Genomic DNA, 144,179 nt, shown 5'->3' with positions numbered 1-144,179 from the left:
GAAAGCAGAGGTGATTGGCCCTGCAGTGAAAGTAAGTATCATGTCCAGCATCCCCGCACACGTTACATGGCCCATTAGACTTCACTTTGCTCCTATTCCCTTTCTGGAACCTATGGTCAGACTGTTGTGGTCTCTGCTCCAGCACACGCTCCAGCATTGCAAGGATACGTTCCATCGGCTCAGCTGAGCCCTGAATTGTCTGGGCTGGGTAAGGCAACGTATTGGGTACTTCCATGTGGGGCCTCACAGCAGGCATGGTGATCGGCATGACAGCACCAACTTCCTGCTTCATTGTTGTGATGGCTGGGGTCACCTTAGATAAGTGAGAGTACCTCTGCTCCCTCCTGTATTCATCCAGCCTCTCATGAACATCTGCAGCAGTCCACTGCTGTAATGGCTTGCACTTAAAGATAAGGGACAGTTCAGCGTTAGGGCAATGTCTGATGAACATGACTGTGAGCTCACGAGATGGGTCTTCAACACTCTTTTTCTGTCTCTTTAGACAATCTTCAGCAACCTCCATAGCCCTGTTCAGTCTGAGCCAATATTCAAATGGTTGTTCATCAGTCAGAGGTAATGTGGCATAAAAGTCAGCGAGGGGCATGCTTGAAAAAGCAGTGTCACTAAAATGTTGTTTCAGTATGTCAAAGATGGGACTCGGGCCTTTAGATAAATCAACGGAGGGATTGCTGCGTATGCCAACTTTAACAACATCGCGGGCCCTTCCCATAAGCCTACCCATAACCTCAACAGCTTGGTCCATCACAGATACATCCCTCTTACGCATGTAAACCATGACCATATCCTCCCACTCATGCACTGTGCACTTTTCAGAGCCATCCCCCCGAAAGTACACCGGTTCCCTGATATCAGACTTCAATACCAGGTTCAGGCCCGACACATCCAAACCCCTAGAGCTGCATGCATTCCCCATAACATTGTCCCCAACATGTCCAACAATTGCCTTTGACTCCAAACAGGAGGCAATGTTCTCCCCAATGGAATGACCAATCTGCTGTACTATGTCTGCTATGAAATCCATGGAGACCTCCCCACTCCCTGTATTTGGCAAAACTCTGTCATACACATCCTTGGGCGTTTCCATGGGTACACTATCATCAAAACTCCCAAAACCCTCCAGTTTAGGCATAGGTGTAGAAGCAACTGGAATTTTGCCTGAACCCCTACCAACAGATGGTGACAGATTAAATGACAGGAAACCCCTACCTCTCCCAACACCTTCCATTTTAACAATGGGAAATCAACACACTAATAAAAATGTAACTAGCAAAAAAAATGCATATATATATTTCTTTCTTTAACGTCACGTCAAAATCGAACCTATATCTAGTACACAGGTAAAACTCACCCTACTTATATCAGATATACATTAGAATTGCAAATAAACAAGTAACACAAAAGTTATATCGTTTATCTGTGAAGTGTCTCAGCCAGAGAAATCATCAATTTCGATAATAAAACGTTGATGGCGCCCTCTTGTGGCGAAATGCGATATCGCACTATACTGCACCAGCAACGTCTTATCTGGTTCTTCAACGGCAACCACGGCGAAGTTCTGAGATGGAAATCCAGCGAAGGATGATCCGATCCAGAAGAACGGTCACGGCACCACTGTAACAGTACTCTTCTTGCGTTGTGTACAATCAATCCTCGACACGAATTCCAACATGTAGCACCAGTCATGGAGATTTATTCTTTAACAATGTACCTGGTAGGAACAGCACAAAATTGCACGTCATGCAATGCACGGCTCACCATCCAACTCTGCACTCACGCACGCTGGTTTGGTGCTTGTTCACTGGGCCATGTAGTTACCAAAATAATACAATTACAATATACAATATAATATCTTTAACAATGTACCTGGTAGGAACAGCACAAAATTGCACGTCATGCAATGCACGGCTCACCATCCAACTCTGCACTCACGCACTGTACAAAATATATGAACCCCCCCCACCAGACACAGTAAGTTGCTAGCTAGTACTGGCGGGAATTCTTTACAACCAAAATGCACAACCAATATTCTCCAAAAAACATTGCATCTTATGTGTGATGTTCGAATAACATTTACAAACAAATGTATATAAATTGTACACTTAAATCATCACTTGGGAGTATAAAAATCACTTTTGATGTACAGTGCTTTGCAACCAACAACTTACCGCTGGTTTGGTGCTTGTTCACTGGGACGATTCTAATGAAACATCCTCCCTCGTAAGCAAGCTACGCAAACCAGCCAATAAGATGCCATGTTGAGTAGGTGACGGCAAGACAAAACTAAAACCAAAAACCCATTGGCTTAACAATAAAGTGGCAAGGGGAATCACCAATAAAACCCTGTTACATGCACACGTACAGTGAAATGCCTTTCTTGCAAGCTCTAAACCCAACAATGCAGTTATCAATAATTATGTAATACAAAAAATAACAAGGTAGAACAAAAACACAAGAAATAAGAATACAAGAAAGTAAGTAAGCATACTCAGTACAGGGTCAGTCAGTTCTAGTACCATATTTACAATGTGCAGGGATACTGTAGTGATAGAGGTAGATATGTAAGGTGACTAGGCATCAGGATATATGATAAACAAAGTAGCAGTAGCGTATAAGATGAGTGTATGTGCGTTTGTGTAGAGTCAGTATAAATGTATGTGCATATTATGTGTGTGTGAGCAAATTATATAGTGAGTGTTTGTGTGTGTGTGTGTTGGAGTGTCACTGTGTTTGAGTGTATAAGGCCATGTGAGTATGCATAGAAAAAAATACAAATAAAATACAAGACACAAAAGAGAGTGAGAGAGAGAATAGTTGATTACAAGGTCAGTATGAGGAAGAGAGGCCTCAATTATTCTGTACTGCAGCTCTATAATCGCTCCTCAATTATTCTGCACTGCAGGTCTATAATCGCAGGTTGGCCCAGTATAGTACACCTGCTTGGTGATTTTGATTGACAGGCTCACTTCACTGCACAACGACGCCACTACAGTTCCGTTCGAATGGGCTATACCTCAGGAAATTACGTCAGTGCAGAGAATAATATGGCGTCTGCAATGGCTATGGACTCCATAGACAAACACTATTTTGATATCCAGTTAAAAGAACGACAAATTGAAGCCGCAGGGGGATTCTAAATGGACGATAAGGAATCTTCGGCGATGCTTTTTTATTGTCCTTTTTCTTGATCTCGGCTATAAACCCGCAGCCCATGTCAGAAGGAGCCAGGTCTGTCTGGTCGAAGAGGGGTTGTGGGGACTCGCAGCGCCGAGGTGAGAGACATTTTAGTCTGCTAAACTAGCTGCTAGGTAATTCCACGGGATGTCGTGAGCTACCAGTCACTGTTATTCTTGACCGTTATATTTGAAGAGTTTAGATTGCAATACAGTGTGTATTGCCGTTAGCAAGTTGGATAGCTACATTGACTATCAATTTGACAGTCTTGTCATGGCCTTGCGTGAAAAATAATCAAGCTGTGATTCCCCCGACTGCGCGAGCTCACTGGTTAAACTCAGTCTACAAAATATATGACTCTGTTTTAGCTAACGTTAGTTTGCTAGCCAACACGATTAGATCAAAGATTACATGGTGAGTCTACAGACATGCTTTTGAGTCAATTAAATGCACTAGCTAAAATACAATCATGATTTAATAAATATATCTATTTTTCTAGCTAGGTTTGTAGAACATCAGTTTTTCTTTCTCTCTCTGTCTCTGTCTCTCTCTTTCTCTGTGTGTCTGTCTTTAGATCAGGGCAAACATAAACAAAGGAAATGTGAGCGTCCCCTCAGCATGCTGTCAGCTAAACTCGAGACTGGCCTCGAGGCCCCCAAAAGGTACCATCTCCATGACAACCATAACACACATTCCAGGGGAAAACGAATGTCCCCTCTAATTAAAGCCTGCGATACTGCATGCATTTTTAGCAAAAAACAAGAACCCCCATTTTAGTGAATGGAAAAATGGCAATCATCTTGTAAAAAAAAAAACTAATTTGCCAGAATTTTACGTAGTTATGACATAACATTGAAGGTTGTGCAATGTAACAGGAATATTTAGACTTATGGATGCCACCCGTTAGATAAAATACGGAACGGTTCTGTATTTCACTGAAAGAATAAATGTTTTGTTTTCGAGATGATAGTTTCCGGATTCGACCATATTAATTAATGACCTAAGGCTTGTATTTCTGTGTGTTATTATGTTATAATTAAGTCTATGATTTGATAGAGCAGTCTGACTGAGCGATGGTAGGCACCAGCAGGCTCGTAAGCATTCATTCAAACAGCACTTTCGTGCGTTTTGCCAGCAGCTCTTCGCAATGCTTCAAGCATTGCTCTGTTTATGACTTCAAGCCTATCAACTCCAGAGATTAGGCTGGTGTAACCGATGTGAAATGGCTAGCTAGTTAGCGGGGTACGCGTTAATAGCGTTTCAAACGTCACTCGCTCTGAGACTTGCAGTAGTTGTTCCCCTTGCTCTGCATGGGTAACGCTGCTTCGAGGGTGGCTGTTGTCGATGTGTTCCTGATTCGAGCCCAGGTAGGAGCGAGGAGAGGGACGGAAGCTATACTGTTACACTGGCAATACTAAAGTGCCTATAAGAACATCCAATAGTCAAAGGTATATAAAATACAAATCGTATAGAGAGAAATAGTCCTATAATTCCTATAATAACTACAACCTAAAACTTCTTACCTGGGAATATTGAAGACTCATATTAAAAGGAACCACCAGCTTTCATATGTTCTCATGTTCTGAGCAAGGAACTTAAACGTTAGCTTTCTTACATGGCACATATTGCACTTTTACTTTCTTCTCCAACACTTTGTTTTTGCATTATTTAAACCAAATTGAACGTTTCATTATTTATTTGAGGCTAAATTGATTTTATTGATGTATTATATTAAGTTAAAATAAGTGTTCATTCAGTATTGTTGCAATTGTCATTATTATAAATATTGGCTTTTTTGGTCCTCCAATAATCGGTATCGACGTTGAAAAATCATAATCGGTCGACCTCTGTTGCCCAACTAATTCTGATTCATCCGCCACACACGTGATCGATAACTGTAGGTGGTGGGCCGAAAAACGAGGGAGGAGCTGATTATTTGTATATGTTCCTCATACAAAGTATATTTCAACACAGTCTGCTCAGGCAAATTTGCCGAACTGCTAAGCTTAGAACAAATCAGAACTCCCGTACATACCCCTCATGATGAAGGCAGCCAATGGCCTGCTTCTATCTAGGATGTAAACGCAGCCTATACATATAGCATATAGCAATACAATCTTCTCTAAAAACAGCAGGGCAAAATGTATACAATGTGCCCTGAAATAAGATGACCAGGGTTTGATTATATATCCCCAATTTCAAAGTTATATCATTGCTGCAACTCCCCAACGGGCTCGGGAGGCGAAACATGACCCGCCAAACCGCTTCTTCTTAACACCCGCCCGCTTAACCCAGAAGCCAGCCGCACCAATGTATCGGAGGAAACACCGTTCAACTGACGACAGAGGTCAGCCTGCAGGCACCCGGTCTGCCACAAGGAGTCGCTAGAGTGTGATGAGCAAAGTAAAGCCACTCCAGCCAAACCCTCCCCTAACCCGGACGACGCTGGGCCAATGAGACTCCTGATCATGGCCGGTTGTGATACAGCCAGGGATCGAACCCGGGTCTGTATTGACGTATCTAGCACTGCGATGCAGTGCCTTAGACCGCTGTGCCACTCGGGTGCCCCTAGGGTTTGATTTCTAAACAAGATGAGTTCTCAAATTTCACCATCTGCCCAATACCATGGTGGGCATGCATAATGTTGGATGCATTGGAATATACAGTATGGAGGAGAATGATATGGTCTGCAGGTTTATAGAAAAAGCAGTTGGAAAATGAATGTTTGAGTTTTAAATACTAAATGTTCAGTGAATGTGAATAAATGTTGGTGGTTTAAATGATTAGCTTAACTTTCCTACTGACCTTCTAAAAGTTGACGATGGCAAATTCATGCCAATCCATTATTCTACTGCTAACTATGACTGAATGAGGAATGTTTCCCGTACACTACCGTTCAAAGGTTTGGGGTCACTTAGAAATGTCCTTGTTTTTGAAAGAAAAGCACATATTTTTGTCCATTAAAAGAACATGAAATTGTTCATAAATACAGCGTAGACATTGTTAATGTTGTAAATGACTATTGCAGCTGGAAACGAAATATCTACATAGGCGTACAGAGGACCATTATCAGCAACCATCACTCCTGTGGTCCAATGGCACATTGTGTTAGCTAATGCAAGTTTATAATTTTAAAAGGCTAATTAAACCCTTTATCAATTATGTTAGCACAGCTGGAGACTGTTCTGATTTAAAGAAGCAATAAAACTGGCCTTCTTTAGACTAGTTGAGTATCTGGAGCATCAGCATTTGTGGGTTCGATTACAGGCTCAAAATGGCCAGAAACAAAGACTTTCTTCTGAGAAATGAAGGCTATTCCATGTGAGAAATTGCCAAGAAACTGACGATCTCGTACAACGCTGTGTACTACTCCCTTTACAGAACAGTGCAAACTGGCTCTAACCAGAATAGAAAGAGGAGTGGGAGGCCCCGGTGCACAACTTAGCAAAAGGACAAGTACATTAGAGTGTTTAGTTTGAGAAACAGACGCCTAACAAGTCCTCAACTGGTAGCTTCATTAAATAGTACCCCCAAAACACCATTCTCAACATCAACAGTGAAGAGTCAGGGATGCTGGCCTTCTAGCAGCCTTTTTATCTGGCCAGGAGGAAAGAATGGAAGAAATGTAATTTGACTATAGGAATGGGGTCCTTGGAGTCGTCAGTACGCGTTCTTCTCATTCAGGAAAAAGTTATATTCACACATCTGGCCAAACTTTCTCAGTAGCTTTAGGTCTTGGCCACGGCTTGGTTTGAATAATCTTTTGTATTGATTTTCAACATACAGTTTTGATGAACAATTTAATTTTGGGTTTGTCGTCCAGGTGATTCAGAGAAGGGCGTTGTTAGTTTCTCCCCGGACACAAGGGCCACTGTCCTCTGATTGGCTCGGAATACCCCCTCTGACATGCCCGTGGCCAATCAGAGGTGAGTGTGCAGTGTGTGTGTGTGTGTGTGTGGGGGGGGGGGGGGAGTGAATAGAGTGTTTGTGCATGCATTTGTATCTGTTTGTGGGTGGGTTTGCTGCTAGTGTGTGACGCTTCGAACACACCGACAGTCATTGCATTTTGGTACACCAGAATTACATTCATTTCCAATGAAACACTGCGTTTGCCTTGCAGCATTGTGTTGCAGTGCGTTCAGTGTGGTGCATACTATCGAACGTATGCATCAAACTGTATGCGTAGACGGCTTGACAGAAATGGTAGCAGAAGGTGAATGTTGAAATGTTGTTGCATACATATCCAGATGATGCTGTGTACTATTTAGCTCAAAGACGCTGTCGGGGTGTTCGAGCGTAAGCGCGCGTGTGTGTGTGAGTGTACGCACGCAGCACCCATTTCTGTGTGGGTGTGTACGAGAGCTGAACTGCTGAGGTGTGAATGGTGAATGTTCTTGACGTCATTCCAGAGACAGTCTTACACACACGTGTTAGAGAGAAAAACAGCATTGGGTTTGGTCTGTAGTGTCATGGATCCCTTTTGACTGACATGGTGACAGTTTTTCTACTCTTTCATCGGTCTGTGTTTGAACAGTAAAGCATTAGTACTGCCATACTACCAGTGTGTTATTGATCCCTCTCCTTACTGCAGGTATGTGTTGTCAAAGGGGGAGGTGTGTGTTATTAAGCTCCTCTCTCCTCCTCCAGGTGTGTGATGTCGGGGGGGGAGGTGGAGGTGTACCTGTCCCAGGTTCATGATGGAAGCGTGTCCTCAGGGTTCCGGGCGCTGTACGAGGAGAGGCTCCTATTGGACGTCACGCTGCTGATAGAGGAACACCACTTCCATGTTAGCAACACACACACACACACGCATACACACACATACATACACACACACACACACTTTCACTAACATGTATTTTAATGTTATCCCCTCCTCCAGGCACACAAGGCCCTGCTGGCGACCCAGAGTGACTACTTCCGGGTCATGTTCACAGCAGACATGAGAGAGAGAGACCAGGACAAGATCCACATGAAGGGGTTAACGGCTGCCGGCTTCGGCCACGTCCTGAGGTTCATGTACTACGGTTCACTGGAGCTCAGCATGGTCACTGTGCAGGAGATACTACAGGTAACACACAGACCTTTAACCTGTTGAGGACAGAGGGCGCTGTTTTCACTTTGGGGGAAAATCGTGCCCAATTTAAACGGCCTCGTACTCAATTCTTGCTCGTACAATATGCATATTATTATTACTATTGGATAGAAAACACTCTCTAGTTTCTAAAACCGTTTGAATTATATCTGTGAGTAAAACAGAACTCATTTTGCAACAAACTTCCTGACAGGAAGTGGAAAATCTGAAATCAATGCTCTGTTCTAGGGCCTGCCTATAAATGTCCTTGATATTTATTAGTATACATGCACTTCATACGTCTTCCACTAGATGTCGACAGGCAGTGAGAGAAGAAATGGAGTGTATAACTTGATCTGGGGTCGAATAAAAGCTCTTGGCATGACGTGTCACCAGTTTCCTGTTTTCTGGAGCGCGCGAGAAGGGACCTGGTATTGCCTTCTGAAAAGCTGTCGTTATAGACAACTAATATCTCCGGCTTTGATTTTATTTGATAAATGTGACAATATCATCGTAAAGTATGTTTTTTCAATATAGTTTTATTAGATTATTGAAATTTATTCGGGACGTTAGGCGTGTTGCGTTGTGTGCCTTTGTTCAGGAAGGAGAGCTTCGCGCTACTTTGCTAGCTTTCCGTGCTAATTGACTGGAGAAGAGGACATTCTAAAACCAAACAACGATTGTTCTGGACAAAGGACCCCTTGTACAACATTCTGATGGAAGATCATCAAAAGTATTTTTAAGTGATTTTATTCCCCCACTGCTTTTATGAATATCGCTAGCAACAAGAGAATAAATACATTATGAATTACGTACATACAGTAGAAAAGATAAGAATATCTTCTAATAACATCAACTTTATTTCTCAACTCCTAATATTGAGCTAATTACTCATTGGAGCTCATTACACTCACTGGAGTATGTGACATTGAAAAAGAACCTGCTAGTAAGTCGCGGCAACTTCTTGGACCTACATTTTTTCCAGCACATGGCTAGCCTTTGTTTAACCAGTTAAACAGCTTCTATTAGCGAAAATGTGTCTGAAGTGATCTTTCTAGCTAATAGACTGTTCGAGGTTACATTTAAGAGTACATATTATTTTATGAGACAATATACAAACTTTTAAATTATTTTTTTAGTAAATGTATTTATTGGTTTTCTTTTTTAAAGAGGAATGAAAATGTAATCGTTTTGAAGGTTATTTGCTGATTTGGAAATCTAAATTGGACGATTTTTAAGGTTGTCATACGATTTGGTGTGGGGTCGCCAGAATTTCTTGCAAAACAAATGGAGTTCCCAGAAAATCGTCCAGACAAATGGTGTCCCCGCTGAAAAAGTTACTTGCGCCGAATACAACAGATGTAGACCGTGAAACGCTTACTTATGAGCGCTTTCCCAACAGTCCAGTGTTTAAAAGTAAGAAACATTTGCAAAAGGAAATAGTAACACAAAATAACAATAATGAGGCTATATACAAGCAGTACCGGTACTGAGTCAATGTGCAGGGATACGTGGTCGTTTAGGTAATACAGTATGCACATGCAAGTGGGGTAAAAGTGACTAGGCAATCAGGATAGACAATAAAAAGAGTAGCAGCAGCGTATGTGAGGAGTGTGTGGCGTCATTATGCGTGTGTGTTGGAGTGTCAGTGTAGTGAGTGTGAGGGCCCATGTCAAATATTTTCAGCCTCCTGAGGGGGAAGAGGCATTGGGGTGCTTTCTTCACGACTGTGTTGGTGTGTTTGGACCATGATGGTTCCTTAGTGATGTGGACACAGGAAGTTGAAGCTCTCGATCCGTTCCACTACAGCCCCATCAATGTGAAAGGACCTCCGTTTCCTGTAGTCCACAGTTTGTCTTGCTGACGTTGAGGGAGAGGTTGTTGTCCTGGCACCATAATGCCAGGTCTCTAACCGCCTTCCTATAGGCTGTCTCATTATCATCTGTGATCAGGCCTACCATCGTTGCATCGTCGACAAACTTAATGATTGTGTTGGAGTCGTGCATGGCCACGCAGTCGCGGGTGAACAGGGAGTACAGGATGGGAGTAAGCACGCACCCCTGAGGAGTCCCTGTGTTGAGGATAAGCGTGGCCGACGTGTTGTTGCCTACCCTCACCACCTGGGAGTGGCCCGTCAGAAAGTCAACAGGTATAATGTTTAGGTCCGGTATAGAGCGCATTTTACGCCGGACTTAGAGTTACGACCAGTGGTGTAAAGTACTTAAGTAAAAATACTTTCAAGTACTACTTAAATAGTTTTGGGGGTATCTTTACTTTAATATTTATAATTGACAACTTTTACTTTATTACATTCCTAAAGAAAATAATGTACTTTTTACTCCATACATTTTCCCTGACACCCAAACGTACATTTTGAATACTTAACAGGACAGGAAAATGGTCTAATTCACACACTTATCAGGAGAACATCCCTGGTCATCCCTACTGCCTCTGATCTGGCAGACTCACTAATCACACATGCTTCATTTGTGAATGATGTCTGAGTGTTGTAGTGTGACCCTGGCTCTCCGTAAATAAAAACAACTTGTAAATTGTGCCGTTTGTGCTTTAATATAAGAATTTTAAATTATTTATACTTTTACTTTCGATACTTAAGTATATTTGAGCAATTATATTTACTTTTGGTACTTAAGTATATTTAAAACCAAATACCTTTTACATTTTACTCAAGTAGTCTTTTACTGGATGACTTTAACTTGAGTCATTTTCTATGAAGGTATCTTTACTTTAACTCAAGTATGAAAATTGGGTACTTTTTCTACCACTACTGGTGCAACTGGCCCCAGCTGACTAAGATCTGTCACTGTCTCCTCACCCTCTAGGCTGCAATGTACGTCCAGCTGACGGAGGTGGTAGAGTTCTGCTGTTCCTTCCTGCTGTCTAAGATCTGTCTGGAGAACTGTGCCGAGGTGATGAGACTTCTGGAGGACTTCAGCGTGGGGGTGGAGGGCGTGCAGGAGCAGCTTGACAACTTCCTGCTGGAGAACTTTGTTCCTCTGATGAGCAAACCTGACTTCCTGCTCTACCTCAGCCTGGAGAGACTGCAGGTGTGGTGGAAGAACTGACTGGCACCCCCTAGTTAACTCTGTGTGTGTACCTGAACAGTGATGCTTTGAGCTCTTTAAAACAGGTTATATATTCTTGTTAACTCTGTGTGTGTGTCAGGCGTACCTGGACAGTGATGCCCTGAGTCGGTTCCCAGAGATAGAGCTGTATGAGTCTGTCCAGGCCTGGCTCCGACACGACCGCCGCCGATGGAGACACACAGACACTGTCGTCCAGTCTCTACGCTTCTGCCTCATGACCGCCGCTAACGTCTTCGAGAAGGTAAGACACACACAAATAGTGTTGGACGGTACACCGGTACTACGGTAGTATCACGGTACCGATGCTTATGATACCAACATTTTAGAGTACCGTAGTAATGTTTCATATGATACTACCAAGTTTTTCAGCCCTACCGATCTAAAGAACCTGCTGGCGCCTGTTATAATATGTTTATAAAGTCAGTTTTGTTTATAAAGTCAGTTGAATTGAAGCAACATTGACTAGTCTCTGGTATGCACAGGTCCAATGATATCCACTTCATTTTCATGTGTATATCACGTGTGGCAGCTGTAATGAACCAGCCCCATCCCCTACCAGCCCTCACTCACCTGCTTCTCTCCTCCGCTCTTCACATCCCCTACCAGCCCTCACTCACCTGCTTCTCTCCGTCCACTCTTCACATCCCCTACCAGCCCTCACTCACCTGCTTCTCTCCGTCCGCTCTTCACATCCCCTACCTGCCCTCACTCACCTGCTTCTCTCCGTCCGCTCTTCACATCCCCTACCTGCCCTCACTCACCTGCTTCTCTCCGTCCGCTCTTCACATCCCCTACCAGCCCTCACTCGCCTGCTTCTCTCCGTCCGCTCTTCACATCCCCTACAGCCGTCAGTTTTGAAAAATATAATTTAGCCGTGATGGCGAGCGGCGATGCAGACCCAGACTCTGATGAGTCTTCTGTTGTTGGAGTTGTACGTTTTGTTATTTTGGAGCAGCGCGCAAAGCGAGCAGTGTTGACACATTGTATAATTTAATTGCCTGTTCTAACCAAGAGCACAGACCAGTCTGAATAGACTTTGAAAGGGGAAATGGAAAACTGCTTGGCGACAGGCATGCTTACAGCTTTACAACAAAGAAAACGTCTCGTTTCTAGCCTAAACGGTTAAAAACATATGACCCATATTACAGGAGATGCCTTTCTTTGTATCAGAATTCACACACATTTTATATAATTTCATATAATTTTTATATAATTTCACAAATGTTACGGGCCATTTTAAACTAATCCGGGTCGCTAATTATTGGTTTGATAACAAACAACTGGTAACTTGTCAGTAGGTTTAGGCACATCTGACACAGGAAGAAAGGAAAAGGGTCTGCTACTCATGAGATGTGCTTCAAAAGGTAGGATTCATATAGGCCTAATGGAAGCTTGAACTATATCGAATCTATTTATTTCTGGTGCGTCTTAAATTCTGTTTGGTGCCAAATGTTTTAAAAGTTGGGAGCAGTGTGTGTTTGTGGGAGAGAGAGTGGTGTGTTTATGAGAGAGAGGGAGACAGAGAGAGGGGGGTGTGTTTATGAGAGAGAGGGAGACAGAGAGAGGGGGGTGTGTTTATGAGAGAGAGGGAGACAGAGAGAGGGGGGTGTGTTTATGAGAGAGAGGGAGACAGAGAGAGGGGGGGTGTGTTTATGAGAGAGAGGGAGACAGAGAGAGGGGGGGGGTGTTTATGAGAGAGAGGGAGACAGAGAGAGGGGGGTGTGTTTATGAGAGAGAGGGAGACAGAGAGAGGGGGGGGTGTTTATGAGAGAGAGGGAGACAGAGAGAGGGGGGGGTGTTTATGAGAGAGAGGGAGACAGAGAGAGGGGGGGGTGTTTATGAGAGAGAGGGAGACAGAGAGAGGGGGGGGGGTTTATGAGAGAGGGGGGGGTGTTTATGAGAGAGAGGGAGACAGAGAGAGGGGGGGGTGTTTATGAGAGAGAGGGAGACAGAGAGAGGGGTGTGTATGAGAGAGAGGGAGACAGAGAGAGGGGGGTGTGTTTATGAGAGAGAGGGAGACAGAGAGAGGGGGGGGGTGTTTATGAGAGAGAGGGAGACAGAGAGAGGGGGGTGTGTGTATGAGAGAGAGAGGGGGAGACAGAGTGTGTGAGGAAGGGAGGGAGAGTGTGTGTGTCTTAACTAAAGAGTGAAGAAGGTGTGATGCAGTGTTTTCCCCTTACTGACACAATTGCGTTTACATGTTGGTCATTTTGCAAAAGCTCTTATCCAGAGTGCCCTACAGTTAGTGCATTGATCTTAAGATAGCTAGGAGGGACCACCACGTATCGCAGTCATAGAAAGTAAAATGTTCCTCAATAACGTAGAGTCAGAGCTAGAAGGGGGCGTGGTCAAGTGCGAGTGTGCTGGTTAAGTGTATTTTTGTCATTCGTTATCATGTTTGAAGAGGTAGTCTTTCAGATGTTTTCGGAAGATGGGCAGGGACTCTGCTGTCCTAGATTTAGGGGGAAGCTGGTTCCACCATTGGGGTGCCAGAACAGAGAAGAGCTTGGACTGGGCTGAGCGGGAGCTGCCCTCCCGTAGGGGTGGGAAGGCCAAGAGACCAGATGTGGCAGAACGGAGTACTCGGGTTGGGGTGTAGGGTTTGAGCATATCCTGAAGGTAGGGGGGGGCAGGTTCTCTTGCTGTTCCCGTAGGTAAGCACCATGGTCTTGTAGTGTATGCGAGCTCCAACTGGAAGCCAGTGGAGTGTGCGGAGGAGCGGGGTGACATGAGAGAACTTGGGAAGGTTGAACACCAGGTGGGCTGCAGTGTTTTGCAGGGGTTTAATGGCACAAGCGGGGAGCCCAGCCTACACAGAGTTGCAGTAGTCCAGATGGGAGATGACAAGTGCCTGGATTAGGACTGGCGCCGCTTCCTGTGTGATGTAGGGTCGTACTCTACGGATGTTGTAGAGCATGAACCTGCAGGAGTGAGTCACTGCTTTGACGTTGGCAGAGAATGACAGGGTGTTGTCCAGGGTCACACCAAGTTTCATTGCACTCTGGGAGGGGGACACTGGAGTTGTCAACCGTGATGGAGAGGTCTTGGAGCAGGCAGGCCTTCCCCGGGAGGAAGAGCAATTCTGTCTTGAGTTTGAGGTGGTGGGCTGACAGCCAAGGTGAGATATCTGCCAGGCACGCAGAGATGCATGTTGCCACCTGGGTGTCAGAAAGGGAGGAAGGAGAACTAGTTGAGTGTCATCCGCATAGCAATGATAGGAGAGACCATGTCAGGATATGACAGAGCCTAATGACTTGGTGTGTAGAGAGAAGAGGAGAGGACCTAGAACCGAGCCCTGGGGGACACCAGTAGTGAGAGTACGTGGTGCAGACACAGATCCTCTCCACATCAGCTGGTAGGAACGGCCTGCCAGGTAGGACGCAATCCAAGAGTGTACAGAGCCTGAGACGCCCAGCCCTGAGAGGGTGGAGAGGAGGAACTGATGCTTCACGGTGTTGAAGACCGAGGATAGATCTAGGAGGATGAGAACAGAGGAGAGAGAGGCAGCTTTGGTAGTGCGGAGAGCCTCCGTGACACAGAGAAGAGGAGTCTCGGTTGAGTGACCCATCTTGAAGCCTGACTGGTTAAGGTCAAGAAGATCGTTCTGAGAGAGATGCAGATCATTATGCATATATATCACAGGAGGTTGGTGGCACCTTCATTGAGGAGGATGGGCTCGTGGTAATAGCTGGAGTGGAATGGTATTAAACACATGGTTTATATGTGTTTGATACCATTCCATTTGTAACGTTCCAGCCATTATTATGATCCATCCTCCCTTCACCAGTCTCAACTGATGTGTACTCCTTCCTCCCATTCCTCCAAATCACAGGTAAGCCTTTGTAAATATGAGCAAATCAGCCAATCTATACAGTATTATACACTGAACAGTGTGAAGTTAAATTGAATGTGTTGTATTGAGTAGGAGTGTGAATTTCAGTGCCAGGTTTTTGGAGAAGGTTTAGACAACAGGAACAAGCGTCCGGGGGACGGGGGCGAACATCGGACTGCCTGCAATGACAAGCTCGATCTCAACGCTGTGCGTTACAGGGAAGACATCCTTCTCCCTCATGTGGTACCCTTCCTGCAGGCTCATCCTGACATGACCCTCCAGCATACAATGCCACCAGCCATACTGCTCGTTCTGTGTGTGATTTCCTGCAAGACAGGAATGTCAATGTTCTGCCATGGCCAGCGAAGAGCCCAGATCTCAATCCCATTGAGCACGTCTGGGACATGTTGGATCGGAGGGTGAGGGCCATTCCTCCCCAGAAATGTCCGGGAACTTGCAGGTGCCTTGGTGGAAGAGTGGGGTAACATCTCACAGCAAGAACGGGCAAATCTGGTGCAGTCCATGAGGAGGAGATGCACTGCAGTACTTAATGCAGCTGGTGGCCACACCAGATACTGACAGTTACTTTTGATTTTGACCCCTCTCCCTTTGTTCAGGGACACATTATTCAATTTCTGTTAGTCACATGTCTGTGGAACTTGTTCAGTTTGTCTCAGTTGTTGAATCTTGTTATGTTCATACAAATATTTACACATGTTAAGTTTGCTGAAAATAAACGCAGTTGACAGTGAGAGGACGTTTCTTTTTTTGCTGAGTTATATATATATATATCACACACACACACACACACACACTGATACTGTTGCAAGATGAGGCATTCTGCCTTCCTCTATGACATCACCTCTGACTAATTCGTCATCTCCCTCAGGTGAAGACGTCAGAGTTCTATCGTTACTCTCGACAGCTGCGTCAGGAGGTGGACCAGGCTCTCAGCTACTTCCACGACGTCAACGAGCAGCCACTGGTCGAGACGCGGTCCAACCGCATCCGCTCAGTCCGACCGCAGACGGCCGTGTTCAGGGGCATGATCGGACACAGCATGGTCAACAGCAAGATCCTACTGCTGCACAAACCCAAGGTATGATCCTACTGCCGCACAGACCCAAGGTACGATCCTACTGCCGCACAGACCCAAGGTACGATCCTACTGCCGCACAGACCCATGGAACGATCCTACTGCCGCACAGACCCATGGTACGATCCTACTGCCGCACAGACCCAAGGTACGATCCTACTGCCGCACAGACCCAAGGTATGATCCTACTGCCGCACAGACCCAAGGTACGATCCTACTGCCGCACAGACCCAAGGTACGATCCTACTGCCGCACAGACCCAAGGTACGATCCTACTGCCGCACTTAGGATACAAGGATACAGCCGGGGGGGGGTCTGCGTTGGTACCAGAGGGGTACCAACGCTCCTACTGAAGAGCTACTGGGTGTTGAGACTTGTTACTGCCATGCTCTAATATGTCAGGTCTAATGTCTATAATGTAACATTATACACACATTATACACATGTCTGTCTGTGTCTATAATGTGTGTCTGTCTGTCTATAATGTGTGTCTGTCTGTCTATAATGTCTGTCTATAATGTGTGTCTGTCTATAATGTATCTAGATATATAATGTGTCAGTGTTTAATGTATCTATAATATCTACAATATCTGTGTGACTATGATTTGTATAATATGTATATAGCTGTGTTCAAATGTCTTTTTTTTTTTTACCCTTATTTTACCAGGTAAGTTGACTGAGAACACGTTCTCATTTACAGCAACGACCTGGGGAATAGTTACAGGGGATGAATAAGCCAAAAGTAAGCTGGGGATGATTAGGTTTCCATGATGGTATGAAGGCCAGATTGGTAATTTAGCCAGGACACCAGGGTTAACACCCCTACTCTTACAGTAAGTGCCATGGGATCTTTAGTGACCACAGAGAGTTAGGACACCCGTTTAACGTCCCATCTGAAAGACGGCACCCTACACAGGGCAGTGTCATTGGGGCATTGGGATATTTTTTTTAGACCAGAGGAAAGGGTGCCTCCTACTGGCCCTCCAACACCACTTCCATCAGCATCTGGTCTCCCATCCAGGACCAATCCTGCTTAGCTTCAGAAGCAAACCAGCAGTGGGATGCAGGGTGGTAATACCCATACTAACATACTGTATACTACATACTTAATGAATATATTCTATTTCATTTTAGTACACTGTAAACAAACGGTATCTTTTCAGTTGAGTGTACTAGCGCTTCGCCTGTCTACTGGAAGTTGATGCTGTTGCTATGCAACTTCTTTCTAGCTTGTTAGCATGTCTAACAAATTACTAGATGGACATCTTACAACTTCATTAACAATGTCCATTGAGAACGCACAACGATTACACCACTTAGCTAAGCTAAGAATGACGTGAATAATAAAGTCAATAAATGTTAGTTAGATAGCATATAATTAATTTATTTCCAAGTTTTGTGTATTAGTTACCAACTAACGAGGTAGCTAGCTAACATACCGATACATACAAGTAACTGCTGTAATGATATGCGGTCTGTAAGGCTAGCATAGCTAACAAATTGTCAGCCAACATAACGTAACATATTTGAAAAGTCATTACTTTCTTACATTGCTCAATTCTTAACAATTGTCATCAGTTAAAGCAATGAATTTGTATCCGCTCTTGTCGGACTTCGGCTGCATACTTTCAGACATTTTCTTCAAATCTGAATGTTGTGAAGCCTTTCCCATTTTCTGAAGAATTGCATTATGGGCCCTAAAAGCACGGCAATAGTGTCCACAGTTTGTGTACTGCATATTTTGGCGAATGTAGTACGACATCCGGGAACTTTTGGCATACTATATCCATACTATGACCAATAAGCATACTAAGTATATCCATACTATGACCAATAAGCATACTAAGTATATCCATACTATGACCAATAAGCATACTAAGTATATCCATACTATGACCAATAAGCATACTAAGTATATCCATACTATGACCAATAAGCATACTAAGTATATCCATACTATGACCAATAAGCATACTAAGTATATCCATACTATGACCAATAAGCATACTAACTACATACTAATTTTACGTCACAAAAAAACAGCTTGTGTCTATGTCTATAATGTGTCTAATGTATATCATGGCTATAATGTGCCTAATGTCTGTGTGTAATGTATATATGTCCGTTTATAATGTGTCTATAATGTATATGTCTATTTATAATGTGTGTGTATGACCTGTCCGTAGGTGTGGTGGGAGTTGGAAGGTCCCCAGGTCCCTCTCCGACCAGACTGCTTGGCCATCGTCAACAACTTTGCCTTCCTGCTGGGGGGGGAGGAGCTAGGGCCTGACGGGGAGTTCCACGCCTCCTCTAAAGTCTACCGCTACGACCCCCGCCAGAACTCCTGGCTACGCATGGCCGACATGTCTGTGCCCAGGTCTGTACTTGTCACTTCCCAGGTGTGACATGGTTTCATGTTTCTACAAGATCTATTAGGTGTGAAGAAAGGGGGGGAAAAACGTTTTGTTTTTTGTGTCTTCACTTCAAGGTCAGAGTTTGCAGTGGGGGTTATTGGTAAGTTCATCTACGCGGTGGCTGGGCGGACGCGGGATGAGACCTTTTACTCCACGGAACGCTATGACATCACGGCAGACCGCTGGGAGTTTGTGGATCCGTACCCAGTCAACAAGTACGGTCACGAGGGCACGGTCCTGAATGGTAAACTCTATATCACCGGAGGAATCACCTCCTCGTCCACCTCCAAACAGGTGTGTGTGTTCGACCCGGGGCGGGACGAGGGGGGAGGGGTGTGTCTTTTCGACCCGGGGCGGGACGCGGGGGGAGGGGTGTGTGTGTTCGACCCTGGACGCGAGGCAGGGGGAGGGTTGTGTGTAGCAGGCTCTGCGGGAGCGGGAACGGGAACAACGGACACACACAGGACACGTTCAGCCCGTACTCCCCTCCTCCCCAACACACACACCAGCTGCTGGGAGAACAAGGCGAAGATGAATTACGCTCGCTGCTTCCACAAGATGATCTCCCACAACGGGAAGCTGTATGTGTTCGGGGGGGTGTGTGTGATCCTCCGGGCGTCATTCGAGTCGCAGGGCTGCCCGTCCACGGAGGTTTACGACCCTGAGACAGACGAGTGGACCATCCTGGCGTCGATGCCCATCGGGCGCAGTGGGCACGGCGTTGCGGTGCTGGACAGACAGATCATGGTACTGGGGGGCCTCTGCTATAACGGACATTACTCCGACTCCATCCTGACCTTTGACCCCGATGACAACAAGTGGAAAGAGGACGAGTATCCCAGGATGCCTTGCAAACTGGATGGGCTGCAGGTCTGCACTCTGCACTTCCCCGAGTACGTCCTGGAGCACGTCCGGCGCTGCAGCTGAGGTCTGGTTCAGTTCAGACACACCCCTTTAAGGTTTGGGAATGCCCCCTTTTAAGACCGACTCCTCCTACAGGCTCCAGGCGTGGAGGTGGAGGATTGGTGTTTACAGGTGTGACACTAACACTCTAACACAGAAGCTTTTCAACTAGACACAGACTGAGCTAAACATGCCATAGTAATCTGTCCTCACGGGCAGAAAATTGAGCTTTGCTAATGATCAGTGATGGTGGGCAACTCAAGCTGATCTGTTTCAAAATAAGCTTTTCAGAAAAAGGGAAGAATTGAGAAAAGATTTTTCATAATTCAGCTGGTTTATTTTGGACTGAGGTCAGTTTCATATTGTTGTTATTATGATTCTGTTTCAGCCTACAGTCCTACAAGCCCTGTCTGACTGAACCAATAATGTGTATAAACCCTGGATGACTGACAGTGGGGTGCTGTATTGAAGCCATTTTGGTACTACAGTGTAAAAAAAGATTTGGGAAGCTATAGAAATAAATGTTTCAATGTCTACACGTTTTTTACTAGTAAAATATAATATATGTTAATTATGTGAACTAAACATACAAAAAAAAGTTTTATAAAAACATATTCCATAAAGTAAGTGCTTTAGAGAGTACTAATGTTACTGTCCCCACTACAACAAGGAAATACTTAAATACATGTGATTTTGTCAATTTTATTGCCAAATTAATAGCATCAGCAATCCAGGGTTTATTGACGTCATTGGTCTGAACCATGTCTGTCTGTATGTCTCAACCATGCTGTGTCATGTTCATGTGATGTCATGTAGTCTCTCTAATAACCCTTTCTCTGATGCCGCTTTCAAGACAACTGGGAACTCGGAAATCTCCTACCTGTGACTTCAAGACGTGCGTTCAAGACAACTGGGAAATCGGGGAGGAGCGAGCTCCGACTGGGAAAAATAGTTTTGAACGGTCATCTAACTCGGAATGACCTTCCCAGTTCTCTTGAAAGCACCATTAGTCTGTGGAGCTGGAGTGTGTGTGTGTGTGTGATACATGAATGAGCAAAATAGAAAAAAATATGCATTCATCATACTATTGGGATTGTGAGAAAGATGATCATGGTGATGATTTAGTGTTGTCATGACTACACTGCAATAACACTGTCCTGCTGACAGAGAGCCATGTAACAGTTCAGAGGTCAGGGATGACTGCAGTGTGAAGGTCCCCGTCTCTCTGGCAGTACTGTATGTAAGATTTCACTTTATTTATTGACGTTAACCATCTGCTCTGAGTGTTGCTGTGGCAGACTACTGGAGGGTGTGTTAGATTGTAGGAGTTGGCCCCAGAAATGTACCAGAAACAACTTTTGATTCAAAAAATTAAATAAGTTGATACAGAAAAGGAGTTAATATTAAAGATAAATTTGAAATAGGCTCAAAACTCCCAGTAACGCATTAACTATTTTTGCTTGATCATATTTTGAGTGTCAAAGGTGATCTGGCTAACTTATGGATCCTACTTTGTAAAGCCCTACCCTGGCTTAGTCCTGTCTGTCTGTCTGGTCTGTCTGTCTGTCTGTCTGTCTGTCTGTCTGTCTGTCTGTCTGTCTGTCTGTCTGTCTGTCTGTCTGTCTGTCTGTCTGTCTGTCTGACGGAGCCAGCTGCAGCATATGAACCTGCTCATCTCTCCTTCTTTTCATGAGCAACAATGAAAAGGGCTAAAGCACGTTCTTCTGCAGTTCTGTCTGTCAGCCATTTTTTGTATGTGTGTTTATCGAGATCCATCCACCACCAGCTAACTGTGTGATTGTGGTTGGGATGTTGGGTTGATGTGATTGGCATTGCAATAGAGCATAGTCTTTATGATACTTTGAGAGAGAGATTGTGTCACTCTTTCTCTGATTCCACATCTCCCTCATCTTTCACCCCTTTCCTCTACCCAGCGTCCTCTTGCCTGCACTCACGGCTCTATTCAATCAAACCTGCAGTGCAGTATTTATGCAGTAGCATACAAACATGCCTTTTCCCCCACAGTCAGAAAGTCACAGAGCGGTTTGTGGTACTGTATAAATACCAGGCAGACCCCCCTCACGGGCAGTGGCTCCATTTGACGGAATAAAATGTGTGCTCAATGTGGGCAGTAGTGTATAAACAGGGACTGTTAACATCAGTAAGGCAGCTTAGATGTAATAAGGTATTCTGTCATCTCCCATCTATCTGTGTCTTTGTCTATTTTCTCATGTAAAAATTACTATCGATATCATGAACACTTAGGCCCAGTTGGTTTTCCAGACGGTAAACCTACTTCTGCACTAAAAAGAAATGCACAATAGTGAATCTCCACTGAAAGTGTTTTTTAGTACAGGAATAGCATGTGTCTGGCAAACGGGCCAATATTATGCCAAACTTCAGTCTTTAAACAGCGGTCTCCCTCTGCTGGTCAACATGTGTATTACTCCTGTTTTTATTTGGGACAGGTCTTGTCTGTCTGTCATAGCTCAGCATTTATAATCAGCCCTCAGTCTCAGTAGGATAAAATGATAGAATATGGTGGATAGAAACTCCCTGTACGATGACTATTTCTAAAAGAAAAAATAAACGAGATAAACAATGTATTTACTATAATCTGAGTAGACACTATTTCGAACAGTTTGTAATTTATATCCAGAAATAAATGTTCATACTGTTAAGCTTTTCTGCTTTACTTGAGTGTTTTATTGAGTGTGTTGGCAGTGGTGTAAAGTACTTAACTAAAAATACTTTAAAGTACAACTAGGTCGTTTTGGGGGGTATCTGTACTTTACTATTTATATTTTTTACGACGTTTATTTCACTACATTCCTAAAGATAACACGTGGTCATCCCTATTGCCTCTGATCTGGCTGACTCACTAAACACATGCAACTTTTGTAAATTATGTTGGAGTGCCCCTGTCTATCCGTACATTTTAAAAACAAGAAAATGGTGTCATCTGCTTTGCCTAATATAAGAAATATGAAATGATTTATACTTTTACTTTTGATACTTAAGTATATTTACAACCTTATACTTTTACTCAAGTAGTATTTTACTGGGTGACTTTCCCTTTTACCTTAATAATAGAAAAATACTCAAGTATCTAATCATTTTACTCAAGTATGAGGAATGGGTACTTTTTCCGTCACTGTTGCTGAAAAGTGTGTGTGCTCATCTGTGATGCTCACTATAGTTTGCTACCACCAGAGCTCGCTGTTGATGATCATCGTTCTACAATTGCGGAATCTGGTGGTTTTTATCCCTGTTCGAATTGCCGTACAAAAACAGTCACCGGGAAGAGAAATATCAAACGTTGGGAAACTGGTAATGGTTAAACATTTCTCTTGTATGATACATCCAGGTTATCTTAGAATAGTACAGACGTAGCTAATGGCAGAGTACAATATGACAACAGTAAAATACTTTAAAATAGGGATGCACAATATATCGGTGTACATATTGGAATCGGCCGAAATTAGCTAAAAATGCCAACATCGGTATTGGCCGATGTCTAGTTTAACGCTGACGTGCATACTTATATAAGATAGGTACATGATGTAATGACGCCACATGACTGTTGCGCTACACGTGCAACACAGCATTCCTAACTTAGCCCACAATGTCTGCTGTTTATTTTTATTTTTTTATTTAACCAGGTAGGCTAGTTGAGAACAAGTTCTCATTTACAACTGCGACCTGGCCAAGATAAAGCAAAGCAGTGCGACACCAACAACACAGAGTTACACATGGAATAAACAAACACAGTCAATAATACAATAGAAAAAGTCTATATACAGTGTGTGCAAATGAGGTAGGATAAGGGAGGTAAGGCAAATAGGCCTTAGTGGTGAAATAATTACAATATAGCAATTAAACATGAGTGATATATATGCAGAAGATGAGTGTGCAAGTAGAGATACTGGGGTGCAAAGGAGCAAAATAAATACCAGTATGGGGATGAGGTAGTTGGATGGGCTACGTACAGGTGCAGTGATCTGTGAGCTGCTCTGACAGCTGGTGCTTAAAATTAGTGAGGGAGATATGAGACTCTAGCTAAAGTGATTTTTGCAGTTCGTTCCAGTCATTGGAAGCCGAGAACTAGAAGGAAAGGCGGCCAAAGTAGGAATTGGCTTTGGGGGTGACCAGTGAAATATATCTGCTGGAGCGCGTGCTACGGGTGGGTGCTGCTATGGTGACCAGTGAGCTGAGATAAGGCGGGGCTTTACCTAGCAAAGACTTATAGATGACCTGGAGCCAGTGGGTTTGACGACGAATATGAAGCGAGGGCCAGCCAACGAGAGCGTACAGGTTGCAGTGGTGGGTAGTATATGAGGCTTTGGTGACAAAACGGATGGCACTGTGATAGACTACATCCAATTTGCTGAGTAGAGTGTTGGAGGCTATTTTGTAAATGACATCGAAAGTCAAGGATTGGTAGGATAGTCAGTTTTACGAGGGTATGTTTGGCAGCATGAGTGACGGATGCTTTGTTGCGAAATAGGACGCCGATTTAATTTTGGATTGGAGATGCTTAATGTGAGTCTGGAAGGAGAGTTTACAGTCTAACCAGACACCTAGAATATGTGGACAACTACAAATACCTAAGTCAGAACCGTCCACAGTAATGATGCTGGACGGGTGGGCAGCGATCGGTTGAAGAGCATGCATTTAGTTTTACTTGCATTCAAGAGCAGTTGAGGCCACGGAAGGAGAGTTGTATGGCATTGAAGCTCGTCTGGAGGTTAGTTAACACAGTGTCCAAAGAAGGGCCAGAAATATACAGAATGGTGTTGTCTGCGTAGAGGTGGATCAGAGAATCACCAGCAGCAAGAGCGGCATCATTTATGTATACAGAGAAAAGAGTCGGCCCGAGGATTGAACCCTGTGGCACCCCCATAGAGACTGCCAGAGGTCTGAGAAGTAGTTGGTGAACCAGTCGTGGCAGTCATTTGAGAAATAAAGGCTGTTGAGTCTGCCCGATAAGAATGCGGTGATTGACAGAATCGAAAGCCTTGGCCAGGTCGATGAATACAGCTGCACAGTATTGTCTCTTATCGATGGAGGTTATGATATCATTTAGGACCTTGAGCGTGGCTGAGGTGCACCCATGACCAGCTCAGACACCAGATTGCATAGCGGAGAAGGTACGGTGGGATTCGAAATGGTCTGTGATCTGTTTTGTTAACTTGGCTTTCGAAGACCTTAGAAAGGCAGGGTAGGATAGATATAGGTCTGTAACAGTTTGGGTCTAGAGTCTCCCCCTTTTGAAGAGGGGGATGACCGCGGCAGCTTTCCAATCTTTGGGGATCTCAGACAATATGAATGAGAGGTTGAACAGGCTAGTAATAGGGGTTGCAACAATTTTGGTGGATAATTTTAGAAAGAGAGGGTCCAGATTGTCTAGCCCGGCTGATCTGTAGGGGTCCAGATTTTGCAGCTCTTTCAGAATATCAGCTATGTGGATTTGGGTGAAGTAGAAATGGGGGAGGCTTGGGCAAGTTGCTGTGGGGGGTGCAGGGCTGTTGACTGGGGTAGGGGTAGCCAGGTGGAAAGCATGGCCAGCCGTAGAAAAATGCTTATTGAAATTCTCAATTATCGCAGATTTATCGGTGGTGACAGTGTTTCCTAGCCTCCAGCTGGGAGGAGGTGCTCTTATTCTCCATGTGTCACGAATCCCGTTTCCTGAGTCTGTTTTTTTGCCTGTGTTCTGTCCTGGAGTGTTTTTTCCGGCGTCCTGGAACGCACCCTGTCTGGTTGCCGGGCAATGTAGCCAGTTGGGAGAGTTCTGATTACCCGCACCTGTATCCCATCAGCTATCTGCACACCTGGTCCTGATCATCATCTCTCCTCTTCTTAAGCCCGGACCTGACATCCATTCCCTGCCGGATCGTTAGCCATGAACAGTATGTTGTGCCCACGAACCAGCCTCCAGTTGATAGAGTTTGTTTTGTTTTGTTGTTTTGTACGTCTTGCTTGCCTTTAACTTACCTCCGTTTGTTCTGTCTACAGCCATTCACCCGGAACCCATATCCCATCCCTGTCTGCTCGTCGCCAGTTTTTGTTTATCCCTTGGATCTGCCTATCCAATCCCATCAACACACCTCCGCTGCCCGCTCCACCACCTGGAACTATCTACCTCCACGTTCTCATTTATTAATAAATACTCACCATCTTCATACTCACCTTGTCCTGGTCTGCTTCTGGGTCCAATTTTGGTAAACCCTGACACCATGGACTTTACAGTGTCCATGGAGTTTGTTCTACAGGATGCAAATTTCTGTTAGGAAAGCAAAGGCTAGCTTTTTCAAACTGCCTGTGTATATTGGTTCCTAACTTCCCTGAAAAGTTGCATATCGCGGGGGCTTTTCGATGCTAATGCAGTACGCCACAGGAAGTTTTTTTGCTGGTCAAGGGCAGTCAAGTCTGGAGTGAACCAAGGGCTGTATCTGTTCTTAATTCTACATTTTTTGAATGGGGCGTGCTTATTGAAGATGGTGAGGAAAGCACTTTTAAAGAATAACCAGGCATCCTCTACTAGCAGAATGAGATCAACATCCTTCCAGGATACCCGGGCCAGGTCGATTAGAAAGGCCTGCTCGCTGTAGTGTTTTAGGGAGCGTTTGACAGTGATGAGGGGTGGTCGTTTGACCGCGGACCCATTACAGACGCAGGCAATGAGGCAGTGATAGCTGAGATCCTGGTTGAAGACAGCAGAGATGTATTTAGAGGGCAGGTTGGTCAGGATGATATCTATGAGGGTGCCCATGTTTACAGATTTAGGGTTGTACCTGGTAAATTCCTTGATAATTTGTGTGAGATTGAGGGCATCTAGCTTAGATTGAAGGATGGCCGGGGTGTTAAACATATCCCAGTTTAGGTCACCTAACAGCACAAGCTCTGAAGATCGATGGGGGGAAACCAATTCACATATGGTGCCCAGGGCACAGCTGAGGGCAGAGGGTGGTCTATAGCAAGCGGCAACGGTGAGAGACTTGTTTCTGGAAAGGTGGATTTTTAAAAGTAGAAGCTCAAATTGTTTGGGCACAGACCTGTTTAGTAAGACAGAACTCCGTGTGGATCGAGAGTAAGAACATTTCAGCGAGACAACGCAAGGGCGAAATCCATTAAAGCCAAGATGATGGAATTCATTGCCCTTGACAATCAACCGTTTTCTGTCGTGGGTGATGTTGGCCTTCACCGACTGGCCGAGCACCGGTACACACTTCCAAGTGCACTATTTTTCAGATGAGGCCTACCGGAGTTACACAGTAATAGCGTCACTGCTATTATCTTCACAACATATACTATGGAACGCCATTTGGGTCTTTGCGTGTCAAAAATGATACAGTAGCACTGTCAAAGCTGTATAAAAAAGTCTGCAAACAAGAACACCGGTCACAAACAATGTGTTTTCAATACTGCGTTGGTAATAAAGCATAATTTGTTCAACTGCAACTTCTGGGGTAGGTAGCTTTAGCTCGGTACCTAGCTAGCATCAATATAACCACCCTGAAAACAATGGCCAGTAGAAACTGCAGTCATTTTCATTATTCTTAGCAATGATTTAAATAATCCTTGTAAGTATTAGCTAGGTTGCCACTTGTTGAGTGCATGGAAATAAATAGCTAGCCAGCTACTTAACCCTGTTGCCAAAAGCTAACTTTATAAGCAGCCAGCTAGCTTAATCTGGCTAGGGTTATGTGTTGTGATGCTAGCCACAATAAGGATTAGGCACAATAGTGGAATTTGCGGTTTGCCTTCAAAATAAAAGTATGTCATTGACAGTGATGCAAATTAATACAAATAGTAGAATTATGCCATACTTTCATTTTGAAGGCTAACTGCAAAATTCACTATTGTGGCTAATCCTTATTGTGGCTAGCTTCACATAGATGGGTCCGACCACCATTAATCAATTATGAACTGTCTTATAAATTGGGGTTATTTTAGATGACACCTAGCTAACTATAGCTACTGTTGATAAAACGTTTACTTGAGACAGGAGAACAAGTGGAGACATAGGACGAGGTGGATAATTTTATAATAAGGCCGTTTTATTCAAGTGTAAAGATATCAGGCAAAAGCGTGCACGGCCCCTTTCTGTCTGATTCTTATGGAATCGTCGGAGAAGAGAGGCCCTCTAAGCAGTACATACAGATTATATAGGCAACAAGCAAAGTAGGTTGATCTTGTCGTCTGGCCTTCCGATTGGTCGATCTGGGTCGTGGGTAGTCCTGTTCGGCCTGATGTCGACATTCCATTGGCTTTTCACACAGTTCTTTGTCCTAGTCACATCCAAAGGCATCCTGCATGTGCGTTTGTTTTCACAGGCCCTATTCATGGGGGAGGGGATGTGTGTGTGGGTCTGACAAAGTAGTGGGGATGGGTGCATGTTGTGCCAAGAATAGCTTATGTTGAGAAGTGGTTAAAACAAGTTACCAGTATCTTATACAATTTCTTACAAATCCCCCTCTTCACGTCTCACAAGAGACGTGACATAAAAGTAAAAAAGACAAAGCTATGGGATAAAATTTGTCAGAAGACAAATTTTAATTCCCCCTCTTCACGTCTCACAAGAGACGTGACATAAAAGTTTCTTAGTCCTCAAATAGATAGACAGGTCCAGCTTCCCCATCATCAAGCAATGGGAACATTTGGGCCCTTTCCTGATTAGGGTCTATTGCGGCAGTGATAACACGGCTAGCAAGCGTGCGCGCACATGGAATGCAACAGCATCCACAAAGTACAAGACCGCCCGCAAAAACGGAAATTGATACTAGGATAGAGGAAACCAGCGTCTTATATTTACCAAAAGCATCCATCCATGAGTCCCACATAGAAGTGTCCACTCCAGAATGCTGTTTCATCTTACCATTAAGGGTACGAAGTCCCTCCAATGCTACAGTCAGACTCCCATTCGTAGCTGTGTTGTTGGGAATGAAAGTACAACACTGCTCACCAAACATAGTACAGACCCCCCCCGTTCTGCCAATAACATATCCACCGCGATTCTATTTTGAAATGCCATCAGGGATGTAGCTGCCAATTGTCCATGGACCGCCTCAAAGCCTTGTTGAGTCCAAAAATCCCACATTATTAACCAAAAAACGAGAAAATGTTAAACCCTCAGGTCCATCCCTCTATACAACCTGTACCAGGTGGGCTCGTCGCCACCCGGGAACTTCAAACCTTCACAACAGGGAGGACAAACATCACTTTTTATTCATTCGACAACCTCCACTACAGCAAACCAAGGGTCCTCCTCTGTCAGGCCCACTCTCCTGCGAAAACTTGATTCCGTATCAGCCTCCTTGCCACATCTGTAACAGACTTCTTCAAACAAGGTATGATACAGGCAGCACAGCACATGAGCATAAGAAGAACAACAACTAGAGTCAGAAATCCAGTAACCATCATTGTAGTATACTTACCAAACCAACCACCCAGCCAGAGAACAGTCCACTCTCCTTCACACCTGCAAGACCCTTCATCTCCACTGATAACCTTGCCAACCCACTCAGAGCTTTTGAAATGCTCCCATCCGGACTAGTATTGTTTAGGGACAAACGTGCAACACTGTTCTCCAATCATTTTACATACACCTCCCTGGTTGGCCAGAATCATGTCCAGTTCTAGTCTATTTTGTCTACTGGTTTGAGAGGTAGCCTCCAATCGTTCAGCCATCCCCGTAAGTACTGTGTGGGTGTAGTTTAACAAATCATTGTTGATTATAGTAGATATAATTGATCCAAGCATTCTGCTTAGCATCAACAATAGCTGGGCCAAACTGGGCAATAGATGCCACAGGCCATCATTCCTGTTTGATGTCTGGTATTCGTGGGGGACCCCTATTGGGACCCCAACAGGTTGGTGTGCATGTTATCTGTACCCTCGGACCAAGGAGCGTCACGGTTCTGCCGTCTCCTGGGTTGGTACCGAGTCTCTGTGTCATGTGCAGCTCCCAGAAGTTGGTTAGCTATAACCTCAATAATAGGCAATGGTGGTATCAGACTGGCCAAAACACATGTGCAACGACAATTTCCTTTCAAAAATGGGGTCAACCGCCTGACAGGTCCACACATCCACCATACATCAGCAACACCTCTAGTTAATAGTGACATTAGTGATGCAGGCAGCAGTAGGGAACCTCCCATAGTCTATACCTCTACCTGTACCAGTGTTATAGCTGTAATATCCCCCATATGCCTTAACCCCCATGGTGTCTTCTGGGGACGGACTTCTATACCAGATTGTAGAGTTCAGGTGATGGCGTGGGACTTGGTCTTGAAGTGGTGGAGGAGGCCGGCTGAACCTGGTCTGTTGGAACTGGTGGTGGTTCTGGCAGTACTGTGATGGTAACATCCCCATCGTATCCTAAACAGACAGCTCAGGACTACAAGCAGTCCTGTAAAGCCCCATCCTCTCCCAGAGAACACATCATCAGCCAGAGTTCAAGCAACACTTTCACTTCTATGAACGTACACAGTGAGGAAAGGTCGGGGTCAGGGAATTCTTCATTAAGGAGTTGACCCCTGAGCTTTATTAGCAACAGTTCTTCTCCTTAACTCTGTGATCATTCGGCAGTGTCAGTGTGTCTCACCCTCCAAGTGCGATATGCCCCCAGGTCGAGTGAATCACCTTCTCCTTTAATTCATCTGTAATGCATAAAATCTTGGACATACAGGTTTGGTTAACAAACAGTTTCTCATTTGTTCTATCTGATTATATATTTGACTTCTATGCCTATTTTTTAGCTAGAATTTTTTTAATTAGTTTATTATTCAATAGGCCCCATCCTATCCTAGACCACAATGTACCCCTCCCCCTTTTGATACCTGGCCCTGGCCAGGTATCAACCTTACCTACTCTAAATAATGACTTACACCAATTTACCTCAAAACCAGTATACCAAATGACCACAAATGCATTATTTACATGGCCCTCCCCCGAAGCTGATCAGACTTCAAGAGACAGCCATGATGCAGGTCAAAGGTTACAACACCCCCTTATATTCGTGTTCCATACCATGTCTAGACCTATTAAAGAACCCCTTATCTTTAAAAAGAATTATGATAATACCCTCAAATCATTCGTTTTAAATTTCCTCTATGTTTCATGTAACTGTCTGCCTTCTCCCAATTCCATGAACCTCCACAAGTTGACCAATGGCGCCCTCTAGTGACTTTTCATGTAACTCATTCAGTCCTTCTCCAAATTTTCTCCCCAAAATACTTTATACCCTGCCATTGGACCTTGTGAATCTGTTTGGAGAGAGCTGCAGAAAGTTCCGTCAGTTTTCTCACATAGTCAGACATTGCAATTTGTTGTACATCAAGAGCGGGCATATGACCTCCCTCTCTTGGTGGACCAAACATCACCCTCCCTGTCATGATCTCATGAGGAGACAGATGAGTCCCTGCCCCTGGAGAGGCTCTCATGGCCATCAGCCCCAGGGGAAAGGCCTCTACCCACGACAATTTGGACCCAGCACATACCTTGGCTATCTTAGCCTTCAAAGTCTGATTGGCCCTCCCACGAGGTCTTGAGATTGGGGCCTGTACATTTATATTGTTCCTTTCCCCCTTTCCTGTCCTGTATTTTTTTTCTAGGTATTCATTGAACTTTAGTTTTGGGCCATTAGCGGCTGCCATGGTAAATTTCAGGATCAGGTTTGACTATCTTAGTGCACTTAGCCCGTCACTGGCCGAGGCCAGCAATGTATTCTCGGTGCTGACACCGACTTATCTCTGGTGCCCCACACTCGTACACAAAGAATTATTTACAGCAGTTATTACTGTTAATCAGTTTTTGTTAATCGAGTTGTTATATATTTTCCCAGAAGGTATCAGAATCGCCCTTCTGGAACAATATATCTACGAACTCAAGCGCTGCTAAAATAATTATCAATTCAATTTTAGGAATTATTTTGCAAAAGTTATCAGCGTTTTTCAGTTTTTCGAGTTGTTATATACTTTCCCAGAAGGTATCAGAATCGAACATTCAGAGTTTCATCTTCCGAGCCCCAATTAATTAAAACTCAGAAAATAAAACTCTGAACACTCCATATATGAGTGTGCCCCTTTAAGATACCTTGTCTCTGGGAACATGTAAATCCCCTTAACCCAAACGTTTACTACAAACAAAACATAATTACATAGTTATACCTGTCACAAGAATTTAAAACATGGCCAAGAGGATTAAGTCCTCACCACATTAAAGCTCAGGCTTGGACTTAGGTACCGAGCGGCGACCAGTTAAAAAATAGTTATTAACCTGACCCGGATTTGCCAATTCAGCACGAGCTCCCGAATGATCAAGCTCAGTTTAATTCCGATGCTACCTAGAAGGGTGTCCGAGGCGTGTACGAGGTTGCCAACAACTTACATCTTCAACTTACACTAACTTCTAGTCCCGGACACTGATACAAACTTGAACAGACACTTCAACCGTGCAGGATCCTTCTAGTTCTAGCAACTAGGCCCGCTTCTACGGTGGTCAATCATTTCTCATTTCTCATTACTCATTTCATCTCTTTTCATTCTTAGACTATATGACAAATATCTTTACATCAATGCCTTAGTATGCAACTTATATAATAAATTTAACGGAAATTCATACTCACACTCAGTCACTGATCTTAAATTTGGTTATCTCTATAATACAATATGCAGATTTTTGATTTAACAGGCTCTGCTTACCTTTTGTTTAGTCGACTTTTAGATCAGATTCCTGAGGTGAGATGAATCCCCGGCAGCTCCTTTTCAGGTCACCCGTCTCTCTGATCCGTCTCTCACTTGTCTCTTTTCTCTATCAACTTTTTATGGACCGAATTCAGAGAAGAAAACCATCCTCTGCTACCAATTTGTTGATAAAACGTTTACTTGAGACAGGAGAACAAGTGGAGACATAGGACGAGGTGGATAATTTTATAATAAGGCCGTTTTATTCAAGTGTAAAGATATCAGGCAAAAGCGTGCACGGCCCCTTTCTGTCTGATTCTTATGGAATCGTCGGAGAAGAGAGGCCCTCTAAGCAGTACATACAGATTATATAGGCAACAAGCAAAGTAGGTTGATCTTGTCGTCTGGCCTTCCGATTGGTCGATCTGGGTCGTGGGTAGTCCTGTTCGGCCTGATGTCGACATTCCATTGGCTTTTCACACAGTTCTTTGTCCTAGTCACATCCAAAGGCATCCTGCATGTGCGTTTGTTTTCACAGGCCCTATTCATGGGGGAGGGGATGTGTGTGTGGGTCTGACAAAGTAGTGGGGATGGGTGCATGTTGTGCCAAGAATAGCTTATGTTGAGAAGTGGTTAAAACAAGTTACCAGTATCTTATACAATTTCTTACACTACTGAAACAGATGTCCTTTTGCAATGATTTTGGGGAAGAACATTGTTTGCATTCATGAGCTAGCATGCTTTTTTTAATGACCAGCACTGTAGGAGCGCGAGACAACTTTACCAGCATCATAGCATACGTATCGATGAATCGTTGTGACATATAAATATACGAGTGATAGTGTAATCAATGTGTAATAACTACGTAAAAAAATTATGAACTTGTTACACTATTGTGACGTCCAGTCATATTCAGGTCCTGATTGGTCAACAAGCTTAATTGACAAATATGTCAAATATTGTTCGGACATCTACTCTGTGGACATCTACTCTGTGCTTGACACAAGTAATTTTTCCAACAATTGTTAACAGACAGATTATTTCACTTATAATTCACTGTATCACAATTCCAGTGGGTCAGAAGTTTACATACACGAAGTTGACTTTGCCTTTAAATAGCCTGGAAAATTCCAGAAAATGATGTCATGGCTTTAGGAGTTTCTGATAGGCTAATTGACATAATTTGAGTCAATTGGAGGTGTACCTGTGGATAATTTTCAAGGCCTACCTTCAAACTCAGTGCCTCTTTGGTTGACATCATGGGAAAATCAACAGAAATCAGCCAAGACCTCAGAAAAAAAATGTAGACCTCCACAAGTCTGGTTCATCCTTGGGAGCAATTTCCAAATGCCTGAATGTACCACGTTCATCTGTTCAAACAATAGTACGCAAGTATAAACACCATGGGACCACGCAGCTGTCATACTGCTCAGGAAGGAGACGTGTTCTGCCTCCTAGAGATGAGCGTACTTTGGTGCGAAAAGTGCAAATAAATCCCAGAACAACAGCAAAGGACCTTGTGAAGATGCTGGAGGAAACAGGTACAAAAGTATCTATAGCCACAGTAAAATGAGTCCTATATAGACATAACCTGAAAGGTCGCTCAGCAAGGACGAAGCCACTGCTCCAAAACCGCCATAAAAAGCCAGACTACGGTTTGCAACTGCACATGGGGACAAAGATTGTACTTTTTAGAGAAATGTCCTCTGGTCTGATGAATCAAAAATAGAACCGTTTGCATATGGCAATTGATCTTCTTCAATTCGGTAAATGGCACTGTATGCTCTTTTCAAAGAATGGATCCCAGTCGGTTCAGGGCTATGGGATACAGGGGGTCGAGGGTGGTCTGCCGGGCATTGGGATGACAAGCCATCTCGAGATGAGGCCTTTTAGCGGGTGGAATAGTAGGGACCAATTGGAGGTTTACTTAGTAGAAATGCAAATATCATGGTACAACTATATAGACACTCAATCATTATGTTACTTTTTAATAGTACGTTTACAAAAATATATTCTGATTAAAAGAATGAAAGGTGTGTCTCATTATGGTAAGTGGTGAAATAAGTATAGCCAGTTACAATTGTAATGGCTTAGCAGATAATAAGAAAAGACGATCAGTATTTACCTGGCTAAAAGAGAAGGATTATAATATCTATTGTTTACAGGAAACCCATTCAACAGTTTTAGATGAAGTTTTGTGGAAAAAGAACTGGGGGGGCAAAATATATTTCTCCCATGGGCAAAGAAATTCAAAAGGGGTGATGGTTTTAATTAACAATAATTTTGATCCAAATGTGCAAATTGTCCAAACAGATCCTCAAGGTAGATGGATTATTTTAAATATGTTATTGGACAATAAACAAATATGGCTTGTTAACCTATACGGTCCGAATAATGATGATCCAAGCTTCTTTGAAAATATATATAAGAATTTATCAACTCTACAAGCAACACTAGACTCTATTATTATAGTGGGAGATTTTAATACGGTCTTAAATACCTCTATAGACCGGAAAGGAAATCACACTACAAACTATCACCCTCAGGCACTTAAGGAAATCATGAATGTCATGGATATATTGGAATTAGTGGATATATGGAGACTTAAATACCCTGATTTAGTGAGATATACATGGCGGAGGCTGAATCAAGCTAGTCGTCTTGACTACTTTCTTATACCATTCTCTCTGGCACCAAAAGTTAAAAAAGTGTTGATAGGGGACAGAATGCGGTCGGATCATCACATAATTGGCATATATATTTCTCTTACAGAATTTCCACGTGGGCGAGGATATTGGAAATTTAATCAAAGTCTACTAGATGATAAATTGTTTAGAACTAGGACAGAAGATTTTATAACTGACTTTTTCAGACATAACATAGGTACAGCAGATCCCCTTATTGTATGGGACACTTTTAAGTGTGCCTTTAGAGGCCATGCAATTCAGTACTCATCTATAAAACAAAGGGAATTTAGATCAAAAGAGTCCATATTAACAAAGGAAATTGAAGGACTAACAGTACAGTTAGATAGCAATAAAAACGGTACCATAGAGGCACAGAATAAGTTAGAGGAAAAACAAAAAGAAATGGAGGAACTTATTCAAGAAAGATCCAGTGTAATATATTATAAAAATAAAGCGAACTGGATGGAATATGGGGAAAAATGCACCAAATTCTTTTTCAATCTTCAATATAGAAATGCTACCAAAAAAAATGTATTAAAACTTGTTACAAATGATGGAGTCACGCATGATTCACCAAATGATATTTTGAAAGAGGAAGTAAAGTACTTTAAGAATATGTTTTCGTTTCAGGCTCCTCCATCTCCACTAACTGAAACTAATTGTATGGATTTTTTTCCTATTAATAATGTAAAATTAACATCTGTACAGAAAGACTCATGTGAAGGCCAAATTACAGAGGAGGAACTGCTTGATGCAATTGGGGCCTTTAAGGATGGGAAAACTCCAGGGCTGGATGGCATACCAGTGGAAGTATACAAAACTTTTTTTGATATACTCAAAGGACCATTATTAGCTTGTTTTAACCACTCCTATATAAATGGTAGATTATCAGACACGCAACAAGAAGGTCTGATATCGTTATTACTGAAACAGGACCCAAGTGGTATATATAAAGATCCAGTCCAATTAAAAAATTGGAGACCTCTTACACTTCAGTGTTGTGATGCAAAAATCCTAGCAAAATGCTTGGCGCATAGAATAAAAAAAGTTTTGTCAGATATTATTCATCCTAATCAGACAGGTTTTTTACATGGACGATACATTGGAGATAATATAAGGCAAGTACTGGAAACAATAGAACACTATGAAATATCGGGGACACCAGGTCTGGTTTTCATAGCTGATTTTGAAAAGGCTTTTGATAAAGTACGACTGGAGTTTATATATAAATGCCTAGAATATTTCAATTTTGGGGAATCTCTTATAAAATGGGTTAAAATTATGTATAGTAACCCTAGGTGTAAAATAGTAAATAATGGCTACATCTCAGAAAGTTTTAAACTATCTAGAGGAGTAAAACAAGGTTGTCCACTATCGGCATATCTATTTATTATTGCCATCGAAATGTTAGCTGTTAAAATTAGATCAAACATTAATATTAATGGATTAGAAATCCGTGGCTTAAAAACTAAGGTGTCATTGTACGCTGATGATTCATGTTTTCTTTTAAAACCACAACTAGAGTCTCTCCACGGCCTCATAGAGGATCTAGATACCTTTGCTATCCTCTCTGGATTAAAACCAAATTATGATAAATGTACCATATTACGTATTGGATCACTAAAAAATACACATTTTATATTGCCATGTAGTTTACCAATTAAATGGTCTGACGGAGATGTGGACATACTCGGTATAAAAATCCCAAAAGAAAGAAATGATCTCACTCCAATAAATTTTTATAGAAAGTTAGCAAAAATAGATAAGATCTTGCTACCATGGAAAGGAAAATACTTGTCTATTTGTGGAAAAATCACCCTGATTAACTCTTTAGTCATATCACAGTTTACCTATTTGCTTATGGTTTTGCCTACACCTAGTGACCTGCTTTTTAAATTATATGAACAAAAAATATTCCATTTTATTTGGAACGGCAAGCCAGATAAAATTAAAAGGGCCTATTTATATAACGAATATGAATTCGGAGGGCAGAAATTATTAAATATTAAAGCATTAGACCTCTCACTAAAGGCATCAGTCATACAAAAGTTATACTTAAATCCAAACTGGTTCTCTAGTAAATTGGTACGAATGTCTCATCCTATGTTCAAGAAGGGCCTTTTTCCCTTTATTCAGATTACACCTGCTCACTTTCGGTTGTTTGAAAAGGAAATAATCTCCAAAATATCCTTATTTTTTAAACAAGCCTTAGAAAGTTGGTTGCAATTTCAGTTTAATCCACCTGAAAGGACGGAACAAATAGTACAACAAATATTGTGGTTAAATTCAAATATAGTAATTGATAAAAAAACTGTATTTATCGAAGAAATGTTTAAAAAAGGTATAATTTTTGTGAATGATATCATAAATAGGACTGGTGGAGTTATGTCACACATGCAGCTAACACAGACATATGGAAATGTCTGCTCTACCCAAAATTACAACCAATTAATTGCAGCATTACCACAAAAATGGAAGAGGCAAGTAGAAGGGGAAAAAAGTAAGGAACTTGTATGTCGGCCCTGTATTAAAGAACATAAATGGTTAAAGAAAAGTGTGATAAATAAAAACATATACCAATTTCATTTAAGGACCAAAAAACTGACAGCTGTGCCATATAAATTGCAAAATAGTTGGGAAGAGATTTTCGATGTACCCATTCCATGGCACATGGTTTATGAATTGATACGCAAAACAACGCCGGATTCAAAACTTCGAATTTTTCAATTTAAATTACTGTACAAAATTCTTGCAACTAATAGAATGTTATATATATGGGGTATACAATCTTCCCAGCTCTGCAGATTCTGTTGTGAGGAGGCAGAGTCATTAGATCATTTATTTTGGTATTGTCCATATGTAGCTCGTTTTTGGTCACAGGTCCAGGAATGGCTGAAGAATTGCAACATTTGCCTAGAACTAACGCTACAGATAGCAATACTGGGGGATTTGAAAAGCCATAGTCAATCAATCAATAATATAATAATTATTTTAGCAAAAATGTTTATTTTTAATTTACAATCTGTAGAAGCTATGAGAATAGGAAGGTTCAAATCTTTTGTGAAGCATCACAGCACAGTTGAAAAATATATGGCAAATAAAAATCCGAAATGGATGATGTTGGAAGATAGATGGGAAGGGTTGAGTGGAACTGAAGGGTGGGACTAATAACAAGATAAACAATGTAGGGCATACGGGATCTGTGAAATGTGTATAGATGCGGAGCTTTTGTGAAATAGCACAGTTACAAGTGGAAATAAAACTGGATGGACAACAGAAATAGAGGAAGGACTAAGAACAAACAAGAGAGAACTATTATAAAGTAGTCTGTGTCTGTAAAATAGGTATAAGATGTATAAATTGAAGGTAAAAGCAGAAGTGTTTATTAGTTTACTCCAATTGGGGGAGCGGTGGTAGGGTTGCGGGGAATAATAATAAAGGTATATTCTTTAAAAAAGTATGTATGTCTATATAGGTATGTGTATGTATATATGTATATATGTATGCATGCGTGTATGGATATATATATTTACCCAAAAAAATATGGGGGATTGGAAATGATGCAGACAATTACATTGGAAGCAACATTCTTTCCGCAATATTAAGCTGATCCACCCCAAAAAAAAAAAAAAAAAATAATAATAATAATAATAAAAAATAAATAAATAAATAAAAAAAAAATAGAACCGTTTGGCCATAATGACCATCGTTATGTTTGGAGGAAAAAGGGGGATGCTTGCAAGCCGAAGAACACCATCCCAACCGTGAAGCACGGTGGTGGCAGCATCATGTTGTGGAGGTGCTTTGCTGCAGGAGGGATTGGTGCACTTCACAAAATAGATGGCATCATGAGGGAGGAAAATGATCTGGATATATTGAGGCCACATCTCAAGACATCAGTCCGGAAGCTTGGTTGCAAATGGGTCTTCCAAATGGGCAATGACCCCAAGCATACTTCCAAAGTTGTGGCAAAATGGCTTAAGGACAACAAAGTCAAGGTATTGGAGTGGCCATCACAAAGCCCTGACCTCAATCCCACAGAACATTTGTGGGCAGAACTGAAAAAGGGTGTGCGAGCAATGAGGCCTACAAACCTGACTCAGTTACACCAGCTCTGTCAGGAGGAATGGGCCACAATTCACCCAACGTATTGTGGGAAGCTTGTGGAAGGCTACCCGAAACGTTTGACCCAAGTTAAACAATTTAAAGGCAATGCTACCAAATACTAATTGAGTGTATGTAAATTTCTGACCCACTGGGAATGTGATGAAAGAAATAAAAGCTTAAATAAATCATTCTCTCTACTATTATTCTGACATTTCACATTCTTAAAATAAAGTGGTGATCTTAACTGACCAGATGGGAAATTTTTACTAGGATTAAATGTCAGGAATTGTGAAAAACTGAGTTTAAATGTATTTGGCTAAGGTGTTTGTAAACTTCCGACTTCAACTGTACCTGAGCTGCGGCTCTGGAGTAACATAGAGGGACGGGAGCTGCAACACGCACACATATTTCAATCGAGCAGCCTACAGCAACGTTGTCCTCTAAGTCATTTTATCTGCAAAGTGCCTTGTGGGAGCCTGCACCCACCCAAACAGCTCTTATTAGCAGATAAGATTGGACACGCATGTCACCAGTCCCTTCATATAACTGCCAAATAATTGTTCCTGGAAAAGAGACCAGACAACCATACTAGCTAACTCTTCAATACTGAGACTCAGGCTACAGCCACTTTGTCCTGTCTAAGTAATTTTATCTGCAAAGTGCCTTGGGGGAGCCTGCACCCACCCAAACAGCTCTTATTAGCAGATAAGATTTGACAAGCATGTCAACACTTTTTGACAAACATACAGTGCCTTGCAAAAGTATTCATCCCCCTTGGTGTTTTTCCTATTTTGTTGCATTACAACCTGTAATTTGAATGGATTTTTATTTGGATTTCATGTAATGGACATACACAAAATAGTCCAAATTAATGAAGTGAAAAAAAAAACTTGGTTAAAAAAAATCAACTAAAATAAACGGAAACGTAGTGACTGCATATGTATTTACGCTCTTTGCTATGAAGCCCCTAAATAAGATCTGGTACAACCAATTACCTTCAGCAGTCACATAATGAGTTAAATAAAGTCCACCTGTGTGCAATCTAAGTGTTACATGATCTGTCACATGATCTCAGTATATATACACCTGTTCTGAAGGCCCCAGATTCTGCAACACCACTAAGCAAGTGGCACCATGAAGATCAAGGAGCTCTCCAAACAGGTCAGGGAAAATTTGTGGAGAAGTACAGATCAGGGTTGGGTTATAAAATATCAGAAACTTTTAACATCCCACGGAGCACCATTTAATCCATTATTAAGAAATTGAAAGAATATGGCACCACAACAAACCTGCCAAGAGAGGGCCGCCCACCAAAACTCACGGACCAGGCAAGGAGGGCATTAATCAGAGAGGCAATAAAGAGACAAAAGATAACCCTGAAGGAGCTGTAAAGCTCCACAGCGGAGATTGGAGTATCTGTCCATAGGACCACTTTAAGCCGTACACTCCACAGAACTGGGCTTTACGGAAGAGTGGCCAGAAAAGCCATTGTTTAAAAAATAAATAAATAAGCAAACACGTTTGGTGTTCGCCAAAAGGCATGTGGCAGACTCCCCAAACATATGGAAGAAGGTACTCTGGTTAGATGAGACTAAAATTGAGCTTTTTGGCCATCAAAGAAAACACTATGTCTGGCGCAAACCCAACACCTCTCATTACCCCGAGAACAACATCCCCACAGTGAAGCATGGTGGTGGCGGCAACATGCTGTGGGGATGTTTTTCCTTGGCAGGGACTGGGAAACAGGTCAGAATTGAAGGAATGATGGATGGCGCTAAATACAGGGAAATTCTTGAGGGAAACCCATTTCGTCTTCCAGAGATTTGATACTGGGACGGAGGTTCACCTTCCAGCAGGACAATGACCCTAAGCATACTGCTAAAACAACACTTGAGTGGTTTAAGGGGAAACATTTAAATGTCTTGGAATAGCCTAGTCAAAGCCCAGACCTCAATCCAATTGAGAATCTGTGGTATGACTTAAAAATTGCTATATACTAGCGGAACACATTCAACTTGAAGGAGCTGGAGCAGTTTTGCCTCGAAGACTGGGCAAAAATCCCAGTGGCTAGATGTGCCAAGCTTATAGAGACATACCCTGAGAAACTTGCAGCTTTAATTGCTGCAAAAGGTGGCTCTACAAAGTATTGACTTCGGAAGGGGTGAATAGTTATGCACCCTCAAGTTTTCCGTTTTTTTTGTCTTATTTCTTGTTTGTTTCACAATAAAACTTATTTTGCATCTTCAAAGTGGTAGGCATGTTGTGTAAATCAAATGATACAAACCGCCCAAAAATTCATTTTAATTCCAGGTTGTAAGGCAACAAAATAGGAAAAACGCCAAGGGGTTGAATACTTTCGCAAGCCACTGTATGAAGAATATTTCAAGGACAGCTTATTTCATTCTTCGTAACTTTTTGTCCAAAAATTATGCAGAAAAGCTAATCCATGCTTTTGTCACTTCTAGATTAGACTACTACAATGCTCTACCTTCTGGCTACCCGGATAAAGCACTAAATAAACTTTGGTTAGTGCTAAACACGGCTGCTAAAATCTTGACTAGAACCCCAAAATTGGATCATATTACTCCAGCATTAGACTCTCTACACTGGCTTCCTGTTATGGCTAGGGCTGATGTCAAGGTTTTACTGCTAACCTGCAAAGCATTACATGGGCTTGCTCCTACCCATCTCTCCAATTTCTGTCCTGCCGTACATACCTACACGTACGCTACGGTAACAAAGTGCAGGTCTCCTTATTGTCCCTAGAATTTCTATGTGGCCTGATGACTCCTTGCTGTCCCCAGTTCACCTGGTCGTGCTGCTGCTCCAGTTAAAACTGTTCTGCCTGCGACTATGGAACCCTGACCTGTTCACCAGACGTGCTACCTTGTCCCGGACCTACTGTTTTCGACTCTCTCTCTACCGCACCTGCTGTCTCAAGCTCTGAATGCTCGGCTATGAAAAGCCAACTGACATATACTCATGAGGTGCTGACCTGTTGCACCCTCTACAACCACTGTGATGATTATTATTTGACCCTGCTGGTATCTATGAACGTTTGAACATCTTGGCCATGTACTGCTTTAATATCCACCTGGCACAGCCAGAAGAGGACTGGCCACCGCTCAGAGCCTGGTTCCTCTCCAGGTTTCTTCCTAGGTTCCTGCCTTTCATGGGAGTTTTTCCAAGCCACCGTGCTTCTACATCTGCATTGCTTGCTGTTTAGGGTTTTAGGTTGGGTTTTTGTATAGCCCTTTGACATTGGCTGATGTAAAAGGGGTTTATAAATACATTTCATTGATCTGTCCCTTCATATAACTGCCAAATAATTGTTCCTGGACAGGAGACAGGACAGCCATACTAGCTACCTCTTCAATACTGAGACTGAGCCTACATCCAAGTTGTCCTGTATGTTATTTTATCTGCAAAGTGCCTTGTGGGAGCCTGCACCCACCCAAACAGCTCTTATTAGCAGATAAGATTGGACACGCATGTCACCTGTCCCTTCATATAACTGCCAAATAATTGTTCCCGGAGAGGAGACAGGACAGCCATCATACTAGCTACCTCTTCAATACTGAAACTCAGAGCTGCAGGTTTCTTCTTCACCTCGCTGGTGGCCAGGACAGTCGCAGTGCCCGTCATCAGACCCTGGACCCCTGACACAGCGGCAGACTGCGGCACCTGGCATTGATTACACATCATGATGCAGGATTATTCCTTTATGGTAAATGGGTATGGCAAGAGCCAGGACATTCATTTGTTTTTATTAGTGATCTCCATTAGCTACTGCGAAGGCAGCAGCTACTCTTCCTGGGGTCCAACCACATTAAAGCACCTACATTACATACAAAACAAAAGATAACAATACATTATATAACATTATTAAACCACTACATATCTACAATACAAAATGTTTAATACCACCATACAACAATATCACAATGTGTGCGTATGCATGCATCTGTACCTTTGTGTGTCTCTTCACAGTCCCCGTTATTCCATAAGGTGTATTTTTACCTGTTTTTTAAAATCTGATTCTACTTCTTTCATCAATTACCTGATGTGGAATAGAGTTCCGTGAAGTCATGGCTCTATGTAGTACTGTGCGCCTCACATAGTCTGTTCTGGACTTGGGGACTGTGACGAGACCTCTGGTGGCATGTCTTGTGGGGTATGCATGGGTGTCCAAGCTGTGTGCAAGTATTTTAAACAGACAGCTCGGTACATTCAGCTTGTCAACACCTCTTACAAAAACAAGTAGTGATGAAGTCAATCTCTCTTCCACATTGAGCCATGAGAGATTGACATGCATGTCATTAATGTTAGCTCTCCGTGTACTTATAAGGACCAGCCATGCTGCCCTGTTCTGAGCCAACTGCAATTTTCCCAAGTCTTTCTTTGTGGCATCTGACCACAGTAGTCTAGGTGCGACAAAACTAGGGCCTGTAGGACCTGCCTTGTTGATAGTGTTAAGAAGGCAGAGTAGTGTTTTATTATGGACAGACTTCTCCCCATCTTAGCTACTGTTGTATCAATATGTTTTGACCATGATAGTTTACAATCCAGGGTTACTCCAAGCAGTTTAGTCACCTCAACTTGCTCAATTTCCACATTATTCATAACCAGATGTAGTTGAGGTTTAGGGAATTGTGATTTGTCCCAAATACAATACTTTTAGTTTTTGAAATATTTAGGACTAACATTCCTTGCTACCCATTCCGAAACTAACTTCAGCTCTTTGTTGAGTGTTGCAGTCATTTCAGTTGCTGTAGTAGCTGACGTGTATAGTGTTGAGTCATCCACATACATAGACACACTGGCTTTACTCAGTCAGTGGCATGTTGTTAGTAAAGATTGAAAAAAAAGTAAGGGGCCTAAACAGCTACGCTGGGGAATTCGTGATTCTACCTGCATTATGTTGGAGAGGCTTCCATTAAAGAACACCCTTTGTGTTCTATTGGGCAAGTAACTCTTTATCCACATTATAGCAGGGGGTGTAAAGCCATAACACATACGTTTTTCCAGCAGCAGACTATGATTGATAATGTCAAAAGCTGCACTGAAGTCTAACAAAACAGCCCCCACAATAATTTTATCATCAATTTCTCTCAGCCAATCATCAGTCATTTGTGTAAGTGCTGTGCTTGTTAAATGTCCTTCCCTATAAGCGTGCTGAAATTCTGTCAATTTGTTTACTGTGAAATAGCATTGTATCTGGTCAAACACAATTTTTTCCACAAGTTCAGTAAGGGTTGGTAACAGGCTGATTGGTCGGCTATTTGGAATAAGAGTGGCAATATTGTCCGCTATTATCCCCAGTAAATTTCCATCCAAATTGTCAGACCCCGGTGGCTTGTCATTGTTGATAGACAAAAACAAAAATGCACCTCTTCCACACTGACTTTAAGGAATTTAAAAGTACAATTCTTGCTTTTCATAATTTGGTCAGATATACTTGGATGTGTAGTGTCAGCGTTTGTTGCTGGCATGTCATCCCTAAGTTTTCTTATCTTGCCAATGAAAAAGTAATTAAAGTAGTTTGCGATATCAGTGGGCTTTGTGATGAATGAGCTTCTGATTCAATGAATGAAGGAGCCGAGTTGGCTTTTTTTCCCAAAATGTCATTTAAGGTGCCCCAAAGCTTTTTACTATTATTCTTTGTATAATAAAAAAAAATCATAGTATAGATCTTTTTATTTTATTTAGCTTTAGTCACATGATTTCTTAAATTTGCAGTACGTTTGCCAATCAGTTGGGCTGCTAGACTTATTTGCCATACCTTTCGCCTCATCCCTCTCAACCATACCATTTTTCAATTACTCATCAATCCAAGGGGATTTAAGTTTTTACAGTCATTTTCTTAATGGGTGCGGGCTTATTAGTAACTGGAATAAGCAATTTCATAAATGTATCAAGTTGCTCCTCATTACACACCACAGACCAGCAAATATTCTTTACCTCAACAACATATGAATCACTACAACACCTCTTGTATGACCTCTTATAGACTACATTAGGTCCAGCCTTTGGAACTTTGGTATTCCTTGATATGCCTACTATATTATGATCACTACATCCTATGGATTTGGATACTGCTTTAAAGCAAATTTCTGCAGCATTAGTAAAGATGTGATCAATACATGTTGATTTCATTCCTGTGCTTTTTAAAAAAAATACCCTGGTAGGTTGACTGACAACCTGAATCAGGTTGCAGACACTGGTTACGGTTAGAATTGTTTTCTTGAGTGGGCAGCTTGATGAGAGCCAGTCAATATTTAAATCACCCAGAAATTATGCTTCTCTTTTGATATCACATATGTAACAGTTTAACTTTACGTCCGTCCCCTCGCCCATACCCTCGCGCGAACCAGGGACCCTCTGCACACACCAACAACAGTCACCCACGAAGCATCGTTACCCATCGCTCCACAAAGGCCGCGGCCCTTGCTGAGTAAGGGGAACCACTACTTCAAGGTCTCAGAGCAAGTGACGTCACAGATTGAAAGGCTATTAGCGCGCACCACCGCTAACTAGCTAGCCATTTCACATCCGTTACACATACATTATCAAGCATTTCACACATAGTATCCAGATACTGTTGAATTGTTGTGACATATGCAATACGAGTGATAGTGTAATAAACTACGTAAAAAATTAATGAACGCTTCAAATTATTATGTGACGTATTATCCAGATACTGACTGTTAGCACTTGGTGGTCTATAGCATCTTCCCACCAGAATGGGCTTTAGGTGAGGCAAATGAACCTGTAGCCATATTACTTCAACAGTATTTAACATAACATGTCTCTAAGCTTTACAGGAATGTGGTTCGGAATATAGACCGCAACACCGCCCCCGTTGGCATTTCTGTCTTTTCGCTAGATGCAGGTAGGAAAGTGGTTAGACCGCTGGTCCAGTAACCGAAAGGTTGCAAGATCGAATCCCCGAGCTGACAAGGTAAAAATCTGTCATTCTGCCCATGAACAAGGCACTGTTCCTAGGCTGTCATTGTAAATAAGAATTTGTTCTTAACTGACTTGCCTAGTTAAATAAAGGTTAAAAAAAATACTATAGTTTGCATCACAGGTGAGCAGTGTGTTTTTATCCACAATATTCTATAATTTTATCCTACTGAGACTGAGGGCTGATTATAAATGCTGAGCTATGACAGACAGACAAGCCCGGTCCCAAATAAAAACGGCAGGAGTAATACACATGTTAACCAGCAGGGGGAGACAGTTGTTAACAGATCTGGCTAACTTATGGATCCTACTTTGTAAACCCTACCCTGGCTTAGTCCTGTCTGTCTGTCTGTCTGTCTGACGGAGCCAGCTGCAGCATATGAACCTGCTCATCTCTCCTTCTTTTCATGAGCAACAATGAAAAGGGCTAAAGCACGTTCTTCTGCAGTTCTGTCTGTCAGCCATTTTTTGTATGTGTGTTTATCGAGATCCATCCACCACCAGCTAACTGTGTGATTGTGGTTGGGATGTTGGGTTGATGTGATTTGCCTTGCAATAGAGCATAGTCTTTATGATACTTTGAGAGAGAGATTGTGTCACTCTTTCTCTGATTCCACATCTCCCTCTTCTTTCCCTCCTTTCCTCTACCCAGCGTCCTCTTGCCTGCACTCACGGCTCTATTCAATCAAATCCGCAGGCGGGATTTATGCAGTAGCATACAAACATGTCTTTTCTCCCACAGTCAGAAAGTCACAGAGCGGTTTGTGGTACTGTATAAATACCAGGCAGACCCCCCTCACGGGCAGTGGCTCCATTTGACGGAATAAGATGTGTGCTCGATGTGGGCAGTAGTGTATAAACAGGGACCGTTAACATCAGTAAGGCAGTTTAGATGTAGTAAGGTATTCTTTCATCATCTCATATCTGCCTATTTTGTGTCAATATTTTCTCATGTAAGAATTACTATCGATATTGTAATGACCCTGGGTTTATAGACGCGGATATCGACCCTGCCGCTCGAGCATGCTTGCTTTAGGGGCACAGTCAATAGCGCGCTGGACTTCGGGCTAGAAGGTCGAGGGTTCGAGGCCTGCTCCCGGCCTGTTTCATTACAATATCATGAACACTTAAGCTCAGTTGATTTTACAGACGTTAAACCTACTTCTGCACTAAAAAGCAATGCGCAATAGTGAATCTCCACTGAAAGTGTTGTGTTTTTAGTCCAGGAATAGCATGCGTCTGGCAAACGGGCCAATATTATGCCAAACTTCAGTCTTTAAACAGCGGTCTCCCTCTGCTGGTCAACATGTGTATTACTCCTGCTGTTTTTATTTGGGACAGGGCTTGTCTGTCTGTCATAGCTCAGCATTTATAATCAGCCCTCAGTCTCAGTAGGATAAAATGATAGAATATGGTGGATAGAAACTCCCTGTACGATGACTATTTCTAAAAGAAAAAATAAACGAGATAAACAATGTATTTACTATAATCTGAGTAGACACTGCTATTTCGAACAGTTTGTAATTTATATCCAGAAATAAATGTTCATACTGTTAAGCTTTTCTGCTTTACTTGAGTGTTTTATTGAGTGTGTTGGCAGTGGTGTAAAGTACTTAACTAAAAATACTTTAAAGTACAACTAGGTCGTTTTGGGGGGTATCTGTACTTTACTATTTATATTTTTTACGACATTTATTTCACTACATTCCTAAAGATAACACGTGGTCATCCCTATTGCCTCTGATCTGGCTGACTCACTAAACACATGCAACTTTTGTAAATTATGTTGGAGTGCCCCTGTCTATCGGTACATTTTAAAAACAAGAAAATGGTGTCATCTGCTTTGCGTAATACAAGAAATATGAAATTATTTATACTTTTACTTTTGATACTTAAGTATATTTACAACCTTATACTTTTAGACTTTTACTCAAGTAGTATTTTACTGGGTGACTTTCACTTTTACTCGAGTAACTTTCTATTCAGGTATCTATACTTTTACTCAAGTATGACAAAGGTGTACTTTTTCCACCACTGTGTTGGGGAAACGTGTGTCATGTGCTCACCTGTGATGCTCACTATAGTGTGCCTCAGGACTACCTGGCATGATGACTCCTTGCTGTCCCCAGTCCACCTGGCCGTGCTGCTGCTCCAGTTTCAACTGTTCTGCCTGCGGCTATGGAACCCTGACCTGTTCACTGGACGTGCTACCTGTCCCAGACCTGCTGTTTTCAACTCTCTAGAGACAGCAGGAGCGGTAGAGATACTCTTAATGATCGGCTATGAAAAGCCAACTGACATTTACTCCTGAGGTGCTGACTTGTTGCACCCTCGACAACTACTGTGATTATTATTATTTGACCATGCTGGTCATTTATGAACATTTGAACATCTTGGCCATGTTCTGTTATAATCTACACCCGGCACAGCCAGAAGAGGACTGGCCACCCCTTATAGCCTGGTTCCTCTCTTGGTTTCTTCCTAGGTTTTGGCCTTTCTAGGGAGTTTTTCCTAGCCACCGTGCTTCTACACCTGCATTGCTTGCTGTTTGGGATTTTAGGCTGGGTTTCTGTATAGCACTTTGAGATATCAGCTGATGTATGAAGGGCTTTATAAATAAATGTGATTTGTGTCACCACCAGATGTCGCTGCTGAGATGAATTTTGTTCCACAATACTGAAATATGGTGTTTTTATTGCCGTCTGACTTGCCGTACAAAAGCAAAGTCACCAGGAAGAGAAATGTCAAACGTTTGGAAACTGGTAACGGTTAAACTGTTTTTTTGTATCTTGTATGATACATTTAGGTTATCTTAGAATAGTACAGACTACAAAATGACAACCGTAAAATACTGTTTAAAATAGTGATGTTGGTTGGGCTGAGCATAGGCTAGCTAGCTAACGTCAGCCTCAGCAAACCAAACCACTACAACAGTGTGGCCAGGGTCAATGAAGTTAACATAGACAGAAGGGGTTAGTTATAAATATTCGACATTAGCTAGCTAGCCATATATATGACGAGCTAAAAGAGAAGACGTTTTACGATCTGAATTCGTGATCAAAAAATAATTAATCTCGTAAAACGTATTTTTATTCATAAATCTGGCCATGGCATTACTGGACAAACCGGGTATGTCCGGGTTTCTAAATATACTTAATATATTAGCCTTATTCTTTATTTTGTGCAAAACTTTGCCCTTATGTAGGCTAACGTTAGTGTAACTTACAGTGCACTCGGGAAGTATTCAGACCTCTTGTCTTTCCACATTTTGTTACGTTACAGCCTTATTTAAAAATGGATTAAATTGTTTCCCCCCCTCAATCTAAACACAATAACCAATAATGACAAAGCAAAAAAAATTAGTAGAAAAAAACAAGTTTACATAAGTATTCAGACCCTTTACGCAGTACTTTAAAGCACCTTTGGCAGCGATTACAGCCTCGAGTCTTCTTGGGTATGACGCTACAAGCTTGGCACACCTGTATTTGGGGTGTTTCTCCCATTCTTCTCTTCGGATCCTCTCAAACTCTGTCAGGTTAGATGGGGAGCGTTGCTGCACAGCTATTTTCAGGTATCCAGAGATGTTCGATCGGGCTCTGGCTCAACAACATTCTCAACTCCTTCATTGTCTTGGCTGTGTGCTTAGGGTCGTTGTCCTGTTGGAAGGTGAACCTTCGCCCCAGTCTGGAACCGTTTATATTTCCCTCGATCCTGACTAGTATCCCAGTCCCTGCCGCTGAAAAACATCCCAACAGCATGATGCTGCCACCACCATCCACCGTAGGGATGGTGTCAGGTTTCCTCCCGACATGACGCTTGGCATTCAGGCCAGAGAGTTCAATCTTGGTTTCATCAGACCAGAGAATCTTGTTTCTCATGGTCTGAGTCCTTTTTGGCAAACTCCAAGCGGGCTGTCATGTGACTTTTACTAGGAGTGGCTTCCATTTGGCCACTACCATAAAGGCTTGATTGGTGGAGTGTTGCAGAGAGGGTTGTCCTTCTGGAAGGTTCTCCCATCTCCACAGAGGAACTCTGGAGCTCTGTCAGAGTGACCATCGGGTTCTTGGTCACCTCCCTGACCAAGGCTCTTCTCCCCTGATTTCTCAGTTTGGCCGGGCGGCCAGCTCTAGGAAGTCTTAGTGGTTCCAAACTTCTTCCATTTAAGAATGATGGAGGCCTCTGTGTTCTTGGGGACCTTCAATGCTGCAGAAATGTTTTGGTACCCTTCCTCAGATCTGTGCCTCGACACAATCCCGTCTCTGAGATCTACGGCCAATTCCTCGACCTCGTGGCTTGGTTTTTGCTCTGACATGCACTGTCAACTGTCTGACCTAATATAGACAGGTGTGTGCTTTTCCAAATCATGTCCAATCAATTGAATTTACCACAGGTGGACTCAAATCAAGTCATCACAAGGATGAACAATGGAAACAGGATGCACCTGAGCTCAATTTCAAGTCTCATAGCAAGGGTCTGAATACTTATGTAAATAAGGTATTTCTGTTTTTTATTTATAATACATTTGCAAACATTTCAAAAAAACTGTTTTTGCTTTGTCATTATGTGCTTTGTCATCTTGTGTGTAGATTAAGGACATTTTTTATTTAATCCATTTTAGAATAAGGCTGTAAATGTAACAAAATGTGGAAAAAGTCAAAGGGTCTGAATACCTGCCATGAATGTCCTGATTCTTGCCATACATTTACCCATTTACCATAAAGTAATGATCCTGCATCATGATGTGTAACCAATGCCAGGTGCCGCAGTCTGCCACTGTGTCAGGGGTCCTGGGTCTGATGACAGGCACTGCGACTGTCCTGGCCACCAGCGAGGTGAAGAAGAAACCTGCAGCTCTGAGTCTCAGTATTGAAGAGGTAGCTAGTATGGCTGTTCTGTCTCCTCTCCTGTACGGGAACAATTATTTGGCAGTTACATGAAGGGACAGGTGACATGCGTGTCCAATCTTATCTGCTAATAAGAGCTGTTTGGGTGGGTGCAGGCTCCCACAAGGCACTTTGCAGATAAAATGACTTAGAGGACAACGTTGCTGTAGGCTGCTCGATTGAAATATGTGTGCGTGTTGCAGCTCCCGTCCCTCTATGCTACTCCAGAGCCGCAGCTCCGGTATGTGGAGCCAGAGGTGGGGCCAGTGGAACAGGGCGTGGCCGAGCTGAGGAAATGGGCCGAGCCTTACACCAACCAGTGTCAGGTACACCCATCTCCCTCTTCCTCAGAGATGTATGCCTCGTACTTACCTGTCAACTGGAACACAATGGGGGAATCTAGGCAATCTCATGTGGCATCTCTCTAATTTTCTTTTGGAATCCTCAGATTTAAGGTTTGTGGTTCTTGTTTTCCTGTAGGTAACAGGTCTGGTTGCCCTGGAGAAAGCTGAGGTAGGTGACAGACACTGTCTACCAAGACTAGACACACTAACATACACACAATGAGTTGTGCCTCATAGTAATGGCTGGAACGGAATAGATGGAATGGGATCATACTCATCAAACACATGGTTTCCAGACAATTCCATTCCAGCTATTATTATGAGCTGTCCTCCGCTCAGCAGCTTCTTATGATTGAAGCATAGATTAAAGTTCTCTCTATCTCCTCTTTATGATGTCATATCCTGTGAAACAGGAGGTCTACAGGACTGTAGAGCCCACTGTGAGCGCCTCCACCAGGACAGTGAGAGGTGAGAAGACACTCATATCATGCAGATACTTTCATATACACATACATACACAAAACTGTGTGTCCTCTCTCTCTCTGTCTCTCTCTTTCTCTCTTAGAGACATATGAGTTCCTCAATGATCCTCCTCCGGACCTCTATCCCAGCGTCGGGGTGGTTGGCTTCTCTGGCTTCTTAGGATTGTACCTGGCCAAAGGTAATGTGTACACGCGCGCACACACAACTCATTTACCGACGTCGGTTCAATTATTTGAAATCCATCCAATCTTCTGTGAGCTCGATATGCCATTACTCTAGAGAGAGATCAGATCAAGGAAGAACTCTGCCATGTAGTAGGAAGTTGTAGTTTTCAGCAGGCCAATATTCAACATAGTCATTAACTACAATGACCAGAATCCATTGCTAACTGCTGCCACTTGTCCTGGCAAGTCTGTAGATGGCTGGCTGGCTGCTACAGCCTGAGCAGAGATGTGATGATGACTTAGAATCCTTAGTTGCTACATCCATTGATATACTTGAGTATGTGAAGACCCCTTCACATTAGTCGATTTGGCTATTTCAGCCACACCCGTTGCTGACAGGTGTATAAAATCGAGCACACAGCCATGCAATCTCCATAGACAAACATTGGCAGTAGAATGGCCTTACTGAAGAGGACAGTTACTTTCAACGTGGGAGCAGTGGAAATGCGTTCTCTGGAGTGATGAATCACGCTTCACCATTCAGCAGTCAAATGGACAAATCTGGGTTTGGCGGATGCCAAGAGAACGCTACCTGCCCGAACGCATAGTGCCAACTAAAGTTTGTTGGAGGAGGAATAATGGTCATGGGGTTGTGTTTCATGGTTCGGGCCCCTTAGTTCCAGTGAAGGGAAATCTTAACGCTACAGCATACAATGACATTCTAGACTATTCTGTGCTTCCAACTTTGTGGCAACAATTTGGGGAAGGCCCTTTACTGTTTCAGCATGACAATGCCCTATTGCGCATGCGAGGTCCATACAGAAATGCTTTGTTGAGATTGGTGTGGAAGAACTTGACTGTCCTGCACAGAGCCCTGACCTCAACCCAATCGAACACCTTTGGGATGAATTGGAATGCCGACTGCGAGCCAGGCCTAATCGCCCAACATCAGTGCCCGACCTCAGTAATGCTCTTGTGGCTGAATGGAAGCAGGTCCCCGCAGCAATGTTCCAACATCTAGTGTAAAGCCTTCCCAGAAGAGTGGAGGCTGTTATAGCAGCAAAGGGGAACAACTCCATATTAACACACATGACTTTGTAATGAGATGTTCGAAGAGTAGGTGTCCACAACCAGGCTCATCCCTCAGCTTTTTACCACAGATGAGGCAGGATGTCCACTTTAATGTTTCAATGAACGATTCTAGCTTTAAACTAAGGTGAACAAATTATTGTTATTAAGTGATAAGCAGTAATGGGCAGTCACAACCATCATGGGACTTTTATTAATTGTTTAATTCTGTGTTACAGCATTCAACCCAAAATGCATTTAATGTAATAATAAATAATCTAAAACCGGGACTATTTTTCTAAATCCGAACTGGAACTGGAACTGACCTCAAAAAGCACTAATCGCTCAGCACTACTCTGTGTCTCTAGGTTCCAGGGTGAAGAGGCTGGTGTTTCCTGTCGGGCTGATGGCTCTTAGTGCTTCCATGTTCTACCCCCAGCAGGCTGCCTCCTTAACCAAGGTGTGTGTGTGTCTGTGTCTGTGTGTGTGTGTGTGTGTGTGTGTGTGTGTGTGTGTGTGTGTGTGTGTGTGTGTGTGTGTGTGTGTGTGTGTGTGTGTGTGTGTGGTGCAATGTTAGTGTGTGTCTTCCATCCCTTTTTCCCCTCTCTCTAACGGGAAAGGCTGTGGTTTCCTGTAGGAAGTTCTGGCTGTGAAATAAGAGCGATTGTGTGTGGGGAGGGTATGTGATTGATAGTCTGCCCTTTGGTTTCAAAGCGGGGTGCCCTATTCTGGTGTGGATTCCTGGTATATTTTAGGCCTGTTTAATGTTGTTGTCTGAGAGAGGCACACCCAGAGATAGAGAGGATACAGGTGTGTGTTTCTGTGTGCCACAACACAGCCAGATCAGACAGACAGGATGTATGATACAGCAGCAGGATAGGAAAGTGATGAGGAGACAGCCGTTCAGAGGGAGGGAGGAAAGCTGGGACCTCTGACTGCTGACTGGGGGGGGGTTAATGGCTGTATTTCTGTGAGTTATGAATAGATTAGACACTTAATGAGTGATTCGTGTGTGTTGGGTGTTTTTAAATGACATTTTGTGCACTAAATCTGTCACATGGTTTGTCTGATTGAGGTCAGACTTCATAGAAGGTGTTTCCATTTTGTGTGTGTGTGTGGTTGTCTCTGTCTCAGGTGAGCAGGGACTCTGTGTACAGCTGGAGTCAGCAGGGTCGGGATGCTGTGGAGACGCTCTGGAAGGACCTGCCATTTGGCAAGGGCAAGGTTAGTCATCATGACAAAGAATCGAGGAAAGATGTTTGAGATTCAGCTGAGGTGTGTTCAGTAATAATGATGTGTATTCCTGCTTCCCCTCAGGCAGGCTGAGAAGACCGAGGACAAGAGCACGGCTAGCTGAGACAGAGAGCCTGGACACATCACCTGGCTGTCACACACACACACACATAATGCACCTGAAGAGTGCACTCAGAGTCATATACAGAGTTCATAGAACCTGGTTTGAGATTTTGAAAGTTAATGGCATCAAAGGTCCCAAAACAATCACATTTTGTTGTCATGGAACATTTGGTTCAAACGTAAGAGGATAGGTTATAATTGGAGCCCGGCCGGTATATTGCTTCACCGATATTATCCACCTATATTGGCCGTAAAACCCAGGGTGTTTTATTTGACTGTGCATGTGTGTGTTCATGTTGTGGTCCTAATGTTTTGTCAGAGTCTGTGTTTGGGTGTGTGTGTGTTCAATCATGTGGTGTTCCTAGGTGTGGTTTGCTGCTGGCCCTCAGGCCCTTGTTCTCCTATGCCTTTGGCACCTGATTTGTTTCATGAAATTGTGAAATCCTCAATGGCTGATGTGAATATAGGGGATTAGGATTCTTGGCATGATAACAACGGTTGTCAGAGGAGTTGGACTGCAACTTCTGACAGAATCACCTATATTCACAACAGCCCTCTTTTCCTGAGAGTGTTTTTCCTTAGGTGGCAAAGCTCCTCAGGGTGCACTTAGTGTTGACACACAAAACAGAAAAGTATTTGAATTTTGGAGGACGTTACATCATGTCATCACACCCACCAGTGGTGAGAGCCTGTTATTACCATAATCTACTGTATGTCTAAATTGGTTGGAACCAGGCTCTTGTCGTAAAAATACAATTTGTTTTCAGTGATATAACCTGGCTTATTAGAGGTGAAATAAACTCTGTAGGTCTGGGTGTGCTGTACCAGTGTGGATCGAAATCACATTCAACACCCCTATATGCACCGCGACTCCATGGTGTACACACACCGAAACACACCCTAGACAGAGCACCTTAACATACCTCTGTCTCTCCTGTAACATGATACATCACATTCCCTCTTGCTCTGTTACCTTGCCAACTAACCATGCCAACCTGTTGTAACCATGCCAACGGACACAGGAGACTCCTGTCAGCTGTCCTCTGACCTCGTTTCAGTGTTTATGTCTAAATCTTGTTTCTAAATCTTGTTGCTCATGCTTGTTTGTTTTGGTTATGTTTTGTATTTATTTCTAAAGACATTCCCCCATCATTGATCTACTACAGAGTGCACTACGATAATGTTACATAAATTATTAAAAAAGTTAAAGATGTACTTCTACTGAAGAATATTTAAACGTGGTGTATATTTTAAGTATTTTGTGTTTCAGGTGATGATTTTCATTTTGAATTGGTTGATTTTGTATTGATTGTCTGTTCCCAGAAAACTACTGTCTATGAACAGAGATATGGTCCTAATAAATCAAACTCATATCTGATTGTGTTATTACAGTTAAATTTCAGCACATATTTACTGGTGCTGGATGCATGGAAAGTCATGGTCTGTGTATGCCTCTGGTATTCTCACAAAGACAGAAACAGAGAGGGTAGTCTGTCCAATCTATGAGATAAGTGGGTCATGTCCAAAGGCTATTTTTCCAGATGTGTGTTATTGGTTATTCAAACAGGGATTTATCTTCCCTGCCTGTAAAACCATTTAACCATAAAACGTACATACGGAGGAGAAGATACGGCGAGGAACTACAGCAGCTCTAGCCTGTCCCACATTTTGATGTGCTTTAGCCAACTCCTCTTCCAACACTACCTGATGGGACCAGGTTAACAACACTACTGAACGTACTGAATCTGCTGTAACATTGTGGTGGGAGTTACACAACATGTTCACTACAGTTGTTTTGATGTAGACAGTTTAGTTTCCCTCTGCAGTGAGGGTGAACGAACTTGTGGGATAGGTGAGTTGGGGGTGGGAGTGTCTGTTATGACTTGACCCTCGACCTTATCCGTCATGCCTTGGCATGTGTGACTCACTGGGGTGTTTGCGTGGCTGTGAATGCCTGTGTACGATCATTTATGTGTCTATTTGTGCAACACAGTGATGAACACCTGTGCTAGAATAGAACATTGTGTTTAGTTTGAAAAGGGTTAGAAAAGCTCTCAAGGCCTCATGGGGAATTAGTGTTTAATCTCCCTGGTGTGTCTTTAAATAGATGGAAACATCACAGGCTCTCTCGCTCAGCCAATGGTTAATCAGTAACGGGGCACCGTTTAGAACTCTGGACATAAACAAGTCAGGTTCAAAGGTCAGCGAGGCTCATGGGGAATCTAGGATGAAAATATTATTCCCTGTCTGGAGATAAAGGATGCTGTCTCTTTTTCCGTCTCCTCTTCCCCGCCGTCTCAGATGTACAGAGCATTCGGAAAATATTCAGACCCCTTGACTTTTTCCACAATTTGTTACGTTACAGCCTTATTCTAAGGTTGATTAAATTGATTGTTTTTCCCCTCATCAACCTACACACAATAGCCCATAAGGACAAAGCAAAAACAGGTTTTAGATATTTTTGAAAATAAACTGAAATATCACATTTACATAAGTATTCAGACCCTTTACGCGGTACTTTGTTGAAGCACCTTTGGCAGCGATTACAGTCTCAAATCTTCTTGGGTATGATGCTACAAGCTTGGCACACCTGTATTTGGGTAGTTTCTCACATTGTTCTCTGCAGATCCTCAAGCTCTGTCAGGTTGGATGGGGAGTGTCGCTGCACAGCTATTTTCAGGTTTCTCCAGAGATGTTAGATCGGGTTCAAGTCTGGGCTCTGGCTGGGCCACTCAAGGACATTCAAAGACTTGTCTCAAAGCCACTCCTGTGTTGTCTTGGCTGTGTGCTTAGGGTCGTTGTCCTGTTGGAAGGACAACAAACCTTTGCCCCAGTCTGAGGTCCTGAGCGCTCTGGAGCAGGTTTCCAAGGATCTCTCTGTACTTTGCTCCGTTCATCTTTCCCTCAACCCTGACTAGTTTTCCAGTCCCTGCCACTGAAAAACATCCCCACAGCATGATGCTGCCACCACCATGCTTCAACTTAGGGATGGTGCCAGGTTTCCACAAGACTTGAACCTTGACATTCAGGCCAAAGAGAATCTTGTTTCTCATGGTCAGAGTTCTTTAGGTGCCTTTTGGCAAACTCCAAGCGGGCTGGGGTGGCTTCCGTCTGGCCACTCTTCCATAAAGGCCTGATTGGTGGAGTACTGCAGAGACAGAACCTTCCAGAAGAACAACCATCTCCACAAAGGAACTCTGGAGCTCTGTCAGTGACCATCAGGTTCTTTCTCACCTCCCTGACCAAGGTCCTTCTCCCCTGATTGTTTCGTTTGGCCGCGCGGCCAGCTCGAGGAAGAGTCTTGGTGGTTCCAAACTTCCATTTAATTACGATGCAGGCCATGTTCTTGGGGACCTTCAATGCTGCATAATTTTTTGATAGCCTTCCCTTGACACAATCTTGTCTCGGCGCTATACGGACGATTTCCTCGTCCTCATGGCTTGAATACTAATGTAAATAAGGTTTGTTGAAATTTTAGACACATTTTCTGAAGACCTTTCACTTTGTCATTATGGGGTATTGTGTGCAGACTGAGAAATTTAATTTAATCAATTTTAGAGTGAGGCTGTAATGTAACATTGTGGGAAAAGTGGTCTGAATACTTTACAAATGCACTGAAAATATTACAGTCTATGCTGTATGTGGCTCAACAGTAACTAAGTCACACACTTGGTCCTGCCCTATTGATGTCCTTCATTGTATTTAATGGAGTAATGCCAAAGAAATGTTTTCAAGAGCTATTTGAGTTCTTAGGAAGGTTTAGAGTGGAGTACAAGTGTCTACTAGAGATGACTTTTGACAGGGTTACAGTAAAGAGGATCCGTCTCTGCCTGGGCAAGGGGTTGAGACAGTGTTTGCAATATTCTCTAAACTCTACTGGGCCACTACAGGGTTAGGTTCTGGCTGTGTTCGTTTCAGGCATTGCCGCAGTGAATGTTCAAAATACAGACATCCCACTGATATGTATTTCTACACCCCTGGTTTCTGCTAGATCTGACTAGGATGTGTCTGAGCATTAGACACTGACAGTTTGGCGTCTTTCCAAGGTCAGTGCAGTAACTAAGTGTTCCTTGCCGTAGACTAACAGACACACATCCCCATTTCAGAGAGAAGGTATGAGATGGAGGAGAAAGAGGAAAAGGCTGCATTTAAGTGTCTTGATGACATCATTCTGAAATGACTCCCACGAGAGACGGAGGATGAAGGGAGGTAAGGCATATGAAGTGATGCATGTTCGTAAAGCCCTCCCCTCCCACACCATCATGATCCCCAACCTCACCTGCATTGGGGGCCAGGGATTTAATTTCCCCTCTTAGCTCTAGAGAAATCAGTCACCACACAAATGTGCTCTGAAAATTTTAATTACACCAACATAATAAACATTCAAACTACAGAGAACGCTAGGAATCCTAAGGTGTTGGATTAGCAGAAAAAAATACTACCACTACTAAAACGATGGCTTCAGATAAAACGTGATTTTAAAAAATCTAAACGGAACCCTAAATTAAGTTAGTACACATGATTAGTAATGTTTAATGCCCCTTTTAATAGTAATCTGTCAGTAGTCACACCCCCCCACCACCCAACTGCTGAAGTAAGAGACAGGCAAATAATTAAATAGACCCAAGTCTCTCACTCCCATCTTTCTATGTGTCTTGGGGCCAGCTCACTCTTCGGGGCCGGAGGACATCTTGAGGAGGGAGCTCTTGTCGATCTTGAAGAGCCTCCATCCCTCCTCCAGAGAGAGGTCAGCTGCGCCGCGACGCTTGTAGAACTCTATCGACGCCTGGTTGCCCTCGGCGACGATGAAGTGCATGCTGCTGCAGCGAGTCTTGACTGCTGTCTGAGGGGGAGAGAGGAAGGGAGGGCAGGTGTTAGCACACATGCACCTGACAGCGAGCCCCCCCCCTTCACAAAGCCATCCACATTTCCTGCAAACACCATCTTATACCTACAGCTTTCCCCAAAACATTCATTGATCATTTCAACAGCAATAACCAAAAACGCACAGAAGAGAATCAGCCTTTACAAAGAATAACTCATTGAAATGGGCTCTATGGGATTCTGTTTGAGGCATTGACCTACAACAGGATTCTGGCCAGGGCCATGTAACTGACTGACAGCTCCCATCTAGTTGTTACCATGTTTGTACAGGGTCATAACTCCAAAGTTACTCACATGACTGAGGAGCTTGAGGATCTCTGAGCCGATGCCAAACCCTGGTGGAAGGATGACAGAATGAGATAATGGTTACTGGTCAGGACCGAGAGGAAAGGAAGGAGAGAGCGACAGAGTAGGAGGAATAGTTATTTTGCTTACCCCTGTACTCTCCCATGACAAAGAAGTCTTCCAGGTAAAGCAGCTTGCCAATCCAGGGGTCATATGTGAAGTAGTACATGGCAAACCCAATCACCACAGGACCTGGACACACAGAAGTAAACCCACACACATAAAAACAAGCCAGATGTAATGTAACAGCTCATACCGGAGTTACCCCTAGACACTAATCTAAGGTCAGTTTAGCATTTTCCCTAAATGGTTAAGGGTGGTTAGGACTTGGAGGGGCAGAGCTGCTCATAGATCTATGGTTAAGATTAACTTGTACTTTCAGCGATTAACTCAGTCTGGTTGCCAGGGGACTGTGTAAAGAGGAGAAGTGTCAGTTGTGTTGTGAGAACTGACGCGTGGAGACAGGCTGTTCTAGCTCAGAGAAACTAACAACGGAAGTCGGTTGGCGGGTGTGTCATACAAGTGTGTCTGGCCTACATCGGAGTGGCATCCACATCATAACAGGAAGTAGGCCTAGACAAACCAGCCTTTCGAGCAGAGAAATGTGATCGTACAGCAACAATGTTTCAAACAAGACAACTGTCATACCATTATGCATCGCATCATAACTATTGTAAGGAAATGGGTGTGTGTATAGAGTAAGGACAGTATGTACAGCACAAACTGGGCTAACAGGTTTCGGTTTAGGAATGGCATAGGGGAAGAAGCTACATACTAGGTATTCCCATGGCGCAGAAACATATGAGGCACCATTTCAGTCACACCCACCATAGTTTGCTATAATTATCGTATGTCACACTCAGCATATCCATCCAATCCTCAGATGTACAAGTGTGCTCCAGGGAATAGGTGCGATTATTTGAGAAATAGAATCTTACCGTTGTTGCTCTGCTTGTCACTGGGGACTTCCGCCACGATGCAGTGGTAAAATGGATGGTCACCGAATCCGTCCTCGAGCAGATCTGTTATCACAAACGTAAAAAAAAAAAACGCCTTATAAACTCTGCATGCACTGCAGTCACACGGTGCCCGAGAGAAATGCTTAGCTTTAATTCACACTCACCTTTCTCAGTCAGTATCACTTGATCTTCCATGTCTTCATATTTAGCCAGTTCCTGAAGAGAAGAAACATTTCAGAATCAAAAACCAAGACCGGGTCAAGATGGAGTTTAAAAGTCACAGATAACTGACCGTCAACGAAGAAAACAACGTTTGACGTTATAACCACATCAAACAGAGGAAAATTGGCTATTTGCCAATGTAATAAAGGCAAAGGTACAAAACTACAGAGCGAACTGTGATACCTACTGATATGCAGCAGAAATTGTCGGTATTTGTCACCAAGACAGACACATTTGCGGAGTCTCTCAATGCAGTCAAACAAAACGGTTTCGACTGGGCTTAGCCTTGCCAGGGCTACAAAATAACAACAAAGTATGGGTCAACTCCTTGTCAAAGTTTTTGGGGGTGAAGTTTTGGCCTACCTTTATGAGTCGCAGTATGTCAGGCACATCTTTGGGTTCAGCTTTTCGCAATTTAAAACGATCCATTTTCTTCTTTTACTCTTTTTCCCTTTTCTCACTAAACCTCTGTATGTGAAGTGAAGCAGGAGAAGTTTCTTCATTCGCGTCCCAGGAGTTTAAACCTCCGCAGTCAGTCTGGGATCCTGACGCCTATGTCGGGAGAGTTTTCATGCAGCAGGGACCTGTCTGGGTCGGATCAGCTGGACTAGATCGTTCTTTGTCTCTCACAAGGGTTTTATAGGAGCTCGTGGGGGTTGGGGCGGTTAACCGGAACTCGGTCATTTATGGCCAATTGGAACGAGGGATCTAGGAGACGTCACGAGTTTCGCTGTTGTTTTCATTGGTTGTTTTCTCCGGTCACGAGATATTGACATCAAATTATAGTTTACTAACTGTATCTAGCCTACTCTGTATTTGAGCACGTTTTTAAATGTAATTGCTACATAGTGGAATTCTATATAATGTATTGAGTAGGAATATTTAAAATAAATGTGTTAAATTTCGCAAAGGCCTTGACTACAGTGGAATGTAGTCACGGTCTGCACCTTGTTTCCCTTTGTTGAGGGAAAAGGTACTTAAGATAAGATAAGATTGTGTGATGTGTTGTTGTCTTACCTTGCTATCTTAAGATGAATGTACTAATTGTAAGTCGCTCTGGATAAGAGCGTCTGCTACATGACATAAAATGTGAAATGTACATGTGAAATGAAGGACCGGATGTTGTTACTGGATTGTAGCCAATGCAGTTCAGACTTTACTCTCAAGTTTTTGTAAATAAGGGGGTAGAAAGAGTACGAAAATATACTCAAGTAGAAGTAATGTTACTTTAATTACATTTGACTCAAGTAGAAGTACAATTACTGGTTAAAAAAAAGACTAAAGTAAAAAATAAATAGTAGCTAATTTAAAAATTAAATATACTATTAACTATTCACTTACTGACTCACTCACTCATTCACAAACCCCCGCTTCCACTCACCAGAGTTGGAGAGTACTGAAATATCCTACTCAAGTAGAAGAAAAGTTACTGAAAAATATTATAAGTACTCAGAAAAGTTGATCAATTACTGTAACTAGAGTAGTTGTAATTAACTATGTTACACCTCTGGTAGCAAGTGAGAAACCATAGAATGATAATGAGCCCAGCCCGGAATAGCTCATTGAATGTGGAAAACTACTATTAATGACAAAGGCCTCGTGACTCAGGCATAATGAGGAGATTTAGATGGTAATTACAAATGATCTACGTGATGGAGACAACAGATGTCTGATGTAACTCTCTAAATGATTGATGATTGATTTCCATTACCATTAGAATCTATCTACTGGTCAATATTACTCCTTTTTACATGTATTTATGTACAGTGCATTCGGAAGGTATTCAGACACCTTGACTTTTTCCCCCAAAAATGTATGTTACAGGCTTATTCTTAAATGGATTAAATTGTCCCCCCCCCCCCTAATCAATCTACACACAATAACCCATAATGACAAAACAAAAACAGGTTTTAGAAATGTTTGCAAATTATTCTTTTTTTAATAAAAAAGTAAATATCACATTTACATAAGTATTCAGACCCTTTTCTCAGTACTTTGTTGAAGCACCTTTGGCAGCAAGTACACCTTCTTGGGTATGATGCTACAAGCTTAGCACACCTGTATATGGGGAGTTTCTCCCATTATTCTCTGCAGATCCTCTCAAGCTCTGCCAGGTTGGATGGGGAGCATCGCTGCACAACTATTTTCAGGTCTCTCCACAGTGTGTGTGTGTGTGTGTGTGTGTGTGTGTGTGTGTGTGTGTGTGTGTGTGTGTGTGTGTGTGTGTGTGTGTGTGTAAAGAAAGTAAAGAAAGAAAACAACAGTAAAAATACATTTTAAAATAAGAGTAGCAAGGCTATATACAGACACCGGTTAGTCAGGCTCATTGAGGTAGTATGTACATGTAGGTATGGTTAAAGTGACTATGCATATATGATGAACAGAGAGTAGCAGTAGCGTAAAAGGAGGGGTTGGCGGGAGGTGGGACACAATGCAGATAGCCCAGTTAGCCAATGTGCGGGAGCACTGGTTGGTCGGGCCAATTGAGGTAGTATGTACATGGATGTATGGTTAAAGTGACTATGCATATAAGATAAACAGAGAGTAGCAGCAGCGTAAAAGAGGGGTTGGTGGGGGGCACACAATGTAAATAGTCCGGGTAACATTGGTTAACTGTTCAGAAGTCTTATGGCTTGGAGGTTAAAACTGTTGAGAAGCCTTTTTGTCCTAGACTTGGCACTCCGGTACCGCTTACCATGCGGTAGTAGAGAGAACAGTCTATGACTGGGGTGGCTGGGGTCTTTGACAATTTTTAGGGCCTTCCTCTGACACCGCCTGGTGTAGAGGTCCTGGATGGCAGGCAGCTTTGCCCCAGTGATGTATTGGGCCGTACGCACTACCCTCTGAAGTGCCTTGCGGTCAGAGGCCGAGCAATTGCCGTACCAGACAGTGATGCAACCGGTCAGGATGCTCTCGATGTTACAGCTGTAGAACCTTTGAGGATCTCAGGACCCATGCCAAATCTTTTTAGTTTCCTGAGGGGGAATAGGCTTTGTCGTGCCCTCTTCACAACTGTCTTGGTGTGTTTGGACCATTCTAGTTTGTTGTTGATGTAGACACCAATGAATTTGAAGCTCTCAACCTGCTCCACTACAGCCCCGTCGATGAGAATGGGGATGTGCTCGGTGCTCCTTTTCCTGTAGTCCACAATCATCTCCTTAGTCTTGGTTACGTTGAGGGATAGGTTGTTATTCTGGCACCACCCGGCCAGGTCTCTGACCTCCTCCCTATAGGCTGTCTCGTCGTTGTCGGTGATCAGGCCTACCACTGTTGAGTCGTCTGCAAACTTAATGATGGTGTTGGACTCGTGCCTGGCCATGCAGTCGTGGGTGAACAGGGAGTACAGGAGGGGACTGAGCACGCACCCCTGGGAAGCTCCAGTGTTGAGGATCAGTGTGGCAGATGTGTTGCTACCTACCCTCACCACCTGGGGTAGACCCGTCAGGAAGTCCAGGATCCAGTTGCAGAGGGAGGTGTTTAGTCCCAGGTTCCTTAGCTTAGTGATGAGCTTTGAGGGTACTCTGGTGTTGAACGCTGAGCTGTTGTCAATGAATAGCATTCTCACATAGGTGTTCTTTTTGTCCAGGTGGGAAAGGGCAGTGTGGAGTGCAATAGAGATTGCATTATCTGTGGATCTGTTTGGGCGGTATACAAATTGGAGTGGGTCTAGGGTTTCTGGGATAATGGTGTTGATGTGAGCCATTACCAGCCTTTCAAAGCACTTCATGGCTACAGACGTAAGTGCTACGGGTCTGTAGTCATTTAGGCAGGTTGCCTTTGTGTTCTTGGGCACAGGGACTATGGTGGTCTGCTTTGGTATTACAGACTCAATCAGGGACATGTTGAAAATGTCAGTGAAGACACCTGCCAGTTGGTCAGCACATGTCCGGAGCACACGTCCTGGTAATCCGTCTGGCCCCGCAGCCTTGTGTATGTTGACCTGTTTAAACGTCTTACTCACGTCGGTTACGGAGAGCGTGATCACACAGTCGTCCGGAACAGCTGATGCTCTCATGCCTGCCTCAGTGTTGCTTGCCTCGAAGCGAGCATAGAAGTGATTTAGCTCGTCTGGTAGGCTTGTGTCACTGGGCAGCTCGCGGCTGTGCTTCCCTTTGTAGTCTGTAATAGTTTGCAAGCCCTGTCACATCCAACGTGCGTCGGAGCCGGTGTATTATGATTAAATCTTAGCCCTGTATTGACGCTTTGCCTGTTTGATGGTTCGTCGCAGGGTATAGCGGGATTTCTTGTAAGCTTCCGGGTTAGAGTCCCGCATCTAGAAAGCGGCAGATCTACCCTTTAGCTTAGTATGAATGTTGCCTGTAATCCATGGCTTCTGGTTGGGGTATGTACGTACAGTCACTGTGGGGACGACGTCCTCAATGCACTCATTGATAAAGCCAGTGACTGATGTGGTGTATTCCTCAATGTCATCAGAAGAATCCCGGAACATGTTCCAGTCTGTGATAGCAAAACAGTCCTGTAGTTTAGCATCTGCTTCATCTGACCATTTTTTTATAGACCGAGTCACTTGTGCTTCCTGCTTTAATTTTTAGCTCTGTCAGAGTGATCATCGGGTCCTTGGTCACCTCCCTGACCATGGCCCTTCTCCCCCGATTGCTCAGTTTGGCCGGGCAGTAAGCTCTAGGAAGTTGGTGGTCCAAACTTCTTCCATTTAAAAATTATGGAAGCCATTGTGTTCTTGGGGACCTTCAGCAGACATTTTTTGGTACCCTTCCCCAGATCTGTGCCTCGACACAATCCTCTCTCAGAGCTCTACAGACAATTCCTTCGACCTCATGTCTTGGTTTTTGCTTTGACATGCACTGTCAACGGGGACCTTATATAGACAGGTGTGTGGCTTTCCAAATCATGTCCAATCAATTGAATTTACCACAGGTGGACTCCAATCAAGTTGTAGAAACATCTCAAGGATGATCAATGGAAACAGGATGCACCTGACCTCAATTCAAGTCTCATTGCAAAGGGTCTCGAATACTTATGTAAATAAGGTATCTGTTTTTTATTTGTAATAAATTAGCAAAAATGTCTAAACTTGTTTTCACTTTGTAATTATGGAGTATTGTGTGTGGATTTATGAGGATTTTTAAAAATTTAATCAATTTTAGAATAAGGCTGTAATAAGGGGTCTGAATACATTCAAAATGCACTGTATATATTACCATGAGTATTCCTGCTACCAGTCACTTTTCAGACCCTGTTTACGTGTATATCCACCTATCAGGGCAAAACTGACACTCTTACACACACACACACACACACACACACACACACACACACACACACACACACACACACACACACACACACACACACACACACACACACACACACACACACTGCTGCCATACTGTTTCCTATTACTAATTTTCTATTTATTTATTTTATTTAACTAGGCAAGTCAGTTAAGAACAAATTCTTATTTACAATTATGGCCTACCAAAAGACAAAAAAGCCTCCTGCGGTGACGGGTCCCCTTGATAAAAAATAAATACAATATAAATATAGGACAAAACACACATCACAACAAGAGAGACAACAGGACACTACATAAAGAGAGACCTAAGATACAACATAGCAAGACAGCAACACATGACAACACAGCATGGTAGCAACACAACATAACAACAACATGGTAGCAACACAACATGGTAGCAGCACAAAACATGGTATACATGGGCTCAGACAACAGCACGTACAGGGCAAGAAGGTAGAGACAACAATACATCACACAAAGCAGCCACAACTGTCAGTAAGTGCCCATGATTGAGTCTTTGAATGAAGAGATTGAGATAAAACTGTCTAGTTTGAGTGTTTGTTGCAACTCGTTCCAGTCGCTAGCTGCAGCAAACTGAAAAGAGGAGCGACTCAGGGATGTGTGTGCTTTGGTTACCTTTAACAGAATGTGACTGGCAGAACGGGTGTTGTATGTGGAGGATGAGGGCTGCAGTAGATATCTCAGATAGGGGAGGAGTGAGGCCTAAGAAGGTTTTATAAATAAGCATCAACCAGTGAGTCTTGCGACGGGTATACAGAGATGACCCGTTTACAGAGGAGTATAGAGTGCCGTGATGTGTCCTAAAAGGAGCATTGGTGGCAAATCTGATTGCCGAATGGTAAAGAACATCTAGCCGCTCCAGAGCACCCTTACCTGCCGATCTATAAATGATGTCTCCGTAATTTAGCATGGGTGGGATGGTCATCTGAATCAGGGTTAGTTTGGCACCTGGGGTGAAAGAGGAGCGATTACGATAGAGGAAACCAAATCTAGATTTAACTTTAGCCTGCAGCTTTGATATGTGCTGACAGAAGGACAGTGTACCATCTAGCCATACTTCCAAGTACTTGTATGAGGTGACTACCTCAAGCTCTAAACCCTCATAGGTAGTAATCAAACCTGTGGGAGGAGGGGCATGCTTCTTACCAAACCAAATTACCTTTGTTTTGGAGGTGTTCAGAGCAAGGTTAAGGGTAGAGAAAGCTTGCTGGACACTAAGAGAGCTTTGTTGTAGATTGTTTAACACAAAATCCGGGGAGGGGCCAGCTGAGTATAAGACTGTATCATCTGCATATAAATGGATGAGAGAGCTTCCTACTGCCTGAGCTATGTTGTTGATGTAAATTGAGGAGAGCGTGGGGCCTAGGATCGAGCCTTGGGGTACTCCCTTGGTGACAGGCAATGGTTGAGACAGAAGATTTTCTGACATTATACACTGCACTCTTTGAGAGAGGTAGTTAGCAAACCAAGCCAAAGACCCCTCAGAGACACCAATACGTATCAAAAGCTTTGGTCAAGTCAATAAAAATAGCAGCACAATATTGCTTAGAATCAAGGGCAATGGTGACATCATTGAGGACCTTTAAGGTTGCATTGACACATCCATAAAATGAGCGGAAACCAGATTGCATACCCGAGAGAATACTATGGACATCAAGAAAGCCAGTCAGTCGATTATTGACAAGTTTTTCCCAACACTTTTGATAAACAGGGCAAAATAGAAATAGGCCTATAACAGTTAGGATCAGCTTGATCTCCCCTTTAAATAAAGGACGAACAATGGCGGCCTTCCAAGCAATGGGAACCTTCCCAGAAAGGAGAGATATGTTAAAATGTTCAGAGATAGGCTTGGCGATGATAGGGGCAGCAACCTTAAAGAAGAAAGGGTCAAAATCATCTGACCCAGATGTTTTTTTGGGGTCAAGTTTAAGGAGCTCCTTTAGCACCTTGGACTCAGTGATTGCCTGCGGGGAGAAACTTTGTAGCGGGGCAAGAGAAAAAGAGGGCGAAGCACCAGGGACAGTTGCATTAGAAGTTGTGGGAGATTAGGAAATGTTGGACGGCAAGGAGGCATGGCTGAGTCAAATAGGAATCCTGACTTAATGAAGTGGTGGTTAAGAGCTCAGCCATGTGCTTCTTGCCAGTAACAACCACATCATCAACATTAAGGGACATGGGCAGCTGTGAGGAGGGTTTATTCTCCAGGTCTTTAACCGTTTTCCAGAACTTCAAGGGGTTAGACCCACAGAGAGAGAACTGCTCCATAAAGTAACTAACTTTGGCCTTTCGGGTAGCCTGAGTGCACTTATTTCTCATTTGCCTGAACGAAAGCCAGTCAGCCTGAGTATGCGTGTGCCGAGCCTTTCGCCAAATGCAATTCTTGAGGTGGAGTAACTCTGCAAGATCACGGTCGAACCAGGGGGCTGAACCTGTTTTTAATTCTCATTTTCTTTATGGGGGCGTGTTTGTTAAAAATACCACTGAAAATATCAAAAAAGAAGGTCCAAGCGTCTTCGACAGAGGGGATCAAGCTGATTCTAGACCATTTTACAGAGGCCTGTTCATGAAGGAAGGCTTGCTCATTAAAGTTTTTTTAGCAAGCGTCTATGACAAATCAGGACAGGTTGTTTCACTGAGCAGCCATTACGAACACAGGCTGTAAAACAGTGATCAGTAAGGTCATTACAGAAAACACCAGACTGATACCTGTCATGATTATTTGTGAGGATAACATTGAGGAGAGTAGCCTTTTCTGGGTGTTTGGAGTCGTACCTTGTGGGATTTGTAATAATCTGAGAAATATTTAGAGAGTCTCATTACTTTAGGACTTGGTCAGGTGGTTTAGCATGTCCCAGTTTAGGTCACCAAGCAGGACAAATTCAGACTTAGTGTAAGGGGCCAGGAGCGAGCTTAGGGCAGGTAGGGTACAGGCCGGTGCTGACGGTGGACGATAGCACCCAGCAACAGTCAACAAAGAGTTGTAGAATAATAGTGAAGACATCAAAACTATGAAATAACACATATGGAATCAGGTAGTAACCAAAAAGTGTTAAACAAATAAAAAGATATTTATATTTGAGATTCTTCAAAGTAGCCACCCTTTGCCTTGATGACAGCTTTGCACACTCTTGGCATTTTCTCAACCAGCTTCACCTGGAATGCTTTTCCAACAGTCTTGAAGGACTTCCCACATATGCTGAGCACTTTTTGGCTGCTTTTCCTTCACTCTGCGGTCCAACTCATCCCAAACCATATCAATTGGGTTGAGGTCGGGTGATTGTGTAGGCCAGGTCATCTGATGCAGCACTCCATCACTCTACTTCTTGGTCAAATAGCCCTTACACTGCCTGGAAGTGTTTTCGGTAATTTTCCTATTGAAAAACCAATGACAGTCCCACTAAGCGCAAACCAGATGGGATGGCGTATCGCTGCAGAATGCTGTGGTAGCCATGCTGGTTAAGTGTGCTTTGAATTCGAAAAAAATTACAGACAGTGTCACCAGCAAAGCACCCCCACAACATCACACCTCCTCCTCCATGCTTCACGGTGGGAACCACACATTCGGAGATCATCTGTTCATCTACTCTGCGTCTCACAAAGACACCGCGGTTGGAACCAAAAATCTCACATTTGGGCTCATCAGACCAAAGGACAAATTTCCACGAGTCTAATGTCCATTGCTCATGTTTCTTGGCCCAAGCAAGTCTCTTCTTATTATTGTTGTCCTTTAGTAGTGGTTTCTTTGCAGCAATTTGACCATGAAGGCCTGATTCATGCAGTCTCTTCTGAACAGCTGATGTTGAGATGTGTCTGTTACTTCAACTCTGTGAAGCATTTATTTGGGCTGCAATTTCTGTGTCTGGTAACTCTAATGAACTGATCCTCTGCAGCAGAGGTAACTCTGGGGCTTCCTTTCCTGTGGTGGTCCTCATGAGAGCCAGTTTCATCATAGCACTTTATGTTTTTTGCGACTGCACTTGAAGAAACTTTCAAAGCTCTTGAAATGTTCCGGATTGACTGACCTTCATGTCTTAAAGTAATGATGGAGTGTTGTTTCTCTTTGCTTATTTGAGCTGTTCTTGCCATAATATCGACATATTTTTTTTTAAAATGCAGTTTTAGGCCATGTGGCAGAAAGTGACAAGGGTGCTAGAGACAGGGGTGGGGGCTAGTGGGCAGGAGGGATGTAGTGATGTTTGTATGATGTAGTCATTTGTATGTTTTGTATTGTTTATAAAATACATATTCGAAACATACAGTACCAGTCAAAAGTTTGGACACACGTACTCAAAGAAAAACGTTAAAAGTTATTGAAATTTTCCGGATTGACTAACCTTCATGTCTTAAAGTAATGATGGACTGGTGTTTCTCTTTGCTTATTTGAGCTGTTCTTTTCATAATATGGACTTGGTCTTTTACCAAATAGGGCTATCTTCTGTATACCACCCCTACCTTGTCTCAAAATAACTGATTGGCTCAAACGCATTAAGAAGTAAAGAAATTCCACAAATTAAATTTTAGCAAGCACACCTGTCAATTGAAATGCATTCCAGGTGACTACCTCATGGAGCTGGTTTAGAGAATTCCAAGAGTGTGCAAAGCTGTCATCAAGGCAAAGGGTGGCTACTTTGAAGAATCTCAAAAATAAAATATTTTGATTTGTTTAACACTTTTTTGGTTACTACATGATTCCATATGTGTTATTTCATAGTTTTGATGTCTTCACTATTATTCTACAATGTAGAAAATAGTAAAAATAAAGAAAAACCCTTGAATGAGTAGGTTTGTCAAAACTTTTGACTGGTACTGTAGATGCTGACTGCTAGCCTATAGCAACGCCCCAAAATAATAGGCTTTAGATGAATCAGGTGGACCTTCAGCCACCATACTTCAATAACACTTGACATGAGATCTATCTCTAAGCATTACTGGGATATGGTTCTGAATAAATATAGCAACACTTTCCCCATAAGCATTCCTGTCTCTTCTATAAGCTCCCGAGTGGAGCAGCGGTCTCAGTGCTAGAGGCGTCACTACAGACACCCTGGTTCGAATCCAGGCTGTATCACAACGGGCCGTGATTGGGGGTCCTATGTGGCGGCGCACAATTGGCCCAGCGTCCGGGTTTGGCCGGTGTAGGCGTCATTATGAATAAGATTTTGTTTTTATCTGACTTGCCTAGTTGAATAAAGATTCAATATAGATGTTATATCCTTTTATTGCTACTGTTCTATATTGAATGGAATTATCTAAGTGAGTCTCAATGATGGCTAATATGTGAATGTTATCTAATGTTATATAACCTAGAAATGCCTCATGAGCTTTAAATTCAACTTGTGGTACCCCATCACAATCCACGAATTTGAGATTGCTTATAAACCGTGCATTATATTCCCCAAATAATTGCGCACTTATTTATAACATTACGGTATGTACCGGCAGGCTAAATGTCCACAAGGAAGTACACTTTCCAGTGCTGCCACTTGTCCCTGCGTCACTCTTTTCCAAATTTGCTTCATCTGTCCTCTCTTTTCAGAGTTGTATTTTGGTATTTAGCTAGCTAACTTCTCAAGCGTCTTTAAATAGAAAATAAACGATACACACGGACATGTTGTTGCCGAGGTATGGGGTGGAGAAGAGTTAAACCAGTCGATTTGACAGAAAAGCTAACTATGGTATTTTGTGTAGTAACGTTAGCTAGCTAAGGCTATTGACCGACGTTGGTTTATAGCTAAGCAAGCAGTGATTTTAGTTTGCGGCCTACCTTTACCAGTCGCAGTATGTCAAGCACATCTTTGGGTTCTGCTTTCCGTGTTTAAAAATGTGCCATTTTCTTTTAGGTTAATAAGAGCCAAACAGACGATTTGACAGAACATTTAGCTAGTTAGCCTGGCTACGTAGCTAACGTTAGCTACCTACTGGTTCTATTTCAATCAAGTCCTAACCTAAATATATTGTTATATACATTGCTGAGGCGCTTTTTCAACCTAGTTCTGGGTGAGCCAGCTCACGTGTTTAACAGAAGGCGTGTGTTTTACTGTCATAAATATATGAGAGGCTTCGTTCCACCCTCTCTGGCTAAATAATTAGCGATATAAAGGGGGATACCTAGTCAATTGTCCAACTGAATGTTTAACTGAAATGTTTCTTCCGCATTTAACCCAACCCCTCTGAATCCCCTCTGAATAATTGACATCCATGTCTTCGGCGCCCGGGAACAGTGGGTTAACTGCCTTGCTCAGACTGACAGATTTTTACCTTGTCAGCTCGGTTAAGTTACTGGCCTAACGCTCTAACCACTAGGCTACTATAGACTGTTAAGTCTGTCTCGTTACTAGCTACGACTGTAACCTAACGTTACTGTAAAATTATGGTTGTTGACGGCAACACCAAGAGTATTGAGATGCACCCTCTGTCTGACTGACCAGATATCCCATTGAGCAGCTGTATCAGTGGGTTATGTGCCAGGGACTTGATAGACATCTGGGATTCCCATACACGTCTATTAATCGGTTTACGGGACAGGGCTGTTGTAATTGGAACTCTGAGTTAGAATGTTATGGGCTTGTTGTGTTGATATTTCAGTGTTCATTCCATTCCACAGGTTCCGTTTTCTAAGATTGGTGGCATCTCTGACAACGAGGGCGTTCTCCCGGGGCCCTGTGTCTCTGCAGGGGAAGGCCCCGGACATGTCTGAGGGTAAGGCCATACCCACCTTACTGACTGACTGATTATGTGTTTGATATATTGGTTGGTTGATTGATTAGCTGACTCGCTCAGTGTTATGAACCTAATGTGAACTGCTTGTGAGGTATGATGGCAAGACATTGAGTCTCCATCCAGTCTCTTTTTGTGACCTCTGACCCCTGACTTGTCTTGTTTCCACAGGGAATGCTCACTTGCTAGTGTCAAATGGTGTGTTGGTAAACAAACCTGAATCCTAACTGTATAAAGCACTTTCTTAATTCAGTTTTAATTCAACATAAATGTGCCTGCATGTAGCTTAGCTAACTGTCTCTCAAACACACTGTCTTGCGCACAAACTCTCACACACCGTCAATCTCTCTTGTGATATCCAGCTTCCTGTTGTCACTTTCTGTTGTTAAATCCAGCAGCCTTCTGTGGTCTGTGTTGAGCTGACCTGGTTCTACGGGCTTGTTACCCTCTTCCATTTTCTACAGACTGAACTGTGAAGGCATCCCTGGCCTGTGGCAGTGGCTAGCTCTTCTTATAGATGCTGCAACCCTTCTGTAGTATATGTTAGTAGACAGACCTTTAATGTTCTCTATACAAACTTGCATTATGTACTGTATCTACACTACTGTATGTTCCTCAGAGATGGACCCATGTTTTTAGGTGGCTTCTGTCTTGGTGATTTTAGGGCTATACCTCTCTCCCTCTCTCAAGTGTCTTGTTTCATATCGGTGCATATCGTCTTAACATTATGACAACACAGCAACTCCAGTCAGGTGGGCCACAAACTAATGGGCAAATCTCAAATTACACTGTATTAACTTGTCAGTACATTACTGATTTCTCCCCATTGCGCGCACACACCCTCAGGCTGCAGTGCAGAGCCACTGTGGTTCCATGTGCCAGCTGGAACAACAGTAGAACTGATGTAGAGTATCCCATCCAGACCTCTCCACTCTCTGGAGCTTGCTGCTGTCATTCTGTCTGAGATCATATGTTTCCTGTTGTATTTTGTTTGATTAGGATTCATTTTATTTTAGTGTCATACACCTATTGGTGCCCAGCCCACATTGGCTAAGACAGTATTATTTCTTGAAGTAATATGTGCAAAAAACCACAATTACATTTCGCAATTTACCATTTTGTCACAGTATGTAAACACATTTCTCCTTTTCCCCCAGGCTTTAAAAATAAATTGAGCAATATTAAATACCGTAGCGCTGCTCTAAACTCTTCCGCCACAGCGCACTCAACCAAGCCCTCTCATCAAATACGCCTTGTCTGCAAAAGAATTCAAGCCTGTGCTCGTCATTTAACCAGAATGTTCTGTTCTGAGCTCAGTATAAGTACACACAAACATTGAGAGCTGATCAACTGTGTGGATTGTTTTTCAGTGCGCAACCGGCTGAGGGAGATTGTGGGAGCGTCCACTAACTGGAGGTACAATAACAGAACCAGTATACCTATTTTGTATTGAGATATTGATACCACGACAAGGAGGACCTGTGTTGACTGTTAGATATGTTCATGACTTTGTTAAACTCACAGCTCATTCCTGATGAATCTCTCTTTCCCTATCTCTCCTCCCATCCTGTAGGGACCACCAGCAGGCGTTAGCTGACCGTTTGTCGTTGTCCAATCAGCTGGCTGGTTCTCAAGATGAGCTTCCTGTCCGCAGGATGAAGGACAGCTACATAGAGGTCCACCTTCCCCTGGGCACAGACCCTACCCTTAGAGAGAAATACCTTAACTACCACAAAGGTGTCAGGTAACACATGCTCACAAATACATGCTCACACACACACACCCTTTCCCCCCTCTCAGTCCGGTTTCTCTATTCCAGGTTTGGCCGTATCCTGGAGGATCTGGACAGCCTAGCAGGTATGACATCATCACCTCAACCACAGTGCACACTGGTACATGTTATTATAGTGTTATTTCTCTTTCTCCTCAGTGTTGATCTGTTACTCTCACACCCATAACAAGGCACTTCAGAGATCTCCTCTGTCCATCGTCACTGCCCTGGTGGACAAGATAGGTATGACACCCAACAGTGCTGATACAACACCAGGATGTATTGCGTAGACCAATGTTTCTCAAGTCTAATCTTGGGACACTTTTCCCAGTATCATTGAATAGTTTGTTGCTGTTGCATTCTGGTAGGTGTGGCTTACTTTCCCTGTATGTGATGTCACAGACATGAGGAAACAAGTCATCCACCCTGACTGTGACATCAAGTTCACTGGTCATGTGACCTGGGTGGGGAAGACCTCCATCGAAGCCAAGATGCACATGTCTCAGGTACACACACACACACACACACACACACACACACACACACACACACACACACACACACACACACACACACACTAATGTCCACATTGGTGATGTTATGTCTCTGTGTATGTATAGTACCATGATGGGGCCTACACTCCAGTTCTGGATGCTACGTTTGTTATGGTGGCCAGAGACCCTGAGAACAAGAGGTACACAACAACTATCCATCGTCACCCCAACCATCCATCCGTCACTCCAGCCATCCATCCATCTATAGTATCCATCCATTATTAACTGTCTATTACTCTGTTTCTCTCTGTCTTTCTCTCTCTGTCTTTCTCTGTCTGTGTCTCTGTTTCTCCGTCTCTTTCTATCTGTTTCTCTCTCTCTGTTTATCTATCTGTCTGTTTCTCTCTCTCTGTCTCTCTGTTTGTCTCTGTCTCTCTGTTTGTCTCTGTCTCTCTGTTTGTCTCTGTTTGTCTCTCAGGGCAGCGTTTGTTAACCCTCTGAAACCAGAGGGGCCTGAGGAGGAGGAACTGTTTCAACAGGGAGAGAGTAAGCACATGCTTTTATATATATATATATACTACTGTGTTTGTTTCTAATATTTACTGTGGGTGTGTGTGTCCCTCCAGTCAATAAGACGCGTCGTATAGAGCTGAGTACAGCGTCTCTACTGAAGGTGGCCCCTACTGCTGAGGAGAGGAAGATCGTACACAGCCTGTTCCTCAACACCCTGGACACCAAGTATGACACACAAATACACACACACACACGTCAGTAAAATGATGACGTGAACAATTAGCAACTTAACTTCCATAAAGTATTTTTAAATCACAATTATAATTTTTAGGACAAACATCACCATAAAGGACTTATTAGGAGTCATATCCTGTCGTATCAAAGTGTTGTCACATTGTTGTTCCCTGTAAAATGAGAGAAGTTCACTGAAGGTGTCAATCTTAATTGACTATTCATAATGTTGAGACGATATGAAACAAGACACTTGAGAGAAGTGCACTACTTGAACGAACACAATTATTTATCTCTTGATGCACCATCTTGTTTTCAAGAGTGTCACAAAAAATTAAGTGTGTGTATGTATGTATGTATATATATATACACAGTACCAGTCAAGTTTGGACACACCTACTCATTCCTGCATTCTTCTTTATTTTTACTATTTTCTACATTGTAGAATAATAGTGAAGACATCAAAACTATGAAATAACACATATGGAATCAGGTAGTAACCAAAAAGTGTTAAACAAATAAAAAGATATTTATATTTGAGATTCTTCAAAGTAGCCACCCTTTGCCTTGATGACAGCTTTGTACACTCTTGGCATTTTCTCAACCAGCTTCACCTGGAATGCTTTTCCAACAGTCATGAAGGAGTTCTTACATATGCTGAGCACTTGTTGCCTGCTTTTCCTTCACTCTGCGGTCCAACTCATCCCAAAACATCTCAATTGGGTTGAGGTCGGGTGTTTGTGGAGGCCAGGTCATTTTATACAGTAACTCTGAGTCTTCCTTTCCTGTGGCGGTCCTCATGAGAGCCAGTTTCATCATAGCGATGGATGGTTTTTGCGACTGCACTTGAAGAAACTTTAAAAGTTCTTGAAAGCAAAGAGAAACGACAGTCATTACTTTCAGACATGAAGGTCAGTCAATCCGGAAAATTTCAAGAACTTTTAAAGTTTCTTCAAGTGCATTCGCAAAAACGATCAAGCGCAATGATGAAACTGGCTCTCATGAGGTCCGCCACAGGAAAGGAAGACCGACAATCTACAAGAGCAAACTCTACCTCACTGAAACATAAGCTGTTAAAATATTCTGCTTTTTTTAGCTTCACTGTCCAAATATGAATGTGTCGTGTCTTTGCTATCATTAAATTGAAGACTTATAGTTTATATCAAAGATTCCTGTAATTAGGGATTACGCGATCAACTGATTAATAACGTAACTAACTAACTTTGAATTCGGGGGCACCCAGGAAAGTAGTCTGATTACAAAGTTATAATATCCCAATATAACCTTTCAGATATTTTCATATCTGATCAATAGTCTTCTGATTAATGATTTATTTATTTTTACCTCACGTTAGTCTCATTCCAAACGTCGTAAATTGTTGGTTATCTGCACGAACCCAGTCTTCACTGAGTCATCCATACATCAATTGTCTTAAATCCTTTATTTATTACTAACTAAGTAATTCACAGAAATGCATAAACAAACAAACAAACTTAAAATGGTTACATGAAATGATGGGAGAAATATGCCCTAGTGGGCTGAACCGGCATGGCGGCTTGTTAGACAAAGGGAAAATTGGGGGTCGACCAAGAAGTCACTACAGAGTTCATAATTATAACAATTGACATGCTAATCCTTTACACATGAACGCTCACTCATTCGGGAACAATTGCAATCAATATATATATATATTTACGCTCAGTGTGTCGTCTTGATCGCTGGAAAAAAGTAAGTTTTTGTTGGAGAGTTTGGTCCGTCTTTCTGTCTTGGTTATTGTGGATAGTTCAGAGTGACATTCGTTATAGAATGGATGTTTCAGCGGTTGTCGTTCTTCGCGTTCAATGATACCGAATTCCTAGCTGCAGACTAGTAGTCAATATCAAAGACTTGTTCTTATTCGTCTAAGAGTTTAACCACGTGGTATGGTTAACAGATTCAGCAATGGTACTCAACCTTCGTTCTCCTCCTAATGGAGAAAAAACATGGTCTGCTGATAATTTCTCAGAGTTGGGTTTTTATTCGGATTGCAGAGAGGGGCTGTCCCAGGATGTCTGACCCAACTGGCTCAGGGGCGGGTCCTCAGATTTAGTTCAAATCAAAAGGGATTTGTATTTTTCTTCATTAAACAGTCCAAAATCATATTACACAATTATACAAACAGTATCATACTCACTCATTCCTTTTATACAACAATCAGATGTAAACCTCATATCTGAGGTTATTATATAAACAGCGGTATGGTAATGTAGCCACACAGTCTCCCATGAGTTTCCCACGTGGTGACAAACGGACATGTTAATAGCTGGAATCTTCACCGATCTTTTATACTTTTTCCGGAACATGAAATCTGTTCGTACCTCAAGCTCTGTGAGGTGGAAGAAATTTCCTTTGTCCTGAAAGTTTACCCTCTCTCTAATACTGTTTGGCCATGAGGAGATTCTCAGGAATTTACGACGTCTCTCTGTGACCACAGCATGGGTTGAAGGAGGAAAGGGGGAGGCAGGGAGTGGCAGGGAGAGGGGAATGGGCTTTATGTACCTAAACAGGCAACGTCATGACAAATGTTACCTCTTAATTATGACAAATAATTAATTATGACACATATAATCCAGGAAAAACTTTTTGTGAGTGATGGTGTGTGTGTGTTGTCTGGTAGGACAGTGAGTTTCCGTAGCAGAGTTCTGCCTCCTAACTCCGTATGGATGGAGGACGCCAAAGTCAAAGGATTGGAGATCTGCCATCCACAGGTTAGAGAGAGGAGAGGGAGGGAGGGAGGGAGGGAGCGAGATTTACAACCTGAAACATTTCTAATTTGTGCTGACTAAGATGTGTGTTTTCAGGAGAGGAATATCTTTAACAGGATCTTTGGAGGGTTTCTGATGAGGAAAGCTTACGAGCTGGGTTGGGCTAACGCATGCGCCTACGGGTGAGTGAGCAAGTCTGTTCCCAGCAAACCAAGAACATTCTCAGTTAGTGTGATGTTGTGACATGAAACATTTACCATAAACACACCTCAGAAATGATGTCTGGATTTAATGAAATTGGTTGTGAGAAAATATTATAGGAATGTCCTATTAATGTTGATGGTTATGTTATTCAAAACTCCCATAACAACAAGCAAGGAGCGTTCCCACAAGACTCATAAAGTTATAGTGTGATGTTATGACATACATAATTGCTCCCAGGTGGCTCAAATGGTAGAGTATGGCACTTGCAACGCCAAGTTCGATTCCCACGGGGGAACAGTACAAATTAAAATGTATGCACTCACTACTGTAAGTCACTCTGGATAAGAGCGTCTGCTAAGTGACTAAAATGTAAATGTTCATTTATCCAATAACATTCACAGAACCAATTTTGATTTGCTAGATTGTGTGTGTTTATGTTAGAGAAGATATACATTTGTCCCGGTGCACCATATACACCTGTGCATCCTCATTGTGTGTGTGTATTCCCTCCCTACCTCCAGGGGGTGTCGGCCTAACCTGGTTGCCGTGGACGATATCCTCTTCCAGAAGCCTGTAGAGATTGGCTCCCTATTACTGCTCTCATCACAGGTGTGTGTGTGTGCATATGCGTTGGTGGTGTGTTTGATCTGCTCCAGTTTCAGTGTTGACACGTCCTTCTCTGTGTCTCCAGGTGTGTTACACAGAGGGGAACTACATCCAGGTCAGAGTTCATACAGAGGTCCTTGACCCCCTGACCCGGCATCACAACACCACTAACGTCTTCCACTTCACCTTCGTCACAGACAAAGACGTCCCCAACATAGTACCGCAGAGCTACGGAGGTACTCTTACTGGAACGTTTGTGCCAACACAAAGAGATTAAAGTTAACGTCTATTGATTCCACACAGTCTAACATTGGTCTCATGTGTGTCTGTCTGTCTCTATAGAGTCCATGTTGTACCTGGATGGGAAGAGACACTTTAACCAGACCCTGGAGTCTCAGTGAGACAAGATGAACCCTGACCCAACACAACAACTGCCTGCCAAAGCCCTAGTGTCCAGCCACCCCAACCGCCATCCTTACTGTACGCTGTGTGTGTGTGTCTGTGTGTGTGTGGTTGTGTGTGTGTGTCTATTTGCATGAACAATATGTCTTAATTTGTTTCTCACTATGTACTATATACACTTATTGACAGTTTATTACGTACACCCATCTAGTACCGGGTCGGACCCCCCTTTGCCTCCAGAACAGCCTGAATTCTTCGGGGAATGGAAACGTTGCTCAATTGGTATCAAGGGACCTAACGTGTGCCAGGAAAACATTCCACACACCATTACACTTCGCGACCAGCCTGTACTGTTGACACCAGGCAGGATGGGTCCATGGAATCATGCTGCTCACGCCAAATTCTGATTCTGCCATCAGCATGGTTCGTCGGACCAGGCAATGTTTTTCCACTCCTCAATTGTCCAGTGTTGGTGATCTTGTGCCCACTGGAGCCGCTTCTTCTTGTTTTTAGCTGATAGGAGTGGAACCCGGTGTGGTCGTCTGCTGCAGTAGCCCATCTGTGACAAGGACCGCCAAGTTGTGTGTTCCGAGATACTGTTCTGCAGAACAGCATGTTGTACTGCGCCGTTATTTTCCTTTTTGTGGGCCGCTTGTTAGATTCTTGCCATTCTCCTTTGACCTCAACGAGGTGTTTTCGCCCACAGGACTGCCGCTGACTGGATGTGTTTTTGTTTGTCGCACCGTTCTCAGGAAACCCTGGACACTGTCGTGCATGAAAAGCCCAGGAGGCCGGCCGTTTCTGAGATACTGGAACCGGAGCGCCTGGCACCGACAATTATACCACACTCAAAGTTGCTTAGGTCACTCGTTTTGCCCATTCTAACGTTCAATCGAACAGTAGCGGGATGTCTGTTTGCCTGCTTTTATATAGCAAGCCACACACGATACAAACGCTTACTTCAAAAAGCGCTCCTTAAGCCACCCCACAGTGGGCAGAGCTCAGCATGTTGCACAGGGACACGGTTATTATAAAAAAGGAATATGATAAGACTCACTTTATGGGTCCGCTGTGGTTCTGTGTAGCCTAGTTATACTAATATACACTGCTCAAAAAAATAAAGGGAACACTTAAACAACACAATGTCACTCCAAGTCAATCACACTTCTGTGAAATCAAACTGTCCACTTAGGAAGCAACACTGATTGACAATACATTTCACATGCTGTTGTGCAAATGGAATAGACAAAAGGTGGAAATTATAGGCAATTAGCAAGACACCCCCAATAAAGGAGTGGTTCTGCAGGTGGTGACCACAGACCACTTCTCAGTTCCTATGCTTCCTGGCTGATGTTTTGGTCACTTTTGAATGCTGGCGGTGCTTTCACTCTAATGGTAGCATGAGACGGAGTCTACAACCCACACAAGTGGCTCAGGTAGTGCAGCTCATCCAGGATGGCACATCAATGCGAGCTGTGGCAAGAAGGTTTGCTGTGTCTGTCAGCGTAGTGTCCAGAGCATGGAGGCGCTACCAGGAGACAGGCCAGTACATCAGGAGACGTGGAGGAGGCCGTAGGAGGGCAACAACCCAGCAGCAGGACCGCTACCTCCGCCTTTGTGCAAGGAGGAGCACTGCCAGAGCCCTGCAAAATGACCTCCAGCAGGCCACAAATGTGCATGTGTCAGCATATGGTCACACAAGGGGTCTGAGGATCTCATCTCGGTACCTAATGGCAGTCAGGCTACCTCTGGCGAGCACATGGAGGGCTGTGCGGCCCCACAAAGAAATGCCACCCCACACCATGACTGACCCACCGCCAACCGGTCATGCTGGAGGATGTTGCAGGCAGCAGAACGTTCTCCACGGCGTCTCCAGACCCTGTCACGTCTGTCACATGTGCTCATGTGCTCAGTGTGAACCTGCTTTCATCTGTAGAGAGCACAGGGCGCCAATGGCGAATTTGCCAATCTTGGTGTTCTCTGGAAAATGCCAAAAGTCCTGCACGGTGTTGGGCTGTAAGCACAACCCCCACCTGTGGACGTCGGGCCCTCATACCACCCTCATGGAGTCTGTTTCTGACCGTTTGAGCAGACACATGCACATTTGTGGCCTGCTGGAGGTCATTTTGCAGGGCTCTGGCAGTGCTCCTCCTTGCACAAAGGCGGAGGTAGCGGTCCTGCTGCTGGGTTGTTGCCCTCCTACGGCCTCCTCCACGTCTCCAGATGTACTGGCCTGTCTCCTGGTAGCGCCTCCATGCTCTGGACACTACGCTGACAGACACAGCAAACCTTCTTGCCACAGCTCGCATTGATGTGCCATCCTGGATGAGCTGCACTACCTGAGCCACTTGTGTGGGTTGTAGACTCCGTCTCATGCTACCACTAGAGTGAGAGCACCGCCAGCATTCAAAAGTGACCAAAACATCAGCCAGGAAGCATAGGAACTGAGAAGTGGTCTGTGGTCACCACCCGCAGAATCACTCCTTTATTGGGGGTGTCTTGCTAATTGCCTATAATTTCCACCTTTTGTCTATTCCATTTGCACAACAGCATGTGAAATTTATTGTCAATCAGTGTTGCTTCCTAAGTGGACAGTTTGATTTCACAGAAGTGTGATTGACTTGGAGTTACATTGTGTTGTTTAAGTGTTCCCTTTATTTTTTTGAGCAGTATTTGAGACCAGTGTATTGCAGTTAATTTCGTCTTTAACATTAAGTAAAATATATTTGAGTAGTGAACAGGAAAACAACGAGTCCCAGACAGTTCGCAATAGAACATACCAGGGGGGGGCATTGTTTACTGCCTAAATTATTGGGATCATCTAGTTACCATCTGCGTTTGTAATACATTATAAATACAGATACAGTTTAATTAAATGATGTTTTCTTTGAAAAGATGAGCCTGGTTGAGAATAGAACATTCCGTTTTCTGCCTGAGTGTCACGCTGTTTGGCCCAATTTGCTCTACTATTTTTACTGCCAATGATTTTAAAATAAATCATGGATGTCCATGTTTGCTGATGATTCAACCATATACGTACGCATCTGCAACCATAGCTAATGAAGTCACTGAAACCCTTAAAGAGTTGCAGTCTGTTTTGGAATGGGTGGACAGTAATAAACTGGTCCTGAACATCTCTAAAACTAAGAGCTTTGTATTTGTTACAAATCATTCCATAAGCCCTAGACCTCAGATGAATCTGGTAATGAATGGTGTGGCTGTTGAACAAGTTGAGGAGACTAAATTACTTGGTGTTACCATAGATTGTAAACTGTCGTGGTCAAAATATATAGATTCAATGGTTGTAAAGATAAAGGGAGATCTGTCCGTAATATAGATATCTGTTTTTTTTGAAACTGCAATACACAAAGCAAGTCCTGCAGGCTCTAGTTTAATCTTATTGTCATTATTGTCCATTTATATGATCAAGTGCTGCAAAGAAAGACCTAGTTAAGCTGCAGCTGGTCCAGAACAGAGCGGCACGTCTTGCTCTTCATTGTAATCCGAGGGCAAAGATTAATATTATGCATGCCGGTCTTTCTTGGCTGAGAGTTGATTGTTTTTTATAAGAAACATTAATTTGTTGGAAATTCCAAATTGTTTGCGTAGTCAACTTACACATATTTACCAAACCAGACATGCGACCAGGGGTCTTTTCACAGTGCCCAGGTCCAGAACAAATTCAAGTAAACGTACAGTATTATACAGAGACATGAGTGCATGGAACTCCCATCTTATATAGCGCAAGTGAACATCAAAGCTGGTTTCAAAAAAACAAATAAAACAACGCCTCTCCCCCATGTGACCTACTTGTTGTGTGCATGTACTGATGTGGAACTGATAGATGCACACACACTACATGTTAATGTTTTTAAATGTATGTAGTCTTTTGTCGGTTAATGGGGATTCTAATACATCAAATCTCCATCCCGTTCCTCTAGTTAATCAAATGAAGGGGAAAGGCTGTGACTATAATTGATGCAGTAAATTACAGTCAATGACTTTATTTGATAAACTTCCATTGTGTAGGTGTCCCTTTTTGAAGGTTTAATTCAGCCAAGAAATCCATATTTTAATTGATGGAATATTCAGACTGAACAGTCATGTTTCAATGAGATGAATTAGTTGCATTGCAGTTGTGTGGTGTTTCCATTCAGCCCCATCTAGCCTTGGTATGGAATAACTCATAACTGACTAAGTACCTCAGCCTGAGGAAATCATTGGGGGAAGAAGTCACACTTCCAGTTTGCACAAATCTTTATTTAACTTGTTGTAATACAGAGATACAGACCCTATAAAAGCATACATTACATCTAACAATGTCTTCATTGTATCTTAATTGAAAATTAAAGCAGTAATCCTTAATTCCCATTTCAATAAAGAAAGAGCAATACCAGTATTAATGGCCAGCAGGCTCAGACAATATCCATAATGGTTATAGAGAAAGTAAAAAACACTGGTCAGATGGCTTTGTCATAAAGACGAAATGGTAAGTAATTGGGTGTGTGGGGAGTGAGTGAAGAACCAGTGGCAGCAGAAACAGGCAGGTAGTAGGTAGAGGGAGGCAAGCTAGGTGGGAATGGGCCAGGCATGTCCAGGTGTCAGTTTTAAAGCAAACGCCATTTATTTCAATCTCTAGTTGAGTAAAATATGTAGTTTTGTTGGGATCACAAGAAAATCCTAACAAATCAGGTAAAGAGTGCCACAGTCAGGCAGAATATGAATGTTCTGTCATAAAGTGAAAACAATTAGTTTCATTGGCTGTTTGTTATATGGCTGCTACTTAGAAATACAATAACAGCAAATAAATATGCTATAAGGCCTCCCGGTGCCACCAGAAACTCTGGGTTAGAGCCCAGGCTCTGTTGCAGCCGGCCGCGACCGGGAGGTCCATGGGGCGACGCACAATTGGCCTAGCGTCGTCCGGGTTAGGGATGTCCTTGTCTCATCGCGGACTAGCGGCTCCTGTGGCGGGCCGGGCGCAGTGCATGCTGACCGGGTCGCTAGGTGTACGGTGTTTCCTCCGACACATTGGTGCGGCTGGCTTCCGGGTTGGATGCGCGCTGTGTTAAGCAGTGCGGCTTGGTTGGGTTGTGTTTCGGCGGACGCATGGCTCTCGACCTTCGTCTCTCTCGAGCCCGTACGGGAGTTGTAGCGATGAGACAAGACAGTAACTACTAACAATTGGATACCACATACTTTTTGTTGATAACGTATTGTCGAAAGCACGTAGGCAATATAATTTACATACTGTGTCGATAGTGGAGTAGGCTAGTGTACAATCACGTCATTTGATGTGCTAGTATTATTTATTTAATGGATGAATTAAATTATAAATTAAAATATACACGCGTGGTGCTATAGGATATATGCATATTTTACATTGTAATACACTACCCCTACATGACATTGTGTGCTGGAGCTATGGGTTTATTTTTCCACTGTCACTAGGCCTACACATTCACACTTGAACTGAATGGGGGATGCATAGCTACTTTTCACTGAAGAAGGTAACGAGGTACGACATACAACTTCCATCGAAGACCTTAATACCATGCCTGACAAGACCAATGAAATCATATCGGTGTCCTAATATAGTTTGGATACAGGAGTAGCCTATTCTACAATATTTTTTTTATTTAACTAGGCAAGTCAGTTAAGAACAAATTCTTATTTACAATGACGGCCTCCCCAGGCCAAACCCCGATGACGCTGGGCCCTATGATATACTGTATATATATATGACATAGGAGCCCTATGGGACTCCTGATCACGGCCGGTTGTTATACAGCTCGGGATCGAACCAGTGCCTTAGACTGCTGCACCACTCAGGAGGCCATAATGTAACTAACTGTATGTTTATTTTTATACATTTTATTTCACCTTTATTTAACCAGGTAGGCCAGTTGAGAACAAATTATCATTTACAACTGCGACTTGGCCAAGATAAAGCAAAGCAGTGCGACACAAACAACACAGAGTTACACATGGAATAAACAAACGTACAGTCAATAACACAATAGAAAAGTCTATATACAGTCTGTGCAAATGAGGTAAGATTAGGGAGGTAAGGCAATAAATAAGCCGCAGTGGCGACGTAATTACAATTTAGCAATTTAACAATGGAGTGATAGATGTGCAGAAGATGAATGTGCAAGTAGAGATACTGGGGTGCAAAGGAGCAACAAAAAAAAAGGAGCAAAAAAAGCGAGGGCCAGCCAACGAGAGCATACAGGTCACAGTGGTGGGTAGTATATGGGGCTTTGGTGACAAAACGGATGGCACTGTGATAGACTGCATCCAATTTGCTGAGTAGAGTGTTGGAGGCTATTTTGTAAATGTCATCGCCGAAGTCAAGGATCGGTAGGATAGTTAGTTTTACCAGGGTATGTTTGGCAGCATGAGTGAAGGATGCTTTGTTGCCAAATAGGAAGCCGATTCTAGATTTAATTTTGGATTGGAGATGCTTAATGTGAGTCTGGAAGGAGAGTGTGCTTGTATTATTTATCTAATTGATAAATGAAATTGGAAATGTGGATAGGTACGCTACTTCATTCAATGATTACAGTATTGCACAAGGTATATACAAGAGTAGCCTATAGTCTACAATAATAATGTCATTGAATGTGCTATAGTATAATTTATTTAATTGATTAATGAAATTGTAAATGGGGATGGGTAGGCTACTTCATTCAGTGAATACTGAATGTCTTGCTATCTCTGGGAGTATGTTAATGAAGGCTTTTCAGCTGTTGAACTATGGCAAGGTCAAACTCATTTCTAAATCTATCTTTCTTTTAGTCAAGATGTGATGAGCCAGAGAAAGCAATTAGCTGTTTTACCCACCACCCACACTGCTCTCCCTCCACAAGCAACCACATCCTCTTCTCCTGTTCAACTAATTTGCCGCCACACTGAAAAGGACTGTACGTACGTGCGTACCCCTGTGCCCATCTCATTGCAACGTGATCCATCCAAGGCCTCAGCTGGATGCCTAAAATGTGAGGATCGTAAACAAGATGCTACAGTAGTATGTGTGTGTGTGGATGGTGTTCCAAGAAAAGACATGAGAAGATGGCAAAGGAGATGAGAGTGAGAGCATACCGTTTTAAAATAAAGTGAGTGTGGGGCGCCCTCTTGTGTCCCATTTTTGTCCGTTTGAGGATACTACAGGCACCTCTGGTGGAGGTTCTTGGAACACTGCTATTTAAGTCTGAGCCGAGGTTGAAGATAACCTTCAAAGGTGCTGGTGCTATGTTGCGTGTTATCTTGAATACCAGGCAGATGTTTGGGTACAGAATGAAATGGTGTAAACTTTTAACAGGCTAAACTTGTTGAGAACACTCTTTGAGAAAGGGGTTCCAACAGGGTTCTTTGGCTGTCACCAAAGGAGAACACTTTAGTTCCAGGTAGAAGTATTTTTGGTTCCTTGTAGAACCCTCTGTGGAATGGAGCCCAAAAGGGTTCTACATTAACACAGAAGGGGTTCTACCTGGAACCAAAAAGGTTAAGGTTCTCCTTTGGGGACAGTGGAAGAATCCTTTTAGTTTGTAGATAGCACCTTTTTATCTGAGTGTAGGCCTATATTGCAGTGGTGGTTCTGTGGTTTTCTGTAAAAAAAATACATGTCATTCGTGGTGGGGAGTTCAGATAATCAGAAATACTATTAATTAGGGCCAGACTAGTTACCATAATTTTCTCACATTGCCATTGACAGTTTTTTCTATGGTCTCTTTTTGGTCCATTTAGATTGTTAATGTAGATTGTATACAAAAAAATGTAAATGGTAAAAAAATTTCATGTTTTACTGTGACTTGTTGTAGGCTCCTAAGTGGACCATAAGGTTAAAAACCAAACCAAATTAAGAAAACTAAACAAAACATAAAAAAATGTCACTTTTGCCGGTCCCAAGCCCAGATAAAGGAGGAGGGTTGGAATTGTGACATTAAAAAATACAAGAATCAACAGAAGAAAGTTCATTTGTAGTTCTAAACATATTTAGGGCGTTTTTACTCACTTTTTGTCTCTCCCATGACCTTATTCCTCTCTCCTACAGCGTCCATCACAATTACATGCACATGGCCAATTATGCAAATTATGCGATGGTGTCATTTAGCGACTTTTAGGACAGCCAATAGCTACTTTCCTTACTGAGGAGTTGGCAACACTGCCTTGGAGATTTCTTCAATCTTGGAGAATGAATACTATTGAAAACAAACGTTTCTCTGTTTCATCATTTTACCCTATTAATTCAGATATGTAATGTGCAATATGAGTCAAAATATTGAGGTAGCATGGTTAATTACCATGAGTTTGATGTTTGAAGGCAATTGAAGGGATTTTTAACCGAGTGAAAAACTGGTTGGTATTTTCCCCATTGTAAGAAATGGAGTTTGGCTAGGTTGCTAATGGTTTACATGTAAGAGTAGGGATTAAGATGGCGTCCTAACTTTCTGTACTTTTTATCAACAACGTTTTAGATCCCATTTGTTTTATTTTCTATGAACAAAGGCTCAGTTTAGGTAATGTGATGTCACAATGTGTTAATATTTGTACGAAAATAGCGTTTAACAGTTCACTAGCTTGATGCTAACCAAATTTAGCTTGACATCAGTGATTTTCAGGTCAGAGAAGGATGCCAGAGTTTCTGAATTGGAATTCCAAGTTGGATGACTGTTCAAAACCAAAAATCCCAGTCTGAGCTCATTTTGTTCTGAGTTCCCAGTTGTCTTGAACGCACTGAAGTCAGAGATCGCCAAGTTCCGAGTTGTTTTGATTGCGCCCCTAGAGACCTAGTCTACCTCTTATCTCTGAATATGGCTACCTCCAACAAAGAAGTCCTTGTGTCTGTATTGATGTGAGAAATAGGAATATCTACACAGTAAAGGTGGCTGGCTGCGTTATCAACTCGGCTAATATGTTTTTGTATTGAAGTAATAGGCCTATTTGAGCTAAATCGACAAATTAAATTGACTAGATTACTCTGGCAATGAAAAATATTTTTGACAAAATCATGTAGATGTTGGTAGGGTGTTCATGGTGAGATCTTTAATAATAAACTAAACAGACACTTAAACTAGCACGTGACTCATAACACATGTAGTCGTTTTTAAGGCATCCATGGTAAGATCTTTCATACCAACCTTACAAACAAACTGACGTGAGGTGGTCGGTGCAACATTACGGGATGTGAACACTACATGTACATGACGTGTTCACGTCGGCAGTTTGACGCCTTAGAAAAAAACTTGTTTCCATTGACAGTCCATGTTAATTCATGGCGGTATTTTATTGCGCCAGGAAGATGCAAGGTGACTTGGTGAGAGGTATTAGTAGCTTCACGAATCTTAATTCTGGCACTTATCATTCCCCATAGCAGTGTCACTGCTCAATATGGTAGGTGCGTGAGTGGGAGGGAGATACCCGTGTGCTTCGCTGTTTACCGGATCGTTTTTCTGCAGTTTTATTGAAGATCACTCCGCGACCCACACGCTGCAGCGCTGTCGTTCAGCAGCCAGCAGCAGATGATGCGCTGTCAGCCACTGACCTGTCATTCTCACTCGCCATCACTCACCGCTGTCAGGACATGGACTCAAGCTAACCACAAGTTCTGATTCAGCTCATACAGCGATGAGTTTCTCTCTCTTGGTTTCATACAAACTTTGAGAAATAACGAGGAGCGACCACAATGTGTTTTGTGCGGGGAAGTGCTTAGTAATTAGTCTTTCAAAACGAACAAATTAAAACAACCGTCCTGACCAAACCTCCACAGCATGAAGGTAAACCCAGGGAGTTCTTTCAGAACACCTGCACACTGAGTAGGAACAACATAAATCGCCCAAAGTTTAATTACTGCCCGTCAGGCAGCAAAGGCTTCTCAAAGGATAAATAGCTCATTTGTCCAGGGATATAAACATTGAGTTGTTATTTTACCTGAAATGCACAAGGTCCTCTACTCCACCAATTAATCCACACATAAAACGGTCAACCGAATCATTTCTAGTCATCTCTCCTCCTTCCAGGCTTTTTCTTCTCTTGACTTTATATTGCGATTGGCAACTTTCATAAATGAGGTGCATTACCGCCACGACCCTTTTCTTCTTTCAGTCACCCACGTGGGTATAACCAATGAGGAGATGGCATTTGGATACCTGCTTCCATAAACCAATGAGGAGATGGGAGAGGCAGGACTTGCAGCGCGATCTGCGTCACAAATAGAACTGACTTCTATTTTAGCCCTTGGCAACGCAGACACTCGTTGGCGTGCACAAGCAGTGTGGGTGCAATAATTGAATAATATAGATTTCAAAATGTATTTTGCAGCACACGCGACGCGAGCGGTGTAGTCAGCCTGTTAGAGTACTCTAACCTCTGTCTTTATAATCACAATCTAATGTTTTAGTTAAACTATATCTACAGAAACATCAGCCTCATATGAGCTCTGATTTAAGGATCAGGAGAATGATGGGAATAAGGTTCAAGGTGATAAGTAGGTGTTCACGGGTGTGGGTGGGTTCATACTTCACCTTTCTTCAGGGTATAGAATACTACGAAGCTCCATTTACAATCGCTGACGGTGTATACCACTCCACATTCTTTGTCCGGGCACAATGCTTCAGGAAACAGTGCTTCGACAGTGGAAAAGTAAGTCAGCTAGCGTTGTTGTAATTTTCTAACAGGTGATGATAAGCAGAAATAAGGGAGTACAGTACTATCGCTAATAGCTAGCTAACGTTAGCCAAAGCAAGTAAGTTAGCTACTGTACTTAGTGGAACCCTAACAGTACAGATGAATATGAAAAATGATCTGGCATACTGTACATCTTACTGTATTGTTGAAAACAACTCAATGTTGGAACTGTTGCTGTTAAATTGGAAGTAATTATTTTATTCTGGAATAAGCTGATTGAAGCAAGATGCTTTTTGAGGCAAACACTCACACAGTTATGGGTTGATCATCAACAGCAGGAAGTGGCCTCCTGCCTGACTGAGAAAGCAGTATATGTTCTGATCCAGTTTGGCACCACATACCTATGCAAGTCAGGGTTCTCAACTCTGACATACTTAAAAAACAAGTACAGAAACAGACTCAATGCTGAGCATGACCCCAGGGTTGCACTGTCAAAACCTGAGCCCAGAATAAACATACTTGTTGAAAACTTCAACCAGCCACACACCTCTCATTAGGACTGTGTGTGTATTTGTTTTATGGTCTACATCTGTGTGATGTGATCAATCAGTTTATTCCAGTTCAAAATAAAAGTATTTATTGTATTTTAACAGCAACAGTTGTAACTAGACCTTTTTTTCAACAATACTTTCTACAGTAAGATGTACAGTAGGCCTGATCATTTTTCACCTGTACTGTTACTTACTGCAACCCTATCAAAAACTAAGCCTGTGTGTTCTGTTATACATCTGTGTGATGTGATCTATCAGTTTATTCTAGTTCAGAATGAAAAATGATTTATTGTATTTTAACAGTTCCAACCCAGACAGAGATGTAAGAGTGTTTTTAATGGGGAAAAATAAACATTTGTATTTATACGGGAATTTCATTTCATTGTTATTTGTTTTTGTCTATATGTAATAGGTACATTGCCCACAAACAATATACACTTGTTTATATTGATTGGTTTCTATTAGTTGAATAGCATTTTGATAACTGGTCAATAGTTCAATCAGATTTCAACCAAAAACAGATATCAAGCAAAATAAGATGTATTTTTCATGACGTCATGTAGAAGATGTCTTAATGTGGTTATACAGTGCATTCAGAAAGTATTTAGACCCCTTGACTTTTTCCACATTTTATTACATTACAGCTTTATTCGAATATGGATTAAATAAAAACATTTATTCAATCTACACACAATATCAAATCAATCAAATTTATTTCTAAAGCCCTTTTTACATCAGCCAGTGTCACAAAGTGCTATACAGAAACCCAGCCTAAAACCCCAAACAGCAAGCAATGTAGATGTAGAAGCACGGTGGCTAGGAAAAACTCCCTAGGAAGGCAGGAACCTTGGCAGAAACCTAGAGAGGAACCAGGCTCTGAGGGGTGGCCAGTCCTCTTCTGGTTGTGCCGGGTGGAGATTATAACAGTACATGGACAAGATGTTCAAATATGACCAACAGGGTCAAATAATAATAATAATCGCAGTGGCTGTAGAGGGTGCAACAGGTCAGCACCTCAGGAGTAAACGTCAGTTGGCTTTTCATAGCCGATCATTCAGAGTTAGAGACTGCAGGTGCGGTACCTCATAACGACAAAGTAAAAACAGGTTATTAGACATTTTTGCAAATATATTAATGTATTTCTGTTTTTATACAAGTATTGAGACCCTTTGCTATGAAACTCAAAAATGAGCTCAGGTGCATCGTTTCCATTGATCATCCTTGATATGTTTCTACAACTTGGAGTCCACCTGTAGTAAATTCAATTGATTGGACAGGATATGGAAAGGCGCACAGCTGTCTATATAAGGTCCCACAGGTGACAATGCATGTCAGAGAAAAAAAACAAGCCATGATGTTGAAGGAATTGTCCGTAAAGCTGCGAGACAAAATTGTGTCGAGACACAGATCTGGGGAAGGGTACCAAAACATTTCTGCAGCATTGAAGGTCCCCAAAAACATAGTGATCTCCATCATTCTTAAATGGAAGAAGTTTGGAGCCACCAAGACTCTGCCTGGAGCTGTCCGCCCGACCAAACTGAGCAATCGGGGGAGAAGGGCCTTGGTCAGGGAGGTGACAAAGAACCCGATGGTCACTGACAGATCTCCAGAGTTCCTCTGTGGAGATGGGACAACCATCTCTGCAGCACTCCACCAATCAGGCCTTTATGGTATAGTGGCCAGACGGAAGCCACTTTCAGTAAAATGCTCATGACAGCCCACTTGGAGTTTGTCAAAAGGCACCTAAAGGACTCAGACCATGAGAAACAAGAATCTATGGTGTGATGAAACCAAGTTTGAACTCTTTAGGTTGAATGCCAAGCATCACGTCTGGATGAAACCTAGAACCGTCCCTATAGTGAAGCATGGTGGTGGCAGCATCATTCTGTGGGGATGTTTTTCAGCGTCAGGAACTGGTAGACTAGTCAGGATCGAGGGAAAAATGAACAGAGCCAAGTACAGAGAGATCCTTGATGAAAACCTGCTCCAGAGCGCTCAGGACCTCAGACTGGGGCGAAGGTACACCTTCCAACAGGACAACAACCCAAAGCACACAGCCAAGACAATGCAGGAGTGGCTTCAGGACAAGTCTCTGAGTGTCCTTGAGTGGCCCTTGAGAACATGATAAGGGTGCTAGGCGTGGGGGCTAGTGGGCAGGAGTGATGTAGTGATGTTTGTATGATGTAGTCATTTGTATGTTTTGTATTGTTTATAAAATACATATTGGAAACAAAGTACCAGTCAAAAGTTGACACACGTACTCAAAGAAAAACGTTAAGTTCTTGAAATTTTCCAGATTGACTGACCTTCATGTCTTAAAGTAATGATGGACTGTCGTTTGTCCTTATTTGAGCTGTTCTTGCCATAATATGGACTTGGTCTTTTACCAAATAGGGCTATCTTCTGTATACCAACCCTACCTTGACACAACAGAACTGATTGGCTCAAAGGCATTAAGAAGTAAAGAAATTCCACAAATTAACTTTTAACAAGGCACACCTGTTAATTGAAATACATTGCAGGTGACTACCTCGGAGCTGGTTGAGATAATTCCAGTAGTGTGCAAAGCTGTCATCAAGGTGGTTACTTTGAAGAATCTCAAAAATAAAATTTATTTTGATTTAACACTTTTTTGGTTACGACATGATTCCATATGTGTTATTTCATAGTTTTGATGTCTTCACTATTATTGTAGAAAATAGTAAAAATAAAGAAAAACCCTGGAATGAGTAGGTGTGTACAAACTTTTGACTGGTACTGTATATATATATATATATTTTTTTTATACATTTAACCATAGAAAAACATATGGAAAGTTACTATTTGGCCTGGTCCCACATCTTGACGTGCTTTAGCCAACTCCTCGACCAACACTTACTGTGGGGTAGGCAAGTTGGTACAGGGGTGGGAGTGTGTCTCTCGGTGTAACTTGACCCTTGACCTTGACCATCATGCGGTGGGGGTTGTGACTCACTGGGGTCATGATTGTGTCTATTTGTGCAACAGAGTGATGAACACCTGTGTGTGCTAGAATAGAAGGTTACCAAGGTTCTGTAAATAAAAAAGTGAATCTCCTTGGTGTGTCTTTAAATAGATGCCAATGGTTAATCAGTAACGGGGCACCGTTTAGAGCTCTGGACATAAACAAGTCCGTTTCGAAGTTCAGCGAGGCTCATGGGAGTCTAGAATGAAAATATGATGGCCTGTCTGGGGATAAAGGATGCTGTCTCTTCTCAATCCCCCCTATACTCCCCGCTCTTCCTCGCACTCTCTCTCTTCCTCCCTCTCTCAGATGGAGGTATTATAGTCTATGCTGTATGTGGATCAACGGTAACTAAGTCATGTACACACTCTGTCCTGCTCCATTTCCTACCAGATTGATGTCCTTCATTGTTTTTAATGGAGTAATGCCAAAGAAACATTATTTTCAGGAGACATTTTCACAGTTCATATGAGAGTTTAGAGTGGAGTACAAGTGTCTACTAGAGATAATTTTTCACAGGATTACATTAAAGAGGATCTGTCTCTGCCTGGGCAGTGGGTTGGGGGAGGAGAGGACAGGAGACAGTGTTTGTAATATTCTCTAAACTCTACTGGGCCACTACAGTGTTGGTTTCTGGCTGTGTTTGTTGTTCAGGCATTGCTGCAGTGAATGTTCAAGATACAGTCAGTGAACACCAGACATCCCACTGATATGCATTTCTACGTCCCTGGTTTCTGCTAGATCTGACTAGAGTGTGTGTGTGTGTCTGTGTGTCTGAGCATTAGATACTGTGACAGTTTGGTGTCTTTCCAAGGTCAGTGCAGTAACTAACAGTGTTCCACTCCTCTGCTCTCCATAGACTGTTATAACAGACCACACATCTCCCTTCCACAGTTGAAGGTATGACAGAGGGGACAAGAGAGATGGAGGAGGAGAAAGAGGACAAGGCTGTTTTTAAGTTTCTTGATGGCGTCACCATTCTGAAATTACTCCCACAACAGACGGAGGATGAAGGGAGGGAGGGCATATGAAGTGATGCATGTTCTGTAAAGCCGTCCCCTCCCCTTCCACACTATCATGACCCATCACATCTGACCCCTGACCTAAGTCCACCTTAAATGGGGGGCCAGGGATTTCATTGTAAAGCAATGAACTCACCCCACTTCCCTCCTAGCCCCACAGAAATCAGTCACCATAGAACATAATAACCACCAACATAAACACAATCAAACTACAGAGAACAAAAATCACTGTATTATAGAATAGTAAAATATATTGGTCAATAATGAAACAGAGAACGCTAGGAATCCTAAGGTGCGTTGATTAGCAGAACTGAGAGAACACTAGGAATCCTAAGGCGTGTTGATTAACAGAACTGAGAGAACACTAGGAATCCTAAGGTGCGTTGATTAGCAGAACTGAGAGAACACTAGGAATCCTAAGGTGCGTTGATTAGCAGAACTGAGAGAACACTAGGAATCCTAAGGTGCGTTGATTAGCAGAACTGAGAGAACACTAGGAATCCTAAGGTGCGTTGATTAGCAGAACTGAGAGAACACTAGGAATCCTAAGGTGCGTTGATTAGCAGAACTGAGAGAACACTAGGAATCCTAAGGTGCGTTGATTAAAAACTACAACTACTAAAACGATGGCTTCAGATAAAATACATGACCTAAATGATTGACTAGATTGAGAAAGTTGGTGCACACACATGCTTAATGCCCATTTTAATAATAATAATAATAATCTACTGTCAGAGTCACACCCCCCACCGCTGAAGTGAAAGACAGGCAAATAATTAAGTAATTTAAAATAAATTGACCAAGTCTGTCACTCTTGTCCCCATCTTTCTATGTGTCTTGGGGCCAGCTCACTCTTTGGAGCCGGAGGACATCTTGAAGAGGGAGCTCTTGTTGATCTTGAAGAGTCTCCATCCCTCATCCAGAGTGATGTCGGCCGCTCCACGACGCTTGTAGAACTCTATTGACTCCTTGTTGCCCTCGGCGACGACGAAGTGCATGCTGTTGCAGCGAGTCTTGAATGCCATCTGGGGGGAGAGAGGAAGGGAGAGCAGGTGTTAGCACACATAATTCAACCCAAAAGTGTTTGATGGGGTTGAGGTCAGGGCTCTGTGCAGGCCAGTCAAGTTATTCCACACCGATCTTGACAAACCATTTCTGTATGGGTCTCGCTTTGTGCACGGGGGCATTGTCTTGCTTGAACAGGAGAAGGCCTTCCCCAAACTGTTGCCACAAAGTTGGAAGCACAGAATCGTCTAGAATGTCATTGTATGCTGTGTTGTTGATTTCCCTTCACTGGAACTAAGGGGCCTAGCCTGAACCATGAAAAACAGCCCCAGACCCTTATTCCTCCTCCACCAAACTTTACAGTTGGCACTATGCATTGGGGCAGGTAGCGTCCTCCTGGCATCCGCCTAAGCCAAATTTGTCTGTAGGACTGGCAGATGGTGATGTGTGATTCATCACTCCATAGAACACGTTTCCATTGCTCCAGAGTCCAATGACGGCGAGGTTTACACCACTCCAGCTGACGCTTGGCATTGGGCATGGTGATCTTAGGCTTGTGTGCGGCTGCTTGGCCATGGAAACCCATTTCATGAAGCTCCTGACGAACAGATCTTGTGCGGATGTTGCTTCCAGAAGCAGTTTGGAACTCAGTAGTGAATGTTGCAACCGAGGACAGACGATTTCAGCACTCGGCAGTCCAGTTCTGTGAGCTTGTGGCCTACCACTTCGCAGTTGAGCCGTTGTTGCTCCTAGACCTTTCCACATTACAATAACAGCACTTACAGTTGACCAGGGCAGCTCTAGCAGGGTAGAAATTTGACCAACTGACTTGTTGGAAAGGTGGCATCCTATGACTGTGCCACGTTGAAAGTCACACAGCTCTTCAGTAAGGCCATTCTACTGCCAATGTTTGTTTATGGAGATTGCATGGCTGTGTGCTCGATTTTAAACGCCTGTCAGCAACAGGTGTGGCTGAAAAAGCCGAATCAACTAATTTGAAGGGGGTTTCCATATACATTTTTTATATACAGTGTACATCTTCTCTTTTCCCAACGCACATTCATTGATTATTTCAACAGCAATAACCAAACAAAACACACAGAAGAACAGAATCAATGGTATGTACAAAAAAATCATAACTCACTTAAATGGGCTCGATATGGGATTCTGTTTGAGGCATTGACCTACAACAGGATTCTGGCCAGGGCCATGTAACAACTGACTGACAGCTACCATCTAGTTTTTACTATGTTTGTACAGGGTCATAACTCCTAAATTACTCACGTCACTGAGGAGCTTGAGGATCTCTGAGCCAATGCCAATCTCTGGTGGAAGGATGACAGAGAAGGAGAGATTATGGTTACTGGTCAGGTCAGAGAGGAAAGAGAGAGACAGAGTAGGAGAGGAAAATAGTTATTTTGCTTACCCCTGTACTTTTCCATGACAAAGAAGTCTTCCAGGTAAAGCAGCTTGCCAATCCAGGGGTCATAGGTGAAGTAGTACATGGCAAACCCAATCACCACAGGAGCTGGACACAAAATAAACCCACACAAAAACAAGCCAGATGTAATGTAACAGCTCGTACCGGAGTTACCCCTAGACACTAATCTAAGGTCAGTTTAGCATTTTCCCTAAATGGTTAAGGGTGGTTAGGACTTGGAGGGGCAGAGCTGCTCATAAATCTATGGTTAAGATTAACTTGTACTTTCAGCGGTTAACTCAGTCTGGTTGCCAGGGGACTGTGTAAAGAGGAGATGTGTCAGTAGTGTTGTGAGAACTGACGCGTGGAGACGAGCTGTTCTAGCTCAGAGAAGCTTCCAATGGAAGTTGGTTAGCGGGTGTGTGTCATACAAGTGTGTCTGGCCTACATGTGAGTGACATCCACATCCATAACAGGAGTAGGCCTAGACACTATACACACCAGCCTTTCGATCAGAGAGACGTGTGTTTGTGTGTGTGTGTACAGCAACAACATTTCAAACAAGTCACCTAGTTACTTCTTAGAGAATGTGCCAAAGTGTAACTGAAATGTTTGTCTCCTCCCAGACACCCACTTATGTCATTGTGCATCACATCAATATACAGTGCATTCGGAAAGTATTCAGACCCCTTCCCTTTTTCCACATTTTGTTACGTTACAGCCTTATTCTAAAATGTATTAAATAAAACAATTTCCTCAATCTAGACACACAATACCACATAATGACAAAGCAAAACCAGGTTATACATCTTTGCACATTTATATAAATAAATACATATACACACTACCGTTCAAAAGTTTAGGGTCACCTAGAAATGTCCTTGTTTTTGAAAGAAATGCACATTTTTTGTCCATTAAAATAACATCAAATTGATCAGAAATACAGTGTAGACATTGTTAATGTTGTAAATTACTATTGTAGCTGGAAACGGCTGATTTCTAATGGAATATCTACATAGGCGTACAGAGGCCCATCATCAGCAACCATCACTCCGTGTTCCAATGGCACGTTGTGTTAGCTAATCCAAGTTTATAATTTTAAAAGGCTAATTGATCATTAGAAAACCCTTTTACAATTATGTTAGCACAGCTGAAAATTGTTGTGCTGATTAAAGAAGCAATAAAGCTGGCCTTCTTTAGACTAGTTGAGTATCCGGAGCATCAGCATTTGTGGGTTTGAATACAGGTTTAAAATGGCCAGAAACAAAGAACTTTCTTCTGAAACTCGTCAGTCTATTCTTGTTCTGAGAAATTAAGGCTATTCCATGTGAGAAATTGCCAAGAAACTTTGTTATTATGGGGTATTGTGTGCAGATTGGTGAGGAGAAAAAAATGTTTAATCCATTTTAGAATAAGTGGAAAAAGTCAAGGAGTCTGAATTCTTTCCGAATGCACTGTAACTGTTGTAAGGAAAAGGTGTCTCTGTATCGAGTAAAATAGAATCTTTTCTCCAAAAGATTTCTGGGGGAGTGCGCACATGCGGCTATTCTGTGTTGAGCGGTTAACAAAAACAGGTATTCCTATATGCTTAATTTATAATTTTTTATTAAACTTTAGTTGTGATGAAAACATATAGCTCGACGTTTGTATTTTTGATATATTCCAAGGCTGCATGAAGCGACTAATGATGATTTGAAAAAAGTTCCATGAAAAGGCATGAGCTCTGCTTTGTTATTTGTGCAGGCTGCACACATTTCATCAGCCTCTCATTCACAATTTGACAAACACTTGATAATGCCTCGAATTTCCCGGCTGCTTCCACATTCTGTGGCCATAATACCCCCTAAATACATCCATGCCTTTTGCGGCCAGAGGCCATTGTGCCCTTGGGATGAATATTATAATTCCCTTCTCCCGGCTGCGTGCTCCGAAGCACCTCTCACTTACATGGCTCTCTCGGCCTATCACGTGATTGAGTCTTTCTCACAGGCTACAAGTGAAGACAGACACATCAGGGACACAACTGCGTGCGTCCTTATCCAATTCCGAGGCGCACATTGAAGATATAGGAAGAACTTTCCACATTTACTTTTCGTCAGCAAGATGAGTAGGCCTAACGAACAGCAAAAGCACTAGCCTATGTCAATCTACTATCCCCCATAGTACAAACGTTGACCTATTCTGTGCGAGAAATAAATATTCCAAACATAGTCTAGGACAGTTGTGTGATGCAATAGATCCCAAATTAATACAACCACTAGCATCAAAAAACCTTTAAGCAATGAGGCTGACGCAACAGATCAAAACGTTTAGCTTAAAATGTTGATAGCCTAATAGTTTATTTCGTTACATTATAAGTTCAGCAATGTGAGGCAGGAGGCAGTAGGCTATAAGCGCAAATGTTCCATAATTCAGTTCTCAAAAGTGACCGCAAATGCAATTATGCATGTATTGCTTTTATTATAAAGGTGCATTTTTATGGTAAATTCTTCCTCAAGCGCTGCGTATGCCAGTTAGGCTCTACACCAGTTGTAAGGAAGTTATTATTTGGCCACTAGTTGTGGTACAAACCTTATCAAACATATGGGCCAGGCTACATGAGGTGTGCAACTACAGTATGATTTGAAAAAGTTGCAACAAAAAAAAGGGATGCACAGTTTATTGCCTTACTGCACACAAGCTGGGCATCATTCACAAGTGATAGGCTAATAGTGTCACCTATCAGACTGTTCTGGATTTAATTTAGTCTTTACATATACTAAATAATGTATGTGTGAAATTTGTTTTGATTTAGAAAGGTGCATGATAATGGTCCAGTCTCGAAACAGGGACAGGGGGATGCATGTCATCTATGCACTTAAATAAAGAATGGAGGACGCTTTTCCCGTGGTTCATTTTCATGCCAGCCAGGTAAGTTATACTCCTGTTGTACAGAGAAGCAATGCGCTTAATATTAGTAATGTTGAGAAATAAATATAGTAGGCCTAGCCTATAGAAAGCTGATCTTCCTCTTTTCAGTAGAGGCCATCACTCTGTTTTCTCACTTAATTTCATAGCCTATAGAAATGTTGCGCAACATGAGCTCATGGACTCTCATGAAGTGTTTGATTAGATTTTTGATAACATTTGCATTGATGTCAGAGTGGTTAGAGGGACAATAGAGTACTGAGTACCAGGCAGTTAGCAAGTTTGGTAGGCTACTAATGACCTTCAGTAGAATCAAAGCTTTGAGAAGACTGAATACCGTCACATGGAATTTGACTGCCATCATGACTCGTGGCTGCAGGTGTGGCGGTAATACGGTCCCCGTAACAGCCCTAATAACAGGTTTGGTATATGTTTGACATAGGGTCAGTAGCTACATGCCAGGGATCCCCATGGCACAGAAATGTTCTTCTATGCATAGGAGAGGCACTGTTTCAGTCAAGGCCATCTGATGTAGTTTGCTATAATACTTGTCTATGTCACACTCAACATCCGTCCAATCCTCTGAGATGTACAGGTGTGCTCCAGGGGATAGGCGGAATGATTTGATATACATAATCTCTTACCGTTGTTGCTCTGCGGCTCACTGGGGACTTCTGCCACGACACAGCGGTATAATGGATAGTCACCGAATCCGTCCTCGAGCAGATCTGTTTTTACAACGTTAGAAATGCCTTATAAACTCTATGCACTGCAGTCAATCACACGGTGAACGAGACAGAAATGCTTTAGTTTCATTCAGACTCACCTTCCTCAGTCAGTATCACGTGGTCTTCCATTTCTTCATATTTAGCCAGTTCCTGAACAGAAGAAACATTTCAGATTCAAAACCAAGAACAGCGAGTCAATAGGGGAACGTTTATCATTCACTGAGAAAAGTGACGGTCAACGAAGAGAACAGCGTTTAACATAAACACAATCAAAATGGAGGAAACCGGGCTTGTTGCCAACGTAATAAACAAAGGTACAAAACTACAGAGGGAACTGTGATACAGACGGATATCCAGCTGAAATTGTCTGTATTTGTCACCTTCAAGACAGACAAGTTTGCAGAGTTTCTCTGAATGCAGTTAGGATGAGCACATTTAAAATACCCAAATTGTATTTATATCAAAATCTCTATCACCCCTCAGATACTATAGTCTTACTTCTGATGTATCGTGTCTTTAGGATAGCAATGTTCCAAGTTTAACCCAGAATCCAACACCTTCAAACACCAAGTTAGGTAAGTCTAACTTCAAAATAGGCCAGAGAATCACTGTCAATCGTGAATGATAATTATTCAGGTTTTACCAGTGAAATATTCAAACTGCGTCTGCATGCCAATCATTTGGTCTCAATCAGCTTAATTGGAATATGCATTTAGATTTTCTTGAATTGCTGTTTCATGAGCAAATTAGAGGAGATGGTGTTAAACGATAGTTACCAGAGTGTAACTCCAGTTCTATGAGTGGAGCTCCGCCCCATAGGGGAGCTCTGCTCCTAGTGGTTTACCCCGCTGCCTAGGCAGCGAATAGCCTGAGAGAAAATTATGCACACACCTGCAGCCAATAGGAGTACAGGTGTCCCTATATAAGGGGACGCTTCCCCTCAATCAGCCTCCCGAAAAAAAAATATTCAGCGAGACTGGGGGTCGGCAGGGCTTTAAGCCCTTTGGGGCTCCGCTCCACTCGTAAAACTGGAGTTACACTCCGGTAACTATCGTTCTACATCGTGGAGCACCGCCCCATAGGGGAGCTCTGCTCCTAGTGGTTTAAGGCGGAGCGAAACGCTCCCAAAATGTACTCCCTGCCGAGCCAAACACTTTCTACTTGAGAAAAGGTCAGCTCAGCAATGGCTGCGACCAAATCCCACAGTACTGTAATTTACTGTGAACCACACTCAATTACAATGTACTGTGTTCTTGATCTAATCTGCTCACTCAGTCTAAAGGCAAAGCCAATGACTAGTGAGCAGATCATAGAATATGAGTCACACTAACTGTACCACAGATAGATAAACTCAACTCTATTGATATTCAGATTGGTCTAATAGTACTGTAATATCAATTACAGAACTATATCCCTAATCCCTCCGCCCAACACAGTCATAGACTGGTGGGCAAGATATAACACATAACTCAACTGTGCCATTCAGCCAGGAGTCATGTCCTGCAGTCCTTCTAATAAAGGAAAAAACGGACCTGATGGAAACCCTGTCCATTAATTCTGTGTTTTTCCGCCTTAATGCTAGCCTTCACGTCAGCAAAGCTGAGTACAGGCTGAACCAATTTAGAAGACATGCTCACTGCTTTCTCAGTGTAACCTACCACACTCAATCCATAGGCAGAGCCAATGATTCGTGGGCAGATGATAGAATTTAGGCCAACTATTCTGACTCAGCAGATAGATGATGCCTCAATATTCCCTCAACTTTAGTGACCGGTCTAATAGTCAAGTAACACTAGGTTACAGTACTATTTCCCAGTGTAACAGTATAACTTTAGTCCGTTCCCTCGCCCCGACCCGGGCGCGAACCAGGGACCCTCTGCACACATCAACAACAGTCACCCACGAAGCATCTTTAACCCATCGCTCCACAAAAGCCCCGGCTCTTGCAGAGCAAGGGGAACCACTACTTCAAGGTCTCAGAGCAAGTGACGTCACCGATTGAAAGGCTATTAGCGAGCACCACCGCTAACTAGCTAGCCATTTCACATCCGTTACACCAGCATAATGACACACTGGTGGCAGTCTAGTATTGACAGTGTCAAACAAAGGTCATGTTACACGTGTCTCTCTCTCTTCTGTCAAAAAAGAGCGGACCTAATGGGAACACAGCCCATTAGTCCTGCAACCTTTCTTAACTCAAGTTCTGCCCTCAACTACGCTGAGTACAGAACGAGCTAGAGAGTTAGACGACATGTCCAACAGGTAGAATCGGATAAAAGGAGACGGTGACGACCACGACGCCGCTGCACAAATACCCTCTACCCCAATTCCTCTGAAAAGTGCCATAGACGCCGCTACTCCACGAGGCATTGGACGCCCTGCCGCCTCATAAGCCGTCTCAATGCCTTCTCAAAGCCAATGAGACAGCCTCTGTTTTGAGAGTGGTCTACCCAGTGCATTAGCACCGTGACACACAAACAATTGAGGTGATGACCTAATCATCGCCGTGCGCTGCACGTAGCACACCAAGGTGCACACTGGGCACAGGCGATGAAGTCTCTCCTCTCTCCGCTCCGCATGAGGAAGGGGGAAGAAAGCCCATAGCTCAACAGTCTGCGACCTGTATGAGCTCTTAATAACCTTCGGCGTAAATGCCGGGATAGGACGTAACACCGCTCTGCTCAAGTCGCCATCTATGGCAAGGCAGTCGGGTCTCGTCGAAAGAGCACACAAATCACTGACACGCTTGGCTGTAGTCAAGGCAAGCAACAGTGCCGTCTTCAGAGACAACATCTTGAGGGGAATTTGATTCAATGGTTCGAACGGCGTCTCACAGAGCGCCTCGAGTACCAAAGTTAAATCCCACTGTGGTAGCGTGGCTCTAGCCACTGGCCTAAGCCACCGCGTCCCCAATAGAAACCGTTTCACTAAAGGGTGACTGAAAACAGTGTCTCTGCCAAACCCCTCATGACAAGCTGAAATCGCTGCCGCGAACACCTTAATGGTGGCGGGTGAGTGCTGCTTGTCAAACATGAACTGTAGGAAAGAGAGCACACTCTCAACCTGACAGCACACGGGGTCTACATTCTCTGTGACGCACCCTTGTGAAAACATGTTCCATCTACTGGCATAAGTCCTGTATGTGGAACTGGCACGTGAGCCCTATATGGTTCTGATTACCAAATCAGATAACCCACAGCGCTCTAACCTGTCCCTCTCAGGAGCCAGACCTTCAGTGGCTGGCTATCAATATGATTGACAGCCCTCCTGTTTTCACACGTGCTAGCAGTGGGAGAATGCAGGACAGCGGTGGAAATGCGTACAGTAGAACCTCTGGCCACTAGTGCGCAAAAGCGTCTATCCCTAGTGGTGGTTCGTCCTGGGCTCGTAGAGAAAACCATAGGGGACATTGCGCGTTCACACGTGACGCGAACAGGTCCACCTCGGCTCTCCCGAACCGTTCCCATATTTGGAGAACAACATCGGGGTGCAGTCGCCACTCGTCGTCTCGGGGACCCCCTCGAGACATGAGGTCTGCTCCGATATTCTGACAGCCTGGAATGTGTGCTGCTGTCAACGAGCGAAGGTGCTCCTCGTGAGCCCACAGCCACAATTCCTCCGCCAACCGGTGGAGTGCAGGAGACCTGACTCCCCCTTGGCGATTTATATAGGCTACTGTCGTTCTGTTTTTCTGACCAGACCAGCACGTCGTGTCCCCGTAGGGTGGACATGAAGCGGGTCAGAACCAGTAGAACCGTTTCCAATTCCAGGAGGTTTATGTGACATCCCGTGCCATTACGCACGGGTCTCTCCAATAGTTCAGATCCGCTCTGAGTGAGAGGGGAACTGTCAACAACCGACAACGGTGCTCACTGAGTCCAGTCGTAGTTGAGCAAACCATCGCTGTGTTTTGCGCATATGCAAAAGTCCCAGCGGAACCACGGAGTGGGCAGACGACATGAGACCCAAAAGTGTCATGACGGAATGCGCCGTCACCATGTGATTCGGATAAAACTTTCTCAGGGCTAACAACAAGGCAGCCCGTCGAGGATCCGAAATTCGTGCCCTCATTGTCAGTGTCTAGCTGTAATCCCAGATAGACAATCTGCTGACTGGGCCAAGGCGCACTCTTTTTCCAATTCACAGCGAACCCCAGATGCGTGAGGTGAATCACTGTCTGTGTCGTGTGTGATCGCCAGCTCTGCTGACGGGGCCAAAACCAGTAGGTCGTCTAGGTAGGCTAACCCTTCGAACACACCGACTGCGTCATTGCATCACTGCTGCATAACATTTTGCGCAGCTAGGCAACTATACTGATGCAGGTACCTTTTGCAAATGGTCGCATGCGGTTGGACACATGGAGGAGAGAATCATTTTCGCAGTATCCTCAAAACCGTGTCTTTTTGACACAACTGCTGACAGCTACAGGGACATAAACACAAAAAATGCTGTTTGGAGACAAGTGTCCACAATAGTAGGATTGCCAGGTCAGTTTAGTAGTGAGCTTGTGCTAGATGTGGCTAGTTAGCGTTAGCTAGCTAGCTAACCTAGCTTGCTAACCTAGCCAATGAGGTGTGTGTGAAAGAAATAGTCATACCACCTTCCTCAACGTTTGTCTCATTGTTGAAAGAGCCTACTCTGCCTATCTTGACTATTTATTATTGCATTTCGCTCCAAAACTGCATTTTGGAGGGAAATTATATTATAGGCTCTCACAATTAATTTGAGGATGTCATCGAATAAATAATATACTTGGCAAATAAATAAATAAAAAATGTAAAGAAATTATGCAATCAAACTGTTTTTATGTAATCCCAAATTTTTACTGAATGTGTGCAAAAAAAAAATCTACATTCATATTTTGCTACTTTCTGTCAAGTCCACTCATACAATTTGATGCATACGTTCGATTTATCGAACGTATGCACCACACAGAACGCACTGCAACTGCCTCTGCAACGCAATGCTGCAAGGCAAATGCAGCGTTCCATTGGAAATGAATGTACTTCTGGTGTATCGAAACGCAATGACGCAGTCGGTGTGTTCGAAGCGTAATAGCCTTATCCCTTGACGGCGCAACGGCTCCAATGCTGCCTCCACACATTTGGAAAACGTGCGAGGTGCCAGGGCGTACCCGAATGACATTCTCGCATACTCGTACACCACCCCTTGAAAGGCGAAACGCAGAAACTTCCTGTGACGCGGAAGTACTGGCACATGAAAGTATGATCCTTTAGATCTAGATCGTGAGCATTCGGAAAAGCGGTTTGGCTACGCTCTCGACGAGAGTGCGTAAATCCAATATCGGCCTCATTCCCCCCGTCATTTTTGGCACTAGGAAATAGGGCGAATATATGACTGCTACCTGTATTACTCTATGGCCCAAGCCGCCGCTGTCTCCCAACACTGAAGTGGTGGGACAGCCCAAGGTGGGCCCCCTACGAACGGGGGAGGGAACACTAACGCGTTCTGAGAGAATCGGGGGCGCCGACACTTCGGTTATACATGTAACCTTGTGGTTCCAGCCCTCCGTGAACTCAGCACGGGTCTGCGCTACACTAATTGAGGCGCCAGCCGTCTCCCAATAGCGATTGCTTCATCGGCCCACTATGGGGCTGTGTACGCAGGCTGCTCTTAAAACCTCTATCTACTTCACTCCTCAGAGTGTGTAGTGTTGGGTTTTTATGAGGTATAGCATGACGGCTCATTACGAGCGTCCGTCTTGCTTTCCTCTTGTCATTCTCACTCACAACGTCCCTCTGTGTGTGCTCAACTCCGCAATGGGCTGGCTGCACACAGAGTGGTGAGAGAGAGATAGAAGGAATCTGAGCGATCTCAGTTTTGTTAAGGAAAAGAGGTTATCTTGTGACAAAGTCAAATGGAACACATTCTTTATTAAACACAGACACAACTCCTCCATCCCTTTGCAGGGGTGGGGGATGAACAGTGGGCGCCCTCACATGAAGTGCAGCGCTGTCTCCCGTCCTCTCCCCCTCGTCCCGTCATGGCAGTCGTCTTTTCTGACTGCCTCTCGGCTGTCAGGGTTTCACCGCCGCCTTCTCTGGTGCTGCCGGAGGGGCTGGGCCCACTCTCGGTACTCCAGGTGCAGCTGCTCGACGTGCTCTCCGTCTGGCCGTAGACCCTGGTCTACTGGAAACGGTGGAGCGATGGGGATCTTTCGTAGCTGTTTTAGATCCTCCTGCCAAAGGCAGGTGTCTAGCCAGCTGCTTTGTCTCCTCCTCAAGCTTCCCAAAACGCGCCGTCGCATCTGTGACCGCGGCTCCAAAGAGACCGCTGTCAGAGATGGGGGCGTTCAATAGGGCGGCTTTGTCGGTCTCCTTCATAGCCGTCAAAGACAGCCAGAGGTGTCGTTCCAGTACCACCGAAGTGGCCATGGATCTCCTCGCACATACAGCCGATGCCTGTGTGAGATGGAGAATGGCGCCGGAAATCTTCGACGCTTCCTCCATCTCCTCTCTACCCGTGGTGAGACGGGATAGAGAGGCTGCCAAGAGGGCAATATTATTCGCTGCTGCTACAGCCTGTGTACTTAGAACAAAGGACTTCCCAGCCAGCCAGCTGTGCTGTGGTCCTTAGTCGTCGGTAATGTGGGTCTCTTGGCCGACAGCCAAGAGCTCGAACCTGGCACCAGGTACGCCGCTAGTGCGGTTCTCCGTCCACTTTAGTGAATGGGATATACGCCTTCACCGGTGCTCTGGCCGTCAAAGGCGTTTCCCATGCACCCTCCACATATTTGGCGAGCGAGGGCATGGTCTGTGCCAAAAGTACCGCTGCCCGTCTTGGTCTGTAATAGGGGCCACCACCAATCAAATCCACTTCCGAAACGGAGGGAAAGGGGGCCAGCCTGCTCGCAGCCCGCTCAATGAGCCCTGTAAAATCAGAGCGCAGAGAGGCCACTGCGTAGGAGGGGGCTGCTGAAAATTCAGAGCCCATTTCCTCCTCGCATAAGGATGAGAAAATCCCCTCTCTCGCCAGGAAGGGGGGGGGGGGGGGGGGGGTTCAGCCTCGGTCGGTACGGTCGTTAGACTGGATTCTTTCGGAGAAAAACCCAGACACTACCCAACATCCTCATCCTCTCTAGAGGCGCCGTCATCATATGACGCCATCGCGTCCTCTAGAGGGGAAATCCTCACTGAAAAATGCCCATCGCTGTTTCCTCTCCTTTAAAGAAAGGAGTGAACAGCTAGGGCATTCCGGAGGATCTGTGAGGCCGCCCCTAGCGTGCTTTGAACCTAAGCACACAAAACATAGTTCGTGCGGGTCCAAAGCCATCATAGTGAAGCAGCGACACTGAGCTCTTAAAAGAGCTTTTGGGGGTAGAAAAGGCGTGCTCATTGAAGGCCGACGTCAACAACAGGATATCGATGACGGGTTCGTCCTGAGATTTCTTCTCTTCTAGGCTTCTTCAGTCCAGTCCTGTCACTGAAAATAATGGGAGGCTGATTGAGGGGAAGCGTCCTCTTATATAGGGACACCTGTACTCCTATTGGCTGCAGGTGTGTGCATAATTTTCTCTCAGGCTATTCGCTGCCTAGGCAGCGGGGTAAACCACTAGGAGCAGAGCTCGCCTATGGAGCGGAGCTCCACGATGTAGAACTACACAGAAAAAAATTATAAAACGTGTTGGTCCCATGATTCATGAGATTAAATAAAAGATCCCAGAAATGTTTCATACGCACAAAAAGCTAATAACAAAAATATATGGAAATTTCTGCTCAACCCAAAATTATAACCAACTAATTGCAGCATTACCGCAAAAATGGAAGAGGCAAGTGGCAGGGGGAGAAAGTAAGGAATTTGTCTGTCGGCCCTGCATTAAAGACCAAAATTGAAAAAAAAAACTGTGATAAATAAAACTGGTATACTTTTTTATTTAAGGACTCAAATTGACAGCTGTGCCATATAGATTGCAAAATAGTTGGTAAGAGATTTTTGATATACTGATTCCATGGCACACGGTTTATGAACTGATACACAAAATGACGCTGGATTCAAAACATCGTTTTTCAATGTACAGTTGAAGTCGGAAGTTTACATACACTTTGGTTGGAGTTATTAAAACTTGTTTTTCAACCACTCCACAAATTTCTTGTTAACGAACTATAGTTTTAGCAAGTCGGTTAGGACATCTACTTTGTGTATGACACAAGTCATTTTTCCAACAATTGTTTACAGACAGATTATTTCACTTATAATTCACTGTATCACAATTCCAGTGGGTCAGAAGTTTACATACACTAAGTTGACTGTGCCTTTAAACAGCTTGGAAAATTCCGGAAAATTCCAGAAAATGATGTCATGGATTTAGAAGCTTCTGATAGGCTAATTGACATCATTTGAATCAATTGGAGGTGTACCTGTGGATGCATTTCAAGGCCTACCTTCAAACTCAGTGCCTCTTTGCTTGACATCATGGGAAAATCAAAAGAAATCAGTCAAGACCTCAGAAAAATAATTGTAGACCTCCACAAGTCTGGTTCATCCTTGGGAGCAATTTCCAAACGCCTGAAGGGACCACGTTCATCTGTACAAACAATAGTACGCAAGTATAAACACCATGGGACCACGCAGCCGTCATTACCGCTCAGGAAGGAGACGCGTTCTGTCTCCTGGAGATGAACGTACTTTGGTGCGAAAAGTGCAAATCAATTCCAGAACAACAGCAAAGGACCTTTGTGAAGATGCTGGAGGAAACAGGTACAAAAGTATCTATATCCACAGTAAAACAAGTCCTATATCGACATAACCTGAAAGGCCGCTCAGCAAGGAAGAAGCCACTGCTCCAAAACCGCCATAAAAAAGCCAGACTACGGTTTACAACTGCACATGGGGACAAAGATCATACTTTTTGGAGAAATGTCCTCTGGTCTGATGAAACAAAAATAGAACTGTTTGGCCGTAATGACCATCGTTATGTTTGGAGGAAAAAGGGGGAGGCTTGCAAGCCACAGAACACCATCCCAACTGTGAAGCACGGGGGTGGCAGCATCATGTGCGGGTGCTTTGCTGCAGGAGGGACTGGTGCACTTCACAAAATAGATGGCAAGAACCTGACTCAGTTACACCAGCTCTGTCAGGAGGAATGGGCCAAAATTCACCCAACTTCTTGTGGGAAGCTTGTGGAAGGCTAACCAAAACGTTTGACCCAAGTTCAACAATTTAAAGGCAATGCTACCAAAATTCTTGCAACCAATATAATGTTATGTACTGTATATGGAGGACACAACATTTCAAAATGTTATTATGGTTCACTGGATGCCCTTTTCTTAAATTACAAAAGGGAAAATAAAACAAATATGGGTTGTATTTACAATGGTGTTTGTTCGTCACTGGTTTCCCCTTTGTGGCAACAGGTCAATAAATCCTCCCAATAGTTATGGGAGTTTATCAAAATGTGAGTTGTTAAAAAAAAAATGGTGGGTGTAATCTGAGGAAAATATATCTCTAATATGGTCATACATTTGGCAGGAGGTTAGGAAGCAGCAAACATACCTGCATCCCACTGCTGGCTTGCTTCTGAAGCTATGCAGGGTTGGTCCTGCCTGGATGGGAGACCAGATGCTGCTGGAAGTGGAGCCAGTAGGAGGCACCCTTTCCTCTGGTCTAAAAAAATATCCCAATGCCCCAGGGCAGTGATTGGGGACATTGCCCTGTGTAGGGTGCCGTCTTTCGGTTAGGACTTTAAACAGGTATCCTGACTCTCATGGCACTTATTGTAAGAGTAGGGGTGTTAACCCTGGTGTCCTGGCTAAATTCCCAATACCATCATGGTCACCTAATCATCCCCAGCATACAATTGGCTCATTCCTCTCCCCTGTAACTATTCCCCAGGTCGTTGCTGTAAATGAGAATGTGTTCTCAGTCAACTCATGTGTGTGCACATAGCCTGTCTTCTCTTGCGCCAGGTATAGCCTCTCTCAATAGCAAGGCTCTGCTCCCTGAGTCTGTCCATAAAGAGATATTAACTCTCACACACACACACAGCCAATGACGTGTGCCTCACCATGCAATAGTTACTTCAAATGCATCTTCTCATTATACATTTCAACACCTGTTGAAAAAAGGATTTCTCCCTTTCTCTGGACTGTATTGCAGCCGATTGCTTCCCCACCACCACAGAAAGCACTGAGCTAGACTGAAACACCTGCATTTTGGAGCTGCCTTACTCAAGAAAACAAAAAAAGAGACCATGTTTGTATGCAGCTTTATTAACTCAATGATGTAATATTTTTTTATATATATTTTTTTACATTGTTTGCAAACTGATGTGTGACATATTAATGCCAAAATAACATGCAAAACAGGCAAGTCCCCCCCACCAATATATATATATATATATATTAGGGTTTTTTGCTAAGAATGTGGGGCTCAAAACAGATGGGGCTCTGACCTGAATGACGGGTCGCCAGTGCTGATTCTTGAAGAACAAAAACCTCATGAGCTTTAAGTTCAACAACGGTACCCCATCACAACCCACGAATTTGAGAGCGCTTTTGCTCCGTACATTATATTCCAAAAATAATTGCCCACTTATAATAACATTACGGTAGGTACATGCATGTCAAACGTAAACAAGGAAGTACAATTTGAAGCGCTGTCAATTATCCCTTTACTCTTGGCCAGATTTGCTTCATCTGTCCCCCCTTTTTCATAGTTGTATTTTGCTATTTAACTAGCTAACTAACTTCTCAAGTGTCTTTAGATAGCAAATCAACGATACCTCAGCGACAGTATTTCCGTGTGTATTGTTGGACTGGAGAAGAGTGAAACCAGTCAATTTTCTAGCTAAGCAAGCAGTGATTTTAGTTTACGGCTTACCTTTATCAGTCGCAGTATGTCAGGCACATCTTTGGATTCAGCTTTCCGTATTTTAAAATTTTCCATTTTCTTATTTTATATTAATAAGAGCTAAACAATCGACTTAAAATGTAGCTAGTTATCTAGCTAGCTGACGTTAGCTACCTTGCTTGTTCTATTCAAACCAAGTCCTTCTAAGCTAAAAGTTCGCTAGATATATCGAAGGACATTGTTGAGAGGGTAGTGAGATTGGAGATGCCTTTTTATCCTATTGATGTGTGTGCAATGCCACGCGCATGTTTTTTTTTACTGTCATAAATGCATCAGAGGTTTCATTAGCGTGTCTGTTTTACTGTCATAAATGCATCAGAGGTTTCACTAGCCATAAAGACATCAAGATAGTTAACACATTCATAATTTAGGGTTACAATAAAACAGATGTCACATTTCTGGTTAGTCCATAGTTAGTTAGTTTCCTTTTTGTATTAGGGTGCAGTTACAGAAATCCTTTTCTATACCTATAAGTCACATGATTTCATAAGAAAATATTACTGCAGTGAGGTGTCCTTGGATGAATGTCAACAAGATGCATGACCATACAGAAATGCCAATGGTGGAGGTGTTGCTGTTTATATTCAGAACCACATTCCTGTAAAGCTTAGAAAGGATCTCATGTTAAATACTGTTGTAATATGGTTACAGGTTCATCTGCCTCACCTAAAGCCCATTCTGGTGGGAAGCTGCTATAGACCACCAAGTGCTAACAGTCAGTATCTGGATAATGTGAAATGCTTGATAATGTATATGATATCAATAGATGTATATTTTCTGGGTCATTTAAATATTGACTGGCTTTCATCAGGCTGCCCACTCAAAAGAAAGCTTCAAACTGTAGCTAGTGCCTGCAACCTGGTTCAGGTTATCAATCAACCTATCAGGGTAGTTACAAACAGCCCAGGAATTAAATCATCAACATGTATTGATCACATCTTTAGTAATGCTGCAGAAAGTAGTTTGAAAGCAGTATCCAAATCCATCGGATGTAGTGGTCACAATATAGTAGCCATATCTAGGAAAACCAAAGTTCCAAAGGCTGGGCCTAATGAAGAAGTCATACAATACGTTTTGTAGTGATTCCTATGTTGTTGATGTAAAGAATATTTGTTGGTCCGTGGTGTGTAATGACAAGCAACCAGACGCTGCACTTGACACATTTATGAAATTGCTTATCCCAGTTACTAATAAGCATGCACCCATTAAGAACATTACTGTAAAAACGGTTAAATCCCCATGGATTGATGAGGAATTGAAAAATTGTATGGTTGAGAGGGATGAGGCAAAATATAGGTCTGGTTGCACAACTGGTTGGCAAACATACTGCAAATTGAGAAATCATGTGACTAAACTGAATAAACAGAAGCTACACTATGATACAAAAATAAATGACATAATGAATGATAGTAAAAATCTTTGGAGCACCTTAAATGAAATGTTGGGCTAAAATGCAAACTCCGCACCATCATTCATTGAATCAGATGGCTTATTCATCACAAAACCCACTACTTTAATGATTTGTTAATTGGCAAGATTAGCAAACTTAGACATGACATGCCAGCAGCAAACGCTGACACTACACATCCGAGTATATCTGACCAAATTATGAAAGACAAGCATTTTAATTTTGAATTCCGTAAAGTAAGTGTGGAAGAGATGAAAAAATGATTGTTGTCTATCAACAATGGTAAACCACCGGGGGTCTGACAACTTGGATGGAAAATTACTGAGGATAATAGAGGACGATATTGCCACTCCTATTTGCCATATCTTCAATTTAAGCCTACTAGAAAGTGTGTGCCCTCAGGCCTGGAGGGAATCAAAAGTTATTTCCCTACCTAAGAATAGTAAAGCCCTCTTTACTGGCACAAATAGCTGACCAATCAGCTTGTTACCAACCCTTAGTAAACTTTTTGAAAAAATTGTGTTTGACCAGATACAATGTTATTTCAGCGTAATCAAATTGACAACAGACTTTCAGCACGCTTATACGGAAGGACATTTAACAAGCACGGCACTTACACAAATGACTGATGATTGGCTGAGAGGAATTGATGATAAAAAGATTGTGGGGGCTGTTTTGTTAGACTTCCGTGCGGCTTTTGACATTATCGATCATAGTCTGTTGCTGAAGAAACGCATGTGTTTTGGCTTTACACCCCCTGCTATATTGTGGAATAAAAGTTACCTGTCTAACAGAACACAAAGGGTGTTCTTTAATGGAAGCTTTTCCAACAAAATCCCGGTAGAATCATGAATTCCACAGGGCAGCGTTCTACGCCCCTTACTTTTAAAAATCTTTATTGAAGACATGCCACTGGTTTTGAGTACAGCCATGTATGCGCATGACTCAACACTATACACGTCAGCTACCACAGTGACTGAAATGACTGCAACAATTAACAAAGAGTTGCAGTTCGCTTCAGAATGGGAGGCAAGGAATAAGTTAGTCCTAAATATTTCAGAGACTAAAAGCATTGTATTTAGGACAAATCATTCCCTAAATCCTAAACCTCAACTTAATCTTGTAATGAATAATGTAGAAATTGAGCAAGTTCAGGAGACTAAACTGCTTAGAGTAACCATGGATTGTAAACTGTCATGGTCAAAACATATTGATACAACAGTAGCTAGGATGGGGAGAAGTCTGTCCATAATAAAGTGATCCTCTGTATTTTTAACAGTACTATCAACAAGGCAGGTCCTACACGCCCAAGTTATCGCACCTGGACTACTGTTCAGGACTACTGTTCAGTCGTGTGGTCAGGTGTCACACGACTTACCAGGAAGGACTTAGGAAAATTGCAATTGGCTCAGAACAGGGCAGCACGGCTGGCCCTTGGATGTACAAAGAGAGCTAACTTTAATCCCTCCTTGCTCAAAGTGGAGGAGAGATTGACTTCATCACTAGTTGTATTTGTGAGAGGTATTGACATGTTGAATGCAACAAGCTGTCTATTTGAACTACTGGCACACAGCTCGGACACCCATTCATACCGCACAAGACATGCCATCAGAGGTCTCTTCGCAGTCCCCAAGTCCATAACAGACTATGGGAGGCGCACAGTACTACATAGAGCCATGACTACATGGAACTCTATTCCACATCAAGTAACTCATGCAAACAGTAAAATTTGATTTAAAAAACAGATAAAAAATACACCTTAAGGAACAGCGGGGACTGGGAAGAGACACAGACACAAATACACATGATAAATGTATTGGGTAAAGTGTTATGAAATGTAATGTCATGTAATATTTAAAATTGTATATAATTGTCTTAATGTTGCAGGACCCCAGGAAGAGTAGCTGCTGCCTTGGCAACAGCTAATGGGGATCCTTAATAAATGCAAATACAAATTCACACAAAAAGATTGAGGGTTAGGCCTACTACAATACAACACTCAAAACATGAAAACTCAACTACATAAAACCATTAGAGTTGGAATGTAGTTAGAACTCTCAAACTGTTTCCATCAAACAGAAAAACAACAAGAAAGTATGATAAACACATTCAGCCAAATTGTTTTACCTGAGCATAACCCCAAAACTAAGGACTTATTAGCCAGCCCTACTCTGTTGTTTATGATTTCGTTGTCATGGAGGACTGATTGTGCTCTTTGAGTCAAGGGGAAAAATTAATTCTGCGCTCATGGCATGGCATGCTTTGAGCACTACTGAAAAGTGCTATTTACATATGAAAAATGAATGCAATATGCTGCATTTACTATAGGCCTATTGTTAACCTTTTTGTTTGTGACACTTTGAAATCTTGATAATATGCAGCTGTTTAAAGGGCAAATCCACAATAACAAAATGGTCGCCCCGCCTCTGTTTTTTGGGTAAAAAGCTAAGGGATGGGCCTGCAGAAATGTAACCACTCTCAGATTAATAGAGAGCGCTATGGATGCAAGGACTGACCATCACTGATATCAACATTATTGTTTCAACCATGTTATGGGGCTATACAGTGTTTGTTTACATTTCCAATGTTTACAAACATTGGAGTAAAACAAGCTTATATTTTGGGTTCTCATGGAATGTGACAGTTGAACTAAGCTCATGAGGCATTCATCAGCTATATTCTTCAAGAGGCAATGGATATACAGTGAAAAGTTTGGACACACCTACTCATTCAAGGGTTTTTCTATATTTTGTCTATTTTCTACATTGTATAATAATATTGAAGACATCAAAACTATGAAATAACACATATGGAACCAAGTAGTAAAAATGTTGAAATATAATGTGTGGAATTTCTTTCCTTCTTAATGCGTTTGAGCCAAGCAATTGTGCTGTGACAAGGTAGGGGTGGTATACAGAAGATAGCCCTATTTGGTAAAAGACCAAGTCCATATTATGAAAAGAACAGCTCAAATAAGCAAAGAGAAAAGACAGTCCATCATTACTTTAAGACATGAAGGTCAGTCAATGTGGAACATTTCAAGAACTTCTAAAGTTTCTTCAAGTGCATTTGCAAATACCATCAAGCACTATGATGATACTGGCTCTCATGAGGACCGCCACAGGAAAGGAAGACCCAGAGTTACCTCTGCTGCAGAGGATAAGTTCATTAGAGTTACCAGCCTCAGTAATTGCCTGCCCAAATAAATGCTTCACAGAGTTCAAGTAACAGACACATCTCAACATCAACTGTTCAGAGGAGACTGCATAAATCAGGCATTCATGGTCGAATTGCTGCAAAGAAACTACTACTAAAGGACACCAATAAGAAGAAGAGACTTGAAACACAAGCAATGGACAATAGACTGGTGGAAATCTGTCCTTTGGTCTGATGAGATCAAATGTTTTATTTTTGGTTCCAACCTCCGTGTCTTTGTGAGACGCAGAGTAGGTGAATGGATGATTTCCGCATGTGTGGTTCCTACAGTGAAGCATGGAGGAGGAGGTGTGAAGGTGTCGGGGTGCTTTGCTTGTGACACTGTGATTTATTTAACCAGCATGGCTAACACAGCATTCTGCAGCGATACGCCATCCCATCTGGTTTGCGCTTAGTGGGAATATCAGTTATTTTTCAACAAGACAATGACCCAACACACACCTCCAGGCTGTGTAAGGGCTATTTGACCAAGAAGGAGAGTGATGCAGTGCTGCATCATCTGACCTGGCCTCCACAATCACCTGACCTCAACCCAATTGAGATGGTTTGGGATGAGTTGGACCGCAGAGTGCAGGAAAAGCAGCCAACAAGTGTTCAGCATATGTGGGAACTCCTTCAAGACTGTTGGAAAAGCATTCCAGGTGACGCTGGTTGAGAGAATGCCAAGAGTGTGCAAAGCTGTCATCAAGGCAAAGGGTGGCTACTTTGAACAACCTAAAATGTATTTTGATTTGTTGTACACTTTTTTGGTTACTGCATGATTCGATGTGTTATTTCATAGTTTTGATGTCGTCACTATTATTCTACCATGTAGAAAATAGTAAAAATAAAGAAAACCCTTGAATGAGTAGGTGTGCAAACTTTTGACTGGTACTGTGTATATATATACAGTTGAAGTCTGAAGTTTACATGCACCTTAGCCAAATACATTTAAATTCAGTTTCACAGTTCCTGACATTTTCATCCTAGTAAAAATTCCCTGTTTTAGGTCAGTTAGGATCACCACTTCATTTTAAGAATGTGAAATGTCAAAATAATAGTAGAGAGAATGATTTATTTCAGCTTTTATTTCTTTCATCACATTCCCAGTGGGTCAGACGTTTACATACACTCAATTAGTATTTGGTAGCAATGCCTTTAAATAAATTGGGTCAAACGTTTCGGGTAGCCTTCCACAAGCTTCCCACAATAAGTTGGGTGAATTTTGGCCCATTCCTCCTGACAGAGCTGGTGTAACGGAGTCAGGTTTGTAGGCCTCCTTGCTCGTACACGATTTTTCAGTTCTGCCCACAAATTTTCTACAGGATTGAGGTCAGGGCTTTGTGATGGCCACTCCAATACCTTGACTTTGTTGTCCTTAAGCCATTTTGCCAGAACTTTGGAAGTATGCTTGGGGTCATTGTCCATTTGTAAGACCCATTTGCGACCAAGCTTTAACTTCCTGACTGATGTCTTGAGATGTTGCTTCAATATATCCACATAATTTCCCTGCCTCATGATGCGATCTATTTTGTGAAGTGCACCAGTCCCTCCTGCAGGAAGCACCCCACAACACGATGCTGCCACCCCCGTGCTTCACGGTTGGGATAGTGTTCTTCGGCTTGCAAGACTCCCCCTTTTTCCTCCAAACATAACAATGGTCATTATGGCCAAACAGTTCTATTTTTGTTTCATCAGACCAGAGGGCATTTCTCCAAAAAGTAGCTTTGTCCGCATGTGCAGTTGTAAACCGTAGTCTGGCTTTTTTATGGCGGTTTTGAAGCAGTGGCTTCTTCCTTGCTGAGCGGCCTTTCAGGTTATGTCGATATAGGACTCGTTTTACTGTGGATATAGATACTTTTGTACCTGTTTCCTCCAGCATCTTCACAAGCTTCACATCTTCCTCCAGCACCTTTTCTTTGTTCTGGGATTGATTTGCACTTTTCGCAACAAAGTACATTCATCTCTAGGAGACAGAACGTGTCTCCTTCCTGGGTGGTATGACGGCTGCGTGGTCTCATGGTGTTTATACTTGCGTACTATTCTTTGTACAGATGAACATGGTACATTCAGGCATTTGGAAATTGCTCTCAAGGATGAACCAGACTTGTGGAGATCTACAATTTTTTTCTGAGGTCTTGGCTGATTTCTTTTGATTTTCACATGATGTCAAGCAAAGAGGCACTGAGTTTGAAGGTCGGCCTTGAAATACATCCACAGGTACACCTCCAATTGACTCAAAAGATGTCAATTAGCCTATCAGAAGCTTCTAAAGCCATGACATAATTTTTTTGAATTCTTGAAGCTGTTTAAAGGCACAGTCAACTTAGTGCATGTAAACTTCTGACCCACTGGATTTGTGATACAGTGAATTATAAGTGAAATAATCTGTCTGTAAACAATTGTTGGAAAAATGACTTGTGTCATGCACAAAGTAGATGTCCTAACCGACTTGCCAAAACTATAGTTTGTTAACAAGACATTTGTGGAGTGGTTGAAAAACTAGTTTTAATAACTCCAACCTAAGTGTATGTAAACTTCCGACTTCAACTGTGTATATATATATATAATTGTAAGTCCAATAATGGATGTAGCAACTACAGATTGCCTCTTTAAGTCTGTCAAAAGTGGGCAAGTTTGAGCATGTGTTCATTAAACCTATTGATAAAACATTTTTATCAGCATGAATTAGATTGAGCAATAAAATCCCCACTTTTATTCCATAGGCTGGGATCCGCACTATGCAGCTGTTGCATTTTTCACTGTCCACTGGTTTAAAAAACAATGATTAATAGGCAGCTTAACCTTCTTGAATTCAACCATTATTGGGTTCAAATACACATTTAGATTTGTGAACAAACATCCACAACAATCACAATCTGGAAGGCGCAAATTGCTAAATGAGAGAGCAGCAGTGTGATTCACATCAATGCGCTATGTAGATATCAGTAATAAGTGATATCCGTATCACCGTATACTACACCACTTCTGTCATCCTTACCTCCAAGCGTTTATTCAAGTTGGATAATCTTTGGATGCCGACAGCAGTCGCCCCATTGGAAGACATAGCTTGGACTGTAGCCTACAAAATCCTATCCCTGCTCCTTTCCTACGATCCGTCAAACATATTTGGTGTGTCATCACAGTGGTCTCTGACTTGAGGTCAGACTCACTCAGGAGGAACAAAGTTCAATTTGCGCCTTTTTTTCCTTTCAATGCTGATTTGAATGTCATTGAGAAAACAGAGAAGTGTCAAAGATATTTTTTGCAAACATGCTTTCTAAATGTAGTGGCAGTCTTATGGCTTGTGGGAAAAAGCTGTTAAGGAGCCTTTTGGACCTAGACTTGGCGCTCCGGTACCGCTTGGCGGTAGCAGAGAGAACACTCTATGACTTGGGTTACTGGAGTCTTAGACAATTTTTGGGGCCTTCCTCTGACACCGCGTAGTATATAGGTCCTGGATGGCAGGAAGCTTGTCCCCAGTGATGTACTGGGCTGTACGCACTACCCTTTGTAGTTCCTTACGCTTGAATGCTGAGCAGTTGCCATAACAGACGGTGATGCAACCGATCAGGATGCTCGATTGTGCAGCTGTAGGACTTTTTGAGGATCTGGGGACCCATGCCAAGTCTTTTCAGTCTCTTGAGTGGGAAAAGGCATTGTCGTCCCCTCTACACGAATGTCTTGGTGTGTTTGGACCATTATAGTTCATTGGTGATGTGGACACCAAGGACTCTTGGCCCGCTCCACTACAGCCCCGTCGATGTGAATGGCAGAATGTTCGGCCGGCCTTTTCCTGTAGTCCAAGATCATCTCATTTGTCTTGTTCACGTTGAGTGAGACGTTGTTGTCGATCAGGCCTACCACTGTTGTGTCGTCAGAAAACTTAATGATGGTGTTGGAGTTGTGCTTGGCCACGCAGTCATAGGTGAAAAGGGAGTACAGGAGGGGAGTAAGCGCGCACCCCTGAGGGGCCCCCGTGTTGAGGATCAGCGTGGCAGATGTGGTGTTGCCTACCCTCACCACATGGGAGGTGGCCCGTCAGTAAGTCCAGGATCCAGTTGCAGAGGGAGGTGTTTAGTCCCAGGGTGATGAGCTTTGTGGGCACTATGGTGTTGAACACTGAGCTGTAGTCAATGAACAGAACTCTCACATAGGTGTTCCTTTTATGCAGGTGGGAAAGGGCAGTGTGGAGTGCGATTGAGATTGCGTCATCTGTGGATCTGTTGTGGCAGTAAGCGAATTAGTGGATCTAGGATTTCCGGGATGATGTTGTTGATGTGAGCCATGACCAACTGTACAAAGCACTTCATGGCTACTGCAGGTTACCTTCGCTTTCTCAGGCACAGGGACTATGGTGGTCTGCTTTAAACATGTAGGTATTACAGACTCGGTTAGGAAGAGGTTGAAAATGTCAGTGAAGACACTTGCCATTTGGACTGCTCATGCTCTGAGTAACATCCTGGTAATCCGCCTTGTGATTGTTGACCTGTTTAATAAAGGTCTTGCTCACATCGCCTATGGAGAGCGTGATCACACAGTCGTCCGGAACAGCTGGTGCTCTCATGCATGCTTCAGTGTTTTGCTTGCCTTGAAGCAAGCATAAAAGGCATTTAGCCTTTCTGGTAGGCTCGCGTCATTGGGCAGCTCGGGTTTCTCTTTGTAGTCCGTAATAGTTTGCACACCCTGCCACATCCAACGAGCATCAGAGCTGGTGTCGTAGGATTCAATTTTAGTTCTGTGTTCACGCTTTGCCTGTTTGATGGTTCGTCTGAAGGCATAGCGGGATTTCTTATAACCATCCGGATTAGTGTCCCGCTCCTTGAAAGCGGCAGCTCTAGGCTTTAGCTCGGTGAGGATGTTGTAATCCATGGCTTATGGTTGGGATATGTACGTACAGTCACTGTGGGGACGACGTCGTCGATGCGCTTATTGATGAAGCCGGTGACTGAGGTGATATACTCCTCAATGACATTGGATGAATCCCGAAACATATTCCAGTCTGCGCTAGCAAAACTGTCCTGTAGCGTAGCATCTGCGTCATCTGACCACATCCGTATTGAGCGAGTCAACGATACCTGCTTTAGTTTTTGCTTGTAAGCAGGAATCCAGAGGATATAATTATGGTCAGCCTCAACTACTGTTTGCAACACTTAACTAGTTTCCTTGCTACTCAAACAAGCTCCAGCTGCTACTAACTGTTAATCAGCCTCAACACCTGTTCTCACTCTCCTTAAATCACCACTACCACCCTACTTAAACCTGACCAAACAGTCATTCCTCCTCTCTGTTTTGCAGCACATGCAAGACACTGCATGACAAGTGTCGATTTATCAAAAATGCTACTCAACATTTACTTAAGTTAGCTTACTTTGTTTACAATGGAGATTGATCTCACCGCCTCAGATTCCAAGATGTTTTCAGACCAAGTTCCAGACTCTCCCTTCTCAATGTGAAAAGATAAGTCGGCATGTTCTTCACAACAAGGGCAACTGATGCTACTGAACCAGATGTCTAAGTGTCAGGGGAGAAGCTCCAGGTGGTATCCTGGCATCATACTTGATTCCAACCTCCTCTTTTAAAAAGCAGATGAAAAAGTTAAGTCAAATAACCAAATTCAACTTAGCTAATTTCCAATTCATATGAACTTGACTACAGAGCTAGCAAAAATGTACTTCAATGCTATGATACTTAACATACTGCTTGACTAGTTGGGCCCAAGCTTGATGTACAATATTAAAACCAATTTTTAAAAATGTTTTATTTTATTTTACCTTTATTTAATCAGGTAGGTTAGTTGAGAACAAGTTCTCATTTACAACACCGACTTGGCCAAGATAAAGCAAAGCAGTGCGACACAGTTACACATGGAATAAACAAACATAGTCAATAATACAATAGGAAAAAGTCTATATACAATGTGTGCAAATGAGGTAGGATGAGGGCGGTAAGGCAATAAGTAGGCCATAGTGGCGAGATAATTACAATATAGCAATTAAACACTGGAGTGATAATGTGCAGAAGATGAATGTACAAGTAGAGATACTGGGGTGCAAAGGAATAAAATAACTAACAGTATGGGGATGAGGTAGTTGGATGGGCTATTTACAGATACGCTATGTACAGGTGCAGTGAGCTCCAGTGAGTTCCAGTCATTGGCAGCAGAGAACTGGAAGGAAAGGCGGCCAAAGGAGGAATTGGCTTTGGAGGTGACCAGTGAAATATACTGGCTGGAGCGCGTGCTACTGGTGGGTGCTGCTATGGTGACCAGTGAACTGAGATAAGGCGGGGCTTTACCTAGCAAAGACTTGTAGATGAACTGGAGCCAGTGGGTTTGGTGATGAATATGAAGCGAGGGCCAGCCAACGAGAGCATAGAGGTCGCAGTGGTATATGGGGCTTTGGTGACAAAACGGATGGCACTGTGATAGACTACATCCAGTTGGCAGAGTAGAGTGTTGGAGGCTATTTTGTAAATTACATCGCCGAAGTCAAGGATCGGTAGGATAGTCAGTTTTACGAGGGTATATTTGCGGCATGAGTGAAGGATGCTTTGTTGCGATACAGGAAGCCAATTCTAGATTTAATTTTGGATTGGAGATGCTTAATTTGAGTCTGGAAGGAGAGTTTAGTCTAACCAGACACCTAGAATATGTGGACAACTACAAATACCTAAGTCAGAACCGTCCAGAGTAGTGATACTGGACGGGCGGGCAGGTGTGGGCAGCGATCGGTTGAAGAGCATGCATTTAGTTTTACTTGAATTTAAGAGCAGTTGGAGGCCACGGAAAGAGAGTTGTATGGCATTGGCGCTCTTCTGGAAGTTAGTTAACAGTGTCCAAAGAAGGGCCAGAAGTATACAGAATGGTGTCGTCTGCATAGAGGTGGATCAGAGAATCACCAGCAGCAAGAGCGACATCATTGATGTATACAGAGAAGAGTCGGCCCGAGAATTGAACCCTGTGGCATCCCCATAGAGACTGCCAGAGGTCCAGACAACAGGCCCTCTGATTTGACACTGAACTCTATCAGAGAAGTAGTTGGTGAACCAGGCGAGGCAGTCATTTGAGAAAGTCTGCCGATAAGAATGTGGTGATTGATGAATAGAGCTGCACAGTATTCTCTTATCGATGGCGGTTATGATATAGTTTAGGACCTTGAGCGTGGCTGAGGTGCACCCATGACCAGCTCGGAAACCAGATTGCATAGCGGAGAAGGTACGGTGGGATTTGAAATGGTCGGTAATCTGTTTGTTAACTTGGCTTTCGAAGACCTTAGAAAGGCACGGTATGATAGATATAGGTCTGTAGCAGTTTGTGTCTAGAGTGTCCCCCCTTTGAAGAGGGGGATGACCGCGGCAGCTTTCCAATCTTTGGGGATCTCAGACGATACGAACGAGGTTGAACAGGCTAGTAATAGGGGTTGCAACAATTTCAGCGGATAATTTTAGAGTGTCCAGATTGTCTAGCCCGGCTGAAATGGGTCCAGATTTTGCAGCTCTTTCAGAACATCAGCTATCTGGATTTGGGTGAAGGAGAAATGGGGAGGCTTGGGCAAGTTGCTGTGGGGGGTACAGGGCTGTTGACCGGGGTAGGGGTAGCCAGGTGGAAAGCATGGCCAGCTGTAGAAAAATGCTTATTGAAATGATCAATTATAGTGGATTTATCGGTGGTGACAGAGTTTTCTAGCCTCAGGGCAGCTGAGAGGAGGTGCTCTTATTCTCCATGGACTTTGCCGTGTCCCAGAACTTTTTGGAGTTTGTGCTACAGAATGCAAATTTCTGTTTGAAAAAGCTAGCCTTTTCTTTTCTAATTGCCTGTGTATATTAGTTCCTAACTTCCCTGAAAAGTTGCATATCGCGTGGGTTATTCGATGCTAATGCAGTATGCCAAAGGATGTTTTTGTGCTGGTCAAGGGGAGTCGGGTCTGGAGTAAACCAAGGGCTATATCTGTTCCTGGTTCAATTTTTTTTGAATGGGGCATGCTTATTTAAGATGGTGAGGAAGGCACTTTTAAAGAATCACCAGGCATCCTCTACTGACGGGATGAGGTCAATATCCTTCCAGGATACCCGGGCTAGGTCAATTAGAAAGGCCTGCTCACTGAAGTGTTTTATGGAGCGTTTGACAGTGATGAGGGGTGGTCGTTTGACCGCAGACCCATAACAGACACAGGCAATGAGGCAGTGATCGCTGAGATCCTAGTTGAAGACAGCATTGGTGTATTTGGAGGACAGGTTGGTTAGGATGATATCTATGAGGGTGGCCGTGTTTACGGATTTGGGGTTGTACCTGGTAGGTTCATTGATAATTTGTGTGAGATTGAGGGCATCAAGCTTAGATTGTAAGATGTCTGTGGTGTTAAGCATGTCCCTGTTTAGGTCACCTAACAGCACAAGCTCTGTAGATAGATGGGGGGGCAATCAATTCACATATGGTTTCCAGGGCACAGCTGGGGGCAGAAGGTGGTCTGTAGCAAGCGACAACGGTGAGAGACTTGTTTCTGGAAAGGTGGATTTTTTTAAAGTAGAGGCTCAAATTGTTTGGGCACAGACCTAGATAGTAAGTCAGACCTCTTCAGGCTATCTCTGCAGTAGATTGCAACTCCGCCCCTTTGGCAGTTCTATCTTGTCAGAAGATGTTGTAGTTAGGGATGGAAATTTCAGGGGTTTTGGTGGTCTTCCTACGCCAGGATTCAGACACGGTTAGGACATCCGGGTTGGCAGAGTGTGCTAAAGCAGTGAATAAAGCAAACTTAGAGAGGAGGATTGTAATGTTAACATGCATGAAACCAAGGCTTTTATGGTTACAGAAGTCAACAAATGAGAGCGCCTGGGGAATGGGAGTGGATTAACCTGTTAATAAAAAAATTAAGTGACTCTGCATAGATAATAAACAGTGAGTAGCAGCAGTGTACAAAACAAATGGGGGGGGGGGGGTGTCAATGTAAATTGTCCGGTGGCCATTTGATTAATTGTTCAGCAGTCTTATGGCTTGGGTGACTAGAGTCTCTGACAATTTCATTGGCATTCCTCTGACACTGCCTATTATATAGGTCCTGGCAGTCTTATGGCTTGTGGGTAAAAGCTGTTAAGGAGCCTTTTGGACCTAGACTTGGCGCTCCGGTACCGCTTGCCGGACAATTTTGGGGGCCTTCCTCTGACACCGCGTAGTATATAGGTCCTGGATGGCAGGAAGCTTGGCCCCAGTGATGTACTGGGCCGTACGCACTATCCTCTGTAGCGCCTTATGACAATTGTGTACTTTTTCCACCACTGTCTGTAGCTTGTGAGGTGTGGAAACACTTTGCTGCTTTTATGTATTTTGTTTTGTTGCTTTTTGTGCTATTGCTCTGTCTGCTTGCTACGCTTTGCGTGTTCTATGTTGCTCTGCATGTGCTCACTGCTCATTGTTTGTCTATTGTTTTTAATAACCTGCCCAAGGACTGTGGTTTAAAATTAGCTGTCTGGCTAAATCAATTTTTATTAGTCACATGCGCCAAATACAACAGGTGTAGTAGACCTTACAGTGAAATGCTTACTTACAAGCCCCTAACCAACAATGCAGTTTAAAAAAAATACAAGAACAAGAGATAAAAGTAACAAATAATTAAAAAGCAGCAGTGAAATAACAATAGCGAGACTATAAACAGGGGGGTACCGATACAGAGTCTGTGCGGGGGCACCGGTTATTTGAGGTGGTATGTAGAGTTATTAAAGTGACTATGCATAGGCAATTTTACTGAAACATTGCTTAATGTGTACTATCCCTATAAAAATAAACTCAAACTTTGCTTAAACCTGTTCTGACAATTTGCATCCTTAAATATTATAATGTTCTAATGTGGGTAGTAAAAATGTACAAGAGTTTACATTCATCATTTAGGGTTTACAATAAAACAGATGTCACACTTCTGGATAGTCCATAGTTAGTTTCCATTTTGTATTAGGGAGCGTTTACAGGAATCCTTTTCTATACCTATAAGTCACATGATTTCATAGAAAATGTTTCTGCAGTGAGGTGTCCTTGGATGAATGTCAACAAGATGCATAATCAGTTATGTAAGATGTATAAAAATCCTGATCGTACAGCTAGGCCCTAGCAGGAAGTCCATTGTGTGCAGCTCACCCTGCACCAACTTAAATAACCAGAGCATGTCTGCCTCTGCTAAGCTTCCCAGTAAAGCAAGAAACAATCAAGCACCTGAAGAAGGTCTTAATATCCCACGTTAACAGGTGTAGCTTTTAAGAAACAAGGTTCATGAAATCAATAATTTGCTAGTAACAGAACATTTATGGTTAGTCCATAGTTTCCTTTTTTTTATTACGGCGTGTTTACAGGAATCCTTTTCTATACCTATAAGTCACATGATTTCATAGAAAATGTTTCTGCAGTGAGGTGTCCTTGTATGAATGTTAACAAGATGCATAACCAGCATGCACAAAGATTATTGAGGGTTAGGCCTACTACAATAAAACACTTAACATATCTCAACTACATAAAACCATTAAATACAGTTGGAATGCAGTTTGAACTCTCAAACTGTTTTTATAAAACCGAAAACAAAAGTTGGATAAACACATTTAGAATGTGGATTCAGCACTTTACCTTAGCATTACCCATGAACTTGTTTAAGGTCATACGAAGGCAGAGTGCAGTATAAGCATTTTAGGGGTCATATGCCATGGTTTATGTATAAAAGGTTTCTTCATAATAAGAGAATACATCTGTGCATTATCACTGTTTCCACCTAAAACATATTTGGCTGGGCAGCAAAAAAATCTTTAAATCCATTTTTCTCAGATTCACTGTTTGCGTAGACTGCGCTTGGTCTTTGTAGGGTGGCTGCCATTACTCTTACCTGTCTCCTGTCCCACCTATCGCCATGGGTATATTGTCCTGAAAACAACGACACTGTACTTTGCTTAAACCTGTTCTGACAGTTTATCCTTAAAATGTGTTAAGGAAGAACAAAAATTCAGTAGAAAATTCAGATTTGAATGTAACACTTAATTAGTTGCCTTGAACACAGCTGCCTAGCAACTCAACAAGCACCAGCTGTGACATTGCCACCCCCATCAATGTCACAGCCATGGCTGCGGACTTGGACCTTCACCCTGACTCCTCCTTTGTCCGATTTGCTTGATGGACGGATTTTTTTTCTTCTCCCGGTCTCTACTCCTTGCACTCTTTGCTTCTGCACTTGACGAGACAGAAGTAGTCTCCTCCCTCCTGGCCAAGGAGGTGAAGCAGGGGTTTATGATTTCCCCCTTCTCCTCCATGCCATTCTCCTCGGAATTGCCACCCTGACAGTATTGTGGCAAGAATCGTATAATGATCAATCTCTCCATCCCCCCCATGAAGCTTCAGTCCCTAGTCCTGCCTTCCCCTTGTAGTACGCCACGGTCAACCATTACATTGCGCTCATTACTTGCTGGCCATGGTGCCTGGCTTGATGAGGCTGACATCTCCCCCTTCAAGGTGGTGCCCCTCCATCCCGACACTTGGCATCTCTTCGGAGTCTGCTGGGAGAGGCGGTAATACTTCTCTGGCCGCCTGACTTCTGGATGTAAGAGCAGCCCTTGAATATTCAACTCCTTAGCCGAGGCCCTATGTTGGATTTTGCTGAATGTAAACCGTCTTTTGTTCTCCTTGACGGTTTCCTCACTATTGGTGCCCATTAATCCCCTCCAGCCCCGGCCCTCTACAACTTCTGAGGAGAAAATGAAAGGCCCCTCTACTCGCCTTGAATTCCTCGGCATCATACGGAACGCTGTCTCCTTTCAGGCCTCCATGTCAACAATCTTCAGTGCATTTCCCTCCTGTCCTTGGAACCTCCCTACTGCAATAAACGTCAGCTGCGTTCACTGCTTGGCCACCTGAATTATGCCATCAGGATCATCCCTCAAGGCTGTCCCACCTCTCCCTGGCCGCTTCGGTGCCTTCCTTGCCTCACACTGTGTTTTTCGGCCCCTCGTGCCTCTCGGAGCTCAGGCCGTGTCATTGGAACGACATCACCTTTTTCTATGATGACTGTCTTTTGTCCCGACGATTTACAGCTGTTCACCGACGCTGCCCCTTCCATCAGATATGTGATTTCTACAGCAGCTGTTGGTTTGCTGCCTCATGGCCTCCTGAACTTGTCTCCTCTCCTGCCGCCCCTTCCTCCACCCTGTTCAAGTTGTACCCAATTGTCGTCGCTGATTCTCTCTGGGGGAACGAATGGTACAGAAGGGCCATACTCATCCATTCTGACAACCTTCTGTGGTAAACATCAACAAGGGTTGTTCTGACTCCCTCCCTATCATGAGTTTGCCAGGTTAGACATCTTAGGAATATATCACCCATCAGTTCCTTCTCAAAGCTGCATATGTACCCGGCCAATGTAACTCAATCGCTGATTCTCTGTCCTGCCTCAGGCGCTTGGCCCCGTATGCAAAACCCCTAACAGTCCCTCCTTACTCCATGATGACCTTCCTGTGACCGATCCACTCCTTCACCTCATCTCCCAGTCACACCACTCCATCCTATTCAGCCATTGCACCAAGTACACTGTCCTCTTACTGGAAAGCCTGGAGACATTTCCATACCATCTATCACCTGCCTTTTCCCTCCAATGACGTGGTCACCATGTCTGCCTTCATCACCCATGCCAGCTCTTTCCTCTCCATGCGGACATCCTCCATCTGGACATACCTGGTCGGGATCAACTTCTTTCTCAAGTTGCTTACTGGGTCTTCGTGTTCCTCCCTTTCACCCTTCTTGTCAAGGGCCTCAACGCACCGAAGTCCACCACCCCAGAGATACCTTCACATCAAACACAGCAAAACCGACTAGTTTGGGAGAACTACACCAGTTTACCTGTTCCGGCTACCCCCAGTCCTTATGAACCACTCACCTACTTCCTGCAGCTCAGACAATATCAACATGCCTATCCATCCAATCCACTATTCATCACAGACTCTGGTTCCATCGCCTCTCGACAATGGTTCCATTCCCATCTGAGACAAATTCTACCCTGCTGACCAATTTGCCGCTTCCATCGCATCCTAACGTGGTGTCCAAGACCACATTGTACAACTCCTTGGCCGCTGGTCCTACATCCACTCTGACAACAGGACAGCACACAATATGCTCATCTCTCTGAAGCTGCATTAATTCAGGCACACTCCTCCAGTCCCTACTTCATTTCAGACACCATCTACCTCATGCCCCGTATCCTACCCAACCAGCCAAAAGAGGCTCGTCTTCCTAGCAGAGCCTGGTTTCTCAAGGTTTTCCTTCAAGGGAGTTTTTTTCCTCGCACAGTCACTTATGCTCTCTTTCCTGGGGTCTAAGGTTGGCTGTACTACCTCAGCTATACCGCCAAACATTCAGCACCTGCAGTCCAGAACTCACTTCCTCTCCAGGTTAACTTGGAGTTCTCTTTTTGAGGATTACCCTTACCACAGCAGCCTAACTACAATTGGCCTGACTGATGTCTACCTGAGCTCCAATCCAAAACCTACAGAGACCACCCCCTCTGGATCCTTCTACAGCCATTGACTTCATCCAGTCCCTTCTTCCCAACTGAATCCTCTTACTCACATCCATTTCTTCAAATATTCTAAACCCATTTCATGTCTGGTCCTTCAACTTGTGAAATATTATGTTCTAATGAGGTTAGCCCAAAAGATAACGAGTTCGGTCATCGTTCAGGGTTACAATGAAACCAGTGGTGGTCTGAGATGTTTTAAGATGAGGGATCTTTTTTTAATTTTTATGATCAAGGCCTTATTTCTATCACAGCACATTGGATGACTCGCATTCATATTCCATTTGCCCAGCTCAATGTAACATCGATAGGTTTAGGCTACTACATGATACTCTAGTTTTCCCTGTACCCATCATGAGGTTGCTACAACCTAGCCTATGAATGCAAGTTTACAACGTAGGTGCACAGGTAGAGAGAATTGAGTAGTCAAAGAGACCGACAGTGACACATATAATACTGCCTTGCAGACTCTTGCCTGCATCTAGCTGATCTAGGGTGTAATCATTAGTCCAACAGTTGCAAACGAGAGTTTCTATTGGACAAATTCGGGTGTGTTTATCCCCGTTCTGTTTGCTTCCATTTAAGGAATGTTGTAACAGAATCGGCGCAATGAATACACCCCTGATCACACAAACATTTAATTTTCATAGCCACATACACACCCCAAGGTGTGTGTAATTCCTTCTCGCATCTATGCACTCTCCTCCTCTCACCTTTTCCCTTCAATTGTGGACTTCAGTGCAGAACACATCAGCTGTCTGTAACTAGGTGAAAAGCCAAACCTTCAATCATGCAGAACAGTGTAGTCAGCCTCAATCAGTTTAGCAGTTACACCGGTTGGCCCGGTGGCAATAAATGTATAAAGCTTACCATGCCTTGGAAGAGTTCCAGTGTTGGATAGCCAGCTAGCTAACATAGCACCCCACTCTGTTTATGTAGGCTGAACTAGCTAGCTGCTTTTGACACTAGCTAAGTGAAAAAAATATATACTATGAAATATAGCTAGCGCTGTCTCCTGCTTCTCCTTAATTTTGGAAGAAATTAATTTCTTAAACTGTTCAACTATTGTCTTCTGAATCAACTACCACATTTTATGCACTGCAATGCTATCTGGCTTGGAGGACGTCTTATGGAAGGGGGTGAGAACCATGAACCTCCTAGGTTTTGTATTGAATTCTATGATGCTACAGAAGCTAGCTGTCCTCTGGCTGCACGACAGTGCTACCCTACAGAGTGCTGTTGAGGCTACTGTAGACCTTCATTGCACAACTGTGTTTTAATCAATTATTTGGTGACTTGAATATATTAGTATAGTTTTATCTAAAAAGGATAATTTTAAAAGTTTCACTTATGAAATTCATTGGTCTCCCCCCTTTTCTGAGGAGCCTCCACTGAATAAAACATGTCTCACTTCTGGTTCGTCCATAATTTGTTTCCTGCTTGTAGTGGGGTGCGTTTACAGGAATCCTTTTCTCTAACTATATCACGTTTCATAAGAAAATGTTTCTGCAGTTAGTGTAATGCAAGTCAAGGTGTCCTTGAATGTCAACAAGGTCTATTACCAGCATACATGAAAAAAACTACAATAAACATTCCAAACAACTCCACTACATAAAACCATTAATTACAGTTGGAATGTAGTTAGAACTCTCAAACTGTTTCCATCAAACGAAAAAACAATCACATTTAGATAATGCACTTTACTTTTGCAGTACCCATATTTTAAGTTCATTCAAAGGCAGTATCAGCATTTGATTGGTCATAGGTCAGATCAGTGGTCATGGTTTGTGAATAAAAAGGTTCTTCATTTATAAGATAATACATCAGTGCATTAGCACTGTTTCTACATATAACATATTTGGCTGGTCACTGAAAATTAATTTCTCAGTTTTACTGTTCTCGTAATTACTGTCTGCTTTTGTAGGGCAGTGTGCAAGCACTCAATACACAACAATTCTTCACGGAAAACACTTGAAAGCCAGTTAATTCCCGACAACAACATAATTTGTAAAACTGTACCAAAATCTTATTGTGCTAATTTCTGGAGGTGGAAACCCTTTTTTCCACGTCAGCTTCATTTTGGAGTAGAATGACCTTTGGGGGTTCTGCAGAACTGAGCTTCTCAAAAATGATCCCCAGGAGGACCCCGGAAAGCCTAAGCAAGGGGACTGAAATTTCTCAAATTCGTAGTTGAATGCATTTACAATATGATCCTCTTTCCCTAACAGCATGATGGTCATGGCTTATTTTTACATGAAAGGGGAGGTTAACTTAGCCCCAGACAATCGATCAGAGATGGGATTTTTTTTGTTGCATTAACCCCCGGGATCTGGAATGGTCTAGGGAGAGACACAAACATCAGTCTATCCAGGATTAGATACAGTTGAAGTCGGAAGTTTACATACACTTAGGTTGGAGTCATTAAAACTCATTTTTGAACCACTCCACAAATTTCTTGTTAAAAAACTATAGTTTTGGCAAGTCGGTTAGGACATCTACTTTGTGCATGACACAAGTCATTTTTCCCACAATTGTTTACAGACAGATTATTTCACTTACTGTATCACAATTCCAGTGGATCAGAAGTTTGTCCTGGGATATAAATATTGACCTGAAATGCACAAGGTCCTCTACTCCACCAATTAATCCACACACAAAACGGTCAACCGAATCGTTTCTAGTCATCTCTCCTCCTTCCAGGCTTTTTCTTCTCTTGACTTTATATTGCGATTGGCAACTTTCATAAATTAGGTGCATTACCGCCGCCAACCTATTTCGTCTTTCAGTCACCCACGTGGGTATAACCAATGAGATGGCATGTGGGTACCTGCTTCTATAAACCAATGAGGAGATGGGAGAGGCAGGACTTGCAGCGCGATCTGCGTCACAAATAGAACTGACTTCTATTTTAGCCCTTGGCAACGCAGACGCTCGTTGGCGCGCACGACCAGTGTGTGTGCAACAATTGAATAATATAGATTTCAAAATGTATTTTGCAGCACACGCGACGCGAGCGGTGTAGTCAGCTTGTTAGAGTACTCTAACCTCTGTCTTTATAATCACAATCTAATGTTTTAGTTAAACTAAATCTACAGAAACATCAGCCTCATATAAGCTCTGATTTAAGGATCAGGAGAATGATGGGAATAAGGTTCAAGGTGATAAGTAGGTGTTCACGGGTGTGGGTGGGTTCATACTTCACCTTTCTTCAGGGTATAGAATACTACGAAGCTCCATTTACAATCGCTGACGGTGTATACCACTCCACTTTCTTTGTCCGGGCACAATGCTTCAGGAAACAGTGCTTCGACAGTGGAAAAGTAAGTCAGCTAGCATTGTTGTAATTTTCTAACAGGTGATGATAAGCAGAAATAAGGGAGTACAGTACTATCGCTAATAGCTAGCTAACGTTAGCCAAAGCAAGTAAGTTAGCTACTGTACTTAGTGCAACCCTAACAGTACAGATGAATATGAAAAATGATCTGGCATACTGTACATCTTACTGTAGAAGTTATTGTTGAAAACAAGTCAATGTTGGAACTGTTGCTGTTAAATTGGAAGTAATTATTTTATTCTGGAATAAGCTGATTGAAGCAAGATGCTTTTTGAGGCAAACACTCACACAGTTATGGGTTGATCATCAACAGCAGGAAGTGGCCTCCTGCCTGACTGAGAAAGCAGTATATGTTCTGATCCAGTTTGGCACCTCATACCTATGCAAGTCAGGGTTCTCAACTCTGACATACCTAAAAAACAAGTACAGAAACAGACTCAATGCTGAGCATGACCCCAGGGTTGCACTGTCAAAACCTGAGCCCAGAATAAACATACTTGTTGAAAACTTCAACCAGCCACACACCTCTCATTAGGACTGTGTGTGTGTTTGTTTTATGGTCTACGTCTGTGTGATGTGATCAATCAGTTTATTCCAGTTCAAAATAAAAGTATTTACTGTATTTTAACAGCAACAGTTGTAACCTAGACCTTTTTTTCAACAATACTTTCTACAGTAAGATGTACAGTAGGCCTGATCATTTTTCACCTGTACTGTTACTTACTGCAACCCTATCAAAAACTAAGCCTGTGTGTTCTGTTATACATCTGTGTGATGTGATCAATCAGTTTATTCTAGTTCAGAATGAAAAATGATTTATTGTATTTTAACAGTTCCAACCTAGACAGATGTAAGAGTTTTTAATGGGGAAAAATAAACATACATTTGTATTTATACGGGAATTTCATTTCATTGTTATTTGTTTTTGTCTATATTGCACTTGTTTTTGGCATACGTTCTATTGAATGAACCAATACTTACATATAGTTGCATGTTTTCATAAGCTTGGGTTCCATGGAAAACACAGAATTTCTGGATCCCAGCCTGAAAAAGTTGAAGAACCCCTAATTTAGATAGTAAACGATGCCCCCCCATATTAGGTCAAAGACTAAATTAACTGCAATACACAGGTCTCAAATATATTAGTATAACCACCTCCCGAGTCCATGCCGAGTCTCAAACGGAATAGGCCCGAATCCAGTGTGTTGACTGGGTACAGCATGTCACAAGACTCTAACCCGCTTTGGTGCACTCTGCCAGCTGTTGTTTACCAAGTGTGCGAGGCTGAATCATGCAAACCCTGCTGAAAAAGACCATTAATCCAATTTTTTATAATTGTAGTGTCTTATATGTAATAGGTGCATTGCCCACGTACAATATGCACTTGTTTATATTGATTGGTTTCTATTAGTTGAATAGCATTTTGATAACTGGTAGTTCAATCAGATATCAACCACAATAAGATGTATTTTTCATGACGTTGTCACGACTTCCGCCGAAGTCGGCCCTTCTCCTTGTTCGGGTGGTGTTCGGCGGTCGACGTCACCGGCTTTCTAGTCACCACCGATCCATTTTTCAGTTTGGTTTGGTTTTGTCTGTATATTACACACCTGGTTTCAATTCCCCCATCATGTTCCCTATTTAACCCTCTGGCTTTCATTTCTGTTTTGTCCGTGATTGTTTGTGCGTTAGTGGTTGTGATGATTACGTGTGTGTTTGTGATTATTTCCATTTGTGGAACTTTTGCCTATATTTTGAGTAAAACACTGTGGTTTCGCTCAACACCTGTGTCCTGCGCTTGACTCCGATACTTCTCCGCACACAACCCTGACAGACGTCATGTAGAAGATGTCTTAATGTGGTTATACAGTGCATTCAGAAATTATTTAGACCCCTTGACTTTTTCCACATTACAGCTTTATTCAAATATGGGTTAAATAAAAACATTTATTCAATCTACACACTATCATAATGTATTTTCCTTTTCACATCAGCCAGTGTCACAAAGTGCTATACAGAAACCCAGCCTAAAACCCCAAACAGCAAGCAATGTAGATGTAGAAGCACGGTGGCTAGGAAAAACTCCCTAGGAAGGCAGGAACCTTGGCAGAAACCTAGAGCGGAACCAGGCTCTGAGGGGTGGCCAGTCCTCTTCTGGTTGTGCCGGGTGGAGATTATAACAGTACATGGACAAGATGTTCAAATGTTCACAGATGACCAGCAGGGTCAAATAATAATAATAATCGCAGTGGCTGTAGAGGGTGCAACAGGTCAGCACCTCAGGAGTAAACGTCAGTTGGCTTTTCATAGCCGATCATTCAGAGAGAGAGACTGCAGGTGTGGTACCTCATAACGACAAAGTAAAAACAGGTTATTAGACATTTTTGCAAATATATGAATGTATTTCTGTTTTTATACAAGTATTCAGACCCTTTGCTATGAAACTCAAAATTGAGCTCAGGTGCATCGTTTCCATTGATCATCCTTGATATGTTTCTACAACTTGGAGTCCACCTGTAGTAAATTCAATTGATTGGACAGGATATGGAAAAGCGCACAGCTGTCTATATAAGGTCCCACAGGTGACAATGCAAAAAAAACAAGCCATGATGTTGAAGGAATTGTCCGTAGAGCTCCAAAGATCTGGGGAAGGGTACCAAAACATTTCTGCAGCATTGACGGTCCCCAAAAACATAGTGACCTCCATCATTCTTAAATGGAAGAAGTTTGGAGCCACCAAGACTCTGCCTGGAGCTGTCCGCCCGACCAAACTGAGCAATCGGGGGAGAAGGGCCTTGGTCAGGGAGGTGACAAAGAACCCGATGGTCACTGACAGATCTCCAGAGTTCCTCTGTGGAGATGGTTGTCCTTCTGGAGGGTTCTCCCATCTCTGCAGCACTCCACCAATCAGGCCTTTATGGTATAGTGGCCAGACGGAAGCCACTTTCAGTAAAATGCTCATGACAGCCCACTTGGAGTTTGTCAAAAGGCACCTAAAGGACTCAGACCATGAGAAACAAGAATCTATGGTGTGATAAAACCAAGTTTGAACTCTTTAGGTTGAATGCCAAGCATCACGTCTGGAGGAAACCTAGAACCGTCCCTATAGTGAAGCATGGTGGTGGCAGCATCATGCTGTGGGGATGTTTTTCAGCGGCAGGAACTGGGAGACTAGTCAGGATCGAGGAAAAAATGAACAGAGCCAAGTACAGAGAGATCCTTGATGAAAACCTGCTCCAGAGCGCTCAGGACCTCAGACTGGGGCGACGGTACACCTTCCAACAGGACAACAACCAAAGCACACAGCCAAGACAATGCAGGAGTGACTTCAGGACAAGTCTCTGAATGTCCTTGAGTGGCCCAGCCAGAGCCCAGACTTGAACCTGATTGAACATCTCTGAAGAGGACTTAATATAGCTGTGCAGCGACAGAGAAGAGAAGAATGGGACAAACTCCCCAAATGCAGGTGTGACAGGCTTGTAGCGTCATACCCAAGAAGACTCGAGGCTGTAATCGCTGCCAAAGGTGCTTCAACAAAGTACTGCGTAAAGGGTCTGAATACTTGTAAATGTGATATTTCTTATTTTAAAATGTCTAAAAACCTGTTTTTGCTTTGTCATTATAGGGTATTCTGTATAGATCGAGGAGGGGGAAAAAACTATTGAATTGATTTTAGAATAAAGCTGTAATGTAACAAAATGTGGAAAAAGGTAAGAGGTCTGAATACTCAAACTGAAAATCAGCCCATCCTCTGTCGTTCACGCAATGGAAAGTTAAAATTATTTATTACCTCAAATTTGAAAGTGTGTAGGCGACAGAGAAACAAAATCATGTAGTTTGAGGCCATGTGGCAGAACATAAGGTTGCTAGGGGTGGGGGCTAGTGGGCAGGAGTGATGTAGTGATGTTTGTATGATGTAGTCATTTGTATGTTTTGTATTGTTTATAAAATACATATTGGAAACACAGTACCAGTCAAAAGTTGACACACGTACTCAAAGAAAAACGTTAAGTTCTTGAAATTTTCCAGATTGACTGACCTTCATGTCTTAAAGTAATGATGGACTGTCATTTCTCTGTCCTTATTTGAGCTGTTCTTGCCATAATATGGACTTGGTATTTTACCAAATAGGGCTATCTTCTGTATACCAACCCTACCTTGACACAACAGAACTGATTGGCTCAAAGGCATTAAGAAGTAAAGAAATTCCACAAATTAACTTTTAACAAGGCACACCTGTTAATTGAAATACATTGCAGGTGACTACCTCAGAGCTGGTTGAGATAATTCCAGTAGTGTGCAAAGCTGTCATCAAGGCAAAGGGTGGTTACTTTGAAAAATCTCAAAAATAAAATATATTTTGATTTAACACTTTTTTGGTTACGACATGATTCCATATGTGTTATTTCATAGTTTTGATGTCTTCACTATTATTGTAGAAAATAGTAAAAATAAAAGAATAACCCTGGAATGAGTAGGTGTGTACAAACTTTTGACTGGTACTGTATATATATATATATTTTTTATACATTTAACCATAGAAAAACATATGGAAAGTTACTATTTGGCCTGGTCCCACATCTTGAAGTGCTTTAGCCAACTCCTCGACCAACACTTACTGTGGGGTAGGCAAGTTGGTACAGGGGTGGGAGTGTGTCTCTGGGTGTAACTTGACCCTTGACCATCATGCGGTGGGGGTTGTGACTCACTGGGGTCATGATTGTGTATATTTGTGCAACAGAGTGATGAACACCTGTGTGTGCTAGAATAGAAGGTTGTGAATCTCCTTGGTGTGTCTTTAAATAGATGCCAATGGTTAATCAGTAACGGGGCACCTTTTAGAGCTCTGGACATAAACAAGTCCGTTTCAAAGTTCAGCGAGGCTCATGGGAGTCTAGAATGAAAATATGATGGCCTGTCTGGGGATAAAAGATGCTGTCTCTTCTCAATCCCCCCTATACTCCCCGCTCTTCCTCGCACTCTCTCTCTCCCTCCCTCTCTCAGATGGAGGTATTATAGTCTATGCTGTATGTGGATCAACGGTAACTAAGTCACGTACACACTCTGTCCTGCCCCATTTCCTACCAGATTGATGTCCTTCATTGTTTTTAATGGAGTAATGCCAAAGAAACATTTTCAGGAGACATTTTCTAAGTTCATATGAGAGTTTAGAGTGGAGTACAAGTGTCTACTAGAGATGATTGTTGACAGGATTACAGTAAAGAGGATCTGTCTCTGCCTGGGCAGTGGGTTGGGGGAGGAGAGGACAGGAGACAGTGTTTGTAATATTCTCTACTGGGCCACTACAGTGTTGGTTTCTGGCTGTGTTTGTTGTTCAGGCATTGCTGCAGTGAATGTTCAAGATACGGTCAGTGAACACCAGACATCCCACTGATATACATTTCTACGTCCCTGGTTTCTGCTAGATCTGACTAGGATGTGTGTGTTTCTGAGCATTAGATACTGTGACAGTTTGGCGTCTTTCCAAGGTCAGTGCAGTCACCATTCTGAAATTACTCCCACAACAGACGGAGGATGAAGGGAGGGAGGTCATATGCAGTGATGCATGTTCTGTAAAGCCGTCCCCTCCCCTTCCACACTATCATGACCCATAACATCTGACCCCTGACCTAAGTCCACCTTAATGGGGGGCCAGGGATTTCATTGTAAAGCAATGAACTCACCCCACTTCCCTCCTAGCCCCACAGAAATCAGTCACCATAGAACATAATAACCACCAACATAAACACAATCAAACTACAGAGAAAAAAAATCACTGTATTATAGAATAGTAAAATATATTGGTCAATAATGAAACAGAGAACGCTAGGAATCCTAAGGTGTGTTGATTAACAGAACTGAGAGAACACTAGGAATCCTAAGGTGCGTTGATTAAAAACTACAACTACTAAAACGATGGCTTCAGATAAAATACGTGACCTAAATTATTGACTAGATTGAGGAAGTTTGTGCGCACACATGCTTAATGCCCCTGTCAGAAGTCACACCCCCCACCGCTGAAGTGAAAGACTGGCAAATAATTAAGTAATTTAAATTAAATTGAACAAGTCTGTCACTCTTGTCCCCATCTTTCTATGTGTCTTGGGGCCAGCTCACTCTTTGGAGCCGGAGGACATCTTGAAGAGGGAGCTCTTGTTGATCTTGAAGAGTCTCCATCCCTCATCCTGAGTGATGTCGGCCGCCCCACGACGCTTGTAGAACTCTATTGACTCCTTGTTGCCCTCGGCGACGACGAAGTGCATGCTGTTGCAGCGAGTCTTGAATGCCATCTGGGGGGGAGAGAGGAAGGGAGAGCAGGTGTTAGCACACATAATTCAACCCAAACGTGTTTGATGGGGTTGAGGTCAGGGCTCTGTGCAGGCCAGTCAAGTTCTTCCACACCAATCTTGACAAACCATTTCTGTATGGGTCTCGCTTTGTGCACGGGGGCAATGTCTTGCTTGAACAGGAGAAGGCCTTCCCCAAACTGTTGCCACAAAGTTGGAAGCACAGAATCGTCTAGAATGTCATTGTATGCTGTGTTGTTGATTTCCCTTCACTGGAACTAAGGGGCCTAGCCTGAACCATGAAAAACAGCCCCAGACCCTTATTCCTCCTCCACCAAACTTTACAGTTGGCACTATGCATTGGGGCAGGTCGCGTCCTCCTGGCATCCGTTTAAGCCAAATTTGTCCGTAGGACTGGCAGATGGTGAAGTGTGATTCATCACTCCATAGAACACGTTTCCATTGCTCCAGAGTCCAATGACGGCGAGGTTTACACCACTCCAGCTGACGCTTGGCATTGGGCATGGTGATCTTAGGCTTGTGTGCGGCTGCTTGGCCATGGAAGCCCATTTCATGAATGTGCTGGCGAACAGATCTTATGCGGATGTTGCTTCCAGAAGCAGTTTGGAACTCAGTAGTGAATGTTGCAACCGAGGACAGACGATTTCAGCACTCGGCAGTCCAGTTCTGTGAGCTTGTGGCCTACCACTTCGCAGTTGAGCCGTTGTTGCTCCTAGACCTTTCCACATTACAATAACAGCACTTACAGTTGACCAGGGCAGCTCTAGCAGGGTAGAAATTTGACCAACTGACTTGTTGGAAAGGTGGCATCCTATGACTGTGCCACGTTGAAAGTCACACAGCTCTTCAGTAAGGCCATTCTACTGCCAATGTTTGTTTATGGAGATTGCATGGCTGTGTTCTCGATTTTAAACGCCTGTCAGCAACAGGTGTGGCTGAAAAAGCAGAATCAACTAATTTGAAGGGGGTTTCCATATACATTTTTTATATACAGTGTACATCTTCGCTTTTCCTAACGCACATTGAATTGATTATTTCAACAGCAATAACCAAACAAAACACACAGAGGAAGAACAGAATCAACGGTATGTACAAAAGAAATCATATCTCACTTAAATGGGCTCGATATGGGATTCTGTTTGAGGCATTGACCTACAACAGGATTCTGGCCAGGGCCATGTAACAACTGACTGACAGCTACCATCTAGTTTTTACTATGTTTGTACAGGGTCATAACTCCTAAATTACTCACGTCACTGAGGAGCTTGAGGATCTCTGAGCCAATGCCAATCTCTGGTGGAAGGATGACAGAGAAGGAGAGATTATGGTTACTGGTCAGGTCAGAGAGGAAAGAGAGAGACAGAGTAGGAGAGGAAAATAGTTATTTTGCTTACCCCTGTACTTTTCCATGACAAAGAAGTCTTCCAGGTAAAGCAGCTTGCCAATCCAGGGGTCATAGGTGAAGTAGTACATGGCAAACCCAATCACCACAGGACCTGGACACAAAATAAACCCACACAAAAACAAGCCAGATGTAATGTAACAGCTCGTACCGCAGTTACCCCTAGACACTAAACCAAGGTCAGTTTAGCATTTCCCTAAATGGTTAAGGGTGGTTAGGACTTAGGGGTCAGGGGGGGCAGAGCTGCTCATAGATCTATGGTTAAGATTAACTTGTACTTTCAGTGGTTAACTCAGTCTGGTTGCCAAGGGACTGTGTAAAGAGGAGATGTGTCAGTTGTGTTGTGAGAACTGACGCGTGGAGACGGGCTGTTCTAGCTCAGAGAAGCTTCCAATGGAAGTTGGTTAGCGGGTGTGTGTCATACAAGTGTGTCTGGCCTACATGTGAGTGACATCCACATCCATAACAGGAGTAGGCCTAGACACTATACACACCAGCCTTTCGATCAGAGAGACGTGTGTTTGTGTGTGTACAGCAACATTTCAAACAAGATACCTAGTTACTTCTCAGAGAATGTGCCAAAGTGTAACTGAAATGTTTGTCTCCTCCCAGACACCCACTGTCATGTCATTGTGCATCACATCAATATACAGTGCATTCGGAAAGTATTCAGACCCCTTCCCTTTTTCCACATTTTGTTACGTTACAGCCTTATTCTAAAATGGATTAAATAAAACAATTTCCTCAATCTACACACACAATACCACATAATGACCAAGTTATACATCTTTGCACATTTATATAAATAAATATATATATGTAACAGTATAACTTTAGTCCGTTCCCTCGCCCCGACCCGGGCGCGAACCAGGGACCCTCTGCACACATCAACAACAGTCACCCACGAAGCATCGTTACCCATCGCTCCACAAAAGCTTGCAGAGCAAGGGGGAACCACTACTTCAAGGTCTCAGAGCAAGTGACGTCATCGATTGAAAGGCTATTAGCACGAACCACCGCTAACTAGATAGCAATTTCACATCGGTTACATATACACATTACCGTTCAAAAGTTTAGGGTCACCTAGAAATGTCCTTGTTTTTGAAAAGTGCAAAAAAAGTTTCCCATTTTTGAAATAATATCACATTGATCAGAAATACAGTGTAGACATTTAATGTTGTAAATGACTATTGTAGCTGGAAACGGCTGATTTCTAATGGAATATCTACAGAGGCCCATCAGCAACCATCACTCCGTGTTCCAATGGCACGTTGTGTTAGCTAATCCAAGTTTATAATTTTAAATGGTTAATTGATCATTAGAAAACCCTTTTACAATTATGTTAGCACAGCTGAAAATTGTTGTGCTGATTAAAGAAGCAATAAAGCTGGCCTTCTTTAGACTAGTTGAGTATCCGGAGCATCAGCATTTGTGGGTTTGAATACAGGTTTAAAATGGCCAGAAACAAAGAACTTTCTTCTGAAACTCGCCAGTCTATTCTTGTTCTGAGAAATTAAGTCTATTCCATGTGAGAAATTGCCAAGAAACTTTGTTATTATGGGGTATTGTGTGCAGATTGGTGAGGAGAAAAACTAGTTTAATCCATTTTAGAATAAGTGGAAAAAGTCAAGGAGTATGAATTCTTTCCGAATGCACTGTAACTGTTGTAAGGAAAAGGTGTCTCTGTATCGAGTAAAATAGAATCTTTTCTCCAAAAGATTTCTGGGGGAGTGCGCACATGCGGCTATTCTGTGAACAAAGAAACAGGTATTCCTATATGCTTAAGGGCAGTACAAACTGGGCTAACAGTAAGGGCAGTGTTAGGTTAGATTACTCGTTGGTTATTACTGCATTTTACGGAACTAGAAGCACAAGCATTTCGCTACACTCGCATTAACATCTGCTAACCATGTGTATGTGACAAATAAAATTTGATTTGATTTAAAATTGGGCTAACAGTAAGGGCTGTGGCTGTCATGAAATTTTGTCAGCTGGCGATTGTCAAGCAAATAACTGCCGTTCTCACGGTAATTTATCGTTAATTAACAAATGCATTTAACATCTCCTGGCTTCCACGCATAGCCTACATGCCACTGATGCTGACCTTAAGAACATCTACATTTTAAAAAGTCTAATAAATCCATGTAATATAGCGTACACCATCACAATACATCTATGTATTTTAGACTGGTCTAAAGAAACATGATATGAAGAAAATGTAGTCTATTTCAAAAGAACAGAATAGCATACACCTTGTCCTTATGTTAGGCCCTGACCTGGGTATGTCATATGGCTGTGGGCTACACTAGTTCATTTAGCACACAAGATTTGCTTAGAATTCCATGGCATTGTTTTATTTCATAACTTGAAGAATTAAATTGAACATTGCTGAATAAAAGATTTCTGGGGGAGTGCGCACATGCAGCTATTCTGTGTTGAGCGGTTAACAAAAACAGGTATTCCTATATGCTTAATTTATAATTTTTTATTAAACTTTAGTTGTGATGAAAACATATAGCTCGACGTTTGTATTTTTGATATATTCCAAGGCTGCATGAAGCGACTAATGATGATTTGAAAAAAGTTCCATGAAAAGGCATGAGCTCTGCTTTGTTACTTGTGAGGGCTGCACACATTTCATCAGCCTCTCATTCACAATTTGACAAACACTTGATAATGCCTCGAATTTCCCGGCTGCTTCCACATTCTGTGGCCATAATACCCCTTACTGGCTGAATATAATAATTATAATTCCCTTCTCCCGGCTGCGTGCTCCGAAGCACCTCTCACTTACATGGCTCTCTCGGCCCATCACGTGATCGAGTCTTTCTCACAGGCTACAAGTGAAGACAGACACATCAGGGACACAACTGCGTGCGTCCTTATCCAATTCCGAGGCGCACATTGGAGATATAGGAAGAACTATCCACATTTACTTTTCGTCAGCCAGCAAGATGAGTAGGCCTAACGAACAGCAAAAGCACTAGCCTATGTCAATCTACTATCCCCCATAGTACAAACGTTGACCTATTCTGTGTGATAAATAAATATTCCAAACATAGTCTAGGACAGGTGTGTGATGCAATAGATCCCAAATTAATACAACCACTAGCATCACAAAAACCTTTAAGCAATG

The 144,179-nt window shown here is 43.0% G+C and overlaps 6 protein-coding genes across 11 annotated transcripts in view; 3 read left to right on the top strand and 3 right to left on the bottom strand.

Annotated features, from left to right (window-relative positions):
- Nucleotides 1-3,036: 3,036 nt before the first annotated feature.
- On the top strand, nt 3,037-22,304 carry LOC120050958 (kelch-like protein 15). Of its 3 annotated transcripts, XM_038997502.1 has the most exons (10): nt 3,037-3,290; nt 3,767-3,854; nt 7,016-7,118; nt 7,840-7,978; nt 8,075-8,263; nt 11,110-11,334; nt 11,453-11,614; nt 16,095-16,304; nt 18,488-18,678; nt 18,790-22,304. In XM_038997502.1, the coding sequence occupies exons 3-10, from the start codon at nt 7,099-7,101 to the stop codon at nt 19,640-19,642; spliced, it is 1,989 nt and encodes a 662-aa protein (XP_038853430.1). In that variant the 5' UTR covers nt 3,037-3,290; nt 3,767-3,854; nt 7,016-7,098; the 3' UTR covers nt 19,643-22,304. The 3 variants fall into 3 exon arrangements, with proteins under 3 accessions (XP_038853430.1, XP_038853431.1, XP_038853432.1); XM_038997503.1 differs by lacking the exon at nt 3,767-3,854; XM_038997504.1 differs by lacking the exons at nt 3,767-3,854; nt 7,016-7,118.
- A 26,417-nt stretch (nt 22,305-48,721) lies between these two features.
- On the top strand, nt 48,722-55,740 carry LOC120050956 (MICOS complex subunit MIC26-like). Of its 2 annotated transcripts, none has more exons than XM_038997500.1 (9): nt 48,722-48,826; nt 50,822-50,938; nt 51,151-51,273; nt 51,428-51,460; nt 51,705-51,759; nt 51,857-51,952; nt 53,375-53,466; nt 54,141-54,230; nt 54,328-55,740. In XM_038997500.1, exons 1-9 carry the CDS (start codon nt 48,806-48,808, stop codon nt 54,361-54,363), a joined length of 663 nt encoding a protein of 220 aa, XP_038853428.1. In that variant the 5' UTR covers nt 48,722-48,805; the 3' UTR covers nt 54,364-55,740. The 2 variants fall into 2 exon arrangements, with proteins under 2 accessions (XP_038853428.1, XP_038853429.1); XM_038997501.1 differs by having other exon boundaries at nt 54,324-55,740.
- A 2,965-nt stretch (nt 55,741-58,705) lies between these two features.
- On the bottom strand, nt 58,706-61,401 carry LOC120050955 (diamine acetyltransferase 1-like). The gene is made up of 6 exons (XM_038997499.1): nt 61,136-61,401; nt 60,715-60,766; nt 60,530-60,613; nt 59,682-59,783; nt 59,541-59,581; nt 58,706-59,205 (listed from the first exon to the last, which is right to left on the bottom strand). The coding sequence occupies exons 1-6, from the start codon at nt 61,199-61,201 to the stop codon at nt 59,029-59,031; spliced, it is 522 nt and encodes a 173-aa protein (XP_038853427.1). The 5' UTR covers nt 61,202-61,401; the 3' UTR covers nt 58,706-59,028.
- Nucleotides 61,402-71,538: 10,137 nt separating this feature from the next.
- LOC120050954 (acyl-coenzyme A thioesterase 9, mitochondrial-like) lies at nt 71,539-80,863 on the top strand. Of its 3 annotated transcripts, XR_005477215.1 has the most exons (17): nt 71,539-71,690; nt 72,673-72,767; nt 72,957-72,983; nt 74,156-74,201; nt 74,359-74,529; nt 74,605-74,642; nt 74,716-74,799; nt 74,959-75,062; nt 75,177-75,250; nt 75,529-75,596; nt 75,677-75,788; nt 78,451-78,541; nt 78,635-78,720; nt 79,264-79,351; nt 79,434-79,584; nt 79,691-79,828; nt 79,962-80,863. XR_005477215.1 is itself a non-coding variant. In XM_038997497.1 (16 exons), exons 1-16 carry the CDS (start codon nt 71,677-71,679, stop codon nt 79,747-79,749), a joined length of 1,308 nt encoding a protein of 435 aa, XP_038853425.1. In that variant the 5' UTR covers nt 71,539-71,676; the 3' UTR covers nt 79,750-80,863. The 3 variants fall into 3 exon arrangements, 2 of the variants coding, with proteins under 2 accessions (XP_038853425.1, XP_038853426.1); XM_038997497.1 differs by having other exon boundaries at nt 79,691-80,863; XM_038997498.1 differs by lacking the exon at nt 72,957-72,983 and having other exon boundaries at nt 79,691-80,863.
- Nucleotides 80,864-95,170: 14,307 nt separating this feature from the next.
- On the bottom strand, nt 95,171-112,072 carry LOC120050323 (diamine acetyltransferase 1-like). The gene is made up of 6 exons (XM_038996904.1): nt 111,835-112,072; nt 101,094-101,145; nt 100,912-100,995; nt 97,367-97,468; nt 97,225-97,265; nt 95,171-95,960 (listed from the first exon to the last, which is right to left on the bottom strand). Exons 1-6 carry the CDS (start codon nt 111,898-111,900, stop codon nt 95,784-95,786), a joined length of 522 nt encoding a protein of 173 aa, XP_038852832.1. The 5' UTR covers nt 111,901-112,072; the 3' UTR covers nt 95,171-95,783.
- Nucleotides 112,073-139,214: 27,142 nt separating this feature from the next.
- The window catches only part of LOC120050322 (diamine acetyltransferase 1-like), a 17,381-nt gene continuing 12,416 nt past the window's right edge, over nt 139,215-144,179 (bottom strand). Inside the window, exons 4-6 of the mRNA XM_038996903.1 lie at nt 141,036-141,137; nt 140,894-140,934; nt 139,215-139,623 (exon numbers count right to left, since the gene is read on the bottom strand). Coding sequence (XP_038852831.1) covers nt 139,447-139,623; nt 140,894-140,934; nt 141,036-141,137 — 320 coding nt within the window. The 3' untranslated portion in view covers nt 139,215-139,446. The remainder of the gene's footprint in view (nt 139,624-140,893; nt 140,935-141,035; nt 141,138-144,179) is intronic.

This window comes from Salvelinus namaycush, chromosome 7 (genome assembly GCF_016432855.1).
Source record: "Salvelinus namaycush isolate Seneca chromosome 7, SaNama_1.0, whole genome shotgun sequence".
NCBI classification, from domain to species: domain Eukaryota; kingdom Metazoa; phylum Chordata; class Actinopteri; order Salmoniformes; family Salmonidae; genus Salvelinus; species Salvelinus namaycush.
Note: the sequence above shows the minus strand (reverse complement) of the source record. Positions and strands in the feature narration are given on the sequence as shown.

Bases quoted from the DNA above. Each gene is read 5' to 3' on its own strand.
- LOC120050958 (XM_038997503.1), top strand. From the start codon at position 7,099: ATGCCCGTGGCCAATCAGAG. The intron at 7,119-7,839 runs GTGAGTGTGCAG...CTCCTCCTCCAG, and splicing joins ATGCCCGTGGCCAATCAGAG to GTGTGTGATGTCGGGGGGGG. The intron at 11,335-11,452 runs GTGTGGTGGAAG...TGTGTGTGTCAG, and splicing joins TCAGCCTGGAGAGACTGCAG to GCGTACCTGGACAGTGATGC.
- LOC120050956 (XM_038997500.1), top strand. From the start codon at position 48,806: ATGTCAAACGTTTGGAAACTG. The intron at 50,939-51,150 runs GTAGCTAGTATG...TGCGTGTTGCAG, and splicing joins TGAGTCTCAGTATTGAAGAG to CTCCCGTCCCTCTATGCTAC. The intron at 53,467-54,140 runs GTGTGTGTGTGT...TCTCTGTCTCAG, and splicing joins AGGCTGCCTCCTTAACCAAG to GTGAGCAGGGACTCTGTGTA.
- LOC120050955 (XM_038997499.1), bottom strand. From the start codon at position 61,201: ATGGATCGTTTTAAATTGCGAAAAGCTGAACCCAAAGATGTGCCTGAC. The intron at 60,767-61,135 runs GTAGGCCAAAAC...TCTTCTCTTCAG, and splicing joins ACATACTGCGACTCATAAAG to GAACTGGCTAAATATGAAGA. The intron at 59,784-60,529 runs GTAAGATTCTAT...CTGTGTGTCCAG, and splicing joins TGACAAGCAGAGCAACAACG to GTCCTGTGGTGATTGGGTTT.
- LOC120050954 (XM_038997497.1), top strand. The intron at 74,643-74,715 runs GTATGACATCAT...CTTTCTCCTCAG, and splicing joins GGATCTGGACAGCCTAGCAG to TGTTGATCTGTTACTCTCAC. The intron at 75,063-75,176 runs GTACACACACAC...GTGTATGTATAG, and splicing joins CCAAGATGCACATGTCTCAG to TACCATGATGGGGCCTACAC.
- LOC120050323 (XM_038996904.1), bottom strand. From the start codon at position 111,900: ATGGAAAATTTTAAAATACGGAAAGCTGAATCCAAAGATGTGCCTGAC. The intron at 101,146-111,834 runs GTAAGCCGTAAA...TCTTCTGTTCAG, and splicing joins ACATACTGCGACTGATAAAG to GAACTGGCTAAATATGAAGA. The intron at 97,469-100,911 runs GTAAGAGATTAT...TTTTGTGTCCAG, and splicing joins TGAGCCGCAGAGCAACAACG to CTCCTGTGGTGATTGGGTTT.